The 144,179-nt window shown below is 44.9% G+C and overlaps 1 long non-coding RNA gene across 2 annotated transcripts; it reads right to left on the reverse strand.

Annotated features, from left to right (window-relative positions):
* Positions 1–2,643: 2,643 nt before the first annotated feature.
* On the reverse strand, positions 2,644–119,773 carry LOC138491478 (uncharacterized). 2 transcript variants are annotated; one of them, XR_011276019.1, is made up of 4 exons: positions 119,649–119,773; positions 119,450–119,558; positions 115,811–115,912; positions 2,644–2,740 (listed from the first exon to the last, which is right to left on the reverse strand). It is a non-coding gene; the product is annotated as an uncharacterized lncRNA (long non-coding RNA). The 2 variants fall into 2 exon arrangements; XR_011276020.1 differs by lacking the exon at positions 2,644–2,740 and adding an exon at positions 104,220–105,621.
* Positions 119,774–144,179: the final 24,406 nt, after the last annotated feature.

Here is a 144,179-nt window from a genome sequence, read left to right on the forward strand (position 1 = left end):
AATACTGTATAGCTCTTGGATACCTTTTCCTCTTTAACCAATCTATGATGATTATGTGCAATCAGATCAACTGTTTTTCTTAATTACATAATGGCATCATGATTTTTTGTTCTTTTATTTGATTTCAATCTGACATCAATGTTCTGTGTATCATGATTGTACAAGACAGCTTTGGTGATGACCAGTGTGGTCGAAACACGTGTCGGCTGTTCAGAACCGATTAAATATATTTGTGGAATTAACATAATTGTATCTGTCTCATATTATCTGTTTTTGAATCCTCTCATCAACATCTTTTCTGGCAGTGCACAATTCACCATCCTTCTAACACAATTGGATAATACCATATCTGAGTTTGGTTTCTAAGCACGGATCCAGGATTCGAACCTCTGTTGCTCTGCGTGGTCTTGTTTCTAAGACCAGCGTGTTGCCCTCCCATCTGTGGTATGCATCTAGAAAGATCAGACATCCTCCACTCCCATCAAACTTACAAGGACATCCTGTTCCACTTCCCAACATTATTTGGAACAAAGTTATAAATATTCCAGATAAAGTAGAACTCTGGGGCTGATGAAATGGTGATAAGCTTTTATTTGTCTGTATTTGAGAGAAGTGATGTTTTTGTCTGTTTATAATAATGAATGCAACAGTAACATGGAGACTGACCTTTGCATTTACTTTACTTCCTGCAATTTATACATTGTGCCAACAGTAGCACATATGTTTGTGTGTGTTATACACTTTACGTGCAATTCTGTTGTTCAGGGCTCCTTCTAAGTCTGGTGGAGGAGTAACAAGTGGATGTAAAGTTGTAGAAATTCTGCTAAGGATACTCTTCCTCACATCCAAATGATGTGTTTAGTGGTAAAGCGGAGAGATCCCTCCAGCCTTTGGCTGGAGGTATCTCATCCACTTAACAATAAAAACTCGAGAAATTACAGCAGGTGTATTTACGATCTGTCATGATTCCTCCAAATCTCCCAAGGAGTCCTGCAGATTCTGTCTGTGTTAATTTCTCCAGCGGCTTTTCTGGTAGAGTTTTACTTACTAGATGAAAGGGGACTAACACCACCATTACCCCACTCTTAATCCGTCAGACAGAGTGGTAGCAATGGTATCTGAGTTTGGTGGTATTTCCACAATTCCATTGACTAGAACATTGTAGCATGCAAGGCACCACGCTTAACATATTCATTTGAGGTTTTTGTTAATGTCATAACACCCCAGAGAATTCGTGTTTCCCCAAAAGAGAATTGCATTATGTTTTACTTGTATAAGACAAGCATATCCCCAGTCCATACATTAATCAATAACAGCATGAATAAACATTGATATTTCAGTAAGGACATACAATGTAGCCATATGTCTGACTTCCCATAGCAACCTACCATCTCCCATCACAATCCTGACACTCTGGAAAATGTTTTCCAAGTATATTCCTTTAGAACGTTCCTCTGAATCCAGACCCACCTTGGTGTCATCCCTGCTGTATCCCCAACTAGCTCAGCACCCCCCCCCCAATGCCCTCTTTACCATGCCAGGCATGTATTCCCATATAAATGGCAGCCATTCCTGCTGCAGCATGCAACTTCTCTCACTTGCCAATTCTGTTAGTAATTCCATCGTGAAGATGTTTCTAGCAATGACAACCCACTCCCTTTCACTTCCATACTATACCTACTGTGATCCTACTGTGATCCTGGCAGCCAGGAGCAAGTTGTACACCATGTGACCCACCAGGATGTAATGTTCCTCCTCCCATTTTAGACCAAAAGGCACCAAAGAGGATGTAGAGGTCTATCTAGCCCATCAAAGACAGGGCCTCGCTCCAATAAAGTTGCATGTATGGGCAGGAAGACCATATATGCCAATAAGTATGAAACAGGCCACACACTATCCAACAGTGTGGATCTACACTAGGGTGCATCTTTGCTAAGCATGCTGAGGGCAGTTGACATAGCTGGAGCTATTTAATGCTATTAAGCCTGTGTTGTGAGGAGATTGAGATCATTTTAGATGGTTTGCACATGAGCAGCCAAGTCCCCTCATCCAACTGCATATGCAGGTCCTGCTCCCATTGAGTCTTGATCCTGCGATCATCTAGGGGTTGCACCTGTTGTAGAGCATTGTACATTTTTGAGATCCAGCCTCTCTACATTCCTCCTGTAACCAGAATGGTTTCACAATCAGTAAGGATTGTTAACAGGTTATGCCCTCACTTTTTATCCTTTATTGCTCCCTTCAGCCTAAGGAACACGAAGGTCGAATCACTTCCCATCTGGAGGAGGTCTTCCAGCTGCAGGAAACGTCTTTATTTTCCATTATTCCGCATCTGATCTGCCCTGCTTAATCCAGCCTTGTACCAATATCGGAACTTGCTTAGCTTCGGTATGCATCCCTGATGGGGGATGTGCAGCTGGCACTCAGGGACTAGGGCCCCGAGGACAACCATCTTGTGTCCGCCAACTTCCTTCCATAGATCCCAAAAGACCCTCAGTATTGAAGCATCAATATTAAAGGTGCATCTGACGCGCTGATCCTGAAAAAATTGATGAAGCTATGTACATTTAGGAAAGCTACTGAAACATCTTATCATTCGAGTTAATTCAAAGTCTTGATAATAAATTCAAAGTAGTTGAATCGTGGTGTTTGAACAAGATATTTATCATTGTTGCAAAAGTAAAAAGAGTCTTGAAAATCAGCCGACACGTGTTTCGACCCTCAACGGTCGTCATCAAGGCTGAATAGATAGCAATGCAAAAATGTACATACATAAATTAAAATATATACATTACAACATAACACGAAAACAAAGTGTTAATACAGTATGACATAAAACATAGATGTTATAAAAGAAAAATAAACAAAAATCAATATTATGAAATGAAGTCATACCATGGTTCAGTAGTGTAGATGATACACAGGAATTCAAATACAATTGTAAAAGATCAAAAAAATATAAATGATTAAATAAGCACACAGTACTATTTTACAATGTCATTCTGCAGAATGCATATAACAAACTTATTCCAAGGTGAATGTTTTAATTGAGCCAAGATCACAGATTACCAAGTTATGCATGTTTGAAACTTAATCCAATCACCCATGAGAATATAGTGGCGTAAAAGAAAAAAAAAAGAAAAAAGAGAGAGCTAGACCGGGTGTTCAATAATTTAAACAGTTGACGTACCATACGGTTATATCTTGCAATTGCAGGTTCAGCAAGAGAATGTAGTGATGAAGAAAATATCTAGGGGCGTCACCTAAGGAAATAAACACGAATGCTTTCGGATATATAAGATTCAATAAACATAACTAGGGTATTGGTAAGTAAAAAACAAACTTACCATGTACGTTTATTCAAAGAAATATTGGTGTAGCTGAATAGCTATTCGCCTAATATGTCCAAAATAACTGTAATAGCCAAAAAAAGTAACTCTATTGAATGCATAATAGGCTCAAGGGAAGATTGAATACAAACATAATATGTCAAAATAGATTATGGCTCTGTAATATAGTGTGGTAAGAATATGTCATAAACTCAATTAGAAGTTTATGTAGAACAGCCGCTAAAGCATATTCAAGATGTGATCCTAATGCAAAGAAAAGGTGGTAAATGCGTTGTGTAAACTAATCTTCAACGTACATTTTGTCAATAACTAGCTGTCCTCTGTTGGGTATTGTAGTAAATAGTATCTAAGTATACTGATATTACATATTATACTGTACTAAAAATATACTGAGCACTAGATTAAATCAGTTGCGTTATCCAAGGGAGCAAGAAATCACGTGCGTATTTTTTTGGAATAAAAATGAGTAAGAAAGTTACCTGTGTAGCAATATATAAAGGGTCAAATCCCTTATTTAGTCGGACGCCGTGAAAGGGAGCGTCTGCCTAACAATACTAAATAACATAATTGATGTGATGCTGTTTCACTACTGCGCGGCCGCTGCGTCCACGACGCCACACGCACGCAGCCGCGAACGGCGTCACGCGCACGCAATTGCGCATGATGTCACCCGCACGCAAATGCGCACGGCGCCACAGGTACGGCGCCGCGCATTCAAAGTATACATAATAAAATGCATCAAAAACGGACATACCATATTCACTTGAACATATCAAAAAGCAGAAAGAATATGCTTACGCGTAACCACGCATCGGACAACAAAATCTTTGAATTGAAGTCTTGAAATATGCTGATGCAATAAATGTAAAAATGTATATCAGATCCCAAAATTGCAAGATAGAAATGTTAACATGAGTTATTGATAAATAGGTACGATTGGCTCATAAAAATACATGCATTTCGTGATCTGAATTTAAACCAAAAGTAGTGCAGCGGAATTGACAAATCAATCTAGATTCTAATTGCCTGAGCTTCAAACAAAGATCGCCTCCTCGTTTCTCTCTTTCCACTCGTGCAAGGCCTATAAAACGAATATCAGATTTGTTGTCCAATTGATGGCATAGTTGCCAGTGTAATGCCAAAGGTAAGTTCTTATCATTTTTACTGAGACTTGAGAGATGCTCTCTAATGTGAACTCTGAGCTGTCTAATAGTACTGCTGATATAAAGCTTACTACACACACAAATTATAGCATATACTACAAACTTAGTTTTGCAGTTAATGAAATTGTTAATTTTGTACTTGATCCCAGAATTATCAACAAATTCAGAAGTGTTGTGATAAGCAAATTGACATTGATTACAATTTGAGCATTTGAAAAAACCCTTCGGTTGATTAAGCCATGAGGTAGTCTTGGGCCCAGAGGAAGTGTGTGGACGCTGCAGATCCAGCTTGCATTTGAGTGATTACATATAGCGCATGGTCCCATCACGACCCCTAGCTACTTCTGTTACAATTGGACCCTCAGTATTGGGTTTGTCTGAATTCTGTGTGATATGCTTCCCTGAGGTACCATAGTCATTCTTTGAGGAGACACAAGAAATAATATTTTGCTTTTTAAGGCTACCAATTGTTTGGCAGTGAACGGGTCCAGATGATCCACCAACACCCTGAGTTGTGTAGGCGATAATATGAAACAAAGTCTGAGAAACCCACGCCCGCTTGGTCTCTGGGCCTGTCCAATGTTTGATTGGTTTGGTTTGGAACCTGCCCATAGAAATTTCAGTAGCAGTTTCTTTAAGATATCATGAAAGGAAATAGGAAATGATATGGGGAGCATCTGAAGCAAGTACAGATAGTTTTGGAGGATAATTATTTTACTGACGTTGAGGCACACCATTCATGACAAGACCATCTTACCCCATCACTACCGGTCATCCCTGATATCAGCCCAATGTGGTAGATATGTAATGTAATGTAATAATATTTATAAAGCACAAATATATGACATCTGGGCACTAAGAAACAAATTTACTATAATAATTTATATTGTGCAAACCATGGACCTGTAGGCTTAAGGGCACGAGGACAACAATGATGACTGACAACATCAAAAAAGGCAAGTCAAATGTGGGCTAGACAGCGAGGTTCAACAGAAAGAACAGATTCAGTTCAATAACAAAGTTTTCAATTCCTTCCTGAAAGGTTCAGTAGATTTTACACCCCTGAGGTCTGGGGGAAGTCCATTCCAGGCTCTTGGGGCCGCATTCTGAAGATCTCTATTTGTAGCTTTAATAGTGTTGCATCTAGACAAAACCAGCTGATCAGTGTTATTGGACCTAAGGGATCTCTTTTAGCAGGGAAGATCCACTTTGGAGACCTTTAAGAGAAGACAGAAACTAGAAAAGATGTGTTTTGTGGGCTCTGAAATGTTAAATAATCATTACTGCTTCGCAGATAATTTGGTGGCGAATTCCACATACCAGGCGCAAGCGTTCCAAAAGCTCAGCCTCCCATCCGAGTTCTTCAAAAGCGAGGAACCATCAAATGTTTCTGAGACTCTGAACGGAGCCACCTAGAGCAAATGTAGTGAATAGGTTTGACCAGCAAATACTGAGCACAAAGCTGATATAAGGCCGAATGAGTAAAACAAAAGGACAAACTCAATACGGCTACACACAGGAAGCCATTGCAGTTGCCAAAGAATATCTAGGGAGTGGGGCATTTGACGAGCTCCAAGAGCAAGCCAAGCTGTGGCAATCTGAAGAAGCTGTAATGTTTGATCCAAGAAAGAAATAAAGAATGGGCCTAACTATCAAGGCCGCAGCCACCTTTGCTCGAGACTCAGAGGAGGAAATGGCATTGTCTTCCTCAGAATTCTGAGCTTCATTAATCCAGAATTGCACAATGATTCATTTTGCAGCTCCTGGCAACCCAAGGCCAGGACACTGATACCAAGACATTTCACTGAATTAGCAGGGACCAGGCATGGGCTGGACAAAACTGGCAAAAGTCAGTGGTCCAGGTTGCCTGCAATTCTGCGCCGCCTGTCAGCATGATCTCAGTTTTTGCACCATATAATTTCAGCCAGTTTTCAGCCATCCACTCCCCCACTGCAGTAAGAGAGTTCCTCAATTGTGATGGGGGTCACTTTTTGGAAAGTGTAGGCAAAGAAGTAGTTGTGTGTCATCAGCATAGGTATAGAACCGTACCCTGAGATCCCGATCTAAATCTGCCAATGGACATATATACATATTAAACAGCAGCAGGGACAAAGATGACCCCTGGGGGACCCCACAGAGTAAGGCCCTTAAAGAGGATAGAAAAGGAAATAGTGACACTCTCTGCGTTTGCTCTGACAGAAAAGATTGGAACCAGGCAAGAGTTGCCCCAGAAATTCATGTCCTCTCCAGAACTTTCAGCAGGATACCATGGTCAATAATTTCAATGGCTGCAGAGAGGTCAAGCAAAATCAACACTGAAACCTCCTTGCAGTTTTGAAGGCACGCCAAGTCATCCAGGACTGAGATCATCACTGACTCTGTTCCCCTCATGGGGAGGAAGGCTGATTGAAATGGGTGTAACAGGTCTCTGGTTTCTAAAACATGAAAGTTGTGGAGTGACAATGGACTCCATAAGTTTCATGACACATGGTGAAAGTGAATTTGACCAATAATTATCAGCCAAAGCTGTACTAAGCTGAGGCTTTTTCAGTAAAACATGAAACAAGTGCATGTTTCAAAGTCTCAGGAACAAAGCTCAGAAATAAGGAAGTCTGCAGTGCTGCTGTAAAAAGGAGGATAACCTCCACCTGTAGGGACTTGAGCACACATAGAGGAATCGAATTGGCCGGGGAGGAAGACTTCAATTTCTGACAGGCCTCCCTGGCATTTTCTCCATAACAGGCTCACTCTGATACATCCCAGGAGTGATTATTTAATTTCCTGGCTTCTTCCAGAGCCTATCTTCAGACTCATCAGTCCCATTGAGAACAACAGATTTATGAATTTTCTGGATCTTTTCATCAAAAAAAGAACTAATAAGGTCACATTCTGCTTGTGATCGCACAGAATCAACAATAGGAGTAACAGATGAGAGCTCTTTTGCTATTTTAAAGAGTTCCCTTGCTGAGCAGGAGGCTGGTATAGTCCGCTCAGCAAAATGTTGAGATTTAGTGGCCAAATGGCTTCCTGATACCGAAACACTGACTGCTTATGATTAAACTTGGAGGCTGGATCATATTTCAGTCTTCTTTTCTGTTCCAATTGGCGACATACTTGCTTAATAGCTCTCAGCTCGCATTAAACCAGGGAGCGGAAGGCTTAGCTCAGATTTTACTAGCTTTAATCGGTGCAAGAATGTTTGCAACCTCTGTCATTGCATGCAGCAGGGCAGTGCAAGGATCCTGCTTCTCTTTGGCAAAGAAATCATGAGTGCTTCCTACAAGATGTTTAGCAGCAGCGTTGGAGGATACCTTCCTCCAGTGATGTCATTGACAGAGAGTGTTAGGTATGCAGCTAATAGAGGTAGCACAGGAAATAGTATAGGGAAGAACAAAGTGATCAGACCAAAGGAACAGTAACGGAATAGATAGTGCCATCTGATCTGCCTCAGATGACAAAATCAAGTCAAGTACATTTCCTTTGTGGTGCGTTGGTAGATGATTACACAGAAAATATAGTTTGCTCAATGTAGGTCATCAAGTGGATTAGTAATTTTTAAGCCCAGATACCTTATCAAAGTCTTTTCAAAGCTAAACTGTGATTTTGAGATGAAGTCCTTCACTCCACCCACGACCACCCCACCAGAAAAATAACTGATTTAGAGTAATTGATCTTGATACCTTACTGTCCCTCATAGTTTGTGAGCTCCTTGACTGCCCAAGGCATCATTTTAATATGTACCCTGACATACAGGAGCAGGTCGTCTGTGAACAAAGCCACTATATATTGGGTGTTTTCAACCAGAATACCCACTATCTCTGGGTTACCTTGTATGCACAATGCTAGGGATCAATGACCAAAGCGTAGAGAAGGTGGGACAGTGGGCAGCCATGTCTCATACTACCCCTCCCCATTGTCAAGGCCTCTGATTAAACCCCATTCACCAGGACCCTTGCTGTTGGTCCAAAGTATAACGTCCCTGACCATGAGAGCCATTGTGGCCAAAAGCCAAACTTGTTAGGACCTGCTGGAGGAAAGCTAAGTCCACCCTGTTGATGGCCTTTTCCACATCCATCGCTAACAGGAATGGATCCCTTAATTTATTTCTGCGCAGAGCCATTAAGTTGATAGACTTTCTCAAGTTATCTGTTCCCTGTCTATTTTCTATGAATCCCTCTTGTTCTGCGTGGACCAGAGTGAGAAGTACGATCTCGAAGAAGGATGCCAGAATCTTAGTGAGGATCTTCACATTCATGTTCAGTAGTGAGAATGGCCTATATGAAGAGCATTGGGAAGGATCCTTGCCCTCCTTATATATAACCACTATCGTAGCTACAAGAAAGGAGGGTGAGAGCACATGGGCCACACTGAAATAATTAAAAAGCTTTCTAAGGAAGGGAGATAGGACTCCCACAAATATTTTCTAGAAGGATGACCAAAAGCCAGCTTCCCCAGGTGCCTTCCCGTTCTTCAGACCCTTAATTGTTTGGGCCACTTCGGTTTGGGATATTGGCTAGTCTATTTCAGCAGCCACTGCTGCAAGATTTTGTGTAAGGGCATAGTCATCCCAGGGAAGTTCAGAGCTCTGTAGTATTTGGCAAAACACATTGCTACTTCCTTCCAGCTGATAACACAATTGCCAGCCCCCACCACTAATCGTTTTGACCTGCCTGTCCACCACTTGTTTCTGAATCCCATATGCCAACATGGCCCCACTTTATCTCCCTGCTCATAGTATTTCTGCTGCACTGCCCTCAGCATCTTGTTGACCTTACATGGACCCAGTACACACAGTTTGTGTCTCTTGTCTCGAACTGTCAAAATAATCTCCTCCTGATCTCCCCCTCTTAAGAAAAGGTCTCCCACAGCATAGAAATGTATACCTCCAACCTGGCCTCTTCCCATTTTCTAAGCCTCTTAATTCTAGCTCCCTCCACTATAGGCAATCTTCGGATGGTGTCTATCACCCTTTCCAGACCATATTCAATTCAAAACTACCGGTATCATTCATGATAAAGAATTAATGTATTTTATCCCTGAGGAAATCCTGGAAGGGACGGTCCTCCAGAAGGCTATAATTTCATAACCAGATTCTGTAAAAGTATATTTTTCATGAATACCACCTGATAGCAAACTATTGGCCTAAGCACATTTGCATCACACTGTAATATTGCATTGAATGAACCTGAAACAGGCTGACTATGCAGCCATTTTGAGTTATCCACCATTTTGATCGCGTCTTGCTTTCTGTCCCATGTGTAGAATTGTGTTTTTAACTCCAGCAGAGCAAAATTAACTTTGTACTGTTTTCATGAGGTTAACGTAAATAAGAATGTTGAAGCTGCTAAAGTGGATTGTTTGTCCTACATTGAGAAACCTTGGAGTTAAACATAAGCCGTACTAATCAGTAATGTAGATGCCATCTATTCCAATAGTGCCATCTCCGTTCAAACAGCAAAGTAGAATGATGAATAGTTGAACGTGTTCTTCTTGCAGAAATCTTTGTTTTCGCTCCTTGAAACTAAGCTGACTTTAAACTCAAGAACAAATGATAAACAAATATAAGCGAGCAAAATAAGGAATGTTACCTTTGTGTCTTATGTTTGGAAAACCTGTGAAATGTTTATAGGAAAACAATGAACTATTCAAAGATGTTTAAGCATGACTTAGTTGTCTGGATAGGCCATGAGCCCTAGGTAAATGTATTACACGAAGAGTGGCTGGACAGTTTGTCTGGGATTGTGGAAAATGTGTATAAATACTTGTGGTTTTGAAATGTCCAGCACTCTCTCATCTCACGGTGGCGGCATGCACACATTGCAGGGTGTTGAGAGCCAGACAGCTGCCTTTTAATAAATGTACATTATACTTTGACCTTGTGACTGGCGTATTCCTATTATGTGGTATTAAGCCTCGATATTCTTTAATCTTTCAGATGGCGCCCGAATAGAGACCCTCAAGATTGATGTCACATCGCTAGACAAAGACGAGGCTACTGGACCGGGATCAGAGAGTGATGGGGGCCCCTGCAAAGTGAAACACGATTCCTCTGCAGTACTGCACACCCGATTCCTGGACGGTGAGCAGCATTTAGTAGGACATCACAATGAGGGTCCCCGTATCGAGGCCTGTTTGTCAAAAAACGCCAGCCACGACAATTTGATGTCCAATCAGACCCTTTGATTGATTGAAATCAGGTGAGTCGTACCCCGATTCCTACAAAATCTGGATATTTGTTACAAGTGTTGTCTATGCAGAAACAAACGTAGCCAGGTAAGATCACAATTTAACTATGCCTAGAAAATTGTCATCCTGTTTCAGGGTATTATTCCACAGGGAAAGACAATCTTTGAAACAAGGCCAACTGGCGCCACCCGAAGGGACACCGACTTATTTAACGTATTGTTAGTATGACCTGGGAGGGTGTCCAGTCAACTGGTCGACGACAAACTGGTCGACTGCAATTTGGTCGACACCATTTGGTCGAATGCCAAATGGTCGAATTTTTTTTTTTTTTTTATATATATATATGTGTTTTGTGGGTTTTCGTGTGGGGAAAAAAAATAAAAAAGAAAAAAAGGGGGTTGGGGGGGGTCCCCCCCAAAAAAACCCAAAAAATGGGTAAAAAAAAAAAAAAAAAAAAAATTCGACCATTTGGCATTCGACCAAATGGTGTCGACCAAATTGTCTGTCGACCAAATGTTTTCGACCATTTGACTGGTAACCACCTGGGAGCTATTGTATTTAATGAAATTTGGCACAGACAGACCAGACATGTTTCCGAACTTCAGTGGCCAGTTTATGGTAGTTTTGAAATTGCGGCCTAGAGCATTTAGAATCTGTATTGTTGAGAAAAAAGGCTAGGCTTGCAGCATTTGATGCAGTTAAAGATTGGAGAAAGGAAGCTAATCAGCAACTCAAAAGTAGAGAAAAGCCTACACGTAGACACATGACGAATGCTGAGAAAGCAATATTGCATGATCAGCAGAAATAGTCAGAATCCATTAGAGGTATGGATAGGGCTTTCCAACTAGATGTGCAAAAGATATATCCCTCTCAGGATTTTCATACATCAGACGAGTTAATTAATAAATTATTGAATGAACGTAGAACTGTTTCAACTGCACCAACTCCTTATGTGCCTCCCCCGTTGTTGTTGTTCCTCCTACTCCCATTGTTCCTCTTCTTCCCGTTCTTCTCCTCCTGCACCTCCACCCATGCCAACAGTTGCTGTCTCCATAATTTCGTCTGCACCGCCTGCAGTATTGCCTCCACTACCTATTGTACAAGATTTGTATGAACTCTCTTTGCCAGGTGGTTCTGCTCCACCTGTAGTGGTTGAAGGGTCAGGATCTGATCCAAGAATAGTGACTTGTCGCATAGTATCTAAAGACACAAAGAAAGAATTGTATACATGGGCTAAAAAGTACAAAGAAGAGGGTGATGAATCGGCTGTTTTAGTTGCAATTTCTGATCAATGGTGTATTCCTGAACAGAATATTGTGATAGAACAGATGGGAACATATTTAGTTGATATATGTTGTGATTTGACGGACATGAGTGTCCCACAGGGGTTGAGGGATTTGAATGTCCTTGCCCGCTCAAGGGACACTGTGGCAAACGTATATGAGCATGTAGAGAAGGTATTTGAGTTTAAAAGGTAGCTAGATCAGTTACAGAAATATGAGATGGATGATAATGGACGGCAGGCTTCATATGTGCAGAAGCAATTTCTTCCTCCATTGAAACCAATGAGTGAAGAAATGCCATTTCCACAAGAGATGCTCTTAGATGGATTTCGGATGTTTAGATTTCTCCCTTTGAAGTGCATGACATGTTTAGTCAGTATGCTCCGGCAATGCAAAGGAAAGTGTTACAGGTGATGGTTGAGTATTTACAAGATTAATTTATGAGAAAAAAGGTATGTTGTCCCACAGATTTGATGGTTATTTATAAAAGAAAATTTTTTCGCCCAATACTGCATTGACTTCTTTGTCATTTGATTTAGCCTTGTTGCTTAATAGATGTTCAGATTGCCTTTTTTACAATTTCTGATGACGGAGGTTCCTCCAACATTTGTTTCCGAAAGTAGAGACTCCAGCTAATGCTGCAGCAGGAACACCTGTCACTACTATTGAAGCACATTATGTCTCACAGTTTGTTCATGTCCTGTTTTCTAGACAGGAAGTTAATACCATTAGGCAATCAATTCCAGATATTAGGAAGAATCCAACAGGATTTTATAAAGAAATTGAATCTGTCTTGCTTTCGTCAGTCTTTATGCTGGGTGATACAGATGTGTTGTTTCCCGTGATCCTTCCTACTGATTTGTAGAAGCAGATTGGAACTGTAGATGATCAGGCAGGAATGGGTGACACATGGGATGCCTTAGTACGAGTAGATGGGGGAAGGAATGCCAGGGAAAAACTGCCACAGGTGAAATTGAAGTTGCCAGACAGAATAGTGACTAAATTAAAAACTCTGGTTCCTGAAAAAAGAATTATATGCAATAAGCTTACGGCTTGCATGCAAGGGAAGTCAGAAGGTGCAACAGAGTTTTTTTATCAGATTTGAGCAAGTAGTTTCGGATTTTGGTGGTCAAGATTTAAGTACAGAGCCAGGAAAGAGGCTATTTGTTGATAAGTTTGTACGTGGATTGTTGCCTGAAATCCAATCACAGATCATGACTTCTGAGAGTGTGTGGCAAGCAAAATCACAATCTGAAGTGTTGCACATGGCTCAGTATTATGAAAATAGGGTTAATGCAGAGAAGGAGAAGGTGGAAAATAAGAAAGGAGACCTGAAGACTAGAGTGTTATTGCAGCAGATAGCTAGAGGAGCCAGAGTTTGGAATACACAGTTTAGAGACCAATTTAAACCACAGGATGGTGCACAAGTGGGTCCCGGACACATAAACCAGTGTGCATTTTGTAGGCAGGAGGGTCATTGGTGAGCACAATGCCCGATCCTTCAGCAGAGATCAAATAGCATGCGTGGCGCCATGAGTAGATGATCCACAGGCCGTCCTGGGACAGGGGGTCCTGGTAGAAATCAGTTCGCACAGAACCAACAGACACCATCACAAAATAGTCAGCAACAGAGTGCTAATAGTGGAAATATTTTTTGATAATCCTTCGGATGTCCACTTTTCTGAAGATTTCACATCTAATGATATACTGTTCCGTTAGGACAGCCCGAAGCAGGGTCTGGAACTGGTACCTATTCCCGTCGATCAGAAAGGCCAGTACGTTGAAATAAAGGTGGGGAATAGGGAGCATCTCTTCTTGATAGGTTCAGGAGCAAAGAAGTGTTCTATTGATCATTCACGGGTTCCAGATATTCCACTGTCAGGTCAGAGCAACATTTCTGTAGGGTTCTCTGGTACGCAAGTGGTTAGTCCGGTCTCTCGGCTGGTACCAATTTCACTGGGACCATTCACTGATTATTGTCCATTTCTATTGATGACAAATTGTGAAGTACATTTGTTGGGATTGAATTTATTAAAGTCATTGAATGCTGTTGTTTACTGTTCTCCAAATGGAGTGTACTTAACAATTTTGCCCCAACAAACTTCCATCCCACACTTTTTATCTATGCCTTTACCAACTGAATTGAATAAGGTTCAGACGACATGTTTATGGGCAGTTAATGAGAACGACATTGCAATTTTATAAATTGAGCCAGTTAAAATTGTGTTGAAACCATGTGTTAAATTGCTGCATATCCTGCAATATAAAATTTTGGTTGAAGGTGAACAGGCTTTGAAGAGTATTATTTCTGTTTTCGTACACAGAGGTGTAATTGAGGAAATTGCGGGCAGCATGTGTGATAGTTCGATTTTACCAGTTTACAAAAAAGGGGATAATGCGAATCCTTTTCGTTTTATTATTGATTTTCATGCCATTAATAAGGTTGTTGCTCCACAGTTTCCGATTGTACCTGATGTCACCACAATTCTAACTATGATTCCAGCCACGGCTACACATTTTAGTGTTGTGGATTTGAAAAACGCTTTCTTTAGTATCCCTCTGAATTTTAAAAGCAGATATTTGTTTGTGTTCACGCTAGGGTTACGCTCGTTCACATTCACTCATGTGCCACAAGGGTACACTGAGAGTCCAAGTATCTATAGTAGAGTGTTGAAGGAACAGCTTGATATGCTTGAGTTACCTTCCACTTGCACATTGTTGCAATATGTGGATTATCTACTTCTAGCTGCTGATTCTGAAGATACTTGCAAAGAAGGCACTGTGTTGCTGCTTATTCATTTAGCAGAGCATGGGCATAAGGCTTCATTTAAGAAGTTTCAGTATTGTCGACAGGAGGTCGCCTATTTGGGCTATCTCCTGTCAAAGGAGGGAAGAAGACTGACACCTTAACGGATGCAAAGCATCTCTGATATGACTTTTCCAATTACACGGAAGGAGGTCAGAGCTTTAATAGGCATGGCCTCATACTGTAGACAGTGGATCCTGAATTTTTCTTTGTTGATAAAACCTATGTTGGCATTGACAAAGAAGGACATTTCTTTGCCTTTACCATGGAACATGGAAAGCCAGAACACTTTTTGATTTGCTTAAGGCTGCGCTGTGTTCAGCACCAGTTTTGGGCACACCAAATTAAGAAAAAAGGCTATGTTTTGTTTTGAATGAACGTGATGGATGTGCATTGGCTGTTTTGACAGAGGAACATGGGGCAAGAATAGGCTGAGCAGGCTATTTTTTCTCCATGTTAGACCCTATTGCATGCGCTTTGCAAAGGTGTTTGAGAGCTGTAGCTGCTGCTGCATCTGTGAAACAAAGTGAGGGTATGGTTTTAGGTCACTCTTTAACTGTGATAGTACCCCACCCCGTAGACGTTCTTTTAAACAGAACGCAGATGCAACATCTTACATCAGACCGATTAACAAGGTACGAGCTGATTCTTTTTGCACCACATATCCAAATCAAGAGATGTTGTTCATTGAATCCGGCTGAACTATTAACTTCTCCACAAGAGACATATTGCAGTGAAAGGATGTCACATGATTTTCTCTTTATTACAGAACAAGAAACAAATGGCAGAATTGATCTGTTTGTGTGTTTTATTAGTTGTATTGCGCACCAGACCCAAGGGTAGCAGGGCGCATTGCATACAACATCTTACAGCTTAGTTACAGTAACACAAGGTACATATAGCTAATAATATATACAAATAGCAGGCACAAAATGTACAAAAATTACCGAATCTGCTCAGTAGGACAATAAATACTGAAGGCAAGTATGTTACAAAAATACAGGTTGGTTAGGCGGTGGGTGGTCGGCATGGTAAGTCAGGGGTAAGATGCCAAAAGTTTATTTGTCCACCTCTTTAAGCCAATTTATAAGGTTTTGTCTGAAGGTAGGGTATGTTTGGTCAGACCGTAAGGTAGATGGTAGCGAGTTCCATCATTGGGCTGCTTTGACCTGGAAGCTGCAACCTCCCACTCTGGACAGTTTAAATCTCGGTGTTGTAATACCGTTGGAGTAGATGGACCTTGCAATTCTTGTTGGACTTAGTCTGGTGATTCTTTTGGATAGGTATCGCGGTGCAGCATTTTTTAGGCATTTATAAACAACCTAAGCCACTTTTAGCTGGATTTTCTCCTGAGTCGACAGCCAGTTGATGTCTTTTCTGAATTCTGTAATGTGTGCTCTCCTAGGTAGTCCTAGTGCTGCTCTAAGAGCATTATTCTGCAGGATTTGGATTCTTTTGATGGTGCCCTTATTGGCCCCTATGTAGAGAGAGTTACACTAGTCCAGCTATGGCAGAACGAGCGCTCTAGCAAGTGTAATGCAACTGCTGTTGGATAGGAATGGTTTGCCTGCTCTTATCAATATGCAGGTATATGCCGTGGCAGAGGCCATCGCATTTACCTATTTGTTGAAAGAGAGGGTGGAGTCCTGGTAAAAGCCAAGGGTTTTTACCTCATTGGCGGTGGAGATTTTATTATTGTCGATGTTGAAAGAGGAATAGTTGGGACCCAATGTTTTGAGGGTAGGGGGTGTGCCCAGGATAATGATTTCAGTTTTATCATCATTCAGGCATAGACCATGAGTGGCCATCCATGCCTGGATCATGAGATACAGCCTGTTCACTAAGGCCAAATCCTTATCATAATCACCAGAAAGTGGTAGGAGAATCTGAGTATCATCTGCATAATTAGCGTAGGTGATAACAAGAAGGTCCAGATCATCAAAAAGGGGCTTCGTGAAGGGATTGTAAAGGGTGGGAGAAACACAAGAACCCTGAGGCACCCCACATGTTATGGGGATGGAGTCTGCCGCCGCTATAGTGGAAAAGACTTTGATGGTCCTGTAATTAAGAAAGGATTGAATCCAAACTATGGCTTCTTCGGAGAAGTGTGCAGCCGTGTCCAGATGGCTGCATAGGACCTTGTGGTCATCTAGGTTGAATGCAGCTGATAGGTCCAGGAGGAGGAGTATGACAGGTTTCCCTTGATCCCTAAGCTCGTCAGTCTGTGCCTTAAGATCAATTAGGGCTTAATTGATATACCTTTAAATAATCCACACGGGGAGCTATTCTGTGATGGCTCCTGTTTTATACTACCGGATGGTACATCTACCGCTGCTTATGCAATCACCACATTAAGCACTGTTGTGGAGAGTAAACAAATTCCGCAAAACTCTGCGCAAGCTGCAGAGATTATTGGATTAACCAGAGCTTGTGAAATTTCTGAAGGGCTTAAAGTAAACATATATACAGATAGCCAATATGCATTTGGGATGGTTAATAATTTTGGCCGACTATGGTCTGAGAGAGGATTCTTGACCTCACATGGAACAAAAATTCAACATGGCACTCTGATAGTCCGGTTGCTGTCAGCACTTGCACTTCCTACACAACTAGCAATAATGAAGTGCGCCGCACACTAGAAAGTGACGGACGATGTAGGAAAATGAAACGCTTTTGATGGCAGAATAGCCAAACAGACTGCTACTGATTTGCACTCAAAAATGTACATGCTCGATTCAGCAAGATGGGTATACTTGTATGATGGACGAAGAGATTAGCAGTGTAAAAGAAATTCAGGATGAAGTTACTCCAGAAGAAATCAAACAGTGGGCTGAGGGTCCAGCGGGTCTAGATGATGAGGGTTGTTGGGTGGAAAATGACAAGCAAAGATGGATGCTACCCAATGCCTATGTCACTGCTATGGTCACCATGGCCCAACACACATATGTGCTAAAAAGATTTGTTAACAATTATATCCTGACTGGTATAACATTAATATCCAGAAAACTGCTGAACGTTTGGTCCAGAGTTGCATGATATGTTTGCAAAATAACATTAGGAAGGGAACACTGCCTCCGAAGGACAGTTTTGGTCCCTCCTACATGCCTTTTGAGTTGATCTATTTTGATTTCATTGAGATGGAATGTTGCCAAAACTATAAATATGTCTTGGCTGTGATCTGTGACTTTAGTAAATGGGTATAGGCTTTGCCACAGAAAGACGCCACAGCAATGTCAATGGCAAAGACCATGCTTAAGGAATATTTTCCTAGGTTTGACTTGCCGAGAGTAATTTGGTCCGGTAATTGCCCACATTATATTGCTGCTGTCATCCTGCAAGTATGTGTGGGATTACATATTGATAAATGGTTCCATTCAGCCAGACTTGCACAGAGTGCCTGCTTTGTGGAATGCCATAACAGAATTCTGAAGAATAAAATCGTTAAAGTCTGTGCACACAGCAATCTGAAATGGCCGATGCTTTGCCAATAGCCTTACTATCGATGCGGATGACCGCACAGTCAAAGACAGAGCTCTCACCCTATGAGGTTGTAATGGGGGGGACCAGCCAAAGTATGGAATGCACCGAGGCCCAAACAGTTGAAACATATTGAGTATCCACTTTTTTCTGATTATTGTGAGCAGTTGAATCAAAACTTGCATTTGATTCACCAACAGGTACGAGCAGCCCTCCCTGTAAAATACGAGGGTCCAGGTCACCGAATCCAACCTGGTCAGTGGATCTTAGTGAAAAGTTTCGAGAGGGGCACCTGTCTTGCACCTTGTTGGAAGGGACCCCATCAGATCCTTTTGGCTACACAAACTGCAGTGCAAGTGACCAGAAAGAAACACTGGATCTATGCGACACATGTGAAGAGGATTCCTTTTCCTCTGCCCTATGACAAAGGGGCAGAGAAGGGAATTGATGATCCTGATGCTCATAACAAGCCTGGTTTGAGCAACACCGAGGGTACCACGAAAATTCTTGAGCCCATGAGGCCTGGGGAGATTGTTCCTTATTCTTCGAAAGTCCTTCCTGAGCCCGTGGGGCCTGGAGAGATTGCTCCTTCTTCTTCAATATCTTCTTTACCGTCAAGTGTTCCCTGATCATTCTGTAATTGGAGTTTTAAGGTAGAATCTGTGACCACGGAACAGGATTTAGATTTAGGGCCTGCTGACATTACATTAATGTAAATAGAATAGGAAAGTGCAGCTAGGATTCTTTACCCACAAGAAACCCACAAGAAACCCACAAGAAACCAACGTTGAGCCAGTCCCTCGTCATTCCTCTACTGCATACGATAAGAAGCAGGGACCGGCAAAGTTACCTTCAATCAAGATAGGCCACGTGGTCAGGTGCCAACCATGGATGAACTAAAAAAGCCTACAAGTGAGGCTTCTTAATGGACGCTGAGAAACTATGCATATTTTGGGGACCACTCGTACTAATAAGGATACTGATCGTTTTGCTGATGATGAATCCGCCCATCGAGGAAAAAAGGACCAGATGTTTACTGAACACAATAACAACTTGTATTGTAATTGAATCAACATTCGGGTTTTGGTATCTGGAGGGTGCACTTCTGCTTGATCCAACTCCACTATGATCTCCACCATATGTGCATTCGAACACTCTTATGTCCTCGAGACCTCCAACATAGAGGAGGGTATCACAACAACACCCTCTTGATGATTATGAATGCCACGCATGCCATTCTAAATAAGGCCAATTGTTGGATATGTTCACATCTGCCGCAACATGGGGGAAAATAATTGGGCTGGTATATACATCTCTCCCTCTAACTACTGCTTGTTATGCTTCACTTAGGGCATTATTCTTTGGCAGGTGGAATGATAGTGTCACTGGGAATTTTGATGGGACTAATCTGAATGAGTTTGAAGAATGAGTTTTAGCACCTTTAGGATGTTCTCTGTTTGCAAATAGGAGCAAGCTAAATGTTGCTTCGATTGGGCCTTCTGTTAGACTCTCCAGACCTTTCAAATCTATGATTACCTTTAAAATGGCTCCTGTAGGTAATAGCTATGACATGCTTCCTTCCTATACCATTAACCATAGTCCACACTCTGTTCCATGTTGCATACAAAGAGAGGGTTCCCAGCCAATGGGTACATATCAGGGATGTATGAATACTGCCGTACTAACCAGTGAGGATAGACCTCTGTATGTAGGAGATCCTGTTTACTTTGTTTGCAGTGATGAAGCATATTCATGGTTGCCAAAAGACTGGGAGGGTACTTGTTATTTAGGAACATTGTTACCAGGTGTATATGTCGCCACCACTGCTGAAGTTTCTAGAACTCGTCCCAGATGGGATAAGGATGGGGACACTCACTTGCAGATTCTGGGTGACATTGCTAAATCCTTTGTACCATTTTGGGGACAGATAATAATAAACTCTCAAGATATTAGAAAACCGGCAAGGGTTTTAGAAAAAAAACATCAATGAAACTACTGACATCCTATATAACATGACACTAGAGCAAAAGGCTATTAGATTAGTGGCTCTCCAAAATAGGATGGTGCTAGAAATCGTTCTAGCTGAGTGTTGTGGGGTGTGCAAAATGGTGGGATCTCTGTGTTGTGTTTTTGTACCCAATTCCTCCCCCACAATATTTAAGGCAATTAAGAAATTGCAGACCTTAAGTACGGAAGTACACATTCCAGATGGAAACTGGGATATTGGCACATGGTTCTGGGACTTGTTACATTTGTGGGGATGGATAATCTTTGCAGTTCTGATGGTGATCCTTGGCACTGCACAGTATTTCTGTTGTTGCATACAGTGTCTTCCTGTCATCTGTTCTATGATAGAGGGAAGTTGTGCACAAGCAGTTGGTAAAGTAGAACCTAAGACAGATAGGCCGGGAAAAATAACAAATGCCTTGGTAATGCAGGACATCGCGATAAAGGAATTCATGGCAATCAATGATTTTGAAGATAACGATTCAGCATGCTCTGATGATGATACATGGTTTTCGGATGATGCTAATGTTTGAGTAATGCTCTTGGCTTAGGCCAAAAGCAGAGTTTGTAAAAGTATATTTTGCATGAATACAGCCTGATAGTAAATGATTGGCCTAAGCACATTCACATCCCACTTTCATATCACATTGAATTAATCTGAAAAAGGCTGACTATGCCGCTATTTTGAGTTATCCACCATTTTGATCGCCTCTTGCTTTCTGTCCCGAGTTTAGAATTGTGTTTTTGGCTCCAACAGAGCAAAATGAACTTTGTACTGTTTCCATGATGTCAACGTAGATAAGAATGTTGAAGCTGCTAAATTGGATTGTTTGTCCTATACTGAGAAACCTTGGAGTTAAACAAAAGCTGTACTAATCAGTAATTTAGATACCATCTGTTCCAATACTGCCTTATCCATTCAAACAGCAAAGTAGAATGATGAATAGATGAATGTGCTCTTCTTACAGAAATCTTTGTTTTCACTCCTTGAAACTAAGCTGACTTTAAACTCAAGAACAAATGATAGACAAATATAAGCAAGCAAAATAAGGAATGTTACCATTGTGTCTTATATTTGGAAACATGTGAAATGTTTGAAGGAAAACAACAAACAATTCAAATATGTTTAAGCATGACTTAGTTGTGTGGATAGGCCATGAATCCTAGGTAAATGTATTACACGAAGAGGGGCTGGACGATGTGTCCGGGATTGTGGAACACTTGTATAAATACTTGTGTTTTTGAAATGTCCTGCACTTTCTCAACTCACGGTGTCTGCTTGCACACATTGCGAGATGTTGTGAGCCAGACAGCTGCCTTTTAATAAATCTACATTATACTTAGGCCTTGTGACTGGCATATTCCTATTATGTGGTTGTAAGCCTCGATAATCTTTAAACTTTCAATTCCAACTCTGAACCTGGGCCCACCCCATCTAAATTCCATCTGCACTGCATAAGGTCCGACCAACCAACCACCAAGACTTTCACTCCCTCTACTATATGTTCATTACCCCAACCCATCAGGAGATAATCAATCTTTGTAAGTTACCCGTGCAAATGGGAATAACGGTATAGCCCCCTGTTTCGGGTTGAACTCTCTCCATATGTCACCCCATCCGTACATGTCCAACACTTCATCAATGAGACTTTTGTCCCTTGTCTTGTTACTCATTTCCAACCTGGTCAAGGACCTCTCGTTAAGTCCTGAGTAGACAGTGCCATTACATTCTTCTACCAAGATTCAGTGGCCTTCCACCCAGTCCTCCAAATGTGTTTGAACTTCTTCTATGAATCCCCATGGGTGTTGGTTGGGTGCATACAGGGTAGCCACTGTCAGTATTCTCCCCTGCAACCTGCCCTTCAACATTGCAGCCTACCATCCTGATACTTTTTATCTGCCTTTCCATCATTTTAATATGTGGGTGCAGGATCCCCACACCCTTTCTTTTGACCTGGGCTGATGCCCGGTAACATTGGCCAACACATCTGCTATAGATCCTGGATTTCTCAACCTGTCTAAAGTGTATCTCCTGCAAAAATAATATCGGCCACTCTTAAATCCACATCTACCTTCCGAATAGTGATCTCTGGGTGGGCGAGTTGAGACCACTAAAATTAAGAGCAGCTATCCCGAGGGACCTAATTTTAGAGTTATATCAGATCCTCTGCTATAAAGGCTCTGGCCAATTCTGAGTGTTGTCTTCAGTACACACCACCACTTTTTAGACTGGCCTTGTTCCCCGAGTGTTGTTTCCCTAAATGCCCACTTCATCCCCCTCTAGTTGGAACCCCATCCATCGATCTTGAACTTTCAATAAACATATCCAACCAATTGAGGAAACCATTTTGGGGGCCTGCGGAAGAGGCCCCATGTCCACACGCTGGGGATATACCAGGCCAATACAGAGTTGCTTCCTCCCAGCCACCCTCAATAGGCAAACAAATTTGACCAAACTCACGGCACCAATGCCTTCCCACTTTAAGATCCTTATTCAATACTTCAATTCTTGAACATCAAATACACCCCATTATATATGCATTCTGCTCATAGTCTGTTGAACACTCAACTCTGCACTCTCCACAGATGAAGCCAGATTCCAAACTGTGACTTTGAAGCCTCAACATTTAGGCCTGCCTGGAGATGGACCTGCCACCTTTCTGAAAGTATGTGAGCTTGACGTCTTGACCTGGGGATCCTTTGCTGTTGAAAGCCTTCAGGAACCTGTCTTGCTTTTCCATCCCCCCCTCACTCATTGATTGAACAGTTCCCGTCTTAGCTCTTCCAGAAGGTCAGGTATCTCTGAGGCATTCGGTAGCTTGTGGGATGACCCTTTATATTCGAAAGATATAAATAATGGATACCCCCATCTATATCTAACATCCTGTTCTCTCAGCCAGGTCGTGAGGGGTCTGAAGGTTTTGCAACGAAATAGCGTGCCTTGCAACAGGGCTTAGAAAATGTGGGCTTAGCTTCTTTAGCCTGGCTTTCAGCAGGATCTTCATCTTTTCACTCTAATAGTAGCATTTGGCTGGGGTCGACCTGGGTCCTTCTTTTGGGCCCCCTGCCCTGTGGACTTGATCCAATCGTACTGTCCTTGGTTTGTCTTTGTCAAAGCGGAGACTCATCACTTGTTACTCTTTCCTCTCCAAATCACGTGCTGTTTCTCCTTCCATATGAGGTAGACCCCAGACCCTAATGTTATAACGCCTTTCCCTGTTCTTCACATCATCAATTCTGAGTGAGCTTTCTCTGTCTATAGTTTCCCGTGCTTTCAATCGGGCTCTGATCTGCACTTCAAGGAAGTCTACAAGAGTCAGTTGTCTTTTTGGAACCACAGAACTGCAGCTGAGGGATCTAACCCTGTTATTACTGACTACCTGATTTGCAGCAAGGGATCTAACCCTGTTAATACGGACTACCTGATTTGCAGCAAGGGATCTAACCCTGTTAATACTAAGTACCTGATTTTCAGCAGAAGGGATCTAACCCTGTGAATATTTGTCCATTTTGGGATGTGACCCAGCTACCTATTTTTTGCAACAGGTTTAATTGACCAGGACCGGGAGTGCGCGCCTCACCCATCTTCTTTTTTGTACTGAATGCTATGGGAGTCCCGGGCTCCAGAGGCAGCGCCACGGGGTGACTGTGCCCCACTTTGGAGAATCATAAAGATGGTTCTCTCCCCTCCCCCAAATTTGGGAAGGACTTGTGCTTTGGAGGGGTGTCGGTTGCTGGCAACCTGAACAGAAAAAAACTTTTTTCACTACAGCTACCAGAATCCTTTGAGTCTAATTAGACACACCTGCTTAACAGCCTCCCTGATGATTATTTGAGATAAGAAAGCGCTAGGAGGAGAACAACCACAGACCACAGAACTGCAGCTGAGGGATCTAACCCTGTTATTACTGACTACCTGATTTGCAGCAAGGGATCTAACCCTGTTAATACTGACTACCTGATTTGCAGCAAGGGATCTAACCCTGTTAATACTAAGTACCTGATTTTCAGCAGAAGGGATCTAACCCTGTGAATATTTGTCCATTTTGGGATGTGACCCAGCTACCTATTTTTTGCAACAGGTTTAATTGACCAGGACCGGGAGTGCGCGCCTCACCCATCTTCTTTTTTGTCTTTTTGGAAAACACTTATGTGGATTGCGCTTCAGGCAAAATAATATATCCGTCACACCAGCAAGTTCACTTTTTAAGTGATATTTATTTTTTGCATTAATAGCATGCAATATCCTTTTTTGCCAAACATTAATTCATAAACTGATAGTTTTTTTGCCTCTCAACACGTGTTTCCCCACGTCATATGCTCGTGGTTCATCAGGAGAGATGCCAAGTTCCTTATTGAGTAAAATTATCTCTGATTAATAATTCATCTTTCATTGTGTCTCTCATTTTTATGGTAGCGTGGACTATGGCGGACTGGAGGCAATCGTACCGAGTTAAAATAAAAAAAATTTACTAATAAAAGAACTCATAAACTCACACGCAAGCACCACTGTCTGTGGGTGCCTTTTCAAGTAGTAACCCGACTAACCCTCAAATTGGTCTGCCCTCTAACCACTGATTTATTGGCTTGCCAGGACTCAAAGGACTTCCTTAGCGGAGGACAGTTCAAGGTCAGGGTCTCCTTCTACACCTTCTGGTGTCCTGTTCCACTGGTTCCCCACACCGGGCAGTGCTATTCTAGTTCCTGGGACACCCGCTCAACTGTCCAGTGGGTAAGTGGTGCCCAACCTACTTCCTCTGGGTTTGCCAGGGCGTGGGTGACCCTGCCACTGGCATAGTCTCTTTAGCTCACCCGTGCTGCGGATGACCACGGCCTCCCGCAGACGTATCACAGTATCTCCGTCTGGCTCCTCGGGACTTCTGGAACCATTGCTGCCTCCATGCCACAAGGTGTAGGGACCCTGAATGCAGAAGGTTCTTCACCTCCCAGTAAGGGGTGTCAGTCCCATGGCATCTTCCTCTGTAGCCAATACAATGCTCACTGTATTTTGGGTCCTCGCGGTGCCAACAGCGATTCTCTGTGGATCGTCTGAGCCTTCCAGCGCAAGCAGTCTCTTCATGTCACATCTCCAATCTTCACGCTCAATCGAGCCCTCTCCCCGTGTAGCCGCCTCTTGCCCCCAAGATCTCCTGGGCTGCCAGACTCACACCCAGCATGGGGGAGCACCCACCCTGCAGTCTTCACTGCATTTATTTTCTGGGTCCGACCGGGCTCCGCTGCCCGGGTCCTCAGGGCTGCACATGAAGGACGCCTAAGGGATGGCCCGGACCAATGTTGCATTACTGCTGAATGATCCGGTACTGCAAGGCGCCTCCCATGGATCCCTCAGATCAGGGGTCTATAAAACGTCCGCAACCTTACCGTCAGAGACTTTGTGGGGTTGTCTCTCTATCGGTCTCCTCGTCAGGGCTGCCGGAGCATGGTATTTCTGCTGCCATCTTATCTGTCCTCCCTGGTGGTCCTCCACCCCAAAGAATTCTATCATATATCTGCGTAGATGATGGTAGCGTGACAGTAGATATATACTACTGCATTAATTCTCTTTCCAGTTGCGTGCAAAAGAATCGAGCTGCTAAATACCAGCATGCAGAAAGTCATCCAAAATCCCTTTGAAGAAAAGCATTAGCAATGTAATGAATGCGAGAAATATGTGTTCTGCTATTGCCGGACCCTTCGAGACACAGCCATTTAATGTAGCAGGCTGCTACAATCAGGCTATGTAAATGGCTCTGCTTCTACATGCGTATTAGACCTGCTGAGGGGGTTGCAGAGAACACAGAGGATGAGTTTTTAATTTCACATCTCCCATGGAGCGAGCAAGCTGGGTTTAGTAATTCTGTATTTTACCATGGTGGTGCAGTTAACAGCGTGGCTGTATTGAACAGACTTGATCCCAAGTGAATCCCATGACGTGAAGGCGAACGAAAATGCTTATTAATTACTAATGTGGCCTTCGCTGTGCCCCTCCCCAGCTTTTTCAAATATGAGTTTAGTTCCAATATATTGTATACATTTCATTTAAGAGGGTGCATTTCTACGGTGCTTGCGTACGTAGGAATTTGCCATGTTAACCTGGGACACAAGTAATCATGAAGAACGAAAATATATATTTTTTTAAATGACGTGAGAAAAAAGCTTAACAATACCACATTGGGATACCGACAGGAAGGGGTGCACGTCTCAATTTTTACTATACAAATAACTATCTCAGTGCAGCCTGTGGATTCTATGTCAGTCATTTTCCCAATATTTGCATTTTTGTTATGATTGTATGCACTTCTGCAGGGATATCGTGTATGGATAGCTTCTCATACACCTGTGCATGCTGTCACTGTGTTAAGGTCTGCGGTGTCTTATGATGCGACAGACTCACTGTTGAGAATTTTGAGTTCAAGTGTGTATATGCTCTGTGAACAGGTAGAGATGGTGTGCCAGTTGTGACACCTAGCTAAATTTTGACAACCACGTGATAATAATCTTCGGCCACTGGGAAGCAATTGACATGATTGGGCTGACCAGTTTCATGCTAAGCTACAGTGCCCCCCCCCCGTTATCATGGTAGATCTAAGGCCTGTTTGTTGGAATTGTAGGCTGGGTTAAAGTACATATTGTTACTGTTTACTGCACCTTCTTTTGTTTTCTTTGAGATACATTGGATGCAATGGGACTGGGCCACAGACTTTCCTAGGACACTGGCCTAATGGCTGAACACTCATGCCAAGCGATGTCGCAGAGCACAGATGAGCGGTGGAATTTGTGATGCCTCAGGCCCAAGCCCCTCCTGAGAATGTAAACAGCAACAACACTGTTGGCTCAAATCTCAAGGCTGCCAGAGGGTGCCTCGCAGAAACAGCCTGCGTTTCGAAATTTACTTTCTTCCTCCTGTTCCTCCTGTTCTCTGAAATTGCCATGTTTGTTATTATAAGTGCATTATGAGTGCTTGGTCATGGTCGGAGAATGGGTTTAGCTATTGCATTTGTATAGAAGGATAATAAGCCAGGTCTGGGAGGGCAGAGCACTGAGCACCCTCCCATGCACTGGTGTGTGTTTGCATTACAGCACATTTCTCTCTACTTCTGGTCTCATTTGTATTATTTGTGTCCAAGTGCAGAGTGCCTGGGGTGCCTGCTGTGCCTGAGGTCTGGGGCACACTGGTATTGTGGGGATCAGGACGAGTCTGTAACACACACAAGGTTGAATGTCCAAGGAGAACCTTTTACACTGCACACAATATCTTTCTTTAGGAGGTGAGGGAGTGGGGAGATTGTTCATCCTCAAAACTTCTCTCAAGCTTATTGGAAGGGTGACGCTTTCTATGAATATTTCTGATATGAGATTTTGCCAGGCACAGTAGACCTCCATGAATGAAGTCTACTATATACAACCCTTTATAGAAATGTTACTCTATAGTTGATCTCACGTTGGGAGAGAGCGCTATGCTTGCTGGCAAGGTGAGATTTGCACTATAGAGTTGAAATATGGGTGGATAGTTAGTTGCTCCTCTACTTCTTTGTCAATCTGGAAAAGTGAATACCCTTCATTTGAATGACAGACGTAACTTGATGGCCGTAGGCCAACCGTCTTATGCACCGAATTATAGAAATACAGACTGCTATGCTTGACCAACAAGCGGCCATTTTAAACGTAGCAAGAATCGCCATTTTGCTTGTTAACCACTGCTCATTGCTTTCTGTCTAAAACTGCTTTGCAGCTTGCAATTCTTGCAGATTCTGCTTACTCTGCTCAACTGTTAACATTGTTGTCTGAATATGAAAGGGCAAGGGCGCGGGACTGAGGAGTTTGTTGAAGCTCCTCATGAGTAGCCCAGAAAAGAATGCCCGCGCTCCCTCTCTGTAGCCTTGAGGGAGAGCTGCAGGGCATTTAATCACTTCACAGCTGCCAGCCAGTCTCGTACGATGGTAGAATATGTTAGAATAAAACAGCTAAAGGCTTGAATTATGCTCTTCCTAAGGCCCCCCTTCGCAAAATCCTGTAGAGCGTGTCGACTCCCAGGACACGAATAGCACCTCATAGATAGCAAAGCATGGAATGTGGCTCTTCCCCCATGTGCAGCTTGCTTCCAAGAACAGAACCACCGTGTTCTGTTCAACAACTAAAAGATGCCTCCCCACTTTCTAAATTGCACATTGTTACTAGAATAGACATTGAAAGTGTCATAATTGTCATACTCGTCGGAAATGTCCATCGTCATCCCAAGTTCAAAGAAACTTAATAAAGGGGGGTGTTAAACATGACATAGCTGATTGTATGATATGCATTTTGTATATATGTAACTGATGTACATAATTCGCTCTCTTGCGTCCCTCGAGGTCTAGGAAAGTCACGTCGCAGGGTGTGAGACCAGAATTGGCCAATTGGGACTATTTTTGCTTGCAATAAACCCTAGCATTGGGAATTTGAACCTCGTGTCTGGCGCATCTTTTTGTGTATGGTTATTGCCTTATTTCCATATCGCGAGGGACCCCTAGGGGCCCCCTTCAAGATGGCGCCCGAATAGGGACCCTCCCCCACTTGCCCCATTGTATACGTTGTAACGGAGTAAAGGCGGAAGAACGGCGAGGACAGGACGATCGAGCCGGGATCAAGAGGTGTACGGGGCGCCCTGTAGAAGTGAGGAGAGATTCCTTCCGCAGATCTACACACATCTGATCCCTGATCAACGTACCGGGCCAGAGGGCAAAGGAGGCGAGGGTCCCGAGATGAGGCAGAAGCCAGAGAAGCACAGAGACGACGTTGGGAGAGGTTGCGTTAGGACAGGCGACTTGTTTTATCAGGTGAGTCATTCCCCGATTCAAAAAAAAACCTGATTTTTGGTAGAGTGTTGATTTTGCAAATTCAAACGTCCAGGTAAAGGTTAGCTAACCAAAGGGGAAGGTTAAAAGCATGCCTGGAGTACTGTCCACTTTAGCGGGGCTTTTCAGCTGCGGTAGACAGTCCTTGGAATATGGCCAAAGTGCACCGCCTGGGGGAACGCCGGCTTATGACATTTATGCAAAATATGGTGTGGATGCGATAATATTTTGTGAAATTTGGCATAGGCAAACTAGAAAGCAACAGGACCATCAGTGGCCGATTAATGGTAGTTTTGAGATTGCGTGGATAGATAACCTAGAAAGGGTGCTGATTAGGAAAAAAGCGCGACCTGCAGCTTTTGAGACTGTCAAAGATTGGAGGAGGGAAGCGATGCTCCAATTTAGGAGTAGAGAGAAACATGCACGTAGGCACAAATCGAAGGTTGAGGTAGCAGAAGAAAAGGAGGAGGAGGAGTGGACGGCAAGTCTAAGACGGGAAGGGAGATGTGAGCAGATGAACATAGAAGGAGTATACCCGCAGCGGGAACTACACATAGCAGACGAATTAATGGAACATTTGTTAACTAATACAAGTCGAGGCCCAAAACCAGAATCGAAACCAAACACGCCAGTAGTGACTGCGCAGGCCCAACCAGTAGCTCTCATACCACCTCCCAAAGCCCAAGCACTTCCCCTCACGCAAGCATTAACCCAAGCCCCACCCACAGCTCGAGCCCTCCCAAAAGCGCAGACTGCAGACACACAATTTCCCAGCACCCAGGAAGGCCCTTCACAGATGCCACCTGTGTCACTTGTCCCATCTGCACCTCCCGCTCCAGAGACAGATTCAGCACCATCCGCTGCTCCCAAAGTCGAAATTGAGACCGGGGAGGCGAGAGGCGGGGCTGAAGGAACAGGATTTGGACGGGTAACTCGAAGCGCGATCAGCAAAGAAAGAAAGATTGAATTACAGCGAGAGGCAGAAAGGTATACAGAAGGAAACGATGGGACGGCAGCATTGGCCTCATTGCATGGTTACCGAAGAAGCAACGAGAGACAGGTAGTGTTGGAATGCATGGGGGAAATTTTGGTGGGAGAATGGAAAAAGATACTTGGGAATTTACCGCCACAACGATTGTTAGATTTGAATAAGTTAGCACGCAGTGAGCAAAGAGATGAGGATGTAAGAAAACATGTGTACAAACTCATTGAACTAAAAAATGAAATGGAAGATAGATATGCTGAAATGTTTGCTACACCTGAATATAGCAGTGAGTGTATTAAGAAAGGTAGGAAGGAGGCGTTGAGGTTGTATATGCAAAAATCGTGGCCGAGAGTTTTTTCAGGTGGTGCAAAGCATTTGCCGGTACCGGGTCAAATTGGTGATAAACAAAGATTGCAGGCATGGGTGGGGGAAACAATGCGATGGATGTCGAACAAAAGAACGTCAGTGAAGGAAGTAAGTGAGATATGTAATGGGTACCCATTGGAGATGAGAAAAGAAGCGATGCAAACGATAGTAGGAGTGTTACTGCAGCAGGTCATTGGATACAAGAGAGGTAGAGGAAATGCACAAGGCAGAGGAAATTTGAATAATATGCACGGGGTGTCATTGGGAGTAAATCAATTGAGAGTCAATATCAATATATAAAACACATATTGATTTACTCCCAATGACACCCCGTGCATATTATTCAAATTTCCTCTTCAGAGGAAGGACACTGGCGAGCGCAATGCCTGCACCTACAGAATAGAGGTGGGTTTGGTCAGAGAAGGCCTCATAGAGGACATCAGGGGTCAAATGGCCCAAGCAGAAATAGCATGCAGCAGCAGCAGGGATATACCAATGGAGGTATTCAAAACCAATCCTATGGTCAAAACCAAGCTCAACAGAACCAGGCATTAAACCAAAGTGTTTCGAACCAAAATCAGGGCGGGCAGGGCCAACAGAGAAATGATCAGAGTGGAGGACACAGAGGGGGAAATGGGAATATTTTTGATACACAGCCAAACACGTATTATAGCAGCAACGGTGACTACACATCGGACGATGTGTTATTTTCGCGATAGGACAGCCCACGACAGGGGTCGGAACCAGTGTCTATTCCCGTGAATCAGAGAGGACCCTACGTAGAAATGAGAGTCGGGAATAAGGAGCACCGTTTCCTTGTAGATACAGGGGCACAGAAGTGTTCGATAGACCACCACTTGGTTCCGGAGATCCCACTGTCGGGGCAAAAGAATGTTTCTGTAGGGTTCGAAGGTACACCAGTAATTAACCCCATGGCCGAAGCTGTCCCAATTACAATAGGACCATTTACGGAACAATATCCATTTCTTCTGACAGAAAATTGTGGGGAGAACTTGCTAGGATTAAATTTGTTGAGAAAATTGGGGGCAGTTATACATTGTACTGCAGATGGGGTGTTCCTCACGATGTGGCCTCACGATGCACCGGTGACGGAATTTATGTCAAAAGCGTTACCAGAAGAGCTAAGTAGAGTACCAACCTGTCTGTGGCAATGCATGATAACAATATAGGATGCTTAAATATAGAGCCAGCAAAAATAACTTTGAAAGAAGGTGTTACATTACCACGAATTCCCCAGTATAACATTTCTGTTGAAGGTGAGAAGGGATTAAAAAGTATTGTTACTGACCTGGTGAGATTGGGGGTGGTTGAAGAAATTGCAGGTAGCACGTGCAACAGCCCGATTCTTCCAGTTTACAAGATAGGAGGCAATGAAGTACCCTATCGTTTCATCATTGATCTGCGCACATTGAACAAAGTGGTAGACCCACAATTCCCTTTGGTCCCAGATGTCACAACAATACTGACAATGATACCGGCCACTGCATAATACTTTAGTGTAGTTGATTTGAAGAACGCGTTCTTTAGCATTCCAGTGGATAAAAGCAGTAGATATCTGTTCGCGTTCACTCTAGGAGGTCGATCATTCACATTCACACACATTCCACAAGGATACACAGAAAGCCTGAACATTTACAACAGAGCGCTAAAAGAGCAGCCAGACATGCTAGAATTACCTGAAGGTTGCGTACTCTTGCAGTACATAGATGACTTATTACTACCTGCTGGCAAAAAAGAGATCTGCAAAGAGAGTACTATATTACTATTGACACACCTAGCGACCCAGGGTCACAAGGCAAGTTTGAAGAAATTCCAGTATAATCAAAAAGAGGTGTCTTATTTGGGTTACCTACTTTCGAAAGAAGGGAGAAGATTAACACCAGAACGCATAGAAAGTATTTCTAGTATGCCTATTCCAAAAACTCAAAAAGGAGTGAGAGCTGTAATAGGCATGGCCTCTTATTGTCGGCAATGGATCAGTAATTTTGCGTTGATTGTGAAGCCGATGATAAAGTTAACTAAAAAGGATGCAGTGATGCCTTTACAGTGGGATGAGGAATGTCAGAAAGCGTTTGAGCAATTGAAAGCTGCATTGTGTGCTGCGCCAGTTTTAGGCACTCCTAACTATAAAAAGATCTTTAGACTATTTGTGAGCGAGAGTGAAGGATGTGCATTGGCGGTTTTGACACAGGAACAAGGTGGAAGAAATAGGCCGTGCGGCTATTATTCTTCCGCGCTGGACCCTGTAGTGCGCGCACTACCACGATGTTTGCGATCCGTCGCAGTGGCTGCTGCGTCAGTGAAACAAACGGAAGGAATGGTATTGGGGCACACTTTAATTCTGATGGTGCCACATGCTATAGACTTTCTATTAAATAGAACACAAACGCAACACCTCACCTCTGCTAGACTAACAAGATATGAGCTCATCTTGTTTGCACCCCACATCCAAATTATGAGGTGTAGCGCATTGAATCCTGCAGAATTAATGCCACTGCCCATAGCAGAAATTGGTGACAACGAATCACCACCCCATGATTGTTTAATGGTCACTGAAGAAGAAACGAAGGGAAGAGTTGACATCCCACAGAAAGAGCCAGATGGGGAGTTATTTTGTGACGGCTCTTGTTTTAAATTACCTGATGGCACATCAGCGGCCGCATATGCAATTACTACCGTAGAGAGTGTTGTAGAAAGCAGAAGAATCCCCTACAATTCAGCACAAGCCGCAGAAATAATAGCACTGACCCGAGCCTGTGAACTCTCTGAGAATCTGAACGTGAATATTTATACTGACAGCCAGTACGCCTTTGGCGTGGTTCATAACTTTGGCCGACTTTGGGCTGAGAGGGGTTTCTTGACATCACATGGGGCCAGGATTCAGCATGGGCCTTTGATTGTGCGATTGTTGTCTGCACTCACGTTTCCAAAGCGCTTAGCTATAGTGAAATGCGAGGCGCATAAAAAAGTAACATGTAAAGTGGGAGAGGGAAACGCATTTGCAGACAGGATTGCGAAGCAAACAGCCACAGATTTGGGAAATAAAATGATGTCAGTACAGACTGAGGAAGTACCTTGTATGATAGAGAATGGAGTTGCCACAGTCAAAGAAATGCAGGCTGAGGCCACGACCGAAGAGATTCAGGGGTGGGCTGAGGGCTCTGCTGAGTTACATTTGGAAGGATGTTGGGTGGACAAGGAAACAAAGAACTGGATGTTGCCAAATTGTTATGTGACTGCAATGGTTACGATGGCACATAGCCCTACCCACATTTGCGCGAAGAAAATGGTACAGCATTTGTCCACAGTATGGAAAAATGAGCACATAAAAAAGAATGCAGAAAGGCTAGTGCAGAATTGTATTACGTGCCTGCAACACAATGTAGGGAAGGGAACCGTGACTCCAGTAGGTAGTTTTGGCCCACCCTCTATGCCATTTGAGGTGATCCATTTTGATTTCATAGAAATGGAAAGGTGCCAGAACTACAAATATGTGTTAGTGGTGATTTGTGCATTTAGCAAGTGGGTGGAGGCATACCCTTTAAAAGACTGCACTGCCATGTCAACGGCAAAAGTAATGTTGAAAGAATATTTCTCCCGGTTCGGATTGCCCCGTGTCCTGTGGTCAGACAACGGCCCACACTTTGTGGGCGCAGTAGTACTACAGATCTGTGCAGGTCTGCAGATAGAGAAACAATTCCACAGTTCCAGGCATCCCAGTTCTGCCGGGCTTGTTGAGAGACATAACGGTATCTTAAAGTCAAAGATAGCTAAAATCTGTGCTGGGAGCAACTTGAGTTGGGTGGATGCATTACCCCTAGCGCTATTGTGCATGCGCACGTCTGTGCAGGCTAAAACTGGGCTCTCCCCCTATTAAATTATAATGGGGAGACCGGCAAATGTATGGTGCGCACCACAGCCCAAAAGATTATGTGAGGTCGAGCATCCTATGTTAAGCACGTACTGTGGCCTTTTAATGCAGAAGTTGCGTTTAATTCATCAGCAGGTGCAGGAGGCATTACCAGTGCGATACACCGGACAGGGGCACACGCTGGAGCCTGGAAGCTGGGTCCTGATAAAGAACTTTGAGCGGAAGACAGCATTAGCACCCAGGTGGCGCGGCCCCTACCAAGTACTTTTGGCGACGCAAACGGCCATTCGAGTGGACAGGCGGAAGCCATGGATCCATTCAACACATGCCAAAAGATTCCCAGGACTGCTGACAACTTCCGACGACCTGAGAAAGGGAACGATCTCGGAAACAAAAGAAACTGTTGCCAGTCCACTGCCACAGCATCAGCCTGAGCGAGAATTGAAAGTTGAAACAAAGCCCAAGCAAGAAGTGAAACTCGAAACAGAGCCTGAGGAAGCTGCCAGTAAGGGGAGACGGCGAAAAGTGCCCCAACGTTGCTCAGCAGAAACAACATCACTGTCGAGCGACACAAACCCTGCATTGCAAACACGAGCAGAAACAACGCGCGTACCCCTTTGGCGCCCACCAGTCTGCAAACACACCAAAGCCAAAGAAAGAAACTACATCATTGCCACTGCGCTCATCGCTACCCATCATTGTGCCGCAGGCTGACACTGAGCCTGATACTGAAAGTGCAATGGCACTATTCACGGATCATACAATACCAGGAGTGAAACGGTATAATTTGCGGCCTCGATAGGCAAAGTAATCCACAGATCTTTGGTGCTTTTCTTTTGCCTTTGGTTCCACTCACGGACGGAGTAGGAGCCAGGGGCGTAGAGGAGAGAAGTGTGAGAGTTGTGCAAGTCAGACAATTCAAGACTCACGGCTCCTCAGTGCGCTTATAAAAGTACATGTGTCAGGAGCCAGAGCAGGACAAGCTGGATGCACATAAGTACTAAGGCTGATAGAGTAAATGTGTCCTAAGCCAGAGCGGGACAAGCTGGATGCACATAGTACTCTATCAATAAAGAACTGTTCAGAAATCGTCTGAGCAGTGGGAGAAAGAACAACTAATCTTGCTCGGAGTGGATAAGTGATCTAGGCTGTGAAAGGGCTGGCAGAATTAAACTGTGACATTTTCGTTGAACTTTTCTGGCATCAAGAAAGAGAGACATTTGCGACGAACTTTGCGAGCAAGAAGAAGGACGATGAAGAACAAGTCAAGACCGGTTTCAGCCTCCTCCTGCACCCCTGCTGAAAAGATGATAGATTTAGAGACTGTAAATTTAGGGAAAAAGCATGGTAAAAGGAATAAGGTACTGATTTGGGCATTGGTCCTGTGTTTTTTAAGTATGGTAGTACCAACAATAACAGCTATTACACTATGGTTCCTGGAGTCCGCGCACCCATTAGAAACACTTTTGCCAAAAGCAGCTACTGAAAGCCCGGTTTGTGTAATCACTTGGACTTTGCCCCTAATGGAAGAAAGACATATAGAAGGATACGGCAACAATACATTGTTGCTCATCATGAACATGACCCATGCGGTTTTAAAGAAAAAAGATTGCTGGGTTTGTGACCATTTACCACAGCATGGTGGGAAAGGGATAGGCTGGTATGTACAACCGTTACCATTGGTGTATTCATGTGAAGTATCGTTGAGTGCAATGTTCTTTGGGAAATGGAACAAGAGTAATACGGGTCAGCTAGATGAGACCAATATGAATTAATTTGAGGAAGTGATCATGAGAACTGTGGGTTGTTCCATATTCCACAAAGCTTGCGTGTTTTCCCCAGATCCCATGAGGAAGAATACACGAAAGACAACAAGACTAGATAGATTACATAGGCAGAATAGACCAACCCCGCCAGCAGAAGAAACATCAGTAATGACATTTCGAATGAGGGATGAGTGGAATAAAGATGCTGTGCCCCCTGCCTATACAGTGGATCACAGCCCCGAAACTGCTCCCCTATGTTTACAGAAAAATGGTTCCTCTAAAGTAGGAACATTTAGCAACTGCCTGAACACAGTGGTTTTAAAACACGAAATAGAACCCGTGTACGTAGGGGACCCTGTTTACTTTATATGTGGGAAAAAAGCATATCCATGGTTACCTAGGAACTGGGGAGGTACATGCTACCTAGGTCTACTGTTTCCAGGAGTGTTCCTCTTGGAAACAGCAGAAGTAGTCAGACGAACAAAAGGTAGAACTCAAAGGAGTAGCGAGGATGGAATGATAGCAATAGATATAGCCAAATTGTTTATACCATTTTTGTCCCAAATAGAAAATTCCTACAATATAAGAAAACTGTCAAGAATATTAAAAAATACAATAGATTCAACAGCGGATATTTTATTGAATATGACGTTAGAAGAGAAAGGAATAAGTTTAATGGCACTACAAAACAGGATGGCTCTCGATATAATATTAGTTGGTCGTGGGGGAGTTTGCAAACTCGTAAAAACTGCATGCTGTGTGTATATAGATGATTACCCCCCTACGATATTCCACACTCTCTACTGAATAAGGGGGTTGGGGGTTAGGATCCTGGTTGTGGGGACTGTTGCGATCCTGGGGATGGAAGTTAATTTCGATACTAATGGTGGTACTTGGTATATTCATAACCTGTTGCTGTTGCATACAATGCTTACCAATAGTTTGCACTGAAATAACTGATGGATGTACTAAGGGATGTATGCACATGGTGTCGAGAAGAAAACAAACGCATGGCCGGAATAACAGAGACACTGATGAAACAAAAACAGTAAAACCATTCATGGCTATAGACATTAATGATGAAGATGATGCTCATGATAGCATGAAAGGTTCAGACATAGATACCCCAGACTTATCCTCATCGGAGGAGGATACAATGAATGAATAAAACGTTTGGCATACGGCCAAAAGGAGAGTTTGTCAATCTGGGAAAGTGAATACCCTTCGTTTCAATGACAGACGTAACTTAATGGCCGTAGGCCAACCGTCTTATGCACCGAATTATAGAAATACAGACTGCTATGCTTGATCAACAAGCGGCCATTTTAAACGTAGCAAGAATCGCCATTTTGCTTGTTAACCACTGCTCATTGCTTTCTGTCTAAAACTGCTTTGCAGCTTGCAATTCTTGCGGATTCTGCTTACTCTGCTCAACTGTTAACATTGTTGTCTGAATATGAAAAGGCAAGGTCGCGGGACTGAGGAGTTTGTTGAAACTCCTCATGAGTAGCCCAGAAAGGAATGCCCGCGCTCCCTCTCTGTAGCCTTGAGGGAGAGCTGCAGGGCATTTAATCACTTCACAGCTGCCAGCCAGTCTTGTACGATGGTAGAATATGTTAGAATAAAACAGCTAAAGGCTTGAATTATGCTCTTCCTATGGCCCCCCTTCGCAAAACCCTGTAGAGCGTGTCGGCTCCCAGGACACGAAAAGCACCTCATAGATAGCAAAGCATGGAATGTGGCTCTTCCCCCGTGTGCAGCTTGCTTCCAAGAACAGAACCACCGTGTTCTGTTCAACAACTAAAAGATGCCTCCGCACTTTCTAAATTGCACACATTGTTACTAGAATAGACATTGAAAGTGTCATAATTGTCATACTCGTCGTAAATGTCCATCGTCATCCCAAGTTCAAAGAAACTTAATAAAGGGGGGTGTTAAACATGACATAGCTGATTGTATGATATGCATTTTGTATATATGTAACTGATGTACGTAATTCGCTCTCTTGCGTCTCTCGAGGTCTAGGAAACTCACGTCGCAGGGCGTGAGACCAGAATTGGCCAATTGGGACTATTTTTGCTTGCAAAAAACCCTAACATTGGGAATTTGAACCTCGTGTCTGGCGCATCTTTTCGTGTATGGTTATTGCCTTGTTTCCATATCGCGAGGGACCCTTATGGGCCCCCTTCACCTAGAGGGATAGCTAGGAATCTTAATATGTAAATGAGCATGCATGCTGGCAGTGGAAAACACAAGATATTGTATGTCATTCTATGAAGTTGTATAATCATATTTGGTGTGTTCCCATTCGGATGGTTGACGCTGGACTTGTCTAATTGGTCTGCTTTCCAAGATGACAGGTTTTTTTGGGCACTGGAAGGAATGGGGGTTATGTTAAAACTAGCTGCGAAAGCATTCCATATTGTGTCTGCTTTCTGATGATCGATTAATAGCAGCTCATACCAATCTCTGAAGGCATTGCCCTTTTAGAAACATATACATTTTCATAGTCTTCAAAAACAACCATCATCATAATTTCCTAGGTAAAGGAGAACATAGTAACTTGTAGAGCAACAATTAGAAGATAGGTGTTCACCAGGGTTCCGCTCTCAAGTTGAGTCAGACATGTAAACACCATGAAACATATAGGGCTGAGTGTGAGAAGGAGTTTGGAGAACAAGTGGCCAGTCATCCCATAACCAATGCCTTCAGATACCCTCCTGGATCCAAGAAAAGAAAAGTAGAGAGGCACCAAGTAGGAAATCCTCCTGACCATCACATGCAGGAGAGACTGAGTGGGGACTTCAGCACATGCAAGGGGCGGGGTTGATAAACTGATGAGGGAGATCTGGCTCCGTCCATTCAGGTGCTCGTTCCCTTAAGATCGGGGTTATAGCACATATTCAAGTTTCTCCAAACACCACATATTCTCAGAACTGCTGCCATTCTTTCAAGTCTGCCTTCCCTGGCAAGCTCCTATTTCTTTCCCTGCAGAATACCACAGCCTTTGCAAACCAGAGTTGTGGGCTGCGCCCAAAAGAAAACACTGCCCTTTCAATCTATCCAGAGAGAACAGGAGGACACGTATCCTGAAGACCCAGATTGACCCTCATCAACACATCTCCTAGGAGGTTTCGGTACCTATACCCTCAAGGTACGATGTACTGCACTCCAGTCTTAGATAAACATTGGGAAACCTGAGACCACCCTCAAAGGTGCTTGAGTAACTGATTCTAATAAGATACTTTCCTGAAGTCCCAGATTGACCCTCATCAACACATCTGCTATGAGGTTTTGGTACCCATACCCTCAAGGTACGATGTACTGCATTCCAGTCTTAGATATACATTGGGAAACCTGAGACCACCCTCAAAGGTGCTTGAGTAACTGATTCTAATAAGATACTTTCCTGAAGTCCCAGATTGACCCTCATCAACACATCTGCTATGAGGTTTTGGTACCTATACCCTCAAGGTATGATGTACTGCATTCCAGTCTTCAATATACATCAGGAGTAACTGATTCTAATAAGATATGTTCTTCTCTATGCCTAAACAGATGCCCTCCAAGTGTAATAACACCACATTTCCCTTTCCAGTCACATGTTGTTCATGACTGACTTGTTCTGTTTGTTAACATAAATCAAGACTCTATGCGTTTTTGTTTTTTTATGTAGCAAATCTCCTTATAGATTTGCGATGGGTCCTATTCTATCCTATGTACATTTTCTTGACATAGTTCTGTACAATTGATTTCTATGTCCCATTGTTTCCTATATTTTTGTGCACTTTTTACATGGTCGTTTGGGATACCGAGCAGAAGCTAGATTATTATTATTATTATTATTATTATTATTGTATTATTATTATTACTGTTATTATTAATATTATTATTATTATTATTCTTTTATTATTATTATTCTTTTATTATTATTATTACTGTTATTATTATTATTATTATTATTCTTTTATTATTATTATTACTGTTATTATTATTATTATTATTATGATTATTATTTTTGTAGTAGTAGTAGTACTGATGTGACTTACTTGAATAAAACCTTGCACATCATCACAATTTAAAATTCAATATACAAAAAGTGATGCATAAATAATAATCTTTTTTTTATCATACAATCCTCAGTAGAAAGACGAGATTAGTAGACGCAGTATTAAAGGGGAAAACAAATGTATGCATTTATAGTACATAATTCATAGAGTCCTAAAAGCCAAACCAATGGTTTCGTGACTATATTCCATATTTTGTAAAGTGAATCAGTCAATGAAAAGGATCTGGCCGACAGCCAATATTCCTAAAGGTTACTGAAGGTCATTTGATCAAGGTTATGTACACATGTGTGTAATAGATTTAGGTGAATGTACATACAATGTGGACATTGAGTGAGCAAGCGTTGAGTTGTTTCAAGTAATGTCACACCACTACAAGCCCCTGCAGATTCGTTCATGTTTTGTTTTTTCATTCCTAGTCCCCCATGATCATAAGAGAAGGAAGAAGGTCACATCTGAAAATCATTAGACCCCTGTGTTTTTTGTCATGTGGCAACAGTTGCGTGTCAGGAACTATAAATAAAAAGTGTGTTAGTGAGTTAAAACTTACTTGCCATAATGGTACGAATATGCATGTTCCAATCCCAAAGACGAGCATTGTTTTGAATGTCATGCTTAAGAATGTGATCATCATTTGACCAGTCTCGAACCCAATATATGTTTGTGGAATTCTGTACAAAGAGCTATACAAATGGTGAAAAGGTTTGGACCATTGTTCTGTATCACATAACCCACAAAAACCATAAATGTGTCAGTTAGGGTCAGCCTCATCCTTGCATAGATGAGGCTACATCTGATTTCCACTTGAGTTTCAAGGGCTGTAAGTCCTAGCTCTAAACGGATCGCTTGAATGGGAACACACTAGAACTTAGGTAGGTTATGGAATGTTTTCCTCCTCATCTGTGCTCCATTACTGATCTATACACATTCAGGAGATGCATCAAAACAAACCTGCTTTGATCACCACCATGTACTTTCGGTTTCCCATTGTGTGTTCTCTTCATTCTATCCTGAATGCCATGTATGACCCTGGCACACTTAGATAGCTCTGGGTCGTAGCACTCAAACCACTCGATTGGCTCAGAGGTGAAATACAAATACAAGTAATTCATGTGTCTTCTATACTAATAATGTTTACAATTTTGGTTGAAAGTAATGTTCAGTGAAATAATACAACTGTAAACCGATTTTGTGTTACTTTTCTAACTTCTGAAAAGTATTATAATTGTGTACCCATTTAGCAGATTTGGATGGGAGGGGTTCCTATCTTGTTTGGTTACATTTCTTTGTTTTCTTTCAAGTATATTTCAGACGTGATTAAGAAATGATAATTGACTGTGTACGATTGTCTTGTCCTTTGTTAGGTCTGTTTATCGGGAACTATACACCTGCAAGAGTCTAGTTAGTTCAACCATAGCTAATCAAAGCAGGCTACGTTGGAGATCATGCACTCAGTCCATTTTCGATGTCTTTTCAACCAGAAGAAAAACGTCCTTCTCAAGACAAGGCTTGAAGCCACCACCTGCCAAAAGATAAAACCCACCAACTTTCCAAATAGTTTTAGTAGAATGAGTCCTCATAGTTATCACATTTTATGTGTGTATTGTTGTTTGGTTAACAAGTAACCTTTAACAAACTTACAAAAACAGTACCTTACAAAAAAGAAAAAAATCCAAATTAAAAATAAAAATAAAAATTACAATTCAGAATAAAAGATTAATAAAAAAGAAATTAACATACAGTAATTAATCATAGTTTCATAGTTTCATAAATTCATGTTGTGGGTGCTGAAACTTCTTTTAAAAAGTGAGTTGCAGCAGTCATCCAGTTATTGCAAGCATAGGAATTCATAACGAGTTGCAACACTCTCTCAATCAAGACCTAGTGATGATTTTGAAAGAGCTGCCCAAAGGAAAACAAAGTAGAACATGTTCCTCACCTCCGAGGCCCTACAATGGAGTGTTGCATGGTTTCCACCTCATCTGTTTAGGAGCAATATTAGCACAACCTCAAGGACGTGGGAACTTTGTTTCTAGCACCCATAATTTCATTAGTCTGGATTAGCTTTAGGTGCAACCTCATCACCCAGGTACAGCAAGATCTACTAGGTGACTTATTAAAATATTGCAAACAAGTTCCAACTGCTCTAACATCAACCAACACATCTTCATGTAGATGGTATGTTCTCAGTCTTCCTATTGTGTGTATCCAGTCCCATTCCTTTAATTTCTTTTTCTGGACTGACGGTTGATACATAGCTATGTCGCTGGGGATACCGTACCTCTCACAGACACTATAGCACTCAGACTCCCAGTTATTTAGGGCTTTCCAAGTCTTCATTTTTGTTTCAAGAGCAATTTCAACTGATATGTTACTGTCGTGAGCAGCCGACCCTGGCGGGTATGGAGAAGGTGGAAATGGTAGACGGACACCGCCCTTGTAAACTTCAGGCGCATTCTAGTCTTCCAGCCTATAAAAACCCGGAAGAAGCTAACGCGCATGCGTTGCAACTTTCCAGTGCTACGGGAAGGTTTTTCCTTATCGCTCCTGTGCGTTTGTTTTTCTTCCCGTTTTCAGACGGGATCCCTTCCTACTCCTTTTCCGGCTTCCCTGCCCTTCCATCCTTCTGACTACTTTCCAGTACGTAGTTCCCTGTGCCTAGTACTTTCTTCCTGTTCCGTGCTTCCCTGTTATTTTAGCCTTGTGCTCTACTTACCTTCGTCTGACCTCTCCCTCTGTTGGATTCTCCGCCTGACCATCTTTGCTGTACAGTTGCTGCTCCATTTCGCCAAACTCTTGCGAATACTCGCATCCGCATCACAGTGCATCCTGGGAACTGAAGTCCTCAGCTGAATTACGCCGTTACAACCTGCCAGGGTTTTTTCAACAAGCTTTTTCCCTGGTTTGGGGTGGGCTCCCTGGGGTCCCCGCTGCCAGATTTACCCACGTTTCTGGCAAAGTGGCTTCCGGTGGAGCCCATACCTGCAACTACAAGCAGAAGGGAAGGATTTACCCGAAGGAGATCAGCGAAACTTGGCGACAAAGAAGGAAAGGACTATCCTCAGACCAATCGGAAGAATCCTCTACAACTCATACCAGCTCAGGTGAGGAGGGGGTCGGGAAACCTGGTGTTACCATACAGTCCAAACCTGAGAGATTGCAACGCCCAAAAATGGCCTCTCTTGAACAGTTTCAGGAAATGGTAAATGCCATTCAGGCTCTGACCTCAGAAGTGCAGTCCCTGAGAGCGGATAATTCCGCACTCAGACAAACTGTCCAACAAATACAACAAGCAGGGCAGCATGTCCCACATCAAGATAACTATCGTGGAGAATTGCCTCCCATTCCATTACCTTGTGGGAAATACGACGGAAACCCTAAAAAGATCAAAGAATTCTTGGACGCTTGTATTATCCAGTTTACCTTTCGGCCTAGAACTTATGATTTAGATAAAACAAAGGTGGGATTCCTGGTTTCCAATTTGACAGGAAATGCCCTTGCATGGGCCACTCCTCTGGTGACAAGTGCAGATCCGATTCTCACTGATTATTCCGGTTTTGTCCAAAGATTCCGGGACAGATTTGAAAGACCCGAAGTAGGGTATTCGGCATACGAAAACCTGTTGGACATCCGCCAAGGTTCTTTTGATGTCCAGACATACGTCACGGGTTTTCAAAGGATAGCTGCCGAAGCTGGATGGCCAGAGACGGCTCAACAAACTATCTTCAGAAGGGGACTCCGTGAGGATATCAAGGATGAACTGGCGAGAGTAGCCAGACCGAATACCTTTCAAGAATTGATTTCACTAGCTCTTCAAATAGAGTTTCGCATGGCCGAAAGGAAAGCAGAAAGAAGAAGACCAAGAACCTTCGTTCCAGGTCCAAACCCCTCCTCAATACCTGAAAAAGGATCTATGGAAGAGCCGATGCAAATTGGATCCACCACAAGAGGACCGCTTTCCACCAGTGAACGCAAGAGACGGAAGGACCTTGGGTTATGCATGTATTGTGGTTCAAATGGTCATCTGTTACGGGACTGTACGGAAATCCCTCTCAGAAGACAGGGAAACGAAAGACCCCAACCTTAAACAGGGAAAGGGAAGGGGTGAATAACGTAAATCCCTGTCACCCAGCACAGCCTCCGGTTTTGAACAATAACTGTTTATTGGTTATCAAGGTTCAGATCGAGTGGGTCGAACATGAACCGGTGACATGTCTAGCCATGGTTGATTGCGGAGCTGCCGGCAACTTCGTGGACGATAAATGGGCTCTGGACCAGCAGATTCCTAGACACCCCAAGATACGACCTATAACCGTAGAAGGGGTAGATGGTAGCCCGTTAACCTCCGGTCCCATCAGTCATGAAACTCAGGATCTTAAGATCACAATGGCTTCCCATCAAGAATATCTAACTTTCGATTTAATCAGGGCGGCACATTTTCCAGTGATACTAGGCATACCCTGGTTGAGGAAACACAACCCGTACATCGATTGGAGTCTTAACACAGTGGACTTCAGATCTCAGTATTGTGAACAACATTGTCTTACTGCAGAAAGTTCAAGGTGCGTACAAGCAGCACTACACCCTTCTAATGGTATTCATATGATTCCAGCACCCTATCAAGAGTTTGTAGATGTGTTCACTGACACACAACCCCGCCTACTACCTCCTCATCGCAAGGAAGATTGCAAGATCGACCTGATTCCAGACGCAGTCGTTCCCTTTGGAAGAATGTTTCCTTTGTCCTTACCCGAGAAAGAAGCCCTAAAGGAGTATCTTGCAACCAATTTAAAGAATGGTCTCATCAGAGAGTCGTCGTCATCAGCTGGAGCTTCACTTTTTTTTGTGTCCAAAAAAGGGACGACTGAGTTAAGACCCTGTATAGACTACAGAGGCCTGAACAGTCTTACGATGCGGGACAGATACCCTATGCCCCTAATTAAGGACATCTTAGAAGCGGTTCAGGGAGCTCGAATATTCACGAAACTGGACCTGAGAGGGGCTTACCACCTCTTACGTCTCCGTGAAGGGGACGAGTGGAAGACCGCTTTCCGGACACCACTAGGTCATTATGAATATAGGGTTATGCCATTTGGCTTAGTCAATGCACCTGCTCAATTCCAGCGTTTTATGGACAATGTGTTTGCAGATATGCTATTCTCTTCAGTAGTAGTCTACTTAGACGATATATTAGTGTATTCTACCAACCTGGACGAACATCGCACGTTGGTTATAGAGGTTCTACACAGATTAAGAAGACACAGTCTATTAGCTAAGCCCGAAAAGTGCGTCTTTGAAGCAACCACGGTACCTTATTTGGGTTTTGTTTTATCCGCTGACAATGTACAGATGGACCCAGCTAAGACCAAAGCAATCACCCAGTGGTCCGTACCCTCCAACGTGAAGGAAGTACAAAGATTCCTAGGCCTTGCGAACTTCTATAGAAAATTCATACCGAACTTCTCAATGATTGTTCTACCCATAACGAATTTGCTAAAAAAAGGAGTCAAATTTATTTGGGACACAAGCACCGAACAAGCCTTCCAAGTATTGAAAGAGACATTCGTAAGCGCTCCTATTTTGAGACAACCGGACCAGACCAGACCGTTTATCGTGGAGACCGATGCCTCCCAAGGTGCGATTGGGGCTGCTCTTCTACAGAAGGAAGAAGATGATTTGGAACACCCTGTCTCCTATTACTCACGGACGTTAAGTCCAAGTGAAAGGAACTATTCAGTCCTAGAAAAGGAGCTTCTAGCTATTCGCCAGGCCTGCAAGGAATGGAGACATCTTCTCCAGGGTTCCGTGGTTCCCTTTCTAGTTCGCACCGATCATCAAAACCTTAAGGTCTTACAACAGATGGAGTGTCGTAATTCAAGACATGCCAGATGGGCCTACTACTTTTCACAGTTTGATTTTTCTATCACCTATCTTCCAGGAAAAGAGAATACTCTAGCAGATGCCCTTTCACGCAGCTTTTGCGAAGAAGCAGAAGAGCCACATGAACAGGAACTCATACTAGCAGGAAAGACATTCATCAACACAATCAACTCTTTTTTACAGAAGGTACAGGCAGGACAACAAAGAAACCCCAGCACGGAAACAAGTCTTAACCAGAAAGGTGGTTTTCTTTTCAAAAACGATGCCTTGTTTTTACCTACCCGAGACCTACAAACACAGGCGGTTTCATGGTGCCATGATATTCCGTCAGCAGGACATAAGGGACAGAGAGCCACGATAGAACTTACATCCCGTCATTTTTGGTGGCCTTCTCTGATCAAAGATGTAAAGGAATATGTAGCTACTTGTCCAGTGTGCGCTCAGAGTAAATACTCCTGCCATAAACCTTTGGGTCTTCTTCAACAAGAAGCACCTCCAGGTGGTCCATGGCAACACATTTCTACGGATTTCATTGTGGATTTACCGGACTCATGTGGATACACCGCCATAATGGTCACAGTGGACTCCTTTAGTAAACTGGCTCACTTTTCTCCACTTAAAGGACTCCCTACTGCCAGTGTTACCGCAGAAGTATTCTTGAAGGACATAGTGAGGCTGCATGGGCTCCCCAACATTATCGTCTCCGACAGAGGGACACAATTTACGTCCAAGTTCTGGACCGTTCTGTGCAACATGTTAGGAATAAAGAGAGCACTTTCTTCAGGATTCCATCCAGAAAGCAACGGACAAACAGAACGTCTAAACGCCACCTTAGAACAGTATGTTAGATGTTTTTGTAACCAGGAACAAGACAACTGGCTCCATCTTTTGCCGCTGGCTGAATTCTCATATAACAATGCCATCCATACCTCCATTGGAATGAGTCCCTTTAAGTGCACTTACGGTTACGAACCCAAGCATATACCACTGTCTGGTTTGCCTCCTACCAATACACCTTCAGTGGATCAATTACTGGACACGATACAAAGATTGCATCGGGATACGTTATCTAATCTCATGAAGGCCCGACAAGACTGCAAGAGATGGGCGGATTCCAAAAGGAGCCCAAACCCTCAGTGGGATATAGGAGACCGCGTATGGTTGTCTACTAAATACTTACCCAGATGGGTTCGTCCAGGAAAGTTTGCACCCAGATTTCTGGGCCCCTTCCGGATAACAGCTAAGATCAATCCAGTAGCATTCAAGCTAAATCTCCCATCAAGTCTCAAGAGGGTTCATCCAGTCTTCCATACGTCGCTTCTTAAAGCCTACCGTGAAGATCCCCATTCTAGAAAGATACAAAGACCACCGCAGAAGACCCCGGATTCTACAAAGGAATATGAAGTATCCGGCATTCTCGACTCCAGATACAAGAAGGGAGTTCTGCAGTACCTGGTCTTTTGGAAAGGGTATCCAAAGACCGAATGCACATGGGAACCACTTAGGAACATTTCTGCTCCTAAATTGCTTCGGAAGTTTCATTATCTCCATCCGGGAAAGCCGGGAGGGAGAGCACTGAAGAGGGGTCATACTGTCATGAGCAGCCGACCCTGGCGGGTATGGAGAAGGTGGAAATGGTAGACGGACACCGCCCTTGTAAACTTCAGGCGCATTCTAGTCTTCCAGCCTATAAAAACCCGGAAGAAGCTAACGCGCATGCGTTGCAACTTTCCAGTGCTACGGGAAGGTTTTTCCTTATCGCTCCTGTGCGTTTGTTTTTCTTCCCGTTTTCAGACGGGATCCCTTCCTACTCCTTTTCCGGCTTCCCTGCCCTTCCATCCTTCTGACTACTTTCCAGTACGTAGTTCCCTGTGCCTAGTACTTTCTTCCTGTTCCGTGCTTCCCTGTTATTTTAGCCTTGTGCTCTACTTACCTTCGTCTGACCTCTCCCTCTGTTGGATTCTCCGCCTGACCATCTTTGCTGTACAGTTGCTGCTCCATTTCGCCGAACTCTTGCGAATACTCGCATCCGCATCACAGTGCATCCTGGGAACTGAAGTCCTCAGCTGAATTACGCCGTTACAACCTGCCAGGGTTTTTTCAACAAGCTTTTTCCCTGGTTTGGGGTGGGCTCCCTGGGGTCCCCGCTGCCAGATTTACCCACGTTTCTGGCAAAGTGGCTTCCGGTGGAGCCCATACCTGCAACTACAAGCAGAAGGGAAGGATTTACCCGAAGGAGATCAGCGAAACTTGGCGACAAAGAAGGAAAGGACTATCCTCAGACCAATCGGAAGAATCCTCTACAACTCATACCAGCTCAGGTGAGGAGGGGGTCGGGAAACCTGGTGTTACCATACAGTCCAAACCTGAGAGCTACCTCCTTGACAGCCTTTGCAGCACAAGGTACATCTTAATTTTCCTATAGTCAGAGAAACCTGTGATATACACAGCAAAGACGGGATCCTGAGGAAATGGCTCTCCTCTTCTCTCTTATATGTCACGGTTTCCTCTCCTCACCCCTTAGGGCCTTCGTTCGGTTTCTGAAGGGCCTAGTGAGGAATTATGGATAGGGTTTCTTCTTCATCCTCAGGGACTGGCCCAGTGGGCAGGAGCAGCATACCGACTCCACCCAAAGGCTATGCCTTTTCTCATACTCCCTTTGAGACAGGAATGGGGTGGCAAGGAAATAAGCTTTATGTTGATGCTTGTCTCCTCATGAACCCTTCCTTTTACTTACGTCCCAGGATGCAGAATAAGACATAAGGGATGAGGAGCTAAAGCAATCAAAGAAAGTTCTAATTTACCATGCAGGTTCTAGCTCCACGGTGTCCCCTGAATTAGTGCATCAGGCAGGAACTTGGGGCTATGGGGAAAAGGTGTCTAGCGCTCTCACGTGCCTGTCAACTCGGAATGCTCTTTATCCTTGTGTGGTAGCATGGTAGGTTGGAAAGCAATGGTTGGGAAGGCCGCCCAAAGCCAGGCCAGTTGTGAAGATTTATTTGAAACCTTCCATCCATCACTTTTCAGCTTTGCATTAATCACCATCAGTGGGAATGCTATACCCAAAGGTAGGTCCCAAGCTGGATGTGCCTACAGAAAAATATATGCCTCACCTATGATTTCTGCTTAAGACAGAACCTGATAGGATTGCTTGTGATCTCATGCAGAAGGGATGTCACATATAGATTTTGGCCTGACTGCCCTTTTGTTTCAGATGGGTTCAGACTTGACTGGCATATGGCCTACTTCCTTCTGAATGGGTGGCTGAAAAACAATGATTTGTACAGCTGTCTAGACAATGCTAGTGAAGATGTGTTCAAAATCTGCCATCCATCCCTCTGAAACTTTGCATTGCTCTACACACCACAGCCATCATTTATCACTTAGATGCTAGGGACCATTCAGATGAGGGAGAGAGCCACACGCTGGAGAGTGAGGGATAGAGTGGAATACACCATGACTGGCATGATATGGATCTACCTGAGCATATGTGTATTTTTAAAAAGATGAAAACACCAGGACTTGCAAAGGCTGAACCCAGAACACATTATCCAAACCACGTGCACATACAAGGCTGCACTTAGCATTTGATGGATGTACCTTAGCATGCATGTGCATTTTATCTCTTTCTCACTCCCTCTCTCTCTCTCTCTCTCTCTCTCTCGCTCGCTCTCTCTCTCTCTCTCTCTCTCTCTCTCTCTCTCTCTCTCTTTCTCTACCCCTCTCTCACTGTACATTTCGTGATTATTTATTGGTATTTGCTACTCTGCTGCACACCATAGTCACTTCAGAGTGCTTTGATTAAGGGTGATAGGAAAGAGAACGATAGAGAAATGGACGTGAGTGTATTCAGCAATTTCAAAACAAACCATATATTGCATTACACATGCCCAAATAGTAAATCGAAGAACAAATACACGGAGTTATCAAGTTCAAAATGGTCACAAATTTGGCCTTATCTACCCAGCTATCTAAAGGTATTTCTGGCACTGGAAAAGTTTGAACTTGAAGAGCAATTCATTGTTCTTTTTCAAATGTTAAGGTGCCCTATAATCTTAAAAGTAACATCCAATGCATTCTAAGTATTGTGTGTATTGAACCAATGGCATATGAGTCTGTTCCTGGCATATGTTGGCCATATGTTCTTGACATACCCACTTATATGAGAATGCACATTACATGCAATTTCAATATGTGGCCATGTGGAGGTGGTAGCAGGCATTATGATGTTGTATTTGGCAAATACTCTGTACATATGATATGATAAGTCATTTATAAAATGCCTGTACACAAGTGTTTTTATGCATGACAAGACAAGGAAGGGGGACAGAGGAGGACAAAACAATGATCTTAATAAGTCATGAGTCATTCAGGTTATGCAAGTGCAGGGGGGGTGAAGTGCTGGGGGTGGGGTGAAGAGAGTGCAAGTAGCTTGTAAGTGCTTCGGTTGGTGGCTCAAAAGTGCAAACAGTCAGGGGACTGTGTCCAGACCAGTCCCTTAAGTGGTTGGAAGGCCCAGAGGCAGTGCAAGGGCAACCTGTCATGCAGGAGCCTGGTCCTGTATGTTCAGTGGGTGGCCAGGTAACCAGAGTGTGCAGCAGACAGAGACATCAGCAAGGGAGCGGGAGAGAAAAATTGGAAGCAAAAAGGAAGGTCTTGAGTTGCTTCCTGAACCTGCTCAAGTTTCAGAGAGGCAGGGAGACTGTTCCAGAGAGAGGCCCCAGCAGAAGAGAGAGATCTACCCCCCACTCTCTGCCTGGAAAAACGTTTGACCCTTAGAGAGTTGGAGGTGGATGAGTGGAGGGCTCGAGAAGGAACATGTTTAGGAAGGGAAAGTTGGATTTGTGTGGTACCCATTCTCAGAAAGCCTGTGGGCAATGGTCTTGAACTTGATCCTTGCAGCCACAGGGAGCCAGTAGAAAGATGTCAGGGCTGGAGAGATACGATCCCTGGGCTTGAGGCCAAGGACAAGTCTCGCATTTGTGTTCTGGATAAGTTGTAACGGGCGAAGAGTAGAGGCAGGTAGATTCAGAAAGAGGCTGTTGCAGTAGTCCAGCCTAGAGAGGACCAGGGTTCTGGAGAGAGTGAGCTTCTGGGGGAAAGTGAGAAAATGAAAAATACCTCTGAGGAGGTGCAGTTGATAGTTTGACTTCTTAGAGACATCAGATATGTGAGGAGAGAAGAAGAGGGTGGAATTGAAGATGAACCCAAGGTTCTTAGCCTCACAGGAAGGAGCAGGTAGAGGGCCCAAGGTAGGCAGCCAGAGTGAGAGAGGGAAGGCGGGGCAGGTATTCCAATGAGGAGGATCTCAGTCTTACTGGCATTAAGGCAGAGATCATTGGAGGCACACCATTCCTGAATTGTGCATAGACAGTCTGTTAAGCGAGAAGGAGCAGAAGAAAATTTACGGAGCCTGAAGAAGAGCTGGGTGTCATCCGCATAACACTGAAAGTTAGAGCAAAAAGAAGAGATTTGGTGGGACAGAGCTGCCAGAATGTGGTTAAAGTGTCAGGGAGAGAGGTTAGACCCCTAGGGAACACCACAAGTAGAGAGAGCAGGGTTTATGGTAGTATGTCTTGAAAATTATGTGTGTAGCTGGATAGGTAGACACTGTATTTGGGAATGTTTTGCTTTGACCATGCAGACCGGCAGGTACTTCCTGTCAACTTTCATTATTTTAATTTCCTTTTAGTCACATTGTGATGTGCTGATGCGTGACTGGGCACCTTTTACTCCCCATAGGTGTTTATTTCCTTGTAAACGCTGACTTTGGTGGTTTGGAAGTTATCTGGCTTCCTTATCACTTTGTGCAGACACGTTTCATGGTCTGTTGGCTATTTCCTTCCCTCAGTGGACAGGGCTTAAGACCAGAGCCTCTGCTTTCATGTGAGAGTTCACTATCTCTTCAGCAGACTGGCAGGTACTTCCTGTCAACTTTCATTATTTTAATTTCATTTTAGCCACATTGTGGGGTGCTGGTGCGTGACTGGGCACCTTTTACTCACCAGAGGTGTTTATTTCCTTGTAAACGCTGACTTTGGTGATTTGGAAGTCATCTGGCTTCCTTATCACATTGTGCAGACACTCTTCACAGTCTGTTGGCTATTTCCTTCCCTCAGTGGGCGGGTCTTAACACCTGAGCCTCTGCTTTTATGTGAGAGATCACTCTCTCTTCAGCAGAACGGCAGGAACGTCCTGTCAACTTTCATTATTTTAATTTCCTTTTAGCCACATTGAGGTGTGCTGGTGAGTGACTGGGCACCTTTTACTCACCATAGGTGTTTATTTCCTTGTAAACGCCACGTTTGGCGGCTTGAAAGTTGCCTGGCTTCCGTATCACCTTGTGCTGACACGCTTCGCGGTCTGTTAGCTATTTCATTCCCTCAGTGGGCGGGGCTTAACATCAGAGCCTCATGTCCATTGGTATTAAAGAGCATGGTAGGAAGGGCAGTGGACAAGCACAGCAGACGAGGGCTCATTGTGCCTAAGTCACGCCAAATTATAGCCTGTCTATGATCATCCGTGCACGCTCCGTGCCATGGGCCCACATGCCAGTTAATAAACCTTCGATTAGATGTTCAAGAGTGGATCTATTGGCATAAGCACCGCCTGGCTCGTCTTTGCCCGTTGTAGAAAATCTGACAACACCTGTTAAAACTTGTCCTGACAAGTCTTTGACTGGCCTACTGATTAATGCCCGTTCTTTGGTTAAAACATACTGCTGAGTTTTCAGATTTATTAGCAGAATTAGTCCCTGATGTGTTGTGTGGTACGGAGACATGGCTGAACGATGCCTCTGGCCCAGCACTGGTCCAACTCCTTTCTGATTCCCATACAATTTTTCGTGTGAACCGCCAGCTAGGACAAGCTAGGGTGGGACAGCTATAATTGTTAAATCTAGCCTTGCGACTACCCTTATCCCTTTGACCCATTCCATTAAAATGGAAGCTATCTTAGTAAAAGTCACCATCTCCCCTCATCTGAGCAGCCACATTTTGGTGGTCTATCCTATCGTCCTCCTGCAGTTGCTGTTTCTTTCTGTGTCTTATTTTTTTAATTTGTCACTGACCTAGAATTTAGATATCCTCACCTGATTATTACAGGTGATTTTAATTTGCATTTTAATTGCCCTGGGACGATAGCTGAGAAGCAATTCTTTGAAGATATGAATGACCTAGGCCTAGCACAACTAGTGTCTGCTCCGACACACTTATCCGGTAATATACTGGACCTGGTTTTTGCCAGAGATTCTCTAGCCACTGTTTTCCTTCCCTTTCCTATCTTGTGGTCAGACCACTTGGTGGTGCCTTTTTTGATTCAGGCTTAGGTGACCCCGGCTGAAGCAAAATACCAATGCTGCCGCAACTGGCTAAAGAATTCTATCACCAATATCATATCTAATATCCAGACTCAGTGCCAAGCAGCTGACTCAATACATTTCTCTACATTAACTAAAGTTTTTAATAGTGTAGCTGATACTCTGGCCCCACTCACTCTTCGGAAACTAAGAAGTCGTCCATCTCAGCCTTGGTTTTCGTATGAGTTGAAGGCCTTACAAGCATAAAAACGCCAGGGCCAGCAAAAGTGGAGAAAAACGTACTCCGTTGATGGTAAATTTTCCCTTTCTTCCATATTCAGTATTTACCATTTGGCTATCCAGACAGCAAAAAGTACTTACTATGCAGGCACAATTGAAAGCGCCCTCAATCAACCTAGCAAATTATTCTCTGTGGTATGCTTGCTTTCTTCTCCCCCGGATTCTGCTCCACAGGCCGAACCTTCCCAGGGGTTCTGTGATGACCTGGCCGCTTTCTTTCTTGATAAAGTTAATGTGATACGGGATAAGATTTGTCTATCTGCTGTTCCTGCTCCTGAGCAGCAAATTCTACCTGGTGTTCCCGATCAGAATTGGTCAACTTTACCCACCTTCCCAGTTGAGGAGGTGGAACTTGCAATTAGTAAACTTAAATCTGCCTCCCCCTCGGATGCCATTCCTCTGAGGATTTTGAAAGATATCTCTCCTCATATATCTCCGTTCCTCACAGAAGTCGTTTACAACTCCTGTAGTTCTGGCTTTATTGTGCCAGAGCTCAAACCGCCGGTTGTAATTCCGCTCCTGAAAAAGCCTTCACTAGATTCTACATTTTTGTCAAATTTTAGACCCATCTCCCTACTTCCGTTCTGCATGAAATTAATATATTGCCTTGGCTCACGCCTTTTCTTGAGTCATCTTCTTTTCTCAATCCATTTCAATCCGGTTTTCACCCGGGTCACGGGACAGAGAGCATTCTGAACTCTGTGTATGATGATCTCTGCCGGCTGGCCGATGAGGGTGGAACAGGTGCCCTCATTCTATTACACTTATCGGATACGTTCGATACGGTAGACCACCAGGTGCTACTGGATCGCTTGGCTGGGGCCGGTCTGACCGACCAGGTTCTGGTGTGGTTTTCTTCTTTTCTGGCCAAACGCAGTCAAATATTGCCTCTTGCCTCTTTTTCTTTTAGCTGCTGCGATGCTGCTTTGTGTGGTCCCCCCAGGGATCGACCTTGTCCCCGTCTTTGTTCAATATCTATATTCAGCCTCTTGTTTTGTTCTTCTGCTCCTTTGGCTTTAGGTATTACTCATATACTGATGATTCACAGATCATCATCCTGCTGGACTCTTCCCAGCCAGACCTCGCATCTCAGCTTAGGAGTTGCCTTGCGGCCGTGAGTGAGTGAATGGGCAGCAATTGGCTGAAACCGAATGGGGACAAGACCAAGGTCCTGGTGGTGCACCCCCACGTGCGCACCCAGCGGCTTGTTACTGAGCCCATCTTGTCCTGGTCTCCGGCCTTTTGGCCTACCAAATTGGGGACATGTCCTCTCGCGGTCTTGGAGGTAAAGAATCTAGGAGTCATTCTCTCTGCATCACTTTCAATGAATGCTCAAGTTGGGGCCATCTGTAAGGATGGGTTTTTTCAACTCTGCGTCCTTTGCAGGGTGCTGCCACTTCTTTCGGCTCGACTTAGGCCTTTAGTTACGGCCTCATTAGTATTAAGTCGATTAGGCTATTGCAATTCGCTACTGCTTGCACAGCCTTTGTATCTGCTGCATCAGTGACATCTTCTCCAAAATTATGCGGCATGTGTCTGTACAGGAACTCTCTATGGTGTTCATATCTCCCCCATCCTCAGATCATTGCTGTCAGGTCCCGCTTCTTTCTGGCACATTCTTCCACAAACAGAATAAGTCATTACATGTAAACAATGGGAGGGCTGCTTTTTCTCGTCCTTCCAATGCCCTACCCCGTTTTTGCCACATACGGCTTCCCGGCTTCCGTTTACGCGGATTGCCATGGCGACTTTGGCATCCACTGCATGCACGGTACAGTGCGTGACGTGTCAGGGGAGGAGTTTGGTTTCCATGGTTCCCTTGAAGTACTTCTGGACTTCTGCAAAGCCCCGCTTATGATTTCGAAAAGAAACCATGGCTACGTTCCTTGTGACTTTGTCTAGTTTTGAATCCACATCCTGTTTTTTTCCTTTTGTCTACTGTCTTTTCTGGTATTCAGACTCGGAAGTTGACTGGATTGCCTCCCGTCTGCTGGCTTCCTTACAAACTTGGAACATCTACTGGATTGCCTCCCGTCTGCTGTTTTCCTTACGAACTCAGAACGTTTACTGGATTGCCTCCCGCCTGCTGTTTTCCTTATGAACTCGGAACGTTTACTGAATTGCCTTCTGGCTGCTGTTTTTAGATCAGTTCACAACCCCACAACGCCGTACCCGGAACTCTTCTGTCCATTCTCCAGGAACATACAGGAACCTGCATTCTAACTACCAACACTGCACCAGGGTGTTCCCACAAAGTGCTTGAACTAGAGACTGTCCAGCACTGGCGCTTAGGTCGTTAGGCATCCGCATGCCGGCGGTATGAGACCTTGGACTAGAGATTTGTGCTATTCACCTAGGCGGCCTCGTGCCACCATGAATAGAATAGGCTGGAACACTGGTTCCTTCATGATAAACCCTGTCTTCCAATAGAATATCATTTGTCCCTACCAGCTGGAAAGAGAAAGTACTGACCAGTTACAAGGCTTCTCCATTTATAATGGTCAGTGTCTTGTGGTTATTTTGTTCACTGTATATACTGGAAACAAACTGTTAAGTAACCTGCCGTTGTTCCTTTACAGGGCCTGGTGTTTTGTGTGGTGTTCCATACTCTTTCAGCTGATTGACTCCTCTGCACTTCACCTTGTGTGACCAAAGGGGTACATTGGTAGGAAGAACACTGTTCAACTGCCAGGGATTCTGACAATTGCACTGGCTGCCAGTTCATCAGCGTGTGCAGTTTAACTCACTAGTGATAGTACACCGGGCCTTATGTGGGTATGGCGGGGAGTACCTTCAGGATAAGTTCTGTCCCTATGTGTCCCCCGTGAGCTACGCTCAAAGGGTTCTTGTCTTCTTACTTTTCCTCGCTATCATTTTGAGTGAGTTGGGGCCCCTCGTTCTCAGTGGCTGCTGCTAAGTTATGGAACTCTTTGCCCGCTCCATTAAGATCTATGGATAATCATCTGGCTTTTCGTAGATTGCTGAACACCTATTTGTTCTAGGCTTTTCCTTTTTTTCCTGTTGATGGCTCTTTTCTCCAGTCTCAACTAGCGCCAAGATGCTTCGGCGAGCATGCGCTTCATAAAATAAATTAACATAACATAACATGCATGACATTTATTATGATGCTGTATATGGCAGATAATGGAGAGCACCTGTCTACCCATTGGCACACAGTGGTATCACCTGCCACAAGAGGGCAGTACATGGCTGTATGATAGTGGTAACTGCCACATGAATCAATATCTGAACATTGTCTGGCTCTCCCTGGGCATGAAATGGCTGCACTAGACTATGATGGGCGTTCCTAGGCATTTGGTGGCTAGCTTCTGCCTGCAACACTTTGCATGGAATATGCCACTGTACCTTGATATTGTTGTAATTCCTGGCTATATGAATATGCATATGGCCTATTCTGAAATATTCTTGGCAAATTATGCTATGCCTGGTATACAGTCTGATTGCCTTACCTGGACATATGCAGATGTACTCGCCACATACTGGCAGTGACCCTGGTCCATGATGACAGTGAACTGGGTCTTTTGTAGCAGTCCCATGCATATCACAGTGGCACCCTGACATATCATGGCAGCATCTCTGCATATCATGGCTACATTACTGCAATATGATGGCTGCACCCCTGAGGATACCGGGGTTAAACCTAGGCAAATAGCCTACATGCATCAGACATGTTACTATGTTTTTTTATTTTTTTATTTTATTAAAGTATTTTTTAAATCAAATACATTATTATAAGAGGAATGAATTATGCAAATACAGTAAGTGGACATTTTGCACGTGAACATGCTTACATTTCTCAATTCTTAAAATGATTTCATATAAGCATTAGACAGTTTTACAAACAGTTGTTAAAATGGCAACAACGATGCATAATTCAGTTCAATCAACATCCACTTCGTTGTAGTGTTTTTTTTTTTTTGGTTAGCATCCAAAAAGACGTAGACATTGAGAAAATGGTACTATAGTAAAGAATCCCAGGTGAAGACAAAGTCCAACTCCAGCGTGGCACTTCGGGGTCCAGACCCCCCAACAACATTGTAGGTACCAATGGAGTTGAGCCAAGCATTAATGGACGTGAGTTCTCTACCCATATGCCCCACTAAAACAGAAAAATAAGGGAGACGTGCGTAGGGAGCCCGATAGTTATTTAGTCAATAAGGGTCACAGCCCCACACATGGTCCCCAGTCTCTAGATGTTCAGAAGAGGGGCTTTGTGAGAGTCCCTCCACCACCCTTTCAAGAACAGGCTGATCCATACGACAACTCTACCAGCATTACTGGGGAATAAGAGAGAGTGCAGCAAACCATAGTGGGCAGAGGGGGATGGCAAATTACTCTTCTCCATATGTCGGTGAAGAGGGAATCCTGCAAGTAAAGCGGCCCTTAACAAGATGCTAGCAACAAACATCCTCCACACGGCCAGCACGCATCACCACCTGAAAAGGGCCTAGAGGGTGCCCTGGGCCCAAGAGATACTTCTCAGTCGTATACAGATAGGGTCCTGGCTACACATCAAAGCAGCTCGCGCAGCATCAGCAGTCAGGATCCTTTCAAGCATTGCTCATGCCCTCCACGCAGCTCCTCCAAATGTCAACACCACAGACCACAGTACACTGGCTGCCCAACATCTCCCTCAAGCACCATGCTTGCCATCAGTATTCCAAAATACCACACTAACTCCAGCTGCTACATTGCACCACACCGGATATTGCCTGATTCCTCCTCCGCCCCCTGTCCTCCTTTTGTGCCTGCATGTATTATACAGCTGTAGTCCCTAGTCAGATAATGGAGGTGACAGGGTACATCAAGCTTTATCTTAACATGTACGAGAAAAAGGTGGTATACAATGACTGCAACTAGGGATGTAATGGCTGAACCTAGTTCATGAGGCTGTACCTGGTATAAAAGAATGTCCTGCAATCAAACACCACGATGGTCACCGTCTCAAGTAAAAATAATGTGTACCTCTACTCACAACCAAGAACACTTGATATCACCCTCTGAACAAATACAAGGTGATAACATTGGGTCAATAAAATTGTGTCTTTATAAAAACACATGTCCGTTTTATTAGTACATCAGAGCGCAAGTATAACCACCTGCTGGTTTGTATCAAAAACATTAAAAACATAGGCATAAATCATAATAATTCAGTACATCAATCTACATACACAGTTCAAATACAAAGTCAAATACAACTGACTCAACCCTACACAGAGATGGTTAACTAAACCTATTTAACCACTGTGTCCAAATTACAGGCTAATTTGTTGACCCAATGTTATCACCTTGTATTTGTTTAGAGGGTGATATCAAGAGTTGTTGGTTGTGAGTAGGGGTACACATTGTTTTTACTAGAGACTGTGACCTTTCTTTTGTTTGATTGCATATACTGTATTCCAATTTAGTAGGAAGGTCTAACGCCACACAGTGGGAAAGCCCATGTATGAATATTATACAAGACTGTCATGCATATGATGGCAGATTTAGCATGATAATCTTTATCTTTACGTATGAGACTGTAACCGGCCCATGCGGCTGTACCCCTCATGTACGCCTTAAACCAGGGCTAATCAGAATGCACCTCGAGATGGGAGGATGTGCCTGACATATTTTTGCAGTTATCGGACCAATTGTATTACAGATGAACGTTGAGTCATTTACGTAATTTAGTCTCGGGAGAATAGCTGAGGGGTAACATGCTCGCCTTGGAAGCAAGACGACACGGAGCAACACAGGTTCAATCCCCGGGTCCGCGCTTGGAAACCTTTGGGTATTAAGCACGTTAGAAATAACATATCAGATCATACCTAAGGGTTACGACTTTGCATCCAAAACATTTATCAATTGTAAACTTGATGCAGATAGTTTTACTTGTGTTTGCTGATCTCACATCCTGTGATGCCCCCCAATTAAAGTCAATATGACTTGTCTTTCAGTGAAGATCATGTAATGTCAGTTTGTGTTGTGCCAACCACTGCTAAGGTTGAGTATGTTCATCCTGAAATACTTTAATAAATCATTATAGGCTCTACCCACTTCTGTAGTTAAGTGTGGGATGCAACCTCCGCAATTCCTAAAATCGTTTGTTAATCAATGCCTCCTGAAGTCCATTCCCAGACATGTTTCCACATATACATGACTAAAACTGTTGCTGGCATTGTCTGCAGATTCTGGAAACGATAAGTCTTGAAGTCGATTAACAGTTTTCAAAACTATGGTGAAAAATGTACAGGTAATCTTGTCCCCATCCTTTTGCATGTATATGCAGGGAGAAGAAGTCTGAGGACGGGCCCGTTTAACAAATAACAGTAAATACGAAAATAGTTGGGCGTGATAGCACAGCGCTGTAAGGTTGTGCCACTAGACGTCCCTTACAGCTGTGGGGTTACTGATGTGACATGTAAGATGTCCTTCCTCTGCAAGAGATAATATTTGGTGGGTGGTTCCTTAAACTTGTTTTGTTCAAAGACCGTTATACTGCAACTGAAGCCATTGCAGTGACTGACAACCTTACTGTTTTTCGACTGTATGCACTTGAGGTAGGTGGGAGGTTTGTAGCCTCCCCCGCACTGATTGTTTTCTTGCCTCATAAAGTTAAGTGTGTAGCTGACATTGCTTGTAGGAGGGCCTGTTCTTGTCACTATGAAGGGAGACTCTATGAAAGCCCATACCTTAAAATCCCTTGTTCCTTCTACTTAAGCTATTCCTGTCAGAACCCGGAAGGCCCCTGTAGTCCCTTGCAATGGATGCAAGCTGGCGAGGGCAGCTCTGCACCTGACTAAAATGGTTCCCCACCCATAAGGCCAAAGGGGGTGCTGGTATGGTGCATTGTTGGCTGCACTGCATGCCTGAAGTTTACAAGGTGTGCTTTACCGTTGTGCCAGAGGCAGGAAGCCACAGAAGTGTGTTGTGCAATGTTAAAGTACAGATTGCTATCTCTTAGAAAAGGTCATCAATCACCAGGCTCTTTATTTATGCCATTGAATATAAACACTATTCATTTGTGTTACCTTTTGTATTAGGTAACATTGCCAGCAGACAATTAGCTGTTTATGTTTGCATAAACCCAAGCGTTGAAATATAGCTCTGAGTGCAACGCTGAAATGCCCCATTGCAATTATGCTGAAGAGTGAACAAGGCTTCATCTTTGTGAATTGCTTTGATTTCAAGAAAACAGTGTAGCAGCAAGGCAAGGACAGGCATTGTCTTGCTTGCCAAGACTCAATGCAACATGTGGTAGAATAATGTAGTAGTCAAAATGCAAATAAATAATTCCCATTTGCTGGTGTACGAGTGTGTGCCATCGCGTGACATAGTGACAAAAGCGAATTAAGACTTTTCCCAATTTTAGCAGCCTGTGTTTTTGATATACCTAACTGGGAACATTGAAAGCTGGCCTAAAATTTGTCTGAAGACATTGCCTACTTTTAGGTTTGGAAGCAACTTTGTTGGCTGTCACCCTAGCAAGCATTGCGCAGGATAACTATTGCATCAATTTTAAAACACAGCCAAGTAGCACTTGTAATCATCCCACAGCACAACACTGGAGTAACTGACATAGTAAGATCTTCATGTTTGCTCTTAAGTCTTTTGATTTTTGTGTAGTGATCTGAGGCCTGTGGGCATGTAGCACTTTACAAGAATTTGAAATAAATATCCTTGTTTGCAACAAGCCATGACTCGTGGGTCTGTTTGCTCGACCCGTATCCTAAAATTGAAATATTTGGGATGCCGGGCTAATTTATTTGTACTGCCCAGGTGATTAAATCACCTTATACCTAGAATGTGGCTTATAGTCATAAAGTCGAATGCAATAATATCGAAAGTCATAATGTCTAAAACAAAAAGTCGAGAAAAAAATGTGATTTTTTTTGTTGTTTTTTTTTGTTTGAAATGGGGGTGTTCCCCCTAATCACCCTTTTTCTTAGTTTCTTTTACCCCTTTTTTTACCCCTGGAACCCAAAAAAAAATATCTAAATCTGAAAAAGAATCAACTTTTTTTTTCCGACATTATTGTTTAGACATTTTTGCAATTCGATTTTATTTTTTTGAGATTATGACTGCACACCCTAGAATGCTACATAGAAACTTTTAGGCCGATTGATGGAGTAATTGTGCACCGAAATCGGTGGCGCACGCGAGAAAAATCCAGCGCACGCATGCGAATCGCACGCAAGTGATTCATGGAAGTCTGTGCGCGTGTTTTCCAGGAAGCTGTGCCGAAACTGCACGCTGCGCACACGGGCGCACACGGGCGCACACGTCACTGCGACATCCTGAACGCTGTGCGTGATGTGCACAGTGAAAGCGCACAACGTGTAGTGAACACACTAAAAAGGGGGTGGATCACGCGGAATGGGGAACAAGGCGTGAAAATGAGGGCATAACTGGGGAAGCACTGCTGGGAAATACATGGAACGACAACACGCGTCCGAATAACACGTATTCATGTTATCGAATAGGGGAAACCCGTGCACACCAAAAGACTCGCACAGGTGTAAACACGTCAGCCACACGAAGGCAGGTGGAAGCGTCCCCGCACAATATAAAAGTGCGTGCAAACAACAAACACGTATATACAACTACAATGAATGTCCCATTTCTCGCAGAAGTGATCGTGGGACACTGCAGAAGGAGAATAGCCAGGCCCCACATTTTTTTGCCCAGTAGCAGCCTTTCTGGGATATCTGATGATGAGGTCTATGGCAAGTATAGGTTTCCACCACATATCATCCTAGACCTGGTCACTGAGTGGGAGGATGAGCTCACATCACCCACCTTGTATTCCAAAGCACTGAGCCCCTTGGAAAAAGTGTGCAATGTCCTGCATTTTTTGGCCACTGGGTCATTTCAGCGGACAACTGCCATAGTTGGGGGTGTCTCACAGCCCACACAGTCACACTGCCTACACCAGGACCTAGACCTGGTCACTGAGTGGGAGGATGAGCTCACATCACCCACCTTGTATTCCAAAGCACTGAGCCCCTTGGAAAAAGTGCGCAATGTCCTGCATTTTTTGGCCACTGGGTCATTTCAGCGGACAACTGCCATAGTTGGGGGTGTCTCACAGCCCACACAGTCACACTGCCTACACCAGGTGTTGGCAATCATGACTGCGCACCCCTCAGTCCGCAGGCACATATACATCCCCAGAACACCCACAGAAAGGCAGGCCGTGGTCCCGGACTTTTACAGGGTGGCACATTTCCCCAAAGTGCTCAGTGCCATAGATTGCACCCATGTGGCCCTACATCCACCTAGGACCGCTGAGAACATCTACCGCAACCGCAAGCACTGGCATTCCATCAAAGATGCCCATGGAATTAACACCTCTGTCTATGCAAACTATGCTGGATCTACCCATGACAGTTTCACATACAGAATGTCTGCCCTGAGCCGGGACCTGGGAGCTGAGAAGCATGGTAACAAATGGCTCATTGGTGAGTACAAATGTCTATGCACATGCATGCATGTCACACACAGACAAATACACAAACCCAACTAATGACAACCATCATCACCGCCCCAGGGCACAGTGCCTGCCCTCTGAGCACCTACATGATGACGCCAATACGGAACTCCACCACACCACCCCAGGTAAGATACAACGCAGCTCATACTGCAACCAGGGGCATAGTGGAGTGCACATTCGGAGTGCTCAAGTCACACTTCCGCTCCCTTGACTGCTCTGGCGGGCAGCTACTATATGCACCCCCAGTAGTGTGCAGGATCATTGTGGCAGCATGTCTCCTGCACAATGCTGCAACATGGCTGTGCGTACCGGTACACATGATGGTGCCCCTACATCCCCAACCACAGGCACAGGCGCTGCTCCTGGGAGGGGAAAGGGCATGTGACGAGTCATCCCTGACCCAGCTTGTGGCCACATTTTTCATCTAAACTCCCACCCCTGCGGAGTGCACACAGGCCTGGCACATAGCAGGTGACAATTGATGATGATAAAGAAACAGTCAACTGTCACAACCTTACCAGCCTGAGAATGTTTCCACGGAAGTGCTAAATTTTGTGCATACCTAGCTACTTAAACATAACCAATCTGGTGTGACCAAAAGGAACACATGCAAGGTGCATATCACACCACCCCCCTGCAAAACAGGCCATGAAAATCACTGGTATGTCACCCAAACCCTCCCAACCCCCAACACCCTCATCGGCCACACCATGACATGGCATGCAACAGCAAAAAAGCAAACCAAATGCACAACACATGACAAATTAGTTACAAAGTGCCATGTGATAAAAGGAAACAGGCCTGAGGCAATCACACCTGACATGGAATCAGATGAAATGACTGAACAGTAACCTCCCACACATACAAAGTCATACACAAATGCATGCCACCAGCGGTACCATCAACAAAAGACAGAATGTCTTTTGGCATGCATATTGGCTAATCTAAATTGGCAAATCCCAAAACCGTGTGCTGTGTGTGTCCCCTGCAACACACCGCTCAGCACACAGCACAGTGAGTGGCCATTGTGTTGGGGACACACCTTGAGTATCATATAAAAAAGGACAAGCAACTAAAATTACCCAGTGCTGCATGTACACGATCCCAAAATGGTAAGTGATCATGCGCTGCAGGGACACAGCATGGCAGAGAAGACAATCTGTGTGCATGTCTGGGCATGGATGGGTGGTTGTATGTGTGGTGGTGGATTGTGCAAGTGTGTGTGTCAGCACTCAATACATGCATGTGAAATGAAGTGACCCTCATTGTCCTGTACACATCACATGTGAACATTGCCCATGTAGACACCCCAGTGTGTCAAACCACACCAATCCCCTGACACCTAAAAAGTAAACCCAACACAGGAACATCCATTGACCAGCAGAAAACATCATTTAGATAGTACCCCACATTGACAATGTCAGACAGTGACCAATCACTGTAGCCCAAACATAATGTCCGACAACAAAAGCACCTCCCTCATTTCCTCATCACCTTGACCTTCAGAAGAACTGTCTCTGGGGACTGTAGGGTTCTTCCTTCTAGTCTACCTGGCTTCAGGATTCCCCTTCCCCTTGGTTTCCTTGTTCTTCCTTTCATGTAAATAGGGTCTAGACCCTCATAGGCCACCTTGACCAGTAAAAATAATAAGTTGCAGAGAACCCCAAGGAGCCAAACACCCAAACCAGGGAAAAAGACTCTAGGCACCAAAAAACCCTTGAAGAGTCTCCAGTAGATGACATGAAGTTGTAGAATATCGCCAAATGCATGTCCAAGGTGAATGATAGAATAACTTCCAAGGTTGCACAGTTGTACAATGGTTCAACAGGATGGATAGGAATTTGAGTAGACATTAATCAATGAGGATGCCACAACTGATGGGTAGAGCTGAAACTCGAGTAGAAAATAACCATGGAGGCTCGCACAACTGGATGGTTGAGCTGAAACCCAATCAATCCTTGATAGCGTGAATGGAGAAAGACAGAGACAGCACAAGTCTGGAAATGCAGAGTGATTGCGAGATTGCCAGAAACAGCTGACAGCAAGTTAAGAGCCAGAACAGTTGAATAGCTTTTGTAAATGGCCAAAGTCAACATAAAGTTAAGGGTGGAATAGATGAAAGATCGGAGGAGCGAGAGAGATGTTGTGGTACAGAAGTGTACCGAGGCAAACCGAGCAGCGTACGTGGAAATAACTGCCTGAGAGATGGGCAAACAGATCTGCAACAAGGACAGTAGCAGGAAGAAATACAGGGAATGAAGGCACCAGAGTGTGAAAAACGAGTAAGAGAGCTGTATTCCAGTTGGAAAACTGTGCTGTCACGCGGCAGCAAACTCCAAGAGGGAAGACAGATGCAATGTGCCGTCCAAATGAACGGAGCGGGGAAGTAGTCTAGGCGGACATCTCAGGTGAGGTCTGGATCGTGAGTTGTGGTTCTTGGGTCACATTCCTAATGCTTCCACCTTTGCGACAATTCCCAGGGGCTGAACCTAACACATACCAATTTGACATTGCCACCACCCGGCCCCCTTCCACCATGAGTGTGGCTTTGACAGCTAAAGGGTGCAGGCTACCATCTACAGCATGAAGTGCATCAAGCACGTATACAGGTAAGAAATGAAAAAAACATTACAATCAACTTCAATAAATACACAGTTAAAAAATGTACTCATCAAAATTGATTGCAGCCATGCCATGGAGAAAACATCCATAATCCCCACTAGGGGTGTAAACACAAGTAGTACAGCAGCAGACTGGCCACAGATATGACAACAGTTAATTGCCCTTGTGTAAATTGCTGTCACACCGAACCATCCTTACAAGCCCATCGAAAGGGGAAGCATGAGTGGCATAAGTGTCTGGACTCCAAGCCACAAACACATACACGAGACACGCTTGTATGGGCCCAGCTGGAACAGACAGTGGATGCTTTCAAAAGCCACAAAGCACCACACCGTCACATTAATGCACAATAGACAAACAATATTATTTTAAAAAAAAGAAATGGCCACATACGACCCGGGCGGGGCACCTAGGAGGGTGGAGGTACAGGGTGTACCTCAACATCCACATGCAATGATGTTGAGATTTTAAAAAAACCTCCATGGGCTCAAAGCCTGCACGGCCCGACCTGTGTGGAAGATACGTCGTCGTCCGAGTCAACCTCTGGATGGAAATCAGAAGATGGACGTGGCACAGTTGCCTGACCATGCCTATGCGCAGATTTCCCCTCGATGGCAGCAAGCCTGCAGGTCTGGTAAGCCCGGTCCTGTGTAGCGATGGCACGTAGGTCATCATGCAGCACCTCACGTGATATGCGTGCTTCCTCTTGAAAGGTAGAACGTGTAACACAGAGTTCTGCCTTCATGGCCTCACATGTAGATCTGAGGGTTTGATGGTCATCTCTCAGGGCTTCCATGTGTGCCGCTGCGTGAGCAGCAAGGGCTTGAAGCAGAGACACCATTTCAGCCCGGCGTGCCCTGTCTGAGGCTGCCATGCTCGCACCTGAGTGAGTAGCCCGTGGACTGCGCTGCCTGCTGCTGGAGCTCAACCTGCCTAGCAGGGGGAGCACGGATTGGGCCACACATTCCATGCCTTGAGCGATCTTATCACTAGCTGCCCCCTGTTGCTGTGAACAGGCATACATGGATTGCTCCCACTCAGTATACCCCGGTGGCACACGGCCACCGCGTTGCTGGACATGACACCTGTGGGACCCAAGGAGCTGTGGTCCTTGCTGTATGGTACTACCATCCCTCCATTGACATGATGCCCCAGGCACATCAGCAACTGGTGTGGAGTGTGACCTTGCATCCATGACCACCACAGGCGAAGGTTCCAACACTGTCTTGCCCCTCAATGCAGGTGTCACGGACAGAAGATCGTCCACATCAGGATCACTCACCAGTGACGAATGGACATGATGCACATCCAACTCAACATTGTGCTCAGAGTGATCATCAGAGCTTGACTGATTGCCAGCCCTGGAAACGATGGTCTGGAGCACAAGTGGGTTCTCTTGGTGTACCACCCCACAACCCCCACTTGTGCCGGGTTGCTCATGTAATAGCAACCCTGTGTCTGTAAAGACATCACTATCCTCTGACTCCATTGCATCATCACCTGTAAAGTGAAATAAAACAAACATGAGTACACATATCAGCAGCACATAACCGATACACACATAGACATCACATTGACAGCCAACACATGAAGCAGATATGTCACACAGGACTCTAATTCCGGCATGCATCCAGTGGCATTGATATGCAATGGCATCCTGGAAGCAGAAATGGATGCGTGTAAATTGCGAAGCCTACACATGTACTGAATGTAGTATATCACCCCATCACACACCACCTCTGGCAGGCACATATCACAGCCATAAATGACAGATGGCAACAAAGAGATGGCGCATAGTATAAGCATGTCTGAACATCTAAATGGCCACAGCTGCAAGTGAATCAAAACACACCATGACACACGTAATATGCATGTACACATGCATCACTAAATCATCATCACCAATATAGCTTCATCCATCTGCAACTCGGCCCGTACCGGGCGTCATGGGCCCTGAAGACATAGTGAATGTCTCGAGCAAAGCGAGGGCCTACAACGAGGCATGAGGGAACATAAAACCAAGTACGGTCCGACCTGCCGGTCCATGAAGCCTCCAGAACACCCCTCAGGGCCTGATTCAGCACTTTGTGCATTAAATGTGCCAGGAAACATTATTCAGTGTGTCAAATCACCACGCCCAGGCTCCACCAGATTTGCTAAGTGGGCCTGGGCGTACACGTACTGCACGACAGTGCACCTTTAGGATTGTGCCAGTTGAACATAACGGGCGCAATGCTGAAATCTCAGCAGCATTTACATAAAATAATTACATATTAGCAATTCAACAAAAAAGCTGCAGAGAACGCATGTGTAAATAAACACTTTCACATACCTAAGTAAGTAGCTGCAATGTTGCATTGCACAACGTTGAAGCTGCTTGCATATGTAAATGTGAAAGTATTCAAATACACCCATGTTCATAGACACCCGTATGGTGAATATGAACAGCATCCTATACAGCAAAACAAGCAGCTGCAACGCTGCTTGCTTTGATGTATGTGAAAGTGTACACATACACACGTGCAGGCAGCTCCACAGTCATTTCAAATTGATTGGCAGGCTATAATCAATCGGCAGCCTATACCAGTTAGTATAGCCCACAGATTGACCAATCAACTTTGCTAAACACCCGCTATGGTGTTCCAATACAGAGTACATGTGTCACAGGATGCACCTGTGCCTGTGTGTTTCATAACAGTGAAGGGATGACAATCTGAGCATACATGCCAGGTCACTTTGATTTGACATTGCAGCAGTGAGTAGGCATATAGAATGGTGTAACATGGCTCAGAAGGCGGTGGGTACAGTGCAGAACATGTGTACGTTATCAACTAAGTATGTTATGATGTCAATCAATAAACAGGAAGGCAGTGTAAGGGCAATTTCAGCCATCATGTGCAATGTGCATGCAATGGGTTGCATGGCTACAGGCAACCCGCCCCTCCACCCCTTAGTGAAAATGCAGGGAGGCATTGCATGGCAATGAATGGTTGACCAGAGAACTGTGTATTGGCAAACAGTGTTGACTAGCGTCAATTGCATCATCTCAGTCAACTGATACCACAGCAGATGAGAATCGGACAGTAAGCAGGACACATGAAGAACCCTCAGTAGTACACTCATTTGTGCAGAAGGCACTACACCAGTTGAACAGAGTCAGGGGGCCTCCAACAGGGGGGGCCTGTGCCACACACAGACAATGATACCCTAAACATGTGCATGATGCAGGACTGAGCTAGAGTGAGCATGGAATGGATGATCAAATGCCATGATACGTATGTAATCCTGGACACGTACTACAATGATCATCCTGCCAAGGACACATAGGGGCATGCATGGAATGCACATGGAGCATGAATGGGCATTCATGTCCCCGGGAAGCATCTGCTATCTGAAAAAGTCTGAGTGAGACACCCTGCATCAAGGACAAAGGATGTAACCCACAGTATGTGTCTGGCAGGTTCGCAGGGGGAAGTGTGCATGCACACAGGAGCGTGAAACAGGCTATTGCAGTAGTCCAACATGTTACCCACCAGTGCCATGGTAAAATTGAGGTGCAGGGGGGTGGAGGCGCAAGGAAGCATGCCCGTGTGGAGTACCCGCATGCAGGCTGAACACACCTGAACCATATATGAGGTCAGAAACCAGCCGGGCACTTGAGACCTATGCCTAATGTCTCCTCTTACTGTATTTCTACCTTCGTGGCTTGATACATTGGCACGTTTTATTGAACAGCAAACTTCATGTTGAAATTACAAATGGTTTATGTTCTGCTGTTAACACTTTAACATTTTCACTAGAAAATATATTTTTGAAATCACAAATGGTTCATGTTTTGTTGTAATCAACATTTTCACTAGAAAATATATTCTGTATTAAAACTGTGTTGAAAACTTTACATATGAGTAAGAAATATGTGTTTTCACCCACAAGGTTGTTGTTTCCAACAATGGCTGCCCCAACCATATGGGCACCTAAAAGGGTCTAAAAACCAGCTTGCACCTAAATCAGTGATGCAATTCTTTCAAATCATAGAGGAAAGGACAACCCCCTAGTCAGAGTGAACACACATGAACGTCAGTCATGCGATGACATAGTCCAAGTGCTGAGTGGAAATACACCCCAGGCTACATGAAGAAGGGTCTGAGCTGGAACATGGACCGGAGGACCAGCCAGGTGACTAGCATGTGAGTAGGGTGTATGTCTGGTGATGAAGACAGTCCCTGTCTGCTTGACATTTCCAGCATGCATCACAACAGGCACGCATTAGTGAAACATTCAATGACTCACACATGAGAACCATGTACACATAGCATGTAGTGGCAGTCAAGCACAACACATCACACAAGCAAACCACACATGGGCTGGACACTCAACAACACTCACCAGACGGGGCATCATAATCCAGCATCTCTCCCACTCCTTTGACCAATTCTGCCGGGATGAACTCCACAGTGATCACCTCATGCAGAGTGAGTTCTTCCTCCTCAGGTGCTGGCCCACTGCCAGGCACCCAAGTCAAGGCATAATTGGAGGAACGCTTTTGCTTAGCACAGAGTCGGAGGTAATCCCAAAGCTTTTTGCAGTCCTGAGCTGTGTGCACCTCATATCCGAATGCACTAACACCATCCGCAACATGCTTGCAGTGTTGCCAACGCTGGGCAGGCGTAGTATGGCAATTTGGGCCCACTAGCATATTGCATTTGGGTTCTGACACATAGCGCACAAGGAAGTCCAGTTCCTGCTTGCTGAAAGGCTTCTTCCTCGACATGCTGGAGGCCGGAGCCGTGTCTGGGGTCCCAGCCTCTTGCGCAGGTGCAACCTTCCTCCTCTTGGGCTGTGGTACGGACCCTGACTGGCAAATAACACCCTGATTAGTAGGGGCAGTGGTGCTGGTGGACTGAACCAAGGGAGTGGCAGGTGGAACTGGGACGGAAGCCCTGACTTGCGTCAGTGGCTGCTGGGTGCTCTTGACAGGACCCAGCGCAGCAACAGCCACTGTGCCAAGGTCTGTGACCGAGACTGTCCTGGCTGGCAGACTCACAGCCAGGGTGGTGTTGGCTGCATCTGTCCATGCACTTGCCAACACCCGGCTGCTTGGGGCAGCAGATGACAACACTGCCCCAGGGAGATGTGTTTCGGTCAGAGCATCCCTGCGCACACATTGCTTGTGCCTCCTGACCACTTGGAATTCAGCCTGGGAGTCCTCAGGTGCCAACGCATCATGCGCTGGCCGACCCTGAGCCTGGGTGCACCTGCAGCTTCCACTACCATTGGGCCCGTGGCAGTAGACCAGGTCACATGGGTGCAAGTGTCAGATGCAAGAGCTGCATCTCCTGGCGCCACAGGGGGTGGTGGCATGACTGCACCAACTGCAGGCAGAACATCCTAGCAGAACATCCTGCTGATGTGGCGCACCCCTGCTCTTCCCCCTCTGCAGCCACCCGGGCCACTCTGGACTCCCACTACTCCCTGGTCACCCCGGCCACATCTCTGACCACGCCCACCATGTGGAGGATGCCCAACTGAGCCGCCCCTCATCTTTCACGGCCTCCCACCCATGGCACGGATGTACTAGTGCCAATGGGAGGTGTACACAACAATTGTCCTGGGCAATTGGGGTGAAGGGGGTGGGGTACTAGATGTAAACAGCACTGCTGTGCATCTGCAAGGCTGTATGTGACCCCGGTGAGAAAATGACGGGTCACGCAAAGCTCAGGCATCCCAAATCTGCAATAAAACCATGCATGCAACCCCTGGTAGCCCACATGTGTGGAATTAACCTCCCGCAGTACGCAGTGGCACCCAAGGACACAAAAAACACACCGGCTACTATGACCTTGAAAACGGGTATCCGATATACATGGGGACCTGCAGTGGGAAAAATAGCGTGCATGACTCACTGTCTGACTAGTGTGGGAAAGAAAAACACACGTAGGTAAGACGTAGGTAAGACCCCTGCCAAAAGAAGATGTACGTCCTTGATCCGCTGTGAAGTTATGGCGTATGAAACAACAAGAAGTAGCAACACATGCGTCGTTCTCCATGAAAAGCGCGTACAGCGAACTGCTGGGCCCTGCTCACCTTTAACCCGTGCCGAGGGAAATGCCTGCACGTGTCACGTCACTTATGCTCTTAGGCCCTTTCCTCAAATTACACGCATTGACATGCGGATGCGCTGTTTTTGCTTTTGCGGATTGCCTGTGCACGTCACGTCAGTTATGCGCTTACGTGCTAAGGCCCTATCCTCGAATTACACGCTGACGTGCTGTTTTTTCACGTGCGGATTCACTCTGCATCAAGCTGGTCATGCGACAACACATGGAAGACCACGCTCCTGCCGAGAAGGCCATTTTCCTGCCCCCCAGATCCCCAAGCAGCCTCCCACGAGCCATCTGCTGCCTGCCTGCCTGCTGGCCACGTGCCCTGCTATTTGGTGCCAGCACATCATCCATCTGCAGGGGTTCAGTTCCTGCAACCACCCCTGCTGGATCAGAAGAATCCCGACTGCTGTTCAATCGCTCCACAGCCCAGTCCCAGGACCCAGTTGCCCACCTACAACTGTCTCGGGGGTTTCCATGTCGGGCCAAATACCATCTGAGACCACTGGCAACCCCCAGCCAGAGAGGCAGAAGTCTGTCAGCTTCTCAGCCACAGAAGTTGGCATCCTGGTGGAGCAAGTCCTGGGGAATTATGATGCCCTCTTGAGACGGCTGTGCCCCGACATGGATAGACGGAAGAGGGCCTGTTTGGACATTGTGATTGCCAAAAACGTGGAGGGGGTGGCAACCCGTGACTTCAAGCACGTCCCGAAGCACTGGGAGGACTTCAGATCCAGGGCCACCACGAAGGTCCGGCGCCTCTTGCGTGCAGCGGATGCAGGGGACCGCCAGGTCCAACTTTCCATCAACCAGATGAGGGACCTGGAATGCATCAACCCTGTGCTTCACCACCAGGTCCTGGAGAGGCAGACCCGTCTGGAGTCGAGCGGTGAGTGTCTGGGCTATCCCATTACACAGAGTGCATGTTGAGGTGTGGCAGGAGTGTGCAGCTTGGACAAATATCTGACATGGCCCATGTATGGATATGTGTGTGTGTGCAGGGACATGCCCGTGCTGCATGTGAGTGCAGTCATGTGTGATGCACATCAATGGTGTATATGTTCCAATGCATGATGCCCAACTACACATGGAGATGCACACATGTTTGCATTTCTGTGTATGTACTTTGCCATGGTTGGGGTTTGACACATGGATGCTGGCTCCACCTTCATGTAGATGCATGGTGTACATGTGCATGAGAGTTTGACATGTGTGCGACTTTGATACGCCATGGATGCATGTGACCCAGACATGTGGGCACCTGATATGATATGATATGGCATTTATAATGCGCCTATACACAAGTGTTTGATTGGCAGATGTGACTTAGTTGCCATTGATTGCACTGTGACAGGCGGTGTAGATGTACCGATGCATGTCTTTCTGGTGGCATGAGTGCATGTGATCAGCACTCCCCATGTTGCTTGTGATGTCATGCCAACCTTTGGTTGTTCATCCAGTTACGTGTGTATGGATGCTGATTCCTGTTGCACGATACCAGTTTTTTTGTGCATGTGTGTGGGTTAAAATGATATGAGTGTTGGGGAGGTTTACATGCCCTGAAACACTTGTGTATAGGCACGCACGATATAAATGCCATATCATATCATATCATATCATATCATGCCATCTGTGAAGTTTGACACTGCCAGTCATGTGCAACTGTCATGTGTGTATCAGACCATTGTACAGTGCCCTGATGCCTGTGTTCCATCTCTCCCTGTCTGCAGCGTCGACTGATGAAGAGGGCGGGAACGGTGCTGTGGAGCACAGCGGCAGGGAAGCCACCGCCAGCGGGAGACGCAAGGCCCAGCTCCCCTCCCAGGTACTGATATCTTCCGGGAGTGAGGAGTCTGGTGGCGCGTCCATGGCCGCAGCTGCCGAGGTAAAGTCCAAGTGGCGGAGGTTGTAGGTGGACTCCTCGGCAGCAGAAGGGACAGCTGAGCCCCCACAGGGATGGAGGAAGACGGCACAGAGTCATCTAGGTTGGTGGGGGGTGTGGTTGAGGAGGAGGCCGTGACAGCCCCACGCCCGGGGCCTGGAAGGGGGGATTCCACTGGTGCTGGTGGTGCAGTCCAGGGGCAGGGACAAGAGGCAGCATAGGCTGCTGCGGGGATGCCTGTCTGTAATCCTGTCCCCTATCCTGTGACTGCACATCTGGCACCAGCAGGGATGCCTTCGTCCAGACCCATTTTCAGGGAGGGGATGCACAACAACAACTGGCCTTCTTCTCCCTGCAGATGTGGAAATCCGTTACTGGATTGAGCCTGTCCTTGCTGGTTTGGTGTTGCGCACCCACAGTATTTGGGATGACGTGCACGGTTCTCGTCAGGACAATGCACGTTATTTTGAATACCTGTTCGGGGACGTCGAACTACTAGGACAGGTTGTCGACACTGGGTTCCTCCGTGTGTTGGATCTTCTTGTGAACCCCCTATGCACCAGTCGTCCTCTGTGCCAAATTCACGTGGGCATCCTGTGGAGCTGCCCCTGAGCCAGCGGCAGGCTGGTAGAGGACACATCCCTGCCACAGTCGGGAGTTGGAGGTCCAGCAGTGGTGGCAACCCCACCAACTGGACCCCAGCAAATAGAGGACGTGCAGGCATCAACAAGCAGGGCACATGCACGGCAGCACCAGAGAATTCCATCAACCTGGATGCCGTTGTGGTGCCAGAGGCAGTTGCATTGGAGTCAGCAGCAGGGTCAGCGTGGGAGCCATCATGGCTCAGGCCATCAACATGCTGGGGGCAGGCATTGTCTCTCAGGCAGGAGGACCCAGGATTGGGAGTGTCTTCCGTGTGGTAGGGGTTGGGCCAGCAAATAGATGCAGAGAGGCGGCCGGAGAGGGCATGGCTCACAATGGTCAGGGCAGAGGACTCCATGCACCAGGCTTTGAGGTGGACTGAGTGCCTCGCAGGGAGTTGGAGGATGCCATTTCCGCCTCCCTGCGACACCTCGAGGCCAGGGAACAGGCCTGCCTCCGGAAAATCGAATTTGATGATGCCCTGGCCCGAGACATCAAAAAATGAGCCATCGGACTAGCCCTTTGCCTTTGTATATAGTTATTTACGTTTAGGTTTCATTTTCTTTTTTATTATTTGGAGTACACAGACTTTGCTCCACTTTTGTATATAGTTGTTTTTTACATAGGGTTTTTTTGTAGGTTTCATTTTCTTTCGGATCATGGACCCTTCAGACTTTCATTGTAAATCGTTCCGGACATCGACATACTTTATTTTTTACGTCATCCATAGAGTAATGGTTGCACCACTTTTAATTTGTCATGTGTTGGATTTTCATTTTTCCTTGGATTTTACTTTCTTTTTCATATTGCATTAATTTTTTCTTAATTTGCATGTGTGGTTTCATTTTGTCATTTTGTTTTCTTTTTAATACATTTCATGAATCTTCATTATTGGTGTGGTCTACTCTCATTGGTTTCATGCATGTCTCTATGAGCATTAGCTCAGTCATGTGTTGCCACTGTGTGGCTCTGTAGGACATTCATTCATGGGCATGCTGGTTCTTTTCAGACTCTCATGGCATGGGTAATTTACTAGGGAGTGGGTGCAGTGGATGGTTGCATGTTTGTACCGGGGGGTGGAGGTGTGTGATTTGGGTTGGCATTAGGGCCATGGGTCTGTATTGCTATGACGTGGTGTTTGGGGGGACATGAGTCAGGGCCTGCTGGCAGGTGCCCCATCACTGGTGGGGGGGACATGAGTCGGGGCCTGCTGGCAGGTTGCCATCATTGGGGGTGGGGTGGAGATACATGTGTCGGGGCCTGCTAGCAGGTTGCTGTCAGTGGGGGTGGGGTGGAGGGACATGTGTCGGGGCCTGCTGGCAGGTTGCCATCAATGGGGGTGGGGTGGAGGGACATGTGTCGGGGCCTGCTGGCAGGTAGCCGTCAATGGGGGTGGGGTGGAGGGACATGAGTCGGGCCTGCTGGCAGGTTGCCGTCAATGGGGGTGGGGTGGAGGGACATGAGTCGGGGCCTGCTGGCAGGTTGCCATCAATGGGGGTGGGGTGGAGGGACATGTGTCGGGGCCTGATGGCAGGTGTCCTTCACTGGTGGGGGGGACTTGTGTTGGGGCTCACAAGTGCATGGTGCCATGTGGGCTGCCTGCAGGGCATGGTCAGGGGTTGCAGGATTCCCCCCTGTGGTGTGAGCTGCCTGCAGGGCATGGTCAGGGGTGATGGGCTGGCTGCAGGGCATGGTCAGGGGTATAGGGGGGCCCTGTGGTGTGGGCTGCCTGCGGGTCATGCCCAGGTGTGTAGGGTAGTCCCCTGTGGTGTGGGCTGCCTGCAGGGCATGCTCAGGGTGGATAGGCTGCCTGCAGGCGATGGTCAGGGGTTGTAGGGGTCCCCCCTGTGGTGTGAGCTGCCTGCACGGCATGGGGAGGGGTGATGGGCTGGCTGCAGGGCATGGTCAGGGGTGTTGGGGGACCCCTGTGGTGTGGACTGCTTGCGGGGCATGACCAGGGATGTAGGGGGGGCTATGGTGTGGGCATTTAGTGTAGACAACAATGTCATGAGTCAACCATTTTCTGGGGTAAACTGGAGGAAAAGCTTTCATCAACTTCTACACTTTGGGCCCGATTTATGGAATTATTTGCTTGGAAAATTGGGGTTTTGCGTGCCATTCTGCATGCAAAATTATTTGTCACTTCATGGAATCGATGTCTTTGTGAGCGGTCGAGTGCCTTGTGCGACACACCATGCAGAGCTGGAGCGAGTCATGTGCATAGGGCGGAATAGGGGATGCAACTCGGAAAATGAGGAAGAACAAGGGAAAAAATGGGCATTACAATGGAGAGACCACAGGCAGTCCATAGCATGTCCACAAATACGCACAACAAACCATATTCATTGATGAGGCCCCCTAACCTCTTGTCTGTAAAATACCCACGCAAATCCCTCAATCTGTCCGGCACCGAAGGCAGGCTTAAAAACACTTGCACACAGGAATTTCAACGCAGAGCTGGGTTTGCATGTTGGATGTAGGGGTGCATGTACACAGCTGTGGATCTGATCACACTTAGGGGTGCGCATACGCAGTGTAGTGTGGTGCAGGAATGGTTTGCAGTGGTTTGAATACAAGTTTTGTATGAGTTACAATACATCATACACATGTTGTCGTGGTGCTGGTATCAGTTATGGGGGACCCTGCGCAGGGCTCCAAGGTCTGGGCCTGTTTGCGGGGGACCACATGCACTGTTTGAAGGGTGTGTGTATTCGAACGCGAGGAAGCACACAAAGGTAGCTGTTGGCATTTCCTCCCATTTCTACATTGATGATTCCTAGATATTTGTTTCCTTCCCTTCATTTTTTGATTCTCTGCATGCTATTATCTTTGCCTGTCTTCTTGCCAATCAGACTTGGATGAACACCCATTTCCTTCACTGTAATGTTTCATGAACTGAAATTCTGTTTTCCCTGCCTACATTTTTTCAGCTCCATAATCTCCATCCTCCATCATCATTCAACCCTCCACTCTTTTGGGTATCCTCTTTGACTCTTCTGTTATTTTTCTATACACATTTGCAACATCTATGACTTCTTTGTCCCTTTATGGTAGATTCATATTTGAATATCAAGATACTGACAATAATCCTAATTTTAAACATTCATGTTGTCCATATATGAATTTGATTTTACAAACAGTGTTTTTTTGATTTGTCATTCCATTTTCTGGCCTTTCACACTACTAAACTCCTTATCACTTCCCATCTTGACTATTGCTCCTCACTTCTTATTTGTCTCCAAGTCTAAGATCTTTCCCCCACTACACTCTGTCTTCAATTCTGCCATCCACACTCTATGAAGTTTATTGTCTCATACCTCTATCCTTTTTTCTATTCACTCCTTTTTCATTATCTGTTGAATCTTAGTGATTATTCCACTTCCTCTGCATTGTCTTGAAATTTCTGCACAGCCTGGCTCTTTTCTATAACTGTTCCCTTATTTTTCCTCATGTCTCCTCATGTTCCTGTTGGTCCCATTCCCAGTTTCCACTCATAGTCCCCAAACATCCTGTACCCAATCTTGTTTTCAATTATTTTCATTACTAGCCCCTAAACACTGTGACTTTTGCCTCTCCGCAACATATTCATCCCCACATACTCTTTGTTCCACTTTCCTCTAAAACATGTTTGCTTTCTGATATGTCTTACATTTCTTTCTATTGTCTTTTGTTTTTTTTTACCAAATGCTCATTCATATTCTGTACCAACCTATATATATTGGGCGGTTTTGGCAAAAATCATCTAGCAAATTCATTAACTACAATACAACAAACTATGCCACTATAGCCAGGTAATAACACATGTTGTGCTTGTGTTATCATAGATGCCCAGTAAAAAATGCCAGGGCGCAGTAAGAAAGTGGATTTGTTTCACCAAAACGACAATCTAGCCATGTAATAACACATTAAATGCTTGCTTTATCATAGTTGTCTAGTAAAACACAAACATAATGGTTAGCTAGACTAGCTGCACCAAAATGTCATTCTAGCCATGTAATAGCAACCATCATACTCTCTTTATGTTACTAGCACACTCACTCATTCACATGTGCACTCACCACTGATACATCATACATTCACTCGCTCATACATGCACACATACACACGTAATATATTGAAGTTAATCAATCTAACCTTCAGCCTCAGACTGGAATCTGCTTTCGGAAGAAGGGGGGTGTTTCTTGAATTTCCTTATTGTACTATTGTTTCTTAATTTAACTTATTTGTACTTCTGTATTCAATCACCTTATAAATCTGGCTTGGTGGGGAAGATACGAGTGCCTTCTTAACAGTGCCCGATCTGCGGAAAATTAAGAAACAATAGTACAATAAGGAAATTCAAGAAACACCCCCCTTCTTCCGAACTCTACAGAAAACTAAATAGGGGCTCTATCCTGATGAACCATGGAAACACCTGCGGGGAAACACGTGTTGAGAGATGCATATTTAAGTTCTGACCAATTAAGAGAGATACCCATTTAAGTTCTGACCAATGATGTTTTGCCTAAAAAGGTTGTAACAAAAATTGAACAACAAAAATACCAAAGGAAAAATTGTATGACAAAAACATACAATACGGACAATATGACTCCCCAATGAGCTATGCAAAGTTGGGAAAGCTAAATGATCCGGCCTTGGAGGGTCCATTGGAAATGCATGCTGGGGAACAGAAAATGCAAAAGTGAAACTATGTTTCAATGGAACAGAATAAGCCAGCCCAGGATCACTCCCTCAGTTGCAGAAAGTAGCTGAGAGAGCCCTCAGTGTTTACACTCGATAGGCGTGGCTCTTCTATAATGTGCGTTGGTAATGGTGGGTCAGCACCTAACCCCCGTCATGAGAATATATAAAAGTTATTCCATCACAGTACGCTCCAGATCCATATGCAAATTCTTTTTTGGTTATTGTTGTAATGTCTTAGAGGTGAGGACGTATCTTCATGTTTAGTAATTGCAAAATTCTTGCACACACCTTTAATATGTACACAAATAGTGTGTAAATAGAGTTTAATGCATAGATGTTTAAATATTCTATATTATATTGTTCTGGTAATGATGTGCTTCCATATGATACTTTTAATTAAACAAAAAGAAGAAAAAAATGGTGCCAAATACTGCAAAAGCAGAGTTAAATTATTTCAAATAACCTTTATAAGCAGTCTGACACAGCGTATACACATCTCCCTCCCAATGACTTTCATTTTGTGAAGTATCATTGATCGGGCCCAAAGTTATAAGTCTGCAAAAAAGGGATCTTCCTGTATGGAGTCCCACTTAACCATTACTTCAGAGTTCCTGTTTCTGACTCTATAATTTATAATAGCATGCTAAAACTATGAATGAGCTTTGCCTACCAGCTCCACCCATTTTAAGTTAAAAAGAAAATAGTTCAGTGCTGGTCCCAAAGGAACCATGTTATGGATCAGGGATTTCAAATGAGTCAAATTGTGGAATGGTCATCATGTGTTTCCTGTCGTTTGTGAATTTAAAATCAACATTCAGACCAGGAGAACTAAGAAATATCAGCCCTGTAAGTTCTTTTTGCGAGACTCAGGTCTTAGGGAACTCCAAAGAACAAATTAATGAAACTATGGAACATGGAGTAGAGGATGACTCCGGACTCTTCAGGGAGGAGTGTGAGAGTGTGAATCCAATGTAGGAGAAGCAACCCTAGAACTGGAAGAGTTTTCCTGTCAAAGACTGGGACACACTTTAAAGAGCTGTTCAACCAATGAACGGGAGACCACCAATCTAAAATCAGAACAGCAATCAGGGCAGGGAGACCAACCAGAACAGGAAGTTGGATGTGAAAACATTCTGTTTACTCATGTTAACAAAATAGTACCTCCAAGAAAAATCCTGAGGGAACGGGTATCTGCTACCACAAACCAACCATGCTACTCCTGTAGAAAGGTAGGTCATGTGACACAAAATTGTCCATTAAATGAAACTGGTCTTAACCTCAACCCGTTGGAAGAAAGCCCTAATTGGAATAGGTTGAACAGGGAGGAAAGAGTTGAACCCTCATATAAGAACATTTTATAATCCCAGTCACGTATTATCCTCACAGAAAGGGAAGACAACCCAAGGAAATTCAACCAAAAAGAGAAAGAAAAGACCAAGAAAAAAAAACGTCCTTTCTTCCTTTCTTTATTAGGGGGAATAAAACTTCCTACAGAATTCTGACCATCTTAGAGGGGAATATCATTTGGGCACAGTTGGACACAGGAAGTGAAAGATGTGCGATAAGACCAGACCTACTGCCCCAAATTATGAAGAATGTCAGGGAGGACAAAACAAGTTGTGTCCATTGCCATATTAAGAAATATCCACAGGCACAAATCCACATCCACATCTTGGGAAGAAAATTAAATCTAACTATGGTAATAATCCCCAACCTTCCAACCCAGTTGATTATAGGAAGCAGTGTGCCACAATTTGATCAGTGGGTCTTTCACACAGCCCAACTGGGAAAATGCCTGAGACGATCTGAACAGGTCTGTGCATTCTCCAAGAATGGCACAGACTGTTGGTGAAAGGTGTGTGAAAAACCAAAGGGTGTTTCCCTACCTACTCCCTGGGGGGATCCTTTTCTCAGGTGGCCATAGGAGGGCCATTGCTTATAGATCCTATACATCCTGACCCTGGTGTGGACTTAAGAGGGGGGATCATCTGGGTAAAGGGTCCACAGGGATTGGTGTGTGAATACCTGAGAATAACACATGGGAATCCCCTTCTTTGATTTTGATCTACCCAAACCCCCGCAGCCTTCAGTGGATATCATAAGTCCCAATAAATCCATTCCCCAAAGTACCACTCAAGTACTTAGAAGAAGAAGTGAAAAATAGGAGGAATACAGACTTCATATGTGAAACACCACTATGGTACTGGGATGAAGAAGATGCAACCAGAGACACAACATTATCCTCAATGAAGACGTACCCATAATTAAGTCCAGGCAAGATCAGGCAATTAAATCCAAGTGTGCCTATCTGCAACCCATTATCCAATCACAGGTGTATAAAAAGGAGAGAGAAAGAAGCAACAGTAGTAACCGTCCTGGGAGTGACAGAAGCAGATGTCCTAGTGAAGCCAGAATAAAAGCTGAAAGGAGATGAGACACTGAGTGGAGCCATGGTGTGCAGTGCTGCAGCATGGAAAGCGCCAAGACCCAGGGGACTAGGAACATTTTTTGACTTTGATTGCAAGGCTAAGGGAAAAGCTTCAATTGTATCCAGAGTTTTAGTATACATACTATCAGTGTGATCGTGTCCCTTCAATGAAACGTAGGAATGTTGTCAAAAGTCTCCACATTAATTGTACGTTGAAGTAAGGCAACAATATTTAAACACGGAATTGAATGAAAATAAAGCAAATGAGTTTAAATATTAAACTAATTAAAAGTCAAACAGAGGTTTCTTTGAACACTGAACTGAACAAAAGTGTAAAGTCTAACAAGGTGACTTGTGTAACCAGCGTTGCTATAGAAGAAAACATCTTAAAGAAAGGGTGAGCTGTGCACGGAAACAAAGTGGGAGCAACACAGAGATCATAAAGGAGGAGCTACGCAAGAAGGTGAATTGTGAGCAAAACCCAGAGAAAAGTGAGAGATACAAACAGAAGAAAGTGTGATAAAATACAAGCATTGGGGTGGCCACCAGGCGGGAGAGTGATCCAGGAATGCTGCAGAGACCCCAGAATAGAGAAGTATATAATGGGAAGGTTTCCAGATAGGGGAATTACCCAGAAGAACTACATAAACCCAATAAAGAACATATGATGAAACAATGATTTACTGAGAAAGCGATTGTTGAACGAAAAATACCTTTTTGTTGAACGTGAGCTTTAAAGAAAAGAACACATTTACAAGGCACATAGTTCGCGCAACCGGTAGAGAGTGGACGTCTGGTCTGACAACTGTGCCATGACAGGAGAGCCTCATTGAACAACTAAACTGCATAACAAACTAATGGGAAATAAGCAAAGAAGAGCTATTGAGAATGGGTAAGAGAACCTTTAGGGAAGACTGTTGAACTGTCATGGTTTTGCAAGTGGAACTTTTGTGTTAAGCACGTTTAACTTTCTGTTAAAGAAAGTTGAATGTAACCAGTTGAGAATTTGTATTTTGAAAGTGAACTCTGTGGAATCAAAAATCTCTATGCTTTGGCACAGGAAGCCTTGAAGACCCATTGAAGAGTGTGAACCAAAGGACTTTTGAGTTCGGGCAGAGAGAACCCGGAAAAGCCAAATAAGGTTCTATTAACTTTTTGACAAGTGAATCCTGTACTGTGAAATTTTGACAAGTGCATCCTGAGAAACCTGTGGAACTGTGTGATCCCAAGTGCCATGACATTGGGGAAGGGAGTTACAGAGGAATGCAATTGCCAATCTATTTTTACTTTGAAGCTATTCAGTTTGCCAAGTCCCAAACACCTTGTTATTCTATAGAACTGAGGGCAAGCATAGGTTTTGACACAGACAGTATTTTGGATTTGGACTGACAGACTTAGGCTTCCCTTAGTTTATTTTCTGATAGGTAACATTCCCACCTTAGAGCTAGAGCAATATAGACATTACACCATCATGACAAGAAAAATTAACGTTTTTTTGAACTACATTTTAGCAGTCTGTGTCATCTCTTGATACCATGCCCGTCTCACATAATGCAAAATGTTAATGCACCTACTGCACAAACTCTGGTCCTCTTACATTCTTTAAAAAAAAATGTATTTACTTGATTCAATTTACAAAGGAATTTTTACAAGAGAAGAGTTTCTTTCCCCCATCCCTCCTCCTTAACTAAGAAGGTTCATTAAACGATTTGTAAGATTTAGCCCCCACCCCCCTTCAAGTCTTAATTGCAATCCTGGAGCTTTAAGTTTGTGAAAAATTGGGAGACCGCTATCACGTAGGAGGTATTATCTCCCTCAATTAAGCGGCCCCACCACTCATCCTCCCACAGGTTTGTATATCTGCAAATATATGCCCCATGTGCGTGGTTCTTTGCATCGTCAGTCTCGGGCATAACAACAAGAGATGCCTAATTATCTCCTGTTGTTCTTTGCTTCCAAAGAACCTGCAGGAGTTATCCTTTATTTGATTTCTTATCGCTCTGATCTCATTTGTCGGGAGAAGGTTCATTCGAATTCTAAGAAAGGTAATTCTCAGAGCTTTATTGGGGAATTTAGTCATGTATGTCGGTAAGTCATTTAGACCCCTTGTTGTTGGTGGCAGATGAGTTATCAATTTACTTCTGTACTTTATTGACGTCTTCTGAATACAATCCCATTTGCTTAGTTTCTGTTTAACTTTGGTCGGATTTTGAATAAGTTCCTCTTCTGAGCTGTTTATTTCTTTCAGGATCTTCTGGTTTTTTTGGACCCATTTCACTAGTAGGTTATTTTTTTTTTTCTTTAATTTCGGTGTGAATGATGGTTGTCACATTTATTCGACTGCTGATGATAGTCTTTCTATAAAACATCATCGTGTTCCTCACGACCATGAACTGTAATGATTGCAGACACAATTCTTGATATATCGTTGATACTGGTGTTGATGCCGGCAAGTTCAATGTTTTCCTCCAGAAGAGACCTTCTAGGCGTTGCCAAAAGTGTGCTGGTATCATTGGCAGAGCATCTGCACCATAGATTAGTGAAGGTACCACCTTACCCTTATAGAATTGAATAAGGGGCATTACTGTAAAGTGGCAAAACCTTCTGTCTATTGCTCTAGCTTGTCCCGCTAGTTGCTTAGTTCTTTCCATCAAATGGTTTTGCATCAGACTTTCTTGCTTTTTGTTACTTAAGATCACCCCCAGGTATTTAAATTCTGTAACTTGTTTGATCTTTTCTCCTTCCAGGGTCCATTGAAAGGTCTCATGTTGATTACTTTGTTTTTCCATAATCATAACCTTGGTTTTGATCTTATTAATTTCAAGGTTATATTTTTTTATGTAGTTGTTGTTTAATTGGCGCTGCAGACCAGTAGGATTAGATCGTCTGCATAAAGAAGTCTTGTTATCCTTGTTTTCCAGACTGTTGGGGGAATGAGCGGACCTTCAGTTCAGACAATTTAATATCCAAGAGGTATGAATTAAACAGCGTTGGTGCGAGAGGACACCTCTGTTTTACTACTCTGGCTGTTGGAATTTGGTCTGACAACGTGCCTTCTCTGTTTAGGTGAACCCTGTATGAAGTATATGGGTGAAGGGCTCTAATTGGACCAAGTATGCTTTCCAGGCAGTTTCTTGATGTTAATTTTTCCCACAGGATTTCATGGTTGACTTAGTCCAAAGCCTGGACCAGGTCAACGAAAGCAAGATAGATTTTAGGGTTACCTTCCTGGATCTTTCCCTTTAAAGTGCTCAGTAAGAGAATGTTTGGTGATGTTCCTGCATCTTTAACGAAACCTGATTGAAGTGGATCTTCATGCCCTGTTGTCCTTGCCCATTTTTGGAAATCGTCTAACAGTGACCTGAACACTTTCCCGATAAAATCTAAAAGTGCTATCGGGCAGCAGTTTTTTGCTAGATCTCTGTGGCTGTTTTTGTAGATTGGTTGTCAATGAGCTAGGTATTGTTCTAGCATCCATACAGTTTTTTGTTACCTCATAGATTAATTCTGACCATTCTTGAGGGTGTGACTTGAGATCGGCATTCGTAATGCAGTCAGGACTGGTGGCCCTTGAGCTGTTCAAATGAGAAAGTTTCTTCTTGATATCTTTCAGATCCCAATTTGCCATCCATGGTGTGGCAAGATTGGTCTGGTTTGTTGAGTTCTTGTGTCCGGGTTTCTGGAGTAATTTAGTAAAATGTTCCATCCGGGCTTTCCCTCCCACAAAGTTGTTTAGGGAGTTATTTTGGCACCGTGAGGTGGCTCTAATTAGGGTCCAGAACTCTCTCAATTTTCTACTGCAGACTGTCTTTAGCATTGCGACTGCGTGCGCCTAGTATAACAATTCCATAACAATTCCCTATGTAGTTGCAGCCAGCTCTTGTAAGTCTTTGTTGCTGCTTTTACCTGGTGCATAAGCACAGGAGAATTAGACTTTTTCGCCTGCCATTTAATTTTTCTTAGTTTTTTACTTTCTGTCACTATGTATTTGTTGTATTCATGTTGGTGAGGTTTTGCATCATTATTAGACCAACTCTTGCTTTTGGTTTCATAGGCTATCAGAAGTGGCTGGTAGTTGATACTACAGTTTACGCCTGCTAGCTGATTTTCCTTGCAGATCTTACTATATGTCCTGGTCAGCTCCTCAATTGCGTTTGCAGACAGTCTCAAGTTAGTTCCTCCATTGCATGCCTCTACCTCTGTGGCCATTTTAGATCTTATTTTCTGCATTCAGGTCCACGATGTCTTCAGGAGATTGTGGTCACTATTCACAGTTCTGAGGATCTCGAAGTTGATCACATTCTTCACCATCTCTCTCGAGACAAATATGTGGTCCAGATTTGTACTTTGGCTGTTTCTTTCCCATGTTGGAATTTTGGGACTTGTTATTAAAGTTTGTAAACTTTGTAAGTCACATGTGGCCATCAGAGTCATCCATAGGTGGCCCCAGACCATCTTTAAGGGAACGTTTTTCATATTGAAAAGACATTATAAAGCATTCTTTGAGAGTGCTCTATAAACATTTTATAATATGGTGAAAGAATGTATAGGTAATGCAAACATTCCCACACATCAGCAATTAAGTGGACTTCTACTCTAGGGCATCATGGAAGGGAGCCCAGCCAAACTCAAACCGTTCTCCACTTTCCTCAGCTGATTTGTTTCAAGTAATCTGGGCAGAGACTAAGGCCTCATTACACGGTAGGCGGTAAGGGTTTACCGGTACCGCTAAGGGCACCGGTACCGGTAAACCCTTACCGCCTTACTACGAGTTCCCTTTGCGGGACCCAACCTTAATTGCTGGTTTTACCAGCCGTTAAAGTAGGGTGCCGCAAGGGGACCTTGGTGCTAATTACGGTACCGCAATTTGCGGTACCGTAATTAGCGCCTTCCCCATTCCCATTATGCCCTATGGGGGCAAAAATAGGAATGGGGAAGTGTTTTGGTGAATGGGGAATTACCGCCCCGCTCACCTTGGAGTAGGGCAGTAATTCCGCCATCCACCAAGGCGGACACGGTAAAATACCAGCGGCAACCATGGCTAATAGCGCCATGGTTACCGCCTACCGTGTAATGAGACCCACAACTCTCAAGCCACTAATGTCGTATCACTGTCCTGTCCTTGAATCCCCATCCTTCTTTGTGTTCACCATCTCCCATGGCCACATCTCAAACTACTCTTCAAAATCTATCAATCTAATGCCCATGGCGGGTCTTGATCAGAGGTAGGCAACCTGTCTCTCTTCATATTGTTTGGCCTTGGAATTCTCTACTGAATATGTAAGCTTGGCTGGAGGAGAGTTGTATATTTGGACCGTAACACGATGACTAACCCTGATCTAGATCTACTTGCTAATATGCCTATTAGATTTTGGTGTAGTGTTTTTTATCTACCCATATCCTACGCACCTGCAGTTCTACTTGTTTAATGTGATGTCCAGTTTTGAGACATAGCTGAGGTGTTGAAGTGGAGGGATCTTTACATCTCTGTATGATAACCTGATATGTGACATGCTTCTTACAAAGTAGAAGTGTCTTCATGAGATTTCATGAAACTAGTTGATCAATGCTAAAAAAAAAAAAAATAATGATAATCAGGGATCCCATCTGAGAGTGATGCGGAATGCTTCAGAGATGTTTGCCAGCTTGCATGTCCAAAAAGATACAACCGTGTACGGTCCCCAAAATAAATATATGAGAGATTTTGGTTTCTCAAATGGGAATTGTTTTTAGCATATATAGGATACTAGTGTACATGCCTATGTACACAGGCCAAAGTGCAGGTTTTTATTGACACAGTAGGACCACTCTATATCCTAAGGAAATAGCTCCCTCTAGCGGTCACAAAAGGTGAAGCTATACAAATTGGCATGGTCTCTATATATGCTAAGGCAACAGCTCCCTCTAGCGGTGGCAACAGGCAAAGCTACTGCATTCAACAAACTTACAGGGACAAACACACATCTGGCCTTTTATTATATTGTTAGATTATGAAAGGGCCTATAAGATATCAGTAAATGATACTTAGCTTCTATGTGTATCATTAGCTGTCCCCTACAAATTGTCAATCTAATCAGAATTTTAGAAACCAATCGGTACATTCAATGTGAATACTGACACTGCATGCTATCCACCAGTGCTCAGTAATCTGGTGTATATCTTGAAACATCATCTGTCTGAAAAAAGCAGATTCGCAGAGATAGGAAATCCCATTGGCGTGTAGTGCAAATACCCTCCTTGCCATAGTGTTGGCATTTAACTGCACACCAGACACGCCAAACAGACATCCCGGAAAGTTTTTTAAATCTCTTATGTACGCTAGGCACAAAAAATGAATGGAAAAAAAAGCAAGGAAGCAATAATGGAGTGCAGGATTTGCAAGAAAGCTGTTTTGCTTCATGCAAATTATGGCTGGGAGGGTCAGTCAGCTCCATAGAAATGAAAACACTCTCAATCCACCCACATTGAGTTACAGTATACATTACAAATATCAAGTGCATGTTAATCACACGTTCCCTATTGGCTCCCACCTATAGAGAAATCTAAACACAACATACACAAGTACCCCCAAGTGGTTACTAGATTACCCACAACCTTCCTAAGTGAAGCCCCCATGAATGACCTAATGTGAAGTCAGCATAGAATACTTAATCCTAATTGGCTGTAGTTATACATGTAACATTTACTAAAATGACATATCCGAAATGGTCAAAACAAGTTCATGTAACTTCTGATGTGCAATCCTCAGCATACATTCTTCTGGCTATCTCTTGGGACCCAAATGGCTTCATAAACATTTAACTGAGGCTTCACTCTTTGGAAATTAATTTCTAATATGTATTTGTGCTACTAAGCCATTCTAATGCAGACCCTGTTGTTTCAACACTCCCTTGGAGGCAGTAAGACCATGATCTAGATTTGACGCTTTGGCAATGCCTCCACCCAAGGCTTTGTTCACACCGAAATAAGTTGTTTGCAACAATTGTATTTTATCTATCGTTGCAAACCCAAACCATTATTCTACTTTTCACTAAAAGCTCCCGAGAACAGCGAGATCATGCAACAATAATTAATATGTGTGTTGCACCTCACCATTCCTCCACAGACCTTGGCCTGCTGAACAGTCACTGGGGGAATCAGAAATAAAGTTTAATTAAATGGAAAGACAGAGGGTCAGAACTGTGGCTTAGAGTCCTGAATAACAGAAATATACACATTCTGACAGGGCCTAGCTCCAAATGGCAGGACCCTGGCTAATCTGGCAAGAAGCCCATATGCTAAAGGAAACCAGTAACATTATCTTTGCCGCCCATCTTTCTAATTCCACCATGTGCTTGGTAGCTTGGCACTCTCTTAAATGTGGCAAAACTAAAGAAAAACTAAATCCCATTTTAAAATGACCTGAAGCGCTGAGCCTATAATAGCAGATGTGTGTCATTTGCAACAATGGTCTATGTTTGATGGACCATCCTGTTACTACAGACCATATCAGCTTGCGAACATGATGCATATCTGATAGAACAGACTGAAAAAGGGAAACAGTGTTGTGATTGTGCTTCCTGTCTGGCAAACCAGGCCTTCAAACACAGCAGTCCTTCATTTATGACTGATCAATCTGTCAAACAAACAAGTTCATGTAACTTCTGATGTGCAATCCTTAGCGGCAAATGACAGGAACACTACCATTAAAACAAACAAACAATTCCTTAGTCTCTGCTCTTTCTTTCATGTACATCAGTCATATAAGGAACTTAGACACTTTCAGCCATGGCCCAGAGCTGGTAGACTAAACCAGCTAACACAGGACAAGATAACAAAGAGGGTTTTTCTCTCTGTGATATATGTTTGGTCCCATCAAAATTCACAGTTGCAAAAATCATGTTATAAGGAAGTGGTAGGTCGTTTCTTGCCCTCTAGTCTAGATCCTGACAAGAAAAAGGCAAGTGGAAGAAGACAGGAAGGAGATCCTGAAGGATGGAGGAAACAAGACAAACAAGAGATCCATGCTCTTCCTTGTTATGCCAGGAGGATTTGTGGCCGGTGCAAGAAAACATGTTGAAGGTACCTGGTTGCCAGAAGTGTAAGTGGATCCGCAAGAATACCATGAGTGGAGGAATGGCACATAGATAACAACAGTATCTGTGGGCAGAAAGTGTGATATTTGGCCAGTGTGTTGCCTATGAGGGGTACCTGTACATTTGCTGTTCATTTTGGGCCTTTTAACAAGAATGCCTTAAAAACTAGGAGCTTACGGCTCGAAGTGAAACTTTTTTCGTATTGATTGATTGATTGATTGATATTTTATTTCTATCGCGCTCGTACACAAGTGTTTCAGATCGTCTCATCACTTCGCTTTCTGGAAATTTTGCCATGGATGGGATAATAATGTCATGGTGTCTAGCAGCTTCGTCTTTCTGAAATCTGCACAATTGGAGTTTGTTCCCACAGTTTATTGGACAGATTAATAGCATATGAAAAATGTTAAAAGTTGGCGGACTAGGCTGAATTGGTGATCCATGTCGATAGCATCTTGTGGTGTGGAAGTGTCTTCCCTCTGAGCACCCTTGAATATTACTCTTGTCGGTGTATTGCATTTATTCGAGTTGTAAAATTTGAGATAGTCATATCTTCAGGTAATATGGAGTATGCATTCACCTTTCCTCCTAATATGTTACCATGACATGTGTGTGTTCTAATTACTTGTGTTTTTCATTTTACCTTTGTTCTGTCCATTTCATCAATTTCTAATAAAATGTATAGTTTTTGTTGCAATATTTTTCATTATTTATGTTTACCTTTGTCACCAAGTAGTGTTTTTTTGCATGTTATAACAGAAAGTGGGCACCATCTATTTTGGACAGAACATGACAGGTAGAATTGTGTGCATAGCAGAATGAGAGTTTGTGTGTCTGTGTGTGTGGGGGGTTTGGTTCTATAAGTCTATTTGGGGCATGTGAACTCAAGGTGATTGTTTAAGGGATAAGCAAGTGCATTGAGTGGCCTATGCATATATTCAATTAGGATGAGTGTTACATGGATACAATAAAGCTTTAGCCGATTCATTGATGCTACCCATAAGAGGGGAGAGTACATGCCTTCCTTTGGTTTGCGCCAAGTTTATCTATGAAACAGCACCGTACCATATACACATTGGTATCACAGGTCTGAGAAGCCCAAATAGCTGCCTGAAGTCTCTGTGAAGGGCAGACGTATCAGCTCTAATACTTATAGAAATAGCCAATATGATCTTGCATGTGGTGTTTGTAGCAGAATTGCCATTGTTCAAAGCAAAGACAAATTGCTTGTTGTTTTCTCCCAAGGCATCATTACACATGTCATTCATGATATCATCTGCTGTTTCCTTTGTGGTATCATGAGCAGTGAGTTGGCAGAGTTCAGGCTTCATATCTTTATTTGACTGACAGGATTTGCAGGTCTCCATGAAATGATGTTCTCTGAGTAAATCAGATGATTCATGCAATGCTTTAAACATTTCAGCCAAGTGTTGGGAGACTTTCTATGTGTTAATCCATACTGTGATTATAGAACAAAGATGGCAATGCCAATTTGTTTTGGTGTTTGTGCAGGCATGGCCATACATTGGTCTTTTATGTAGAGATAACCACACCATTACCTTCATATGTCCACGTTTTTCTGTCATTTACCAGGTTTTCTAGGTGTTTCTAGCCACAATCCACAAAAAAGATATGAGGGGAACAGCCAGGAGCAGGATCATCATACACATGATATTAGTAGGCTCTCACATCATATGATGAGTAGTGCTATCATACACTAGGCGTGTTCCTCAAATGTCCATTTAGTCATTCATCTGCTGGGTTTCGACAGCAGACGACCATGTGCCACACTATGGGCCTCTTTACACGGAGGGCGGTGAGCCATGGCGCTATTAGCGCCATGGCTCATGCCGGTAAAATACTGGCACCGCCTTGGCGGAAAGGGGATTTAGCGCCCCATTCCAAGGTTGGAGGGGCGGTAAATCCCCCTTCCGCCATTGCCCTTCCCCATTCCCATTTCTGCCCCATAGTGCTCTATGGGAATGGGGAAGTCGCTAATTACGGCACCGCAATTTTGCGGTGCCGTAATTAGCTCTGAGGTCCCTTAGCGGGTTGGTTTTTAACGCCTGCAAAAAGCAGGCGTTAAAGCACCAACCCGCTAAGGGACCTCGTAGTAAGGCGGTAATGGTTAACGGTCACCGTTACCATTAACGGTGGCCGTTAACCATTACCGCCTTCCGTGTAATGAGGCCCTATGTGCCAGATTTTCCCCGTTGCTATCTATACTGAAGTACTTACAGTTTGCTATGTATTTGCATAATTTGACCAGGGGTTCACACCATTTACCATGTATTACAGAAGGTGGGGAGGCTGCCTTCAAGGAACGACAGCATCAGTGACGCTGCACTCTTCTCCATGCACTGGATTCACAGAGGATGCAGGAGGACTGGAGTGCTACCTCATTGCCCTCCCATGGCCTAGCTGACTCTATAGCCTTGCTGTCTTAAACAGCACCACCAGAAGAGATGATATGATCTAATATCCACAGTTCCACAGTACCCAGCTCCTATTACTAGGTGACTTTAACCTTGGATTTAACAATGTTGAGGACAAACAGGCCCAATCCATCCAATCGATCTTAGTGAAACATGGCTTTACCCAAAAAGTCCAACACATACAAAAGGATGCACACTAGATTGGATAGCAAATCTGAACGGCGCCACTACTATCTCTAATATTACACCTCAAACCTGGACCGACCACCATCTTATCTGTTTCCATCCATCATAGAACACTCAAAAGTAGTTACTCGTGAAATAGCACCACCTCTGCCAACCAGAAGCAAAAAAGAAATTACTGCTGAAAAACTACTCCCCCTCCTCCTACCAGCTCTCACTGCTAGCGCTAACAACTCTGACCCTAATACATTAGTTGATACATTTAACATCTCCATGTCCAAAGCCTTGGGTATCATTGCTCCTATCAAATTACGTAAAAGTAAACAAGAATCACACCTCAATTCTTGGTTCACCCCCCATCTCAAAGAACTACGAATGCAAAAACGCAAACTCCAAGCAATCTGGAAGCACTCACCTTCAGCTGAGAATAAAACTCTACTTACCAACTTTGCTAACAAATACAAGAAAGAAATAATCCAAACAAAAATAAAATACATTCAATGAGAGAATTAGTAAAGCTAACTCTAATTCTAAAGAACTTTTCTCCATCCTCTGGGAAATGGAAAACCCAATAGCTCCCACGGACAATGTCCCCAAGGACATACAATGGTGCACTAGCATCCAAAATGCATTAGCAAATAAAATAATAACTCTACAGTCCAAAATCACAAAGAAGAAGGCCACCTTAAGCTCCACAGGAACTCAGACCACCCCTCTGACAGATACACCAAGTACAGATGTACCAAGTAGCTGTAAACCATTTAGGTTTACCAACATTTCCATACTGGAAACTGAAAAGGTTATTTTATCTCTGAAACCATCGAACTGCCAGGGTGACAGTTGCCCAGCACAAGTAATTAAGGACGCAGCTAGAGATTTAGCACCCTTCATCTCAAAGCTAATTAATGCCTCCTTTAGATCAACCATTGTGCCCTCTAACCTCAACGAATCATGGGTACCGCCTCTCCTCAAAAAATAGACCCTTGACTCAACTATCCCCACTAATTATAGGCCCATTACTACGGTCCCGTTCCTCCTTAAATTCATTGACAAAGTAGCCTACTTTCAGATCCAAAATTACCTGGAGATGAACCAACTACTAGGATCACGCCAATCTGGATTCAGACCACAACATGGTCATGAAACAGCCTTAATTGACCTTAAGACACAAATCGACGAGATGAAGGATAAAGGTAAAAAAGCTATGCTCCTCCTCCTTGACCTATCGGCGGCCTTCAACCTGATTGACCATGCAGTGTTATGCAAGCATCTAGCGTCTGCCGCCCATTTCTCAAGGGAAGCTATAGCCTGGGTACAATCCTTCCTAGCCAACCGTACGATGAGAGTGTTCTCGCCCTTAGCTTCAGCGGACCCAACACAAATCACCTGTGGTGTTCCACAAGGTTCATGTGTCTCCCCTACAATGTACAACATCTTCACTAAGCCACTCTTCGACAAACTTAACAGATTGGGGGTAATTTATATGAATTACACGGACGACACTCAGATCCTCATACCACTATCTGGCAACTTGGTCGCAGACACAGCTCTAGTAAACAAGATTTACCTCCTCATTCAGGCATGGATGGTCTCCCACAGCCTCTGCCTGAATGACGACAAAACAGAGATACTGATCCTGGGCTCCGACTCTAACCTCAAAAAACTCAGCCCTAGTTACACAGCCTTTAATACGGCCTTTAATATAAATGGTAATGTAATCAAGGTGGTAACCGAGGTAAAAACACTAGGTTTCTACCTTGATTCCACACTATCTCTCAAAACACAAGTCAACTCTATGACCTCATCTACAGCCTACACCTGCAAATTAATCAGGGCCTGTAGACCCTACCTTTCCAAAACTAACTATCACTCTAGCCAACGCCTTAATAATGCCTAAATTAGATTATTGCAACGCCCTATATGCAGGTGCCAATACAACTATCATAAACAAAATGCAAATACTACAGAACAATGCTCTTAGAACAGCCTTGGACATACCCTGAAGAGAGCATATATCTAATATCAGGAAAGACCACCATTGGCTAAAAATTAGTGACAGAATTCTCCTCAAGATGCTTTCTATCACCTACAAAGGACTGAATAATACCACGCCACCTTATATCTCGGCTAGACTGACTAGAACATTTTCCAGTCGCCACACCAGAGCCTCTAACCATCTTCTGCTAGAAACCCCCAGATTCAGACTCACAAAATCGGGCGGTGCGAGCTTCCCTGTTAGAGCTGCCCGTGCCTGGAACGCACTCTCTTCTGCACTAAGAGATAATCAGCCCTACTCTAGATTCAGATGTAAAGTGAAAAGTTGGCTCTGGACTAACAACACCTACCAAACTGTTCCCCGGCACTAGACACTAGATTTCAGCATGTAAATACCTTGAAACCTGTACTACCTGACACCTGTACTATAGACTAGTGTGATGTGATGTACGGACATCTCGTATATTTGTACTGTAAATACTGTAATAACATGTAATGCATTCACTGCATGTAACCAAGCTTAAGGGCCACATTACGAGTCGGCCGGAAAATCCGGCACAATTACCGGCATGGCGGGAAGTGCGTGTCCGTGCACTCGAGAACCTGCTACCAGCGGCCGATCACGAGTCCGCGAGCACGCGCGTCCCCCCATGCCGGGAGTGAAAAAAACGCCATCCTGGTAAAGTCCCACCAACCCCCCTATACCGGCATTGTGGCTTGCGTCCACTCCGTAACCGCCTTCAATGAACCCCTATACACCGGCACGGTTACTCCGGCACGGAATAACCGTGTTCGCAAAACCGGACCCGGAAATTACGTCATCGCGCTGGAACTGGAAATGGGCCGGCGGCCATCTTTAAAACACAATCCATTGCAATCCTCCACAACCAACACTCCTCCCGTGTCGTAGTGTGTCAGAGGAGCATCATCATGTTTAAGACCTGCAGGAAATCCACACAGAGGAAGAGGAAGCAGCGTTTCTCGGACGCTGAGCTCACCATGCTCGCCAACACCCTGGAAGAGCATGCGGATGTAATACGCAGCACAGACCTAAAGCATGCGGCCCAAACACGCAAAAAAGAGGTCTGGCTTGAGGTAGCTCAGAAGGATGACAGCAGTGGGGTGCGCCCCAAGGAGTGTGCGCGACTGCTGGAAGCGGTGGGACGACCTCCGCCTCCGTGTCCGGAGGATCATGTCTGAGAACCGGAGAGCCGCAATGGCGACAGGCGGTGGCCCACACTCCCCAGTCCAATTGATGCCATGGGAGGAGACGGCAAGTGGCTTCATTGACCCCGAAACCACTGAGGGGATCGGAGATCAGGAGGTCGGCGCAGCAATCACCACAGAGGAGGGTGAGTGTACCATCACAACCACGTATCACGACACATGACGTGGCCCAACTGGGGAAGTTAGAGTGGGCAAGGTGATGCATCAACATATCCATAGAATAATCATTGTCACTCCCTGCACCACATAGACGCTGAGTGACAACCCCAATCCCAACAGAGGTTCCACATGACCCAACCATACCCATGCACCCACCACACAGAGACCAAACTAATGCTACCCCACCAGCCATGCATTGATTCCCCACATACCCCCTCAGTGCACCTAAAGCAACAAACCAGAAATGAAATGATGGCTGAATGCATGAACATATCCCACCGCAATTCAACATAGCTGCCATTTGACAACATCACTGATGACCTGCATCTCTTCTATCCCCCAGGCACCGATGATGAAGGTGGACCACTGGACAGGGGTGCAAGCACGTCCAGTGCATGCAAGGGGACCAGGGACACCCCAACACAACCGGCCAAGGAAAAGACACCTGCCAAAGCCAGTGTGCCACGCAAGGCACCAACCCTGCAGGGGACACCTGCACCCACTGCCCAACAACAAAGAACCACAACAGTGGTAGCCCTGCCGCCAGCCAACAGGGACTTTGTGTCCACAGAGGTGGAAGAAGAATCAGACATGATGCCTGGCACACCCACCCCAAGCCACATTGCCAGCCCCCAACCTCTAGCGGAGTCTGAGTGCCTCGATGATCCGTGTCTACATGATTCCGACCTCGGGGAATCAGACAATGCGCTGTTTGAGGACAGTGCCCCGGAGGATGGCTCCGCACAGGCCCCTTCCTCCACTCTACCTTCCTCCACTGTGCCTTCCTCCACTCTGCCTTCCTCCACTCTGCCTTCCTCCACTCTGCCTTCCTCCACCCTGCCAGCAACCTGCAGACCTGCGGACGACAACTCATTTGATGCCCGCCTGACAAGGGTCGAGGCCCGGCAGGAGTACATGCTCGAGATCATGCGCCAGCAGGTGGAAGCAGGCAATGAGGCCATGAGTGCCATCGAAAGGGCAATAGTAGCCAATACTGCAGCAGTGGAGGCATCCATGCGTGCCTTCCGGGAGTGCATGGGGACACTCACGGAGGCCATCCTTGCAGGTAATGCTCCGATGCAGCGGCCACACCTTCACACAGACAGTCGATTGACAATAGACTCCTCCACAACTACTAGCCCTACCACCTCGGCGCAATCCAGTCCGGTGCGTCACATAAGGAGGAGCGCACGACAGTTGGCCATGGCACCACCTGACACTAAAGTCCAAAAGAAGTGAATGCATGGACAATGACATTGTGGCAAAACACATTGTGGAAGCGAGCACTGTCCGTTGCACACATGGGGACACTTTGCATCTGTGGGGTAGGAGAGGGAGTTAACAGGGTTGTTTTGAGGGTTTGTGGGGTGGGAGAGGGAGTTAACAGGGGTGTTTTGAGGGTTTGTGGGGTGGGAGAGGGAGTTTGTTGGGGGATTGTGGGAGGGGGGAGTGGGCACAGTTTTGCGCTTTCATATAATACACAAGTTTTCTGGAGAACAATCCATGGCTGGACATTGTTATTTTTGGTGTGCATCCATTTAATGTGTTACGGTGTTCAATGTCCAAATTACAACATTCCCTTTGTGCATGTTCACATTGTCCCAGTGTCTGACTGACAAAAGTCATTCATGGTCCCTGTATCTTAAAAGTATTCGTCAATTAGTGCTTGGCGTACAGCATGGCCGTCCCGTGCATCACGTACTGGCAGGGGGGCTCCTTCACCTCCGTCTCCATCTCCTTCATCCTCACCCGGGCCATGCATGTCAATGTCAGGTGGCAGTGGTACATTCCTTCGGACGCACATGTTGTGCAGCATGACACAGGCCATGGTGATCTTTGCCACCTTCTCAGGCCTATATAGGAGTGCCCCACCAGACCTGCTTAGGCAGCGGAAACGCTCCTTCAACAGGCCAAAGGCCTGCTCAACCACAACACGGGTACGAGTGTGCACACGATTGTACTCCTCTTCATGGCTGTTCTGTGGGTTCCGCACAGGGGTAAGTAGCCACGGCCTCAAGGGATATCCTCCATCACCTGCAAGCAGATACAAATAGGTGTGTGTCACTCTGAACTGACACCTTCAGGGAGCACGGTCATGGCAGCAGCTATTAGGTGTGAGCATGCACATGTCCCTGTACGTGTACCAAATTGTCACCTATATGGAATGTATAATGTAAAGAGGTGTGGAACACTGGATGGGGTTGAATAGATGATGCAGGGTGTAAGCATGCATGCTGAGGCAGATGTGCTGTGGCAGTGCGACAATGTTTAGCCTCCAAATCATGCAGTATACTCTTTGCTATGCATGGTCACACTGGCCGCATTGGCACAGTTGCCATCCTATTCAGTCATGCATTGCTTGCCATCACCATGGTGGCCTGGTTGTGCCTCTTACTTGTTGTCATCCATTTGCATCATTTGTGATATGTGGCCCAGTGATGTGTCATTTTCAGTTTGGCTGTGTCAGGTGAGGAGTGTTTAGCTCTGCATTCATTCTACACTCACTGGCTATTGCCACCCAGGTGTACTACCCCCCCCCTTTCCCACCCAGGTGTACTATCCCCCCTTCTGCATCAGCACACATGAGCACCCCACAGCATGGCCATGGGCTTATTGTGCAACTCACCGAGCAGCCAGGCACGTGGTCCAGCATGTCGCTCCATGTGACGGGGTAGAGTGGAGTTGCGCAGTACCATTGCATCATGTGTGAATCCAGGAAATCGGGCGCAGCAATGAGTGATGATCTTGCTGGAGTCACATACCATTTGCACATTGATTGAGTGGTATTGCTTGCGATTGCGGTACACCTTCTCTGTGGCATGGGGGACTACCAATTCCACATGGGTGCAGTCGATGGCACCGACACAATTGGGCATGCCTGCCAGTGCATGGAAGCCTACTTTGGTTTCGGCTATCTCCTGGGCAGTCCGTGGTAGGGATATGTGGGTGCTTGCGTGCTTCAGGAGGGCATCCAGCACTTGGTTCAGCATGCGTGAGAATAGTGGTTGTGAAATGCCATGCAGCTGGCCCACTGTGTGTTGGTAGGTGCCTGTGGCCAGGAAGTGTAGCACAGACACCACCTTCAGTAGTGGGGGGATGGCAGTGCGTATTTGTAAGTGGCTGGCAATGTCGTTCTGTATCATGTCCACTATGGTGGTGATGGTGTCACGGTCCAATCGGTACAGGGTGTGGATCTGCTCAGGGGTTAGGTTGAATGGGCTGGGTCTGGTGCGAGGGATTGGTGGCTGCCTACGAGGCACTGGTGGCTGCGCTAGTGGTAATTGCTGGGCCTGTCTCACCCTCCTTCTCCTCCTGCGTCTCCTCTGTGCTGCCTGTTCTTGCTGCTGTTGTTGTTGTTGTTGTTGTGGTTGTTGTTGTTATTGTTGCTGTAGTTGTAGCAGTATAGGCATGTCCTCCTGCGCCATGATTGCAAATGCTAGTGGTAGCATTTTGGTGTAGGAAGGGGTGTGGTGTGTGGGTGTGCTCCTTTTGTACTGGCCCACTCTGCATTGCCTACACCTGGGGGCGGGGGGTTGTGGTGTGTGGGTGTGTTCCTTTTGTACTGGCCCACTCTCCATTGCCTACACCTGTGGGGGGGGTGTTTTGTGTGGGTGTGCTCAGTTCATACTGGCACAGCCTCCTTTGACTCCACCTGTGGGGATTGTGTGCACCTGTGGCAGCTGCCTTGTATCTGGCTGCTGTCTGCGGGTGGTCCACGATGCCAGTTTTTCAGGCATCATGCAGCCCGTTATTTCCGTGTTCGCGATGCCGGTACTTGCATGTTTGCGTGGGTTGTGATTGCCCCATATTACCGGCATGCCGGTATTTACTACCCGAAGAGGCGCGTGTACGCGCCTATGCCGCTATTAATGGCACCGTAGATAATGGTGCCGTTAATGCCGGGTTTGCGGGTCAGAATGCTACGGGACGTTAAATGATGCCGGTATTTACATACCGGCATCATTTTTCCCTTACCGGCATGACTCGTCATGAGGCCCTAAGTATTCTTGTTACCACTGCGCCCGGCTACCCCAGGGTTTTGAGCGCATTATCAAATAATAAACTAAACTAAACTAATTTGACAGGTATTGCTACCGTATACACATCATTACCATCAGAGATCCAGGTGATCACACCACTGCCAGGATTTTCCATCAAAGTCATAGTTGAAGACACCATAGGCTAGGTTTGTCCATGAACTATCAACGTTCTTAATCGTTTCCGAAATATTTTGACCAAATGATGAAATATTTGCACCATTGCCGGGTGTGGCCATCTACAGTTGAATCGCATCTGCTAAAAGCTTGGAACACAAATCATAAGAATGTGGGCAATTAAAACCCCAAGTGCCCAGTTGCAAACATAATTGCCATAGATTGCCAACAAAGGACCCAGGACTCCTATCATTGCCATATATTTCTACTTAGAACAACAGCAGGTGTCCACAGTCTGTTCTACTTTTGTATACCGCCTAGTGTCAGGGTTGGTTTGACTCCCTTGCACCTCCCCAAGGCTCTTGAATATAATTTGTTCAAATATCATAAGTTTAAAGGTGTGCTTCCAGCTACCAGGGTATTAGTTCTATATATTTCTACTTAACTGCTCATCTTCTAACATCATAGGCGAGGTCTAGCCATTAAATGCACATGGACATTTGGCGTTGCTAGGTTTTAACATCAAATGCTGTCATACTAAGACTACTTTTAGGCATTGGCATCAAATGCCCTAAAGCAAATGAGAGACATTGCAATCCAAACTTCCAAACTTATGCCTGGGATTTCTATCCAAAGCATACAAACTTATCCCTTAATAAGCAAGTATTGACATCAAATGCTGAGGATTATTATCGCCAAAGGCTCTTCATCAACCACACTGACGGCCTCATTATATGTTTGGTGGTGGCTCTGCGGTTAATCCGACAAGATACCACCGAATGGATTTACCGTTCCTGCCACTTGGTCCAGCGGAATTACTGCCAGATTACAAGTGGTGGTAAGACAGTGTTAGTCCCCATTTATGGAGTGCATAGGATTTCATGGGATTTTGACAGAATTACCACCAGTGGTAACTCTGCTGGTGGTAATTCCGCTTAAATGGCAGTTCTTTGGAGGTAAGGTCAAGGAATTACCTCCAGCATTTTGCTGGAGATTTTTCCTCAACCTTACCTCAGAACCCATAGTTCTGCAGTGCGGTAATGCGTCAGTAATGCAGTGGTAACTTTGTTACCATTGCATTTCTACCGTTTTTGGCCGCACCACCAAACTCATAATGTGGTTCCTAGGATGAAATGTCAGTACTGCTACTCCTGCTGCTAGTCATCCAATCTCATCAGGCAGAGGTATCATGGAAGACAGTTTGCATGGGGGAAAAACAGCAGCAGTGCATTTCACTTCAGACAAGCTGTGGCAGTGCCAGTCATGGGCTTACAGATACCCTCCCAAAATGTCGAGTAAAGTATGTTAAACTTGCCTGAGCAGGGTCGTCGGAACATGCCCCATGCCTTATCCTGCAGCCTACAGACTCTGTGCTCAGAGCTGAAGCATGCACCTCTGTCAGTGCTGAATGAAGTGTGGAGGAAGACTCCATTGTCTAACCAGCTTCAGCGTCTTTTATGTGTTCACGATTGGTAATTAGTAGTGCTATTGAGACATTTGCATTGTAAAGTGCCCCAATGCCTCCACATTTGGACGGAATACAGTAAACCTTTTATTTAAAGTGAAACGCACGGGTATTACTGACAAACCAATACTACATTCACCCTGTCACAATGCTCCTGTCAGAAATGGTAATGCAGGTTAAATACACTGGGTCTCATACCGAGTTGGGCGCAAAGGGATTACCAGCACTGGTAAGGAAACCGGTGCTGGTAAACCCTTTGCGCCCTATTCTGAGTTCCCTTAGCGGGTCCCTTCCTTAACGCCTGGTCTGACAAATAGTGCCATGACTACCTCCATACTCGGAATGAGGGCCACTGTCAAAAGCCTGAATATTTCTCTGTTCATTGTCCACTTGTAAATCAGAAAGGACTGTGGCATGGAGGAACGTTTTTTAAGTATGTTTGCCCATGCTTTATTATAGCCATGTGTACAAGGTGTGCATAGCCATATTCTTTAACGGACCCTTGTATGTGGTGTCTGAAAACAGAGGGAAGTGGTGGAATCTCCTCGTCGGCCATTAACGTCTGACTACTTAAAATGCTTCGATAAAAGCATTCGACTAAATACGAAATTACATTTTTTGTTTTAAACTTGTTGGATTTATCGGTTCAAATATAGGGCCCAATTCACAGAAAAGTGTGCATGGAACCCGCAAAGTCTCTGTGCTGAAAAAACAACTTTGTGCGTCACTACGCGCAAAGCCCTCAAAGCGTGCTCTATGTTCATGGAATCCAAATCGCAAAGCAACCCAATCCTGAAAGAAAACGGAGCTGCGCGAGGAACGCCCATAGCACGCCTCCACACAAACCAAAAACATAGTCATAGACCAACCTTTGCGCAAACATCTGCGTCCACCTCTGACCCACTATCCAGCACCCCAGCAACACTGCACGTAGTCCCAAGTAAGTACCGGCTGCACCCCAGCAAAACTGCGCAAGGTGCGCCGTAAGTAATGGCCGCACCGCAGTGAATCTGTGCAAGTTCCCCCGTAACTAATGGCTGCACCCCAGCAAAACTGCACAAAGCCCCCTGTAAGTAAAGGCTGCACCCCTACAATCTGCACAAGGTACCCATAATTAAAAGTAAAGGTTGCACCCCCATAGAAACTGTGCAAAGGTCCCCCATAACTAACGGCTGTACCCCAGTTAATCTGTGTGAGGTCCCCAGTAAGTAAAGACTGTAACCCAGCAAAACTGCACAAGGTCCCCCTTAAGTAACGTCTGCAACCCTGCAAATCTGCGTGAGGTCCCCCGTAAGTAAAGGCTGCACACCAGAAAATCTGTGCAAGGTCTTACGTATGTAAATGCTGCTCCCCTATGAAACGGCAGACTGTCCCCCCTACTCCCAAGGCAACCAAACTGCTGCATATACCCCTACTGCACAGCAGCCCCATCAAGCCCAGACACCAGCCACCAACCCCCCTCACCTCTGACCCTACTCCCAGGTAGCCCCTCAACACTAACCGTAGACAAACCCTCAGGACTGGACACCACCCACCAGCCCCCTCATCTCTGACCCTACCCCCAGCTAGCTCCTCAGGACCTGACACCACCTAGCAGCCCCTCACCTCTGACACCACCCCAGACAGCCCCTCAGGACCTGACACCACCCACCAGCCACCAGCCACCTTCACCTCTGTCACTACCCCCAGGCCGCCCCTCAGGACCAGACACCAACCACCAGCCCCCTCATCTCTGCCACCACCCGCAGGCAGCCTCTCAAGACCTGACAACATACACCAGCCCCCTCACCTCCAACACTACCCCCAGGCAGCCCCTCAGGACCTAACACTACCCACCAGCCCCCTCATCTCTGCCACTACCCCCAGACAGCGTCTCAGGACTGGACAACATACACCAGCCCCCTCACCTCTGACACTACCCCCAGGCAGCCCCTCATGAACTGACATCACCCACCACTCCCCGTCATCTCTGACACTACCCCCAGGCAGCCCCTCAGGACCTGCCACCACCCAACAGCGCCCCTCACCTCCAAAACTACCCCAGAGAGCCCCTTAGGACCTGACACCACCCACCCACCCTCTCACCCCAGACACCACCCTCAGGCAGCCCCTCAGGACCTGACACCATCCACCAGCCCCCCTCACCTCTGACACTACCCCAGCCTGGCCATGCCATAGTATGCCCCTACCAGTCCAAAGTTGACCAACAACTTACCACCCCACTGGCCTGCCTCCAACATGAAGCACACCAGCCATATATCCATCCCTAGCATGAACAACTGGGGGCACTGCTGCAGAATACATGTCCGTAGCTCATCACACGACTCCATGGTACATTACACTCAGTTACACAGCAACAGGACAGCAGAATGTAGTACCAGCGACACTATGAATGCACCATGTACATGTGACATAGTAAAGCATTGTAGTGCAATGTGACATATCATTGTGCCCATGTGCCATTGCAATGACCTCAAAGTTCTGTAGGTGAATGACCTTGGAGCACACAAGTCCAAGACATTAATGATAGGACAATTATATGTAATGTGTGTGTGCATAGTAGCCTGTAAAAATCAATGAATTAAGGGATTCAGGTAGGAAGGCATAGCTGTCAAAGTCCCTGCAAGTAGGATAAGTAGAACAGGCATTGGTTTTGGTGATGTTAAGGCTGTCTGAGAGTGTGTGAGCCAAGGAGCTGGATGATCTAAACATCCAGACTTAACACATTCATCATGTGAAGATGTAGAATTTGAGTGGAAGATGTGCAGCATGGCATGAGAGCATCTTTTCAGTGATAGCAGATAGGTGCAGGTGGGTGCCTACGCATTGGGAGGGATACACATACCGAATAGCGACTGCACAAGTGATGAGTGTATTCCATACATCCACAGTGATGCCCCCAACCCACGTGGCAGTCACAGAAGAAGTGCATTCCTAAACCATAGTAAGCCAAATTCAAAACATAAACAAAGATACAGAAACACGTGTGATCAATAAACAGCATTTTGCATTGAACATATGTACACTACAATAAGCTTTGTGGAAGGGGGAAATGTCCAAAGATCAAAAATGAAGAAAACAAAAATCAAATAAGAAAATCCACACAAAGAACTATTTACACTGGCAGCAGGCTCAATTGTCCCTCCATGCCTTCTTTAGGGCAGAGTTCCATTCCTCGTCCTTGGCATGGAGGCAGGCCTCCGTTCTTACCAAGGTGGCTTGCAGGCCCCCTAGCAAGCCTCCTCCAGGATTGCAACCTGTCTCAAAGTACGCCTTTCCACCTATTCTGCCCTGGCCCTTGCAACCCTTTCCTCTCTAGCCCGCTGCCTCCCCGTCATCTGCTGACTGCGAAACTCCATCATTACGCACACCATATCCCAGAGTCTCCTCCGTTCCTCCTGTCAGATGTCACCACTGTCCTGGATCACTTGTCTCCTCGATGACACATGGCCCTTTATTGATTGCCTCTGGACACTCCTCATCTGCTGCTGCACCTAGCTAATAGTAGGGTGCAGAGGTACCCCCGTCATCTGGATGTCCCACGTCAGTGGGGTACAGTGTCAGTACTGTCCTGAGGTGTCAGCTGTCCCACTGCTGCCTGTCCCTGTGTAGGTGCCTCGACAGGCACAGTGACCACCTCTTCTGCAGTACCTGGGACTTACACCAGAGGCCGGGATGTGCTCACCACCAGATTAGGTGGTGTGGGTGTTATTGGCATAGAGGTGGCCTTGATGGTAACTGGCAAGGAAGGCTCCTGGAGGACGACAGCACAAAGAGACCACTTGAGAGTGGTTCACATGATACCTGGCAGAGGTACAGGCAAATCGAATTGTGATATTGTGACGGCCCCTCACAAGTGACTGTTACAGCATCACAAATCATGCCTATCCGCCTTGTCAGACCAGCCAGCAGGAAGCACACCAACTTTGGGCTGGTCTCTTCTGGCATAGGGGGGGCTTGGTATGGGTGGGGGCATCCACAACTGTTGCCATTGCCTCAGCAGATGGACCAGGGACAGAAGGTTGTATAGCTCCCTCTGCAGTGCACTGCACATCCTTGTGTCCTTGGCCCAGGGGTGCAGCCTGAACACCCTCCTGGATGCCCCCTCCAGACCCACTGTGCTGGCCTTCATTGCCTCCTCCTCCACAACCTCCTCCATCTCCCTGGAAGCTTCCAGAGAGTGTTCCTGCCTCGATAGCCCTTCTGTACCCGCACTCTAGCCCACATCCACTGAGTAACCCACCACATCCACCTCCTGGGACGTACCCCCATCAGCTTTGCCTGATGTTCCAACTCTCCCTCAGATGAGGTGGTGGCAATGGTGACTGGCCGGGATGTGCACTTTGGTCTGGTGGCCCAGTCCCTGCCCTTCTGCTCCAGAGCGATGCCTCTATCCTATTCATAAGCTGCAGCAACTGTGGAAAATGGGACAAAGAACATTGACATCAGTTATTGTTGTCAATGCATGTGTGGCATACACAACATTAACATCACCAATCATGCAGCATGTTGCAACCAGACAGAAACTGACACACACACACAACACACACACATACACATGGATGTGCCCATGCAAACTGCATGTCTACAGCCGCATGAGTGTTGTGTTAAGGATGAATCACAGTCATGACACACACTAATGTCAACACAGCAAATTGTAATGTTGTCACAAACACATCACCAAAAACATGCAACGCCGCCATACCATTGACCAACCAACATTAGTATTACATGCAGCCAGGGGCATGGGAACTGCACCGGGGCACCTGCCCACACAAACACAGTAACCAACATGCATCTTTGACAGCCTGACCTGCAAGCAGGAATCATGTACCAGCATACATATCTGGGAATCAATTGATCATGATTTGTGGCCCAGCCTACACATATTGCATGTACACACTTACGCTTGTGCTCCAAATGCAGTGGGATGACACGTCAAATCCCTGTTCCTGAGATGTCATTGCAGCAACTTGATAGACATCCATGTACATGTGTCACTCTCAGCAGATGTGTCTGCATGGATGCACTTGCAGGTGTGCCACACAGGGAGGTGTCCATCATGCACTCCCCTAACATGCCCAAAACATAGCATCCCCACACCCATACTGTGCCTGCACTTGGTCCATGATCTCATGCAGAATATTCTTCAGTCCAAGAAGTCACTGAGGAAAAAGTCAGCTAATACCAATTAATATGCCAGTATACAATGTCTGACACCACATATGCCCAGAATTGGCATGAGGCAGCATGTGTAAAAGCAAAAGAAATATCGAGGTTGAGTACCACAAAGGAAATACACCAAACACGGGCTATAAAGATTCACAGATCTTTCATTCTGCGCAGTTCACAAAGAAACATAGATACAGATAGATATCTGGTTCTCAACACCCTGCAATGAGTACCAGCCCGTAAAAGAGAGGAGAGAGAGTGCTGGACATCTAAAACATTCGTACTTTTATGCAGTTTTCATAAATATAGTGCAGCCCCTCTACATGTTAATAAGTTGTGGTCTAGAGTTCGTGCTTAGTTCACATACAGCTTATACAATAATATGCAGATGGATTACATGAGTTTGCATTTCCATCAAGTTACAATGGTGATGTACATTCTCGGATCCCGCGGTAAGCCTTAGTCTATATCCCTTCACAATGCAGTTCGGCCTGTGTCCATGCTTGAGATTTACTCTGCATTGTCCTAACGTTTAAACAGGGATGAATCATATGTGCGCAGACAATACACAGATGGCAGTTCATACGGAGCACACAGTCTCTTTACCCAGTCTAAACAGTCGGTTCTCGAACAGCCTAAACATTAACAGAACTCAAAGGTCGGGAGGCTTGGTTGCAAGTTGAGAACACAGTCCACCATTTTAGAGCAGAGAATCATACAAACAGAAATCAAAATGGCGGATGACTCTAAAATGGCGGCGAAATCGACCCAAAATCGGAACTTTGCAACGCGGTTTTCCCCATAGAGCAACTAGGCTTAGGCCAATATAAATCAAAAGGAGGCACTATATGATTTGCGTTTAACACATGTTGCTACCCATCTACACTCAAGCTGCATACAGAATGGGGCATCTCTAAACACCACTTTCCTCTTTCGAATGGCTACGATCTTTGAGGTTGTCCCATTGTATCTGAACCGTCTTCATCGAAAGGTCTGCCATTAACCCTTTGCGTTGTTGGACCGCCTTTATGTCGTCCCAGATCTGTTGGTGTGCATCAATACCCAGCTGTGTTGCTGGATTGAAGAGGGCATCATAGGCACCTAGCACCCAATCGACCAGGATGCCAACTTCCAGTGGTGGTGAAGTTGGCAGCCTTCTGCCTCGCTGGCATGGTGGTACTGCACACTTACAAGGAGGTTGATGGTCAGGACATGGCACACCCCGAGACAGGTATTGCTTTGCTGGGTCCTGGACAGGTGCTCTGGAGCTGAGATGGTGTTGGCAGGGAGAGGTGTAAATCCCAAACACAGAAGAGGTGGTCACAGGCCCAACACAGGAGTACAGGCAATAGCAGGACAGCTGGCACTCCGAGACAGTGCTGGTAGCAAGCATGCCCTCACACACAAGCAGGCAACAGCAGATAAGGAGTGCCAATGCAGGAGCCAGAGGAGGCAAACGCAACAGCTAGGGTGCAGGAGGAACTGTGTGTCTCTCATCCATAGCAGCTGAAAACAGAGTAAAGGCCCTTAATGCTTAAGTTACATCCTATTTGCTGCACACAGCACACCTACGCAGCATGCCTACATCGCTCACGGCAATTGCGGTGTAATTTAAGGTGCGGGATGTACATCACTGCCTGTGCGTACAAAGGTATGAGATGGACGAGTATCACACTTATTCTCTTTTGGAGTGCGTATTGCATGCCACTTTTTTCTCCTTCCATAAAGCTTTTTGGGCATCACAATTGTTTTCATTTGGGATGCCTCTGCGTATCGTGTACTGCTTTTCTCACCTTTCAGAACCTTTCCGGGGTATCGCATACACACTTTTTCTCTTTTGTGGTGCCTCTGCTTATCACATACGCATATTTGTGATCTTGCGGCACATTGGAGCCTTGCTGGACCACACATTTATGTTGTACATTGCGTAGACTGTTCCCTTCCTCATATTGCCTAGAACAATATCTTGGTGTGCCTTCCATTTATCCATTACATCTGCAACATGAGTGGAAAGGCCCTAAATGAGAAAGGGAGTAGACAGGGCTGGGGACATGGTCGGGACACATCTGCCCCAGCAGGGCGTGGTGGGTCTCTGGCCACAGGTGACTTGGCACCTGGACCTCGACATGGTCGCAGCCAGACAGGTGAAGCAGCACCTAGTGCCAGTAGGTCCAAGAAGGGACATCGTACAGAGCAGGAAGAGGATCCAACCAAGACATGGCACAGGAGAAGGGTCCACAGAAGAAGAGGCACTTCACTGATGAGGAGCTCCAGATCAACGTTGACTATGTAGACGATAACCATGTTCCCATATATATAGGAGCATGTTTACATCAGCACAAAGAATGGTGCATTGGCGGCATGTCACAGACCTCATCAATGCCTTAGGTGTGGAGACTCACACTGCTGAACAGGTCCAGAAGTGGTGGAATTATCTCACATGGAGGACCAAGAATAAGCTCAGTGTCAACCTGGCCTCTGCACTGGCCACTGGGGGGGCGGGGCACCAGAGAAGGAGGAGCTGACTCCAATTGAAAAATCCACGAGTAAACTCATGAGCATTTAGCAGGTGCAAGGTGTGGGAGGTATGGAGACCCTTGAGTACACATCTGGTAAGTGGAATGTGTGTGCATCGTATGTGTGGACAATCATGGTTGACCTAGCCCATGTTAGTGTGACTGTTCACATTGCTGCCTGCTGGCCTACAGAGCAGTGCCTGTACTTGCATGCAGGGTTTCAATTTTCGAATCATATGCAAATTTCAACACCCCATTTATTACACCCTTAACAGGCACACATCACCCAGAGGGCACACCTCTGTGTCACACCAAACAATGCCCCATCCACATGTATCATTCTTTTCCATATTATCGGGGCCTGTCTTATTGCATTGTACATCAGGTACATGCAACATGCGTCCACCACACACATCATTTGCTGCAGAGTTTCTTGTTTGTATAGTCACCTACTCTTTCGAAATGACTTGTCAGGATGCATGTCAGAGCTTTCTGCAATGGCCCTAGGTGTTGTGAGCAGCCTGCCAGGGGAATCAGTTCCCACAGACCACTGCCCTGTGTAGCAGGCATTGTGAAGATGCATCTTGACTTCTGTACTGCCAGTGTCCACACTACATAAAACATGGTGAATAATTGCTGATGGTGGATAATGATGGCAACGTGGGCAGTCAGGTATACTCCAATAGAAATGCCTATAGACAGCGCATGCAAAAGTTTAGGGGCATGAATAATGCCAATGAGTGTGCTGTCTGCATTGCATTGCATGTCATGAAGGTTCATGGTCGATTTACAAATGTGTTCATGCAGTTCAAAATAGAACGACCTGTCTGACACGATAGACCTGTATGGGTCCATTAGTCGATGCATGACAGAAACATGCTTTCTCCCTTGCATCATTGTGTCTGCCACTTTAGTACGTCTATGTGTCCATTAACGGCAAGGACTGGACCAGGGGTGGGGGTGGTGCTGCATGTGAACAAATGCCATATATCTGTGGCGTACAGCTCACAGTGTGCCAAGTCATGATGTCAGATGTATGGGAATCCTGCCATTTTGTGTATGTCTGTTATTCGATGCACATGTGCATGTTTGTGAGCACACACATGACTCCAAATGTCAATCTCTATCCATGTGGAGGTGATGATGCAGCGCATACAGAGGGGGGGATGAAGAAGAGGTACTTGTACATAATTCCACCAGTGGAGGCAGTTGTGTGCTGCACCATGAACATCCTGCCATTATCAGTCGTGTTCAGGACTCTTTGCACTCCACTAACTCAGCTGATTCGGATGCAGAACCAGAAGTGGAGGACTCACTGAGGCAGAAGGTGAGTGGCCCAACAAGCAGATGGTGCTGTTGGGTTTGCGGTGGTGCAGCTGGCTTCACAAGGAAAGTCAGTAGTGGGCCCCACATCTCCAGTGGTTACTGTTGCAAGGCCACACTCCCATGAGTTAGTGTCATGTTCTGGTTCTGATGTCCAATTGAGGGATGCAGACCTGCAGCCAATGACAGGGGCACCGCTGAAACGGGACTTGTCCCTTGCCTCATGCCGCTGTGGGCCCCGCACATGTGGTGGATGTGTGCAGGCTGGAGAGACAGTGTGGGAGCAAAAAATGTAGAGTACCGCCATCTGGCATGGCAATGTTTTGGATAAAATTGCAGAGGGTGTTAATCGACTGCCCAAGAACACGACCCCACCAGCGGCCCAGGATGCACAAAGGATGCAGATCATGTGGTCCCCAAGCCGCTCCCACAGACTTGGCGAGGAGGCCAAAATCAAGGGCCGACGGGCTGATCTGAGGTGTCTGCAGGAGTCTCTTCATGCAGATGCTAAGGCACATAGAATGGCCCTGAGGCATGAGATGTCAGCATCTCATAGATCCAATCCATGTGAGATAGAGAGCTTGAGGACTACACTGCATTATGAACTCTCAGCCACAAGGACACAGCTCCCCAGCAACTTTATGCATCACAAGTGAGCGCACATACAGACTCTGTAGCCATTCATGCTGAAGCGCATTGTGACCTCACCGCAATTGTCATGGCTGACCCTGACCAGTGAAGACAAGACGTTGGCACTGAATCGATTGGATCCACCACCACAACCACCTGCAGATCAACCGCAGGATGGGAGGGCCAGCACTGTCATGATTCACGGAAGCTCCACCCTTGTTGCCAGGGAAGGCTTTTGATGGACAAGAACAACACACCCGAGCGTTGCTACTCTCTCAAGACAATGCTCCGTAAATTTGCATCAATCTAATCTAATTTCTCTTTCTATACCCTTGGTTGCAGTCCTGTATGACATACCCTCTCGTCTTTATCCTATCTAGCAGGGAAATCCATGTGTAGCGCTCCCCGATCCTCTAAGCATCACAGTAACATGGCATACCTTTGGCGCCTGCACAAATCTTTCTTCTACGAAAACTCAGAACTCAGAAAGCTTGCCGTGGTCTCAACCGCGTCCAAGTCTGTTGCAGAATCTCCGATTTTGTCATGTCTGGTACACACAAGAGAAATCCTTACACCTGATCTAGTAGGTAGGAAATTTCGACCAGCCGTAAAAACATCTGTTTCTCCCTATTTCTCTATCACCATTCGCAGGGCGTAAAGTCATTGCGGCTGATGCTGTTCCACAATACCTTTCTTTTCAGGGCTACGCACATACCCCTTCACAAAGGTAACTAGAGATGCACTGAATTCATATAAATTCATTCTTGGCGGGTTCCGGGCCCACACACTCCTCAAACCTCGTAACACATTCTTCTGTTCCCTGTAGCATTCCCGAAGCATTACCGTATTTCTCAGTAAAGAAGAGCCTCTCACTTTTTGCAACCCCTTGACAAGAAGGTATTAACCAATAGATATATTCCCTCTTTTCATTATCTCTCTTTTTCCTTGAACCTAGCTCAGCCCTTTTCTCACCCCTTTTCTTTCTATTCTGCTAGTAACAAGAGAAAATACCGGCAAACAGACTTGAAATTCTCAGAAACGCCTGACTACAGCAGGTAGACCAGTGAGGAACCCTTTATCGGGATGGATATATTCTTCTTATTTGTTAATACCCCTGTCCAGGATGGAGCCATTTTTTTTTCTCAATCCAAGATGGACTTTTTTTCTTCTTTTTTTTCTTCAGAGATGTTTTGTAACCCTCTTAAAGGAATTACGAGTGAATTCCTGGAGATACAGCCATGCACATTGGTGTCAACTGCCATTGTTTCATTGAGAACAACTGGATGACATGTGCAGGTAACAATGGGTTGATTAATGTTTTCCACACATGTGCTATATGCATGATTGGCTAGCATCGCTGGTGACATACTATCTCCCATGTTGTTGCATTGATCCTGATTCATCCAGTAATTGCACTTCATGGGAGGTCCGCCCTGCACCCGTTCACCTCCTTGGTCCACCTCCATAGCCCGCATGCCCTGTACCAGGCACTGGCCCTCCTTTCTCAAATGTGTAGGTACAGTTTCCGGTGGAGTTGATGATGGAATCACATCAGGGCAGCTCTGTCAGTAGGTAAGAATAAGCATTGTCTCTATTGTTATATCTGTATTAATGGTCACCACGATCTTTGCATGCATTCACACACATTTACTTTCTGGGGGTGTTATCAGTGAGTCACGGTAAATGTCAGTGCAGATGTGGGTCTGTCCACATGCATGTGTAGGTATGTGCCCTTTCACATCAATGTAAGTGCACTGTTGCAGATGTTGCACTTCCACCATTGAATGCAAACATTATGGTAATAAGCAGCACTTATCACACTTGAGCCATGTGCAGTATTTGCCATGCTCCGGATCTACATATTCATTCTGGTCCTACATTCTCTGTGTATCTGGACCATTCAACACTTGCCTCAATGACCATTATGTTGTCTTCTTACTGCCACCCTTCTCCTCCTCCTTCCCATGTGTCCTACATGACCCTGCAGGTGTACTCCCTGTATACACTACTCTTTGACCTGTGCCAGTGCCCACTCCACTCCCTTATCCGCTCACATGACCTGCCCTGCTACAATTCCACATCTAAAACACACATTCATTGTCAGGTCTACACAACCTCAGCTACACCGCTTCATGGCCTTGCATCTTGTGACACAGATCTGGGCATTTGTCAACATTGACTCCACAGGACAGGCTTGTCCCACTTGCATTTAAGGTTGTACAACTATGCATGTGTGTACCCCTGACAGACTTTACCTGTGTACCCAAATCAGGTCACTTGTTGTTCATGGTTCTTTTAAGTATGCTCTCTGTGCCAGGTTGCATTGCATGACTTATTTTTCCAATACTTGTTCAAATCCTGCACTGTGAGTGACTGCACGGTATGTTTGCACATGTATGTGGTACATCGTCCACTCTCATCACCTCCTGTTCATCTGTTGTCCCTGTAGGTGTTCCAGGTACACCCAGTGAACCCTGCACACTTTCTGGGACTTTCTCTTCCACGGTGTGTGGTCTGTTGGGGGGGGGGGGGGTGAGTGTACAGTTTCCTATTGTCCTCATGTCCATTTACAATGGTGTCCAACAGGGGCAGGGTTGGTGATTGGTGCAGGGTAGGGTAGGGTGTGGGGTTCTGGTTGACAGCACTTATTTGTAGGGTTGTTGTGGACATGGGTCTCTTTCTGGTTTGCATGGCATGGTGGGTTGTGTCCTTCCCAGCCACCAACATGTGCTACTTTTCCATCTATGTGCCGTCCAGGCTCTCTGGCCATGCTGCTTTTTTTCATATGTTCTTGTCTCTGTCCTCCTCTCTCGCCCACCTCTCTCTGCCCTCACCCACTGTAAAGTCCAACAAATATCTCCTAATATCCCCACCAGCCAGTCTCCTCCTTGCACTGCAATTCCCCTATCCTTCTCTCTCTCTCCACTTCACTGCTATACAAACCAAGGAGGAGGATGAAGGCCCCAGAGAGGTGGAAAAGTAGGGAGGCAACAGGGCAGCCAGAGAAGAAGTAGTGAAAGCCAAAGAGGTGGCAAACTGTGGAGGCAGAGGAGCCGGAGTTGGGAAAGAAGGAACAGCAGGAGAAGAAAGGAAATTGAAGAGGCGCAGGAAGCGTCTATCAAAAAGGAGGAGGTTGACCTGAGGGCCTTGGACCAAGATAGTGCCATTTAGGTAAACATTAATAATGGTCTTAGAGGAGTGGAAGGGGGCTAGGAGGGCCTCCCACCGGGTGCCTCCATTAATGGGAGAGGAGGAAAAAGGAGAGAGCACAGAGACCATATGTGGAGTCCATAGGTCTGGTGAAGGAACTTCAAAGAGGATGTCGGTGAGGGTCTGTCTGGAGGAAGCGCTGGTGTAGGTATCGGTGAAAAGGAGGCCTGGGTTGGAGACTAGGATATCCCTTTTGAACTTCTTCCTACCAGTCTTAGTAAGAAGGACAGGATAGTCAATAGAGAATGCAGTGAGAGTAGATAGGAGAGACAGAGAGCATCATAGTGGATGCAGAGGGAGGGGAGAGGGGAGACAGGAGGGAGAGGGGGAGTGAGGGGTGGGGAAACAAGGTATGGGAGTAGACACTAGGGATGGGCAAAAGAAGAGGGGTGAAAGCAGACAAGAACAAGACAAGAACAAGTTAATTTTAATTCACGATGGGCTTGATGAGACGAAAAAGAAGAGCAGCCATGTAGCTGTGCTTAACAAACCAGTTAACAGAGTAAGAACGAGGGAACTGGAAAGAAAAAAGGAACACAACAGGGGTGGTGGTACGATGTGAGGAAACTACCAGGAAGGGCGGGGGCTAAGTTACTGAACAATGATCGAGGGAACCTAAAGGCAGAGAGTGAAAAACATACATCAGTAGGCAGTACAAGTATACAGCAGTCAAAGACAGAAGACACAAGCACAGAGCAGTCAAGCAACTAGGTGACTAGAAGAAGAAAAGCAGCAGCACACAGAGTAGAAACAAAGGGGGAAGGGAAGGGGCTGTGAAGGAGGAAAAGGGACAGGGAGGAAGAGGTTAAAGGCTCGCAGAAGGAGCAGGGATGCGCAGAGAACGCTTAGGCGTGAGCATAACCAAGGATGGAATGGGCGTGGAGTACGCGTGATCAAGGATTGAGAGAGAACCACACAAGCAGAGGACACGCAGGCGCAAGCATAGCCAAGGATGGAAGGGGTGTAGAGCACACTTGTTCAAGGATTGCGAGTGAACCACATGGGCAGCAGATGTGCAGGCACGAATGCAGCCAAGGCTGGAAGGGGCACGGAGCACACATGATCAAGGAATGTGAGGGAACCATGTGGGCAAATGATGTGCAGGCGCATTCAAAGCCAAGGATGAAGGGACACAGAGCACACACGATCAAGGATTGCGAGTGAACCACACAGGCAGAGTACGCGCATGTGCAAATGCAGCCAAGGACGGCAGGGGCGTGGAGCACATGTGATCGATGAATGCGAGGGAACCACATGGGCAGAGGATGCACAGGTACGAGCGAAGCCAAGGATGGAAGGGGCATGGAGCACACGCGATCAAGTATTGTGAGTGAACTATGCAGGCAGAGGAGGCGCAGATGCGAACGTAGCCAAGGATGGAAGGGGCACGGAGCACACAGGCTCAAGGAATTTGAGGGAACCAAACAGGCAAGGGATGTGCGGGCACCATTGTAAACATGATGGTAGGGGCTTGGGAGCATGCAATCAAGGATTGCAAGAGAACCGTGTGGGCAGAGGACAAGCAGGTGTGAATGCAGCCAAGGATGGGAGGCACGAGGGAGTGCAATGCAATGAAAGAGTGTGATGGATCCACGGGGATGGGAGCAAGGGTAACACATGACAGAATCAATCACGGAAGGGGGCGCACCCATCCTAGGGGCACGGCAGAGTTACAAGTCTCAGGGGGTGGGGGGCTCAAGTCAGGGGAGAAGGGCACAGGTCAGAGGGGCTATGAACTCCCACATTTTCTTACCTGGCGGCTGCAGACAGGAGGGTGAGTTGTTCACACTCACTGTCTTTGCCACAGACCCATCCGCCGCCAAACCCCTGCATCGCTCAACACCGCAGACTTGTTCTGTCAGGGTATAAACAGTGAAGGTAGTGAGTAAAGGCCTATGCATGCGCTCTGGACACTCTGCTTTAGTAATGGGATTGAGCTGCGCTGCAAATGTCAGGGCCAGGTACCCACTAAATGCCTAGCAAAATAGATAATTTGAACAGTGTGACACGCAGAATCACGCTCTTCCCAGATTCCAATCAGATATTCTAATACACAATGTCCAGTGTTTGAACTGCAGTAAGATTTAAGTAAAGTTTTAATGAAGTAATCCATGGAAAGTCAGCCGACACGTGTTTCGACTGAACATCGTTCTCAAGGCTGACATTAAGTGAACACAAGAAAAATGATTATGAAAAAAGAATACATGTGCAATTGGAAAGTAACAGTCGGATTTTGTAAATATATACACACATCAAATTAAAATATGTTGTCAATCACATACCCAATTTTTGGTGAATTTGGTTGTGGACACAGGGGCAGGTCAGAGACAAACAGAAGAAAGAAAACATAATGAGCAATGTTTTTGTTGCATATTGCATGTCCCTATTAATAAAAAGCTAAAATGACACCATACGGCATTGGGTGGGTTAGTGCAGCAATATAAAGTGACATGTCCCAAAACCTATGTGTGTCACATTTATTTGTACTATTAGAAGTATGTGATAGAGAAGCATTACTATAGCACCCAAATGTGTTGTTTAGGTGTGGTACATGCAATTCCGTGTGAAATTGAGCACAGAAATAATGCAGCTATGGATAGACGATGTGTAATGCAGGTGGTGTCATTCACGACCTATTCCATATGTTAACAGAAAAATAATTAAAACCAGCAAGTTAACAGTGTTGATATGCAAAAAACAATGTTGGTATTAGATTCACGCCAAAAAGAAAATTAAAATAACAAGGCCAAGTTAACATTGTCAATTTTAAACATTTCACATGAGTACATATTCAACAAAAATTGTTGTGGAAAACCATATTAGAAATAAAGTATGTACGTAAAGATGAATTGCATACCATACGTCAGGTTAAGAGGGAAGAGCAGAGGTTACGAAAGCGGTTGGGATGACATAGGAAAAAACAAAGAACATCACAATGAACACTAGTAAAAGGATTTTTGCTGAGCGCATACTTGCAAACCAATTTGGTGAACTGTGGGCCTTGTGATGGGCTAAGGCACTGGAACTGTCCCACATGCAAACCAAGCACCAGCTACCTCTGAGAGCATTGAGGTGAAACCAATAAGTTCTCCAAAAAATGAAAAACAGAAACACCAAGGTGCTGAGTGAAGTCGAATACTAGAGTAGTGCATTGGGCAATCAGTGAGGAAAATCAACCAGAAATCTGGATGGTGAGATGAGGCAGAAGAACTGACAATAAATGGACTACCAAAGAGAGGGAATACTCAGAGCGGGCAAAGGTCCGAAAAAGAAGGAAATTACAGTAAACCTTACCGTGCGCAACTATGGTAAATTAAATCAGAAGGAAATCCTATTTGGGAACAACAATACCGTCAAATATTGCGCTTGATTGAGTTGAGAGAAAAGTGAGTGATGAACAAAATAGAAGGACACATACCTAATGAAAGGTCACGTGTGGAACCAAGCAAGTCATACAAATGACACAGAGAGAACAATAAAGGCCGTGGTGGCTGATGCAGCTATATCGCCTGAAAATATCAAAGCAAAAGGCACTAGTGAAATGCAGAAAAGTCAGCACAAGGTGTTGGAGGCAGCGGTAACTAATAAGGGATGAACAGTCATAGAATGGAAAACTTACTCGTCTAATCGAGTGGTGCCGTTGTGTTACGGGACAGTCTCAGAAGCCGCCTATCCTAGTGGCGGGTGAAATACAGAAACTACCGCATACGTCACGGAAGTGAATTGAGCTGCATTGCTGATGCGTAACGTCGCGCGGATGACGTCAAAAGTAAACAATGCAGATCTGCGAGTGGAGAACTAATCTAATATCGATCATTGGCACAAGAAAGAATCACGTAGGTGCCTCCTGGGCGAAATAGGCTCATTATGAGACCAAAATGGGTAGAGCAAAATAAAATTGTAGAAGCCTGTGAGGGGAAATGCATTAGATAACTCTAAACACAAACGGAAGAAAGCTAATGTTAGGTAAGGTGCAAAACGGCCATGATAAAATAATTAAAAGGGAGTTGTAAGTCAATAAAATGTAAATATGATGAACAACCTGTATGAAGTGGCTGGTGCAAATAGCCCTGCTATGGTGCAGCCTTCAATAATACAAAGTGACGAAGCACTGGAGAACAATGAGATAGATGCTCGTAATGGTGCAAAAAATATAAGAGAAATGGAGAACCAATGAATGGTAGCGGTGCACAAGAACATACTGTGATAATCCTCAACAGTAATGAAGACGAACAAGCACTGGAAATTAATGGGATAGGTGCTGGTTCTTGGGCAAACAAGGGAACAGATCCCGGTGTGGGCCAAACAGGCCCCTACTGTGACTGAATCCGAAATGGGGTGAAATACATGTTATAGGTAATAATTACAACTGGAAAAGAACACCATGGAGGTAAGAAAGTGAAGAAATACAACCCATGTTACAGGAAGACATACATTTCATTATCCGAATTCAGACCTCGAGTGGTGCATTGTAACAGACAAATAGGTTTTGCTTCCATTTGTCGCAATTTAAGTAAGAGATTGCTGCCCCTTTTCCCCCGATGCGCTTTCATTAGTCCAATGTAGCGCAGATCAGAGATAAGATGCAGCTGATGTTGAAGTTGCCAATTAACGGCTTAGGGTGATTTGGGTTCAGACATCCTGAGACTAGTCAAATGTTCTCTAATTCGAACTCTTGGCGTATGGTGCTACCCACGTAGAGCTTGCCACAAACACAGATGAGGGCATACACTACGTGAGTCATTTTACAATTAATGAAATCCCGTATAACACTTATTTCTAATATGGTTTTCCAGACCAACTTTTGTTGAATATGTACTCAATTGAAATGTTTAAAATTGCCAATGTTAACTTGGCATTCTTATTTTAATTTTCCTTTTTGTGTAACTCTAATACCAACATTGTTTTTTGCATACCAACACTGTTAACTTGCTGGTTTTAATTATTTTTCTGTATTTATTATTTTGTGCAAATTATCCAGCCTTGAAGACGACCTGGGTGTCAAAACATGTGTTGGCTGTTCATGTTCTAATTAAAACATGTGATTATGATTGTATTTGCCTTAGTGTAATGGTGTAAAGCGCAATACCTGCCCATCTCTCTTTAACTCACTTTACAAGTGCCAACCGCGGTGGATCGGCTGGCGGGAGCTGGATTGCTGCTTGCACTACTTGATCAACTTATCATAATCAGTGATCACCAGCGCACAGAGATTGCGAATCCACAATCTCGCTTTACAATTCCAGATGTTAATAGTGGCATTGAACGGATACAGTATGAAATAAAGTGGGTTCTCACGAATGGGCATTAGTAAATCGGGAACTGGAATTAATTATAAAAAGAGTTAAATGTGGGCACATTAATTAGATAAGATTGGTATAGGAATGCTCACCCGTACGCGTATATGCAAAGGTACGTTGTATTCTAATGTCCCCCTGTGGGCGCAGGTTCGGTTCTGAGATCAACAATACTGTCCCCCAATGGACACACCGTGCAGCAGGCTGTTAAGTTAAACAACGTGTTTTAAGTCCTCAATTTGTAAATGGAAAAGGTAAGTAATGGATTCCTTTATTAACGGTTAGCACGTTTACCTGATTATATGGGCTCGATCCCTTCGGTTGTCAACAGTGTTCTAACTAACGCGAGCACTGTTCGGACATCATTATGTCTCAGCTTCCACTGACACGGCAAGTCGCCATTGGTCCAAGTGGAATGACTGTGCGCTTGCGCAGGGGAAACACTCTAGTCTCCTGTGCATGCGCAGGTTGAAAGAACGTGCAGTCTTCATAGTGCACATGCGCAATGCTGAAATTAAAGCGCATCCGTGTATCGTGCTTATCGGTATATGTACGTGAGTAATAAAATAAATGTGCTGTATGCAGAATGAAAATAGAAATATATAGTGAAAGTCACAATATTTGCTGCACAAACAGACCCATGCCTACTACAGCTTTGAGTGCGAGCCACTTAGACATTGTTGAATGCATATGTTCAAAGAGTAGCACATGGATTAATCTTACACCTGAAGTTCATTTATGGCCTAGCATCATGTTTGATCTAAATAGAGGTCGCAGATGTTCATTGGTCACAGGTTGTTTTGGCCATCACAAATTGTTGCAAATCATGTAATATACATAAATGACAAATACTAATGTATCACATGTACTGTGCAAGGCCCCTAATTACAGGAATACATGCATCTCATTGTCTGAATTGAGACCTTCTTTCGTGCAACGGAATAAACAAATACATTTAGCCTCAAGTTGCCTGAATTTCGATACTGTGTCACCACCTCTCTTCCCCAATCTAGCCTTCATCAGGCCTGTAAAGTAAATGCCATCCTTCTTGTCTGTTTGGTATAGGGTTTGCCAATGGAAGGCAAGTGGCAGTTTGCGGGTCCTGACTGCCGAGACTAGAGATATGCTCATGTATACTAATATTCAACGTTGTCTGATGGTGGAAGCAATATATATTTTGGCGCAAATACATCTGATTGCAAACACAACATGCGTCGTACGGCAATTAATAAAGTCTCTAATCTTGATAGTACGTCCATTAAGATCTGTGAATTGTGTAGTACAGGTCTCCGCAAATATACACATGCAACAGTTACCGCACTTATGAAAACCTTTGGATGGGGACAACCAAGTAGCCTTCTCTCTGGATAAGTCATTGTGAATTTGAAGAAAAGAGGACATACTTTGTCTCCAATTGTTCCTGATCTGGTAAAGATAAATCTTGGTTTATTAGCCAGAAAAGGCATAATGTCCTTATCCAATAGGAGAATGCCCCAATGTTTCTGAAGGAGTTTATATAGAGAGTTAGAATCTCTTGTATACTTGGTGATAATGTTAACAGTGTCTGGTTTATTAGATTTATGTTGCTTAGGTTTTAATGTATCTGCCCCATCCATAGTATGATATCTGGCTAAGCCTTTCTTAATGCACTCTTCTGAATATCCTCTTTGAGAAAATCTACTGGATAGAAGTGTTCACACTCTTCATGGAAGTCCTGGTCTTTATTGCAGTTTCTGCGTGCCCTGTAGAATTCGCCCATTGGTATATTCTGTATCGTGGACGGGCAATGACAACTTGTAGAGTACAAGGTTGAATTAACTTCAGATGGTGTTCGATAAGTTCTAGTGTTAATTGTGCCATCTTGAACATATATCCTTAAATCTAGAAAGTCTATCTGTTCCCTGCTGTATTGTGCTGTAAACTGCATCCCAAACACATTGGTATCAAAATACGCAATGAATTGCTCCAATTCTAAGATAGAGCCAGACCATATCATTAGGACATCATCTATGAATCTCTTCCATGGCACTATATTCGATTGGTAGTGAGTATAACGTGAGATATGTATATCCTCCACTTGTGCCATGAACAGATTCGCCAACAAGGGGGAATATTTGGCTCCCATTGCTACTTCACCTGAGCATAATATTGATTATTGAATATCAATACATTATTGTTCAATGTGAATTTCAGAAACATTTTGAACATCGTGATGTGTGTTCGATGGGAGGCTGATACATTGCGGTAGGTATAGTCTAAAGGAGCAACAGCTAAGGTGTGATCTATGCTAGTGTATAGTGCGGATACATCAAGAGTTGCCAATATATAGTGTGTCTGCCACTCAATTTGATCAAGCATTTGGAGCACAGGGGTGGTATCTCTGATATATGAAGGTATTTGAGTTACAAACTGTTTCATGGCATTGTCCAAATATGTCAAAAGTCCTTCGGTGGCCCACCCTATTCCATTCATGATGGGTCTAGCATCCGGTAACTTATCAAATGTTTTATGTATCTTAGGCAAAAAATATATTGTGGGCATGACCGGTTCAGTGATGCTGAGAAATCTCTTTTCATCATCAGTCAGACAAGAAAAAAGATTATGAAAAAAGAATACATGTGCAATTGGAAAGTAACAGTCGGATTTAGTAAATATACACACACATCAAATTAAAAATATGTTGTCATTGCTCATTATGTTTTCTTTCTTCTGTTTGCCTCTGACCTGCCCCTGTGTCCACAACCAAATTCACCAAAAATTGGGTATGTGATTGACAACAAATTTTTGAGTTGATGTGTGTGTATTTTTCTTGTGTGCACTTAATGTCAGCCTAAAAACTTCACTTAAATCTTACTGCAGTTCAAACTCTGGACATTGTGTATTAGAACATCTGATCTGAATCTGGGAAGAGCGCGGTTCTGTTCAAATTATCTATTTTGCTAGGCATTTAGTGGCTACCTGGCCCTGACATTTGCAGCGCAGCACAATCCCATTACTAAAGCAGAGTGTGCAGAACGCATGCATAGGCCTTTACTCACTGCCTTCACTGTTTATATCTTACCTAAAGGCCTTCTAACGTGCGTCTGAGGCACACTTGTATCTCTAAGGCCAACAATCTTTTGAATCGTGAGGAAGACCAGGCAGCCCTTTTTGCCCCAAGGGGCAGCACCGACAATGGGCCTCATTCCGAGTATGGCGGTAAGGGATAGCGGCCACCGGTAACGAGACCGGTGGCGGTAATCCCTTACCGCCATACTCCGAGTTCCCTTTGCGCCCTCGCCCTTAACGCCTGCTTTGAGCAGGTGTTAAAGTCGAGGGCGCAAAGGGGCCTCCAAGCCAATAACGGTGACCGTAATGAACGGTCACCGTTATTTGCATCTTCCCCATTCCCATTGAGCCCTATGGGGGCTCATTTGGGAATGGGGAAGAGCCTTGGTGAATGGGGAATTACCGCCCCGCCAACCTTGGAATGGGGCGGTAATTCAGCCATCCACCAAGGCGCTGCCGGTCCGGGTACGGCGTCAACCAAGGCGTTAATAGCGCCATTGGTTAGCGCCGTACTCGGAATGAGGCCCAATGCATTCAAAAATACTCCAGGGATCTCAGAAACATTACGGCAAAAATGTGTGAGATTAGAAAGACTATCAAGCAAAGAAATTAACAAGTATTGGGAAATAGCTTCCCTTACCAACTATTTAGATAACTCCAAAATACCAAGGGGATTTAGAATTTTGATTTTTCCTAATTTTGATAATGATGAAGATAAATACCTGGCTGACCAATGGGAAGCTAATCTACATCAGAGCTCTAAGAACATGATTGAACTTCTTATATCGCATGCTAAAGGGGAACACATTAGGGTGACACAACAGATTGATGAAGTAAAGGAAGAGATTAGTAAAATGGTGAATCCAGAGGCCACTAAAAAGAAAAATTATGATAAAATGAATGAAATTCTTAGTGAATATCATAAATTACGTAAATGTCACAAATTTTTCAGGGATGACAAAGACTATCGTGAGAACAGAGTGTACACTTTTCAAACAAAATATGATGTTTCAATTAGGTCCTGGGACAACACTCCTATTGCCTCAACCATTAGCTCTGATCCAGACTTGGAAGAAGAAGCCGGCGCCTCTTCGACAATCAATCCTTCACCCAGCAAAACTGTTTTTTTATACCAAATAAAGTGACACAAAAAGGGCGCCCAACAGGCATTCAAACATGTCAGGTTCCAAACAAATTCACAGTATACATCAACACCACCCATCATACCAGGAGCAAGAGGGGAGGAAGGAAGCACAGAAGAAGATACAAGACCAAGAAGTATACTAACCCGATCCACCACTCGCAAACAACATGGCAGATAGACATTACGAGTCTAGTCTTGAATCTATCTAACAGAGTACTCTCTGCTACAGAGTTATCAGTCCTTAATAAAGGACTCTCATTTGCACACACGTCAGGCACAGATTTCATAGAATTTCAGATTGACCTATTTAAATTTGTAGGCAAATTAAAATTAAAAAAATTATTTGCGACACAAGCCCGTAACTATTCCCCAAGACCACCTCAGCATCCTCCTAGCCCATACACTATGCAACATATAGCAGATACATTACTTTACTTTCACTCAATCCTGAGATCCATGTCGATGAATCTTCTATTTGCAAAGATCTGGGGATACATGAAAGTATGCTCAAAGTACAGGAGCTCAAATTGAGATCTAGATTTACACCAAACTTAGGCACTGAAAATTATATTCAAGCCTTTTACCAAGCTGTTACAAGTGATATTCATAATTATATGGATAGGCAAAAATTGAAGACAAGACATAAATTCTTTAATCTAACAAAGGATGAAAGCATATCACTTAATCGACTAACATCTGACCATTCGATCACCATCAACGAAGCGGACAAAGGGGGCAATGTAGTAGTACTCAATACATCAGACTATTTGGATAATACTAATAAGCATCTAGGCAATCCGAACTGCTACACATGTTTGAAAACTAACCCCACTAAAGATGTTGTGAAAAACATGTTGAGTATGATAAATGAGTACCAGTTAGGACATCTGACTGATGATGAAAAGAGATTTCTTAGCATCACTGTACCGGTCATGCCCACCATATATTTTTTGCCTAAGATACATAAAACATTTGATAAGTTACCGGATGTTAGACCCATCATGAGTGAAATAGGGTGGGCCACCAAAGGACTTTCGACATATTTGGACAATGCCACGAAACTGTTTGTAACTCAAATACCTTCATATATCAGAGATACCACCCATGTGCTCCAAATGCTTGATCAAATTGAGTGGCAGACACACTATGTATTGGCAACTCTTGATGTATCCTCAGAATACACTAGCATAGATCACACCTTAGCTGTTGCTATTTTAGACTATACCTACCGCATCAAACACACATCACGATGTTGAAAATGTTTCTGAAATTCACATTGAACAATAATGTATTTATGTTCAATAATCAATATTATGCTCAGGTGAAGGGAGTAGAAATGGGAGCCAAATATGCCCATCGTTGGCGAATCTGTTCATGGCACAAGTGGAGGATATGCATATCTCACGTTATACTCACTACCAATCGAATATAGTGCCATGGAAGAGATTCATAGATGATGTCCTAATGATATGGTCTGGTTCTATCTTAGAATTGGAGCAATTAATTGCATATATTAATACCAATGTGTTTGGGATACAGTTTACAGCACAATTCAGCAGGGAACAGATAGACCTTCTAGATGTAAGGATATATGTGAAGATGGCACAATTAACACTAGAACTTATCATAAACCATCTGAAGTTAGTTCAACCTTGTACTCTAAAAGTTGTCATCGCCCGTCCACAATTCAGAACATACCACTGGGCGATTCTACTGGACAAGCAGAAACTGCAATAAAGACCAGGACTTCCATGAAGAGTGTGCACTTCTATCCAGTAGATTTTCTCAAAGAGGATATTCAGAAGAGTGCATTAAGAAAGGCTTAGCCAGATATCATACTATGGATAGGGCAGATACATTTAAACCTAAGCAACGTAAATCTAATAAACCAGACACTGTTAACATTATCACCAAGTATACAAGAGATTCTAACTCTCTATATAAACTCCTTCAGAAACATTGGGGCATTCTCCGATTGGATAAGGACATTACGCCTTTTCTGGCTAATAAACCAAGATTTATCTTTACCAGATTAGGAACAATTCGAGACAAAGGGCCTCATTACACGGTAGGCGGTAAGGGTTTACCGGTACCGGTATTTTACCGGTACCGGTAAACCCTTACAGCCTTACTACGAGGTCTCTTTGCGGGTTGGTACATTAACACCTGCTTTTAGCAGACGTTAAAAAACGAACCCGCAAAGGGACCGGGGTGCTAATTACGGTACCGCAATTTGCGGTACCGTAATTAGCGCCTTCCCCATTCCCATTATGCCCTATGGGGCAAAAATGGGAATGGGGAAGGGCAATGGAGGAAGGAGGAATTACCGCCTTCCCAACCTTGGAATAGGGCAGTAATTCCCCTTTCCTCCAAGGCGGTACCGGTAAATTACCGGCATGAACCATGGCGCTAATAGCGCCATGGTTTACCACCTACCGTGTAATGAGGCCCAAAGTCTGTCCGTCTTTTCTTCAAATACACAATGACTTACCCAGAGAGAGGGCTAATTGGTTGTCCCCATCCAAAGGTTTTCATAAGTGTGGTAACTGTTCCATGTGTATATTTGCGGAGACCAATACTGCACAATTCACGGACGTTAATGGACGTACTATCAAGATTAGAGACTTTATTAATTGCCGTACGACGCATGTTGTGAATGCAATCAGATGTATTTGCGCCAAAATATATAATGGTTCCACCATCAGACAACTTCGTATTAGGATACGTGAGCATATCTCTAGTCTACCCAGTCAGGACCCCAAACTGCCACTTGCCATCAATTGGCAAACCCTATACCAAACAGACAAGAAGGATGGCATTCACTTTACAGGCCTGATGAAGGCTAGATTGGGGAAGAGAGGTGGTGACACAGTATCGAAACTCAGGCAACTTGAGGCTAAATGTATTTGTTTATTCCGTTGCACGAAAAAAGTTCTCAATTCAGACAATGAGATGCATGTATTTCTGTAATTTGGGACCTTCGACAGTACATGTGATACATTAGTATTTGTCATTTATGTATATTACATGATTTGCAACAATTTGTGATGGCCAAAACAACCTGTGTCCAATGAACATCTGAGACCTCTATTTAGATCAAACATGATGCTAGGCCATAAATGAACTTCAGGTTAAGGATTAATCCATTTGCTACTCTTTGAACATATGCATTCAACAATGGCTAAGTGGCTCCCAAATGTGCCCACATTTAACTCTTTTTAAAATTAATTCCAGTTCCCTATTTACTAATGCCCATTCGTTCTCATTATTGGCAGACATTATCAAGGTTGCATTTCTTTAAGATGACATGAATTTATAATCCAGCAACGTATCAACATAACACTGAATAATTAGGTGAAAACCCACTTTATTTCATACTGCATCCGTTCAATGCCACTATTAACATATGGAATAGGTCGTGAATGACACCACCTGCATTACACACCGTCTATCCATAGCTGCATTAATTCTGTGCTCAAATTCACACGGAATTGCATGTACCACACCTAAGCAACACATTTGGGTGCTATAGTAATGCTTCTCTATCACATACTTCTAATAGTACAAATCAATGTGACACACATAGGTTTTGGGACATGTCACTTTATATTGCTGCACTAACCCACCCAATGCCGTATGGTGTCATTTTAGCTTTTTATTAATAGGGACATGCAATGTGCAACAAAAACATTGCTCATTATGTTTTCTTTCTTCTGTTTGTCTCTGACCTGCCCCTGTGTCCACAACCAAATTCACCAAAAATTGGGTATGTGATTGACAACATATTTTTAATTCGATGTGTGTGTGCATTTACAAAATCTGACTGTTACTTTCCAATTGCACATGTATTCTTTTTTCATATACATTTTTCTTGTGTGCACTTAATGTCAGCCTTGAGAACTCTTACTGCAGTTCAAACTCAGGACATTGTGTATTAGAATATCTGATTGGAATCTGGGAAGAGCGCGGTTCTGGTGTCACACCGTTCAAATTGTCCTGTTATGGATTTGCTGCAGATTTGTACTATCTCCTGTGCCAAAAGTACCTCTTTAACCAGCTGCCTTCTGCTGGATCCTATCTTTATTGCTATTGATAAGATGTGTGCATCCCGTCGTCTTGGAGTTTCCATCATCGGCTCCCCTGCCATAGTTTACTGCACTGACAGGTGCCACGTTAATCAGAAGATGCCATGTTGTGGCATTAGGAGTACTTCCAAGGGGATCCTGGGTTTCCAACTTCTCAGTGATCAATATTTAGGAGTCCTCTCAGTGTCATTCTGACTCAAGCTGGATCATAGTGTTCACAATGTCCCCTCACCAGAACAAGGGGTAACCCCATTGGGTAGTATTCAAACAGTCTGTGACTAAAGGAATAAATATACATTTTCAACCGCGGGACACATTTTTCATTGGTGCCTGAGACAGTTTCATTTTTCAGCCCGACCATGTGAGCCGCCCCAGCACATTTCTTCCAATCTAAAAAAAAAAAAAAAATGTCTTTTTTTACATTTCATACTGGGCTCTCACAGCCCCCCAGGGATGTGGCAGCAGCGCCGTGCGGGGGCGCGCCCCACAGTTTGAATACTGCTGCATTAGAGCAAGAATCTGCATGCCATTACCTATTTGAAAGCCCAAAGGAAAAACTGCCTAAATCAATTTTCTGCAACACAGTGGATGAGGCAGTTTACATGTTTTAACCCGATCAAATTCTAAACTGATTATATGTGTAGCAACTGTAAGATCTCTTATCTTATGTTAAGCAAGAGGTCACATATGAGAGGGCTGACCATGCATTATAAGGAATACAATATTGCTTTCTGTTCGTAAAAAATGATATTTCAAGTAATATCTGAATTGCAGGACCATATTAAGGAACTCCGCCTTCGGCCTCGCTCATATTAGGTCACAGAACTCCTTGGTGACTTGTACATTCCTTGTAACGCATGGTAGGGTGTAGTTTATTGCATTTATTATGAGAGAAAAGGAAATCAACAAGCTGAAATTGGTTATCAAGAATTCAGGAAATCACACGGTTACAATTTGCAAAAGCTGAAGTTGGGTTTATCAGCTTCCTACAAAGTAAATTGAATCATAATGTAAAACTCTTTTTTTTAAACTTTGAAATGTTGACTTGCCTATGATATGTGTCTGCTAAAAGCACACATGCGTGTTCATCTTTTATTCGGCAATGTAAATGTCTTTTGTATCATTCATAGCACAAACGACGAGCATGTTTGAAACAATGACTAAACGCATGTGTCCATTTCACACACGTTTTTATGGGGTGTTCTATCTTGAAAGTAGAAAACATCATAGAGCAGTTAACAACAATCTCAAATTGTTCTCTAACTATGAAATGATAGACCAACTCATGATTTTAGGATAACTTAGCATTGCCTTCTGGCATATCTAAACCTGAATTTATATACGGTTAACCAACGTCATGTACTCCGCAAGAATGCAAAATGACATGTGCTTAAAAAGTGCAAAATACAATTTGTACAAATTTCTGAGATTAATTACCATCTGATTCTCTCTAGAGATGCAAGGTGATCAATTTGAACAGCAGTTTTATGGCATTACTAGCTTGTGTCGGTTTTTGATTTGTTTTACAACTTTGTTATGTTAGTTCACGTGCCAATTTCTGTTGTGCAGCAACGCATGGGTATTGTACGGTGTCCCTGACTTATTTGGTGGTGCATTGGAATGTGACACAGAAGTACGTGATGGTATTTAATGAGAATATTATGATGATATTTCTGAACACTAGTGTGGTCATTGTGTGATCGCTCAGAGGACACTTTAAAATGGTCCTCTCATCCACATCCCACAAATTGGCATCTGGCTTCGCCCCTGAACCGAGGTATCGGCATGCACAATAGCTGATAACAAACTCACGTTGTTAATGAACTGCGTTAACCCTGTGTTACACCATCTGTGCCATGCTCCCCGGCTTCACTGCCTTGGACTGCAGCACTGGAACATAGGGCTAGGGCTATGGCAAGCAAGGAAACCATAGAATGGATTCCCTGTACTCTGCCTGCTTAACTAACGGCCCCCACTGCCTGGCTGTGTGTGGGGACACATGGATTCATGCCAGCCTGCTGCATTTGTGCACTCTCTTAGCAGAGCCAAAGTGCAGTATCTCTCTACACATTCTTAAAAGTCCACACAAAACCATATCTGGCTTCTCTGCAAAGATCCACAACCAATAATAACTTTCAGGAAATCAAAGACCTGATTATTTGTTTACATCCTTGTATTTAAAAGGAGCCGTGTGAGGTGACGTTTGCACTGATTGTTACATTATTTCTTAGACGTTTAGTCTTTAGTACCCCACTGTACAAATGAGGTCAAATCTAGCTTGCCATGAGGCGTTTGTGTTCTCAACAGCATCTTCTGGCTGTTTTTGCCAATGGGAGCTGAAGTCAAGGAGGCTATGGGCCTCATTACGAGTTTGGAGGTAGCCATGGTGCTAATAGCTAGACTATCTGATGGTACATCAGATACCATTGACAGGTGTAGGCCTGCATTCCAAACACATTGCATGTGCCATGCATACATAATTGAAAAATCTTGTATTTCCTGCTTTTTTGTTCGGGAAGACTCAACTGCGTGACTTCTTGAGGCTTTAAAGCTTTTGGTGCTTTCGCTCCGCTGGTGGGAGATTTCACTTTTTTGAAATTGTGATCTATCGAGCCTAGGGTATACCTAATTTGAATTTAACATAGAGTCAATTCCACGTCTTATTTTGCAATACGATTTACAATTCAAAATCCTCATAAAAAGAAAAGCATAAAACCAGATATTACGGGCATGCTTTTTCACTAAATTAACAAGGGGGTCCTGGGAGTCCCTCTGCCAGATATTAGTCCTGGTTAAAAGAGACTTACCCAGAGTCTTTAGCTCACTATCTTTCACAGAGAAGAAATATCCCAAACATATCAGTCTTTGTCCTGCCCTGGGGCAGTCCAGCACCGAAATGCTAGACAATTCTCCTCTGAACAAGAGTACCAACAGAAACCTCAGACAAGTATTTCGGTCTGGTTGGACCTCATCAGTAGGGTGGATCTGTGCCTCGCTAAGAATAGCGAGCAAGGGGTCTACGTCTGGATTCCCCAAGTAACTTGGGGTGAGACCCAAAGTTACTTAAATATGCAAATTAACAAGGGGGTCCTGGGAGTCCCTGTGCCAGGCATGCTTTTTCACTGCAATTGTTCCATCTGCTAAGTGTATTGTGATTGTCAATGTCTTTGAGCAATGTTACAAATATTACTTCAGATCATTTCTAAATCAATGGCCTCATACTCTTGAACAGTATAGGACACATCCCAGCACTGCTAAGACACATCACGGGGTCCTTATTAACACAACAACACTAAAGAGGCACTGTCCCACTGCGTGAGAGATTTTGGATTCTCACACATTCACATTGCACTGGCACCATTCTTTGCAGTGGTGTCTCAGACACGTCCTGCATGCATAGCCTCACATGTTTCACTGGTGTGCCAACCATTCCCATATTCTTGGAGTCATTCATTCCATTAAGATTACCCACCTTTCCCACCTCCTTAGCATCACACACTCGGGTGTAGTCTCTTTCATTGCCTAGGTCTGTAACCCATTTATTCTCAAGGAATATTATTAATTCACTTGTGTTGTTCTTCTTAGCTTTGGCTCAAGAGATGGCAATAGCCACCTATATTTTTATAAGCTACTACTATAGAAAGTATATGTGAGCATCATAGTGTTTTCTGGCATGACGGATGGATACATATACGTCAGTGGCCCTCATTACGACCCTTGCGGAAATTGACTGACCGGACCGCAACAGCGTAAATAGCGTTTCCGCCATTGCACGAAGGAGCAAAGTGCGGCTAATTACGACCCATCGGGCACGAGCATTACGCCATGGCGGAATCCGAAAGGCTGCGATGGCGGAAATGACCCCAAAACGGCCCTTACCGCCGCCGTACGCTGCACCAGGTGCAATACCGCCACCCATCTTAGCGGTCACCGTAATGAGCGGGCACCGTAATGAGCGGGCACCGCAAATTACGGGCACCGTAAATATACGGAAACGGAAGTAAAAGCATGTGGCCGGAACGGGAAACAGCACGCCGCACAACTATAAAATCCGAATCCCAACACAACCATTAAAAATCCGACCCTGACACACATCCCAACCCGTTAGCAACCCCAGTTAAAAAAATAAATATGGGAAAGGTAGCCAAGAAAGCGTGTGATCGCAAGCGGCAGGTCCACTTCTCCCGAGAGGAACTGACCGTGCTGACCGAGACCCTGCAGGAAAATGCCGCCGTCGTCTTCTCCAGTCAAATGACCAGGACGGCCCTTGCCAACAAGAAGGCCATATGGGCCCTTGTGGCACAGCGCGTAAGTGCGGTGGGGACAACACCCCGCACGCCACAGCAATGTCGCAAGCGGTGGGACGACCTGCGGATCCGCGTACGCAGCATACTTTCTGCGAACAGGAACATCGCCACAGCTACCGGGGGGGGATCAGAGTCGCCCATCAAGTTGACCCCCTGGGAGGAGATCTGCGCCTCCACCATAGGAATGGAGAGCATAGAGGGAGTCGGAGGGATGGAGAAAGGAGTGCCGACATCCGGAGAATCAGGTAGGTTGGCCAAGAGAAACAATGCGAAATCCACAAACCACGAACATGTGCAGTACCATGTGACCCCATAGTGCAATACATACTTTGCCCTGACAGCGCCCTCTAAAAGTCAGAATGAATAAACAAATTAATCAAGATGCCATAAACAACCCCTACATGTGCAGCATGCACCCCCTAACTGCAGGCAGCCAAATGAATGCATCCTCAATCCACACGAAAATGAGACCACCTCCAAGGCCCAGTCCCATATCAGCCTCATGTACCACCCCAATGCATTTGATACGTTGCCATTCCAAATCCGACAGACCCATAACTAACGCTCGCCCCTCTTTACTCCACCACAGGGTCCGATACCAACGACGAGCTGCAGGACACCCCTACCAGCACGCCTGCAAAGAGGGCCAGGACCAACGTCCCAAGAGCCTCCACCTCAGGTGCAAGGATCAAGACACGGCAGCAGCAGGAATCAAGTGCCAGCACACTGGAGGGGACTGCAACAGGCACCCCAGCAGCCAGCAAGTCCACAACCCCAGCACCACAGGTCCCCCCAAAGAACGTATCTGATGGCACTGCCTCTGGTGGTAGCAGCACCATAGGTGACACAGCTGTCATGCCAGCATGCTCCGACACGGAAAACAGTGCTGGCGACGTAGGTACCATCCATGACCTTTCCCAATCCCCCTGCATGTCCCATCCCCTACACCATGACGAAACCACGCAGGGGCACCCAGAAGACGACGACTGGCCAACCCCCACAAGTCCTGTGCCAAGGCAACATGTGTTGAGCAGCCCCCCTGTCACACCACCGCAAATGTCCATGGCCCAGCAGAGGCAACAGTCCCTCGACCTGCTGATCGAGCAACAGCAGGAAGTGTCCACGCTACTCAAGGACCATGCGAATGAATGCGGGGGTTCCAGGGCAGCCATGGAAACATCCACCGAGACACTCAGGGCACAAATAGAGAAAAGTAGTGAGAGCCTCAGGGGAGAAATGGAGAGAAGCACCGAGAGCCTGAGAGCACAAATGGAGAGAAGCACCGAGAGCCTGAGAGCACAAATGGAGAAAAGCACCGAGAGCCTGAGGGGGGAACTGAATGCGACGTCCAAAGACGTTTGTGCTGAACTTGCTGCTGTGCGCCGTGTGCTCTCGGAGCTCTCACAAACCCTCAGAGACATGCATGGACGCGAGCAGGCAGAGACGTCATCCGTGGCAAGTTCCGTCCAGGGCAGCCCCCAACGCAGATCTGGCAGGAACCTGCGCTCCACGGGCAGGGGTGCCCCTGATACCCGTAGAGGGGGCTTGCAATAGCGTCTACCCACGGGCAGCATGCATATTTGGACACTGGTGTTGGGGGGGGAGGAAGTAGGGTGGAGGGGGTGTGTTGGGCTTCACTGGGTGGCGGGTCCATAGGGTGTATGAATCAAATCACATTAACAATACAGCACTTCATTATCATCCAATGACATGTGTGGACATTGATATTTGCGTACGAGGCCTTCATAGGCGTACAGTCCACTATGTGCCTGTACTACACACACACAGTGCCACAGGTCCCCTTTCCGTGTAATAGGCACCATGCGTGGTTGCTAGAAGCATGCATCTATGATGCTCTGTCGGATTGCACGTGCATCCTGTGCCTCATGGACTCCTTGGGGTGCCTCCACATCCCCACCCTCATCATCATCATCTTCAGGTGCATGCAGTACAGCGTCAGGGGGCATGGGCACATTCCTACGTATGCACATGTTGTGCAGCATGACACATGCCATGACCATCTTAGAAACCCTCTCATGGCTGTACATGAGTGCCCCGCCAGACCTGCTGAGGCTGCGGAAACGAGCCTTCAGTAGGCCGAATGCCTGTTCAATGACCACACGGCTACGTGAGTGGGCATGGTTGTAGTCCTCCTCATGCTGGTTCTGTGGGTTCCGGATTGGTGTAAGGAGCCATCTCTTCAGTGGATACCCGGCATCACCTGTATGGGACGAATAAAGGGTGTCAGTGGAATGATAGTGCTAAGTAGCCCCCCCCCCTCCTGCAAGGTCATTGACGCATCAAATGGGCCACGATGTCATGCATGGAATGAGACTCACCGAGTAGCCAGGATCTGTGCCCTGCGTGTCGCTCCATGTAGCGTGGTATTCTTGTGTTCCTCAGGACCATAGAATCATGGGTAGATCCTGGAAATCTGGCACAACAATGCGTAAAGATCTTGTTGGAGTCACACACCATTTGCACATTGATTGAATGAAATTGTTTCCGGTTGCGGTACTGGACCTCCATGGCATGTGGGACAACCAATTCAACATGGGTGCAGTCGATGGCACCAATGCAACCCGGGATGCCGCCAAGTGCATGGAATCCCACCTTTGCGTTGGTAATCTCCTGGTACGTGCGTGGTAGTGTGATGTGGTCGTCGGCGTGCTTCAGGAGGGCATCGTGCACTTGGGAGAGTGTCCGTGAGAACAGTGGCTGTGAAATGCCATGCAACTGTCCCACTGTGTGCTGGTAGGTGCCTGTGGCCAGGAAGTGGAGTACAGACACCACCTTCAGTAGGGGTGGGATGGCGGTTGGGCTATCTATCATGCTCACGAGGTCAGCATGTGTCATGTCCACAATGGCGATTATGGTGTCCCGGTCCAAACGGTAGAGGGTGTGGATCTGCTCAGCAGTGAGGTTGAACGGATCAGCTCGGAGGTGTGGGATTGCGGGCCGCCTGCGTGTTGGTAGTGGCAGTGCTTGTGGGCCTTGCTGACCCTGCCTTGCCCTCCTCCTCCTCCTTCTCCTCCGTCTCCCCTGTGCGCCCGGTTGTTGTACCTGTTGTTGTTCGTCGTCTTCTTGTAGTTGTAGCACTTGCAGTGCTATCTGGTGCCCCAGGCCCAACATCGCTAGTCCTGCCGGTAGCATTTTGGAGTGGGAGTGGTTGTGGGAGGGGTTTGGGTCTGCTATATATGTGCTGTCGGCCTGTATGGCCTCCACCTGTGCTGATTGAATGAATCTGTGGCGGATGCAATCCCTTCTGGCCGAGCACGTCCCGCACGTAAGGCTGCATTTGGCCGCATGGCATCTTGGGATTGGAATCATGTATCAAATCCCGATGGCAGTGTGATGTACTTTGACTGATTTTCATGCTATGCTCCCATTGTTACACATGCTATGATTGCAGCCGCTTACATACCTGTGAAGAGTCAGTGGTATGTAGGGCTCGATCGATGGCCGACCCTCATGCAGCACAGTATCGTACTTCACCGACGGGCGTGGCGTCCCATTTGTGATTGCAGCCAGTTAGCATTATGACACACAGCCGCACTACATTGATGTAATTGTGAATGCAAGCGTTCACAGAAGCCTTTTCGACGTAATGTTGCAAGTGAGGAATTCGAAGGCCAGGATTTTTGGTTGCGAAGTAGCGGTGAGGAGACGCCCACAGGTCTGCCTGGAAATGTAACGTTCTATTGTTGAATGTCCTTGGGACAGGGCCCATAACGAGCAAGCAATGAATGACATGAATTGAATGGGATGCGCAATAGCGTAGTGGACGATAAGGCAGGACGTTCCCAAGTCCATCTAGCTTCACGACACTACAGATCCGGCCAGGAGCACAGTGGTTTTTGCAGACTGCATTACGCACAGACGCGATGGAAGTTTCACATATTATGTGAGTGAATGTTCATGCGTTTTCATTGCGGGATGAGGGAATGATGAATGGATGCATGGACAGATGATTCCATTTAGGGTCTGCCATGTACATGTGTTTTTTGATTCAATCCCCTTCCCCTGCGCTATGTGATGCAAGGCTGCCATAGTGGGACTTACGTCTATCTGCCCTTGTCGGATCCTCCCTGTCTCGACGCGCCTTCATACACTTGTGTCTAGGCACGTTACTAATCCCATGTCATGGGTTCTATCTTGACGGACGCATGCACAGTAACCGACGTTGCCAATGGTGTATTAACCTCGATTGGTTTCGTTATGTATCGATACTGATTTAGGGGTGTGTATATTCCTTTGGAGTGGGCTAGCATGCATATGGGTGTGGATTTGGTGTGTTGAATGAAGATAGTGATGCATCATGTGTCCTGTAGTGCAATCGGTTAATTTGTGTTTCATTTTGGTGACAGGTATCTCCTGCCCTATTGCAGATGCCATCTGTACGCCACTCCTCCAGATGGATTTTACTCTCGACACCTGCAGCTTCGGGTGAATCAGTGGAGCACCATTACGATCTTATGGGACGATCGCCAATGGGCCACATGCCCTTACGCTGTTCTGGTGGCTAGGTGCAACATTTCGGCCTTTCAGCTGGACTAGTGCCTGCCTCATGGGACGGACCTGCGGTTCTTGCCGCTTCCATGTTGCCTTTTGGAACGTTGATGTTGGCCCTGTGTGCCATGATGGTACAGGGCGTCACACAAGTGGAAGCTGGTCAATTATTGCAGATGCAGCCCTCGGTGATGATGGATGTTTTGGTGTTATTTTACAAATTGCTGTGAGGCCTTTGTCATTTGGATGTGCATTTAAATTGTATTCCGATATTTGGCGTGTTGCGTTATTCTTTGCAGGTGATGTGGCGATTTTCGATTTGTGGCGGTATGTATTGCGAGATGATCTGCATTGTGTTCCGCCTTCTGAGTTGAGTTGTGTGGTACAGTACTGGCCGCTTTTGCCTACGTAGCACAGTGTGGTCACGGATAGGGGCTGCCATTGTGACTGTTTACATGATGTGCTGTTCAGGGGCGGGGGATTGGCTTTTGGCCGACTGGTGCCTGTCAGCCAGGTCGATTGATGGTATGATGGGATGTTCAGAATGTGGCTGGTCACAGGTGCCTGTGTTTGCGTGCGTTTGTTGGAGGGGGACTGGGGTCATGTCCATTGGAATAGCTTCTGTATTGATGCCATCTGTGCCCTGCAGCTCCCATCGGCCCCTCTTGGGATGTGCCTGGCTGCTCAGTCACTCTGCCAACTTGTGTGGTACATGCTTCTGCTGATGGTTGGTTTGTTTACTGGCAAGAGTACAGGGCTGGTGCAATCCCCCTCAGGATGCTGTTTTGGATGTTGCCTTGCGCTGGTGGCAAGCGATGGGGGACTACTGTTGTTTTGTGTCATGTGTTCTTGATTTCCATTTTGATGTCTTGTACCTTCACATGCCTGTGCTGCATCAGTACGGCTATGGTGACATGCCGTACATGGATGCCCACTCACGGGGCGCTTTGAACACCTGCATGCATTTCTACGTTGGCATGCATGGGTGAATTGTAGATTTCACTGGTTGCATGGTGTGAGTACATTGCGCCTGCCAGGAGTTGTGCAATGTGGCCAGGGAGTGGAGTACAGGCACTCAGTGGGCCATTTACGGTTGGTTCACGATGCCGTATTTCTCGCCATGGCGGGATGGTCCATTCCGCCATGCCTGATGGCGTTAGGTACATGTCCGCTAGGGTCGGAATTGGCGTACCGTTGCACCATGGTGGTGTTTGCGGTTTGGCATGGTGCGCGCGCGCGTGCTTAGTGCAGTTAGCGTTGGCGTTCACTACGGTGTCGCTAATGGCTTCGTACTTTGCGGTGACGGGTCATAGTCGCACCGAGCGCTTTTCGATGGCGGTATTGCTTTTCCGCCATCGTTTTCCCCTTTCCGCCAGGGTCGTAATGAGGGCCAGTACCATGATTGTCAGCACATTTTCTGCAGTAGCTAAATTCGTGTCACATTTAGGTGTTTAGGGCACGTATTACTGACTGAAAAAACTGTGGTCTGAAAAGTAATGGGTTAACCCTTATCTAGATGTGTGCCTCCATTAGATGATTTAAAACAGAGATTTCAGCCTGAACGGTAATAGGATATGTGCAGCATTGAAGCAGTTTATGGTGCATCGACTTTTTAACCAACTGTGACTTCAGCCACTTGCTTTCTAAGAAAATGAGCACAACTGTTCTGTTGTTTAGAAAATCCACACGCTACTAGTAACATTATTGTTTTGTAAAGACGAAATAAAGACCAATCGTAGCACACTTTTGATCATAAACCCAATTTGCATTTAAGGAGTGGTAGGCCACTGTGCTGAGATTCCCAGGTGCATTTAGTAAGTGCAGAAGAAGGTGAAAGCAATGAGAAAGTATTTAGTGAGCGAAGCAGAAACAAAAGCCCTGAAAACCTCAGGTGCATTTAGCAGCCAGAGGAAAAGGCCAAAGCAATGAGAACCCAAGGAGCTTTCAGAGAAGGAAAGATGCTCATTAAATGAACATATCTATATTTGCCGTAGTACCCAAATGTATGGGAGAGGGTAGGTTGTGAGAAGCCCACATAGTAGGTAGATGTCTGTGCAAGCTACACAGGCCAGTAAGTTGCAGCAGATCTTTTCTACTTACAGAAGCAGGGGCTTATTTATTTATTTATTTATTTATTTATTTATGACATTTTTGTAACACCCAGACCGAAGGTTTTCCCAGCCCTTGTACAGAATAGGCAAGTTATATGTATGTAGCACAGCAAAAAATACAGCCAAATATGATGGTGGGGTTAATGATATGCCTCAAGTAAACCTGGTGAATCAGAAAGAAAGGCGAGTGTGCACACAGGATCTTTTCACTGACATCAGGTGTGCAGGAATGGAGCCGAGGGGAAGAAGGAGGGCGTTGATCCCTCCTCAAGTGAGGCAAAAGAGGGAGAAAATAGGTATCAGCTCATCAGCAAAGATATCAATCCATTGATGAAGAATGAGAGACAATTCCTGAAAATGTCCGCCCTCTGATTTACCTGGAAACGGACAAGACTGAAGAACACGACAAAGATCATGCTCTGTTTTCACATCCACAACTAAAATACCTTTACATTGGTCATACTATGTGTGGCGAGGGAGACCAAGAGTGAAACATCAGGGGCAAGCATTGAGAAACGCATTTAATGTCTGGTGCAACCACTGTATTCAGCAACATCTGACGTGCCAGTGTACAGTCCTTTCCAAATACAATCCACAAAACCCAGGGTTCTTATAGTACAAATTTGTAGTCAGCCACATTAACAGCCCCAAATGCATAGTCAACAGCACCCACACAGCATCTACTGCAAAGTTTGTGCAGCAACTACAAAAATTAGGAGAAGTTAGGGGCCTTCTCAGCCCTCCCAAAAAAATCAGGAGAGTGCAATTATCTTAGAGCAGAAAAGGAACACGCACACCTTGCCACCTGCCATACATATTAAAGTGCCTTGGAAGGGAAGCTGGATGCCAATGTGAGCCCTACTTCCCTCTGGGAGAACATGAGATGGCATCATTTGTATGCTTGGGAAAAGAAAATATGGACAGAGTAGGCTCACAACTCTCACCTGCATACAATCAGCACATTTGCTCCACCATACTACACCATTGTATCCAGAACATCTTTCTTACTTAAACATTTACACAAGCTTTGTAGGACCACTAGCGTTCCCTGCAGACCAAGCCCACAGTCTGCAGACAACTTCAGTGTGTCAGTCCACCATTGCTTATGATATCGAGCATGTCACAAAATGTCACAAAAGCCACAAACATCTCCTTGTCTTCAATGATAGCCTTAGTTGAATGCTGCCAATAGTTTCACTGCCCTATTATTCACCATCATCCGCAAAGCACTTTATTTTGGCACATGCCATAAATGGTATTGTAACATCATGTATCATAGAACTACTTTATCTCATGAATATAAATATTACAAAATCAAATCATACACCAAAGACTGAAATATATTTGATTTTTTAATTATTTTTTTTAAAGGTGCAATAGCCGCCTAATGAATACATTATTTAAGATCTGGTTCTGCCCCCTCCCCCCACCCTCTGTTCCCACTCATTACAATGAGTTTGTGCCAGTGGGACGTGAACAACGATATAACATACCAAATAGCTTATCTCAAGCCAGGTCACTTAAGATACTTCACTAAACTAAATCATGGCAATGTGGTTATGGTCTCCGCCGTCATCTTGCCCACCTCAAGATGGCACTGTCACCATGCATCCACACCAAGATGGCAGCATAATAACGTTTTGCCAGGCAACGTCACAGGATGCTCCAGCCACAGGCGTCTGCTCTGTCAGTGGAAAAAGGGCACAATGTTGTGGAGTCACACCGCTCCAGCTTGTCAAAGTACAACGTGTGGAGAGTAAGTAAAATCTGATATGAATTATTAATTGCACATGCTGTACCCTCGGGGCCCAGTTCAGATGCTTTTCACATGCAACAAGTGATGACATTGTTTCGTTTTTTCGATTTCCTTCCTTAGTTATTTTGCAGGCTTCACTATTGGAGTTCTACATGTTCCTCAAATATTGGACAGCACACCTTTGTCATTTTTATCAAGAATACTAGGATTATGAAAACATAATAGTCTGTGTATTGACAGATTTTCTTTTTTTAAATGCAATGTACAAATAGGATTTTAGACGGGTGTGCTTTGGCCAATATATCCCTAAATACCTGCTGAGTGAATAATGTGCGAGCATTGCAAAGAGCAGAATTGCCTTGGGGGTTACATGATCACATCAATAGATTGATAACCAACAACATGATTCATGCTTAAAATTGCACTACACCATTATGCCATGGCCACACTTCTTGTGTCCCAACGTGTGCTTGACTCTTCCCAAAAATATCCCAAAAACCAATACAGAAATAGCAAAGGTTCTTTACAAATTAAAGCTCTAATCTATTCAGACTAAAATGATCCCATGCAAAGCTAATGTCATGACGCAATAAACCAGGTTAAATTGGCAACATGGAACACCAGAGGATTCGCACATTTAGCAGTATGTTCAGCTGAAGTACTTAGAACATGCGATATACTATGTTTCCAAGATACTTGGTTGTCTACATGCCCCTGTAGAGAAGGTTTTGAAGTTGCCATGAACCCCACCATGGTACAGAAGAAAGGATGCCCAATGTCGGGCCAGCTCATCTTAGTAAATCGTAAATGCGGATTTACCATTCAATCAACTAGGAACCTTTCACCATATATCCAATATGCAAAATTGGAGTAAATTAACATGACCAGTATAGAGAAAAAAGTGGTCCATATTTACAATATTTACTGGAACCATCAAGATCATAAACAAGTAAATCTAATGGATGAACTACTGGACTCAGTTGATAGTGTGATGGTGAATACTTCAGACCCAAACATGGTGATATGTGGTGATTTTAGTATGAAATTAATTGATACAGATGCAAAGAATCCAGTGAAAGGGAAATTAATAACAAAAGTTGAAATTGAAAAGAACATGGTTAGAAGAAATGAACGATCGATCACTAAATATGATGAATGGGAATACAAGTGGAGATATCCCTCCCTTAGAAACATGGGAGAGAGGGAATCAAAGGTCGATAATAGACTACTTCTTTCTATCTGAAGTAATGTCAGCAGAGATCACAATGCTAAAAGTGATAAAGACCTCACAAAGTGATCACAATTTGGTGACTCTAACCTGGGAACAAACAAATCTTCTGCAGAAAAAACAGTGGAGCCAAGAACTTGAGCTTGAGCCGGGGCAGAATCGCCTGAAAATGAGGACCAAGGATAAAACAACTTTAGCAGAAGTGATAAGACGTCAACAGAAGTGAAAATACCTCAACCCGGTTCATATAACAAACACTTGAGGGAATACCGAGAATTCATGGAGATCTAAAGAGTTAAATCTAAAGGTCAGTGGAAACATCAATATAGGAAACACAAATTTGATGAACTTGCTCAAAAGAAAAGAGACTTAAGGAAAGATTGCCGCAAAATATGAAGCGAAAATAAGGAAGACCAGAATCAAAGAATAAGGTCACTAAAGAACAATTACAGGAACTGGGCCCAAATTCATAGAGCATCGCTGGAGCAAAATGTTGCGGAAGCAATGCTCAAGACCTTAGTGCAAAGAAACTCCAGAGGGTTCTGGTTGTTGATCAATGAAGCTGAAAATCTGCAGAAGGCGTTGATTAAAAACATGGTTAATGAAAGCCAATGGGAAGACCATTACAGCCGCTTATTTGAGAAAACAACTGACCTCTAAGTGCCCAGATTTCCCAATAATACAACCATGGGATTTAATATTAGAATGAGAAGACATAAAGGAATGCATTAAAAAATGCAGTACTTCACGAGCGGCGGGCCGTATGGCCTATCAAACCAGATGCTGAAAGAAAACATCGAAGAGTGGACAGAGTTCTGTGACACACTATTTAAAAATATAATACAGGATGCGCGAATACCCTTAACATGGAAAAAGGGCATAATAGTACCCATCTTTAAAAAAGGGTGCTGAATGGATCCAACAAACTATTGGCCAATAGCCCTGTTAGACGTGGTGGGGAAGATATTCGCTAGCCTGTTATTATGGAAACTATCCGCCTGGTTGAAAACAAGCAAAGCCATGGACGTAAGACAATCAGGGTTTGTAAAGGGAGTAGGATGCAGCCTGAATCTCCTTTTACTTAACCTTTTAAAAAAGGAGGCCATCCGTGCAGGTCAGAAAGTTTACCTGGCATTAATCAACCTCACTCATGCGTTTGATGGCGTGGACAGCACAATCCTATGGTCGAACCTAAAAAAGCGTGGATGTCCCATCAGCCTTATACTGGTGATAAAAGAACTATAATCACAAACCACGGTAAAGATCCACTTAGATAATCAAGGTCACCTCTCAAAGACAATACCAACTGCCTGAGGAATAAAACAAGGTTGCCCATTGGGAGCAACGTTATTCAATTCCTATATTTCTGAAGTTGGAAAAGCTCTTGATGATGTAAGATCCTCACCACCAATGCTGAATGGAACGCAAATCAGTTGGATCCTATATGCAGACGATATAGTGTTATTAGACCTGACACCGATAGGGCTGCAACGGAAAATAACTGCATTGAAGTCCTATATTGAGAAGATTGGATTAGAAATCAACATCGCAAAATCAGAGATCCTGGTATTGGAAAAGTTAAAACGAGGACCCACCAAAAAACAAACATTTCTTTGGACTCTGGGAGATGAGCATCTAAAGCAAGTGAAGTGCTGCAGGTACTTGGGAGTTTACATCAACTCAAGCATATGCGATGAACCCATGACAAATAAAACGCTAAGCAAGTGCAAACAGCTGACAGCCCAAGCGATGGTTATTCATATTAAATATGGGAAATTTTCATATAAGCCTGTGATTAATTTCTATAAGAGTAAGGTCGTACCATCACTAACCTTTGGGGCAGAAAGCATGTTTGGATGCTCACACGAGATCTGGACTCGGTGTGAGGGCATGTTTTGGAAAAAAATACTGCAAATACCCCCAAGCCATCCAACGGCTTGTGCCCTATATGAAGTAGGCATGTTGACCCTGAATGCCAGAATTATGTGGAACATGCTGTCTCAATATGGCAAAACGATTGGAATCTCTGTACCTCAATTTGTGCTACTGGCAGAGCAGGAAACAACGCAGAATCAGCCTATAATCCAACATTGGGGACAAACTTGCAGAGGGACCCTGCATTACATAGGGACTGATGAAAAGATGCTAATAACCAACCCAAATGCAGTAAAAAAAGAAATTGCTTGAATATGACTGGATCAGAACATCAGAGAAAAGAAGATCCCATAAATGCATGAAAAACACTCCAGTTGAAGCAAAGAGATTCAATTATACATCGCAATATATGGAAGTGTTTCCGTTCAAATTTCTAAGAAGAAACTACCTGAAATTCAGACTAAATCTATACGAAACTAGAGAAGTTAAAAATCACAGAAGGATTTCGGCAGGTGGCAAGACGAAATGTTGTTTTTGCCAAAAAGAAGACGAAACATTGAAGCATTTGGTATTGTTTTGCGTAGAGTTCAAAGACCTAGAACTAAATATTTGGGCCAAGAGAGGAGTCTTGTAGTGACATACAGTGCTGAGGACTGGTGCTTACGTCTGCACAGCAGTTCTGACAAAAAATTGTCAGTTGCGCTCACACTATTCCTGCAACAGATTGAAGGGAAGTTGGCTGAAAAAGACTGATGAAATGAC

Source organism: Ambystoma mexicanum, chromosome 10 (assembly GCF_040938575.1).
Source record: "Ambystoma mexicanum isolate Mex_15411 chromosome 10, UKY_AmexF1_1, whole genome shotgun sequence".
Classification (NCBI taxonomy): domain Eukaryota; kingdom Metazoa; phylum Chordata; class Amphibia; order Caudata; family Ambystomatidae; genus Ambystoma; species Ambystoma mexicanum.